General features: G+C 41.2%; 2 protein-coding genes across 4 annotated transcripts; one reads left to right on the plus strand and one right to left on the minus strand.

The window, feature by feature from the left end:
• Positions 1–21,586: 21,586 nt before the first annotated feature.
• Positions 21,587–26,682, plus strand: TSHB (thyroid stimulating hormone subunit beta). Its single transcript, XM_059062942.2, has 3 exons — positions 21,587–21,645; positions 25,821–25,983; positions 26,428–26,682. Exons 2-3 carry the CDS (start codon positions 25,822–25,824, stop codon positions 26,680–26,682), a joined length of 417 nt encoding a protein of 138 aa, XP_058918925.1. The 5' UTR covers positions 21,587–21,645; position 25,821.
• Positions 26,683–35,417: 8,735 nt separating this feature from the next.
• On the minus strand, positions 35,418–78,884 carry TSPAN2 (tetraspanin 2). Of its 3 annotated transcripts, none has more exons than XM_067033808.1 (8): positions 78,756–78,884; positions 62,349–62,451; positions 53,631–53,728; positions 52,047–52,121; positions 50,656–50,754; positions 49,345–49,416; positions 46,986–47,069; positions 35,418–38,528 (listed from the first exon to the last, which is right to left on the minus strand). In XM_067033808.1, exons 2-8 carry the CDS (start codon positions 62,395–62,397, stop codon positions 38,463–38,465), a joined length of 543 nt encoding a protein of 180 aa, XP_066889909.1. In that variant the 5' UTR covers positions 62,398–62,451; positions 78,756–78,884; the 3' UTR covers positions 35,418–38,462. The 3 variants fall into 3 exon arrangements, with proteins under 3 accessions (XP_066889909.1, XP_058902642.1, XP_066889904.1); XM_059046659.2 differs by lacking the exon at positions 78,756–78,884 and adding an exon at positions 78,027–78,200; XM_067033803.1 differs by lacking the exon at positions 78,756–78,884 and adding an exon at positions 77,895–77,975.
• Positions 78,885–144,179: the final 65,295 nt, after the last annotated feature.

Genomic DNA, 144,179 nt, shown 5'->3' on the forward strand with positions numbered 1-144,179 from the left:
CTTTTAACTCCTTTGGGTTAATACCAGTGAGCATGATTGCTGGATCTTATGATAAGAGTCATGTAGTTTTGTAATAAACTGCCAATCTGTCTTCTAAAGTGGCCGTATCATTTTGTATTCACACCAGCAATTAATGAGAGTTCCTGTTGCTCCACATTCTTGCCAGCATTTGGTATTGTCAGTGTTCTGGATTTTGGCCATTCTAATAGGTGTGTAGTGGTATCTTTTTTTAAAATTTGCAATTCCCTGGTGACATATAATGTGAAACATTTTCATATGCTGATTTGCCATCTGTATGTCTTCCCTGGTGAGATGTCTGCTCAAGTCTTTTGTCCATTTTAAAATCAGGTTGTTAGTTTTCTTATCATTGAGTTTTAATATTCTTTGACTATTTCAGATAACAATGGTTTATCTGATATATCTTTTATAAATATTTTCTCCCAGTCTGTCTCTTCTCATTCTTTTGAACTATTATCTTTTTAGTTATATTTTATTTTTTGGTGGTTACTTTAGGATTTTCAATATACATCTTTAACTTATCATAATTTACCTTCTAATAATATTATAACACTTTACATATGGTATAAAAACCTTACAGAAATACATTTCCATTCCCCATCCCTGTTCTTTATTCTGTTCTTGACATACAACATACTTCTACATGTATTACAAACACCACAATGTATTGTTAATATTTTTTCATTAAGCTGTCAGTTGTCTTTTTTTAAGTTATTACGTGAAATTCACATAATAAAAATAAACATTTCAAAATGAACAGTTCTGTGGCATTTAATACATTCACAGTGTTGTGCAAGCACTACCTTTATATAGTTCAAAATCATTTCATCACCCCAAAAGGATACCCTTTACCCTCTAAGCTGTTATTCCCCATTTTCTACTCCCCCAGCCCCTGGTAACCACCAGTCTGCTTTCTGTCTCTATGAATTCACCTGTGTATTTCAAATAAGTGGAATCATACAATACGTGATATTTTGTGTCTAGCTTCTTTCACTTCAATTGTTTTTTACACATGTGTAGTGACGGAAGTTATCTATATTGTTTATTATTCCTTAGCTACCACAGATTAATTTGCTAATGATCTTTTATTGATTTCCTCATATAACAATACTGTGAACTTCTTTTAAAGTAAAAGGTCTACTAAACAAAGATGAGAAAAGTTAAAATACTTTTTGGTGCATTAATAACATATTGTTAATTAGTTCCTGAGAAGTGGTTACACGTGTTGTTGTGAGTACAGTTAATACTGCTCATATTGTTTAGCTAGAGAAATAATATCTAATTACCAAGAGGTTATATAAAGTAACAAAAATAGAGTGAAATATATTATACTAAGGGTTAGAGAAATAAGTTTTGATATATAGGAATAAAAACTTGGTATTGGTCTGACTTTATAACACTACAAATTTTATTACAGAAAATGTTAGCAATTCCTATTAATATTTATATATGACCTTAATTTTAGAAATGTTTTGAAATGGATGGGACAAGCTTGCATAAATTCATATAAATCTGTCATATTAGGGGCTTTAACTGGTTACCAAAAGAAAGCAGCAAATTGACATTTTTTTTTATACATATTAAATCAAAATTGTCTCTTTACTTCAGAGCTTCAAGATAATAAAATTATCAATACGCCCATTAGGTCCAGCTCTTCTTGCTCTCAGTTATCTGTATTGTTTAAGAAAAGAGGATTAAAAGGAGTTTAATAAACAAATAGATTTTGTTTCAAATTGCAGACTATTGTAATTTGATTCGATTTTTTTTTTTTTTTTTTTTTTTTTTTTTTTGCGGTACCCGGGCCTCTCACTGTTGTGGCCTCTCCCGCTGCGGAGCACAGGCTCCGGATGCGCAGGCTCAGCAGCCATGGCTCACAGGCCCAGCTGCCCCGCGGCATGTGGGATCCTCCCAGACCGGGGCACGAACCCGTATCCCCTGCATCGGCAGGCGGACTCTCAACCAACCACTGCGCCACCAGGGAAGCCCTGTAATTTGATTCTTATAGATAACTCAGAGTTCAGATGAATAAACTGATGTTTAAAAAAATATCTGTTGCATAGGATTTTAGAATTTTATGGAACTAGAGCATCTTGCAAGCTAGAAAAGTACCCACTCTTTGAGGAGGGGAAAGTATTTGTAAATCTGATCCATATTCCAATGTCATTCCTCTGTTTAGTTAATTGAAGATTGTGGATGGCTTTTTTTACCTTTGAAAGTGAGTTAAAATTTTAATGTGATAAAAAGGATATTAGGAAACTTGGATTTTAACCTGGCTTTGCCTGTAACTGTCTATAGAATATTGAAGCAGTTAATAACCTCTCTGTGTATTGAATTATACAGTCTGAGATTAGTATATGTTCACTTATTTATGTGTTCAATAAATATTTATTGAACATATAGTATATACAGTAGGCTGGTTTGAAGTCTGAGGATATAATGATGACAGATGAGCCCCTCCATTTATGATATTTACATTCTCTTTGGAAAGGGAGAAACAGAGAAAAGTGTATAAAATAATACAATATCAGAAAGTTATAAATGCTATGAAGAAAGTACGAGATAGTGGGATAAAAAGTGATGGGGGCAGTGTGAGGCACTAGATTTGGTTGTCAAGGAAGACTTTTCTGAGGAAATAATTTTTAAGCTGAGATAATGAGGAAGCCATTTGGAGATATGGTGAAAGAGCTCTTCATAATGAACAAACAGCAAATGCAAAGCCCTGCTACAAGAAAAGTTTAGAATGTTCAAAAGAACATAGTAAAAGGAAGAGTGAAAAAGTGGTACTACGTGAATCCAGATAAGGCACAGATTAGTGAAAGAGTGGTACAACCTGAATCCAGATAAGGCACAGATCGTTTCTATCTACTGGATTTTTACAAACAGCTTTGTTGGGGGTATGATTGACATACAATTAACTGCATGTATTAGTTTCCTAGGGCTGTTATAAAAAAGTACCATAACTGAATGGCTTAAACATGTATTGTCTCACAGTTATATAGGCGAGAAGTCCAAGATAAGATATTGGAAGGGTAGGGTCATGCTACTCTGAGAGTGCTGGGAAAGGATCTGTTCTAGGCCTGTCTCCTAGTTTCTGGTAGTTCCTTGTGGCAAGGAACTCTAGTCGTCACATGGCATTCTCCCTGCTCATATGTCTGTATCCAAATTTCCCCTTTTTATAAGGATACCAATCATATTGTTTTAGGGGCCTAACCTACTCCATCTTAACTAATTTCATCTGCAATGCCCTATCTCACAAATAAGATTACATTCTGAGTTACTTGGGGTTGGGACTTCAACATATGAATTTGGGGGGTACACAATTCAAACCATAACGGTGCATATGTTTAAAGAGTATAATTTGATAGGTTTTGACATATGTATATCCTATGAAATCATCACAATCAAGATAATGAACATATTAATCACCCCTAAAAATTTCCTCTGCCCCTTTGTAATCCTTTTCTCCTGCTCTTCCTTGCATTTCCCCATCCCCAGGTAGTCACTAATTGGCTTTTGCTCTAATGATTAACTTGTATTTTCTAGAATTTTATATAAACAGAATCATATGGCATGTACTTTTTTTGGTCTGGCTTTTTCACATAGAATAATTATTTTTATTGAGGTAACATTGGTTTATAACATTGTGTGTTTCATGTGTACAACATTGTAATTCGGCTTCTGAATACAAAACAGTGTGCTCACCACCAAGAGTCTAGTTTCTATCCGTCACCATGCAGCTGACCCCCTTTACCCATTTTACCCTGCCTCCAATCCTCTTTCTCCTCTGGTAGTCACCAATCTGTGCTCTGAATCTATGTGTTTGTTTTTGTTTGTTTTGTTTTGTTTAATTTGGTTTTTTTAAAAGTATTCCACATATGATTGAAATCATATTTATTTGTGTTTCTCCACCTGACTTATTTCATTTAGCATAATACCCTCAAGGTACATCCATGTTGTTGCAAATGGCAAGATTTCATCTTTTTATGACTGAGTAGTATTCCCTTGTATATATATACCACATCTTCTTCATTTATTCATCCATTGATGGGCACTTAGGTTATTTCCACAAACTACCTTTGTGAATAATGCTGCCATGAACATAGGGGTGCATATATCATTTTTAATTAGTATTTTCCTACTCTTCAGACAAATACTTATATATTTGTATATTATGTATATTTGTATATATATTATGTATATTTGTATATTATGTATACTTATGTATAAAATAGATGGATCATATAGTTTTATTCTTAATGTTTTGAGGAATCACCATATTGTTTTACATAGTGACTAAACCAATTTACCTTTCTACCAAGTGTATGACAGTTCTCTTTTCTCCACATACTATCCAACACTTGTTCTTTTTTTCCCTTTTTGATAATAACCATTCTGATGGGTGTGAAGTGATATCTCATAGTGGTTTTGATTTGCATTTACCTGTTAATTAGTGATGCTGAGCATCTTTTCATGTGTCTGTTGGCCATCTATATGGAAAAATGTCTATTCAGGTTCTCCACTTATATTTTAATTGAGTTTTTTTTTTTTATGTTGAGTTGTATGAGTTCTTTATATTTTTTTGGATATTAACCTCTTATTGGATATATGATTTACAAATATCTTCTCCCATTTGGTAGGTTGTTTTTTAGTTTTGTTGATGGTTTCCTTTTCTGTGAAGAAGCTTTATAGTTTGACATAGTCCTGTTTGTTTAGTTTTGCTTTTGTTTTTCTTGCCTGAGGAGACATATCCAGAAAGATATAGCTAAGACCAATGTCAAAGAGTATACTGCCTGTTTTCTTCTAGGACTTTTATGGTTTCAGGTCTTACATCCAAGTCTTTAATCCATTTTGAATTAATTTTTGTGTACGGTGTAAGATAATGGTCTAGTTTCATTCTTTTGCATGTGACTGTCTAGTTTTCTGAACACCATTTATTGAAGAGACTGTCCTTTCTTCATTGTATGTCCTGCACTTTTGTTTGTTGGGGCGTTTTTGATTACTGATTCCATCTCCTTACTAGTGATTGGTCTCTTCAGATTTTCTATTTCTTTATAATTCAGTGTTGTTAGGTTGTATGTTTCTATGGGAATTTCCCATTTTTTCTAGGATGTTTAATTTTTTGGCCTATAATTGTTCATGGTAATCTCTTATATTCTTTTGTATTTCTGTGATATCAATTGTAATATCTCCTTTCTGATTTCATTTATTTGTTTTCTTTTTTCTTGGTTAGTCTAGCTAAGGGTTTGACAATTTTGTTTATCTTTTCAAAAATTGAGCTCTTATTTTCATCGGACTTTTCTATTGCATTTTTAGCCTCTATTTCTTTTATTTCTGCTCTGATCTTTGTTATGTACTTCCTTCTACTAACTTTGAGATTAGTTTGTTTTTCTTTTTCTAGTTCCTTGTGGTATAAAGTTATGTTGCTTATTTGATATCTTTCTTGTTTCTTAAAGTAGGCATTTATTGCTATGAAACTTCTTCTTGGAACTGCTTTTGCTGCATCATATAATTTGGTATGTTGTATTTCCAGTTCCATTTGTCTCAAGGTAATTTTTTATTTCTCTCTTGATTTATTCTTTGACCAATTGGTTATTCAGTAGCATGTTTTTAATCTCCACATATTTGTGAATTTTACAGTTTTCTTCTTGTAATTGATTTCTAGCTTCATACCATTTTGGTTGGAAAAGGTGCTTTATATGATTTCAGTCTTCTTAAATTTATTAAGACTTGTTTTGTGACTTAACATATGATTTATCCTGGATAATGTTCCGTGTGTGGTTGCATTGGATAAAATAGCCACATTTCCTAGTCTGTAATGAGTGGCTTCATGTAGGAGATGAATCTTATTGTTCAACCCTGCCCTAGCTTTTGGTTGTCTCTCAAACCTTCTTGAGTGTCCAAGCAGCTTAATTTATTCTTAGTTGCTCCTAGTAATTGGGGGGTGGGGAGTGAAAAGACCTGTCATGTCCCAAACAGGAAGATCTCACAGAGCACCTAGATTCAGGCTAGTTGGAAGCCAGACCCTCAAGCAGCAGTTTTTAAAGTATGCAAATATAATAACAATCGTTTTTAAATTTTGATGTTTATGTATAGAAATACAGCTGATTTTTGTATATTAATCTTGCTGAACTCTATTAGTTTATTAAGTTCTATTAGTTTTTGTAGATTCAATAAGGTTTTATATATAAATAATCATGTTTTTTGTGACTAAAAATGTTACTCCTTCCTTTCCAGTCTCGATGCCTTTTTGTGTTTCTTAGTTTATCCCCAGTGCAGTGTTAAATAGAAGATGTGAGAACAGACATTCTTGCCTTTTTCACTGTCTTCAGGGTGAAGCATTCTATCTTTTGATATTCAGTATGATGTTAGTCATAGTTTTTTTGTTGCCTTTTATTAAGTTAAGTAAGTTTCCTTCTATCCCCAGTTTGCAGATAATTTTGTCAGGAATAGATGTTGTTGGATTCTGCCAAATGTTTTTTGTGTGTGTGCCTTTATTGAGATGATCATATAGTTTTTATTGTTTAGTCTTCCAGTATAGTGTATTTTTTTCTGTGCCCCTTGCCTTCAGGGGTACAGTTACACATAAATTTGGAATCTCAAAGTTGTTACACAACTCAATCATTTAGTGTTCATTTTCAGTCCTTTTACCTCTGTAATTTATTTAGAATAGTTTGTATTGCTATGTATTTAACTTTACTAATCTTTTTCACTGAAATGCTTTATCTGCTGTCACCTACTTCAGTGTATTCTTATCAGAAACAATGTTGTTTTTATCTTTAGAAGTTCAACTTTATATCTCTATGTCTATACATGTTTAGTTTTTCCTCTAACTACTTGACTATATAAAATTTAGTTATAATACTTTTTTCCAAATTTATTTATTAAGGAGTAATTGACAAATATAATTGTCTATGTTAAAAGTATACAACATGATGATTTGATATAATATACATTGTGGAATAATACCAAGATCAAGATAATTAATATATCCATCATCTAATACAGTTAAATCTTTTTTGTCTGTCATGAGAATGCTTAGTATCTACTCACAGAAACTTTCAAGTTTACAATACCCTATTATTAACTATAGTCACCATGACACACATTAGATCCTTGGAATTTATTCTTCTTGTAATTGAAAGTTTATATCCTTTGGCCTACATATCCTCATTTTCCCCTAACACCAGCCCCTGGAAATAAACATTTTATTCTCTGTTTCTATTAAATCTTTTTTTTTTTTTTTTTTTTTTTTTTTTCTATTTGGCTTCCGTATATAAGTGATACCGTACAGTATTTGTCTTTGGCTTATTTCACTTAGTATATCATTTAGGTTCATCCATATTGCTGCAGAAGGAAGGATTTTCTCCTATTTTATGCCTGAATAATAATATTCCAGTGTGTGTATGAGTGTGTGTGTATGTGTGTGTGTGTGTGTGTGTGTGCATGTAAGACATCTTGTTTATCCATTCATCTGTTGATAAGCACTTAGTTTGTATCCATATCTTGGTTATATGAATAATGCTGCCATGAACATGGAAGTGCAGATGGCTCTTTGAGATTCTGATTTCATTTCCTTTGGATATATAACCAGGAGTAGAATTACTAGTTTATATGGTAGTTCTAATTTTATTTTTTTGAGGAACTGCCATACCGTTTTCCATAATGCTTGTACCAATTTACATTCCTACAACAGTGTATAAGGGTTCCATTCTCTTCATCCTTGCCAACATTTTTCATCTCTTGACTTTTGGATAATAACTTTTCTTACAAGTATGAGGTGATATCTTATTGTGGTTTTGACTTCCATTTTCTTAGTGATTCCTGATGTTTAGCACCTTTTTGTGTACTTATTGTCCATCTGTAAGTCATATTTGGAAAAATGTCTATTCAGATCATATGTCCATTTTAAAATTAGATTATTTGGTTTTTTGCTATTAAGCTATAAGAATTCTTTTATTTTATTTTTTATCATTTTCCCCCAGATTGAAGTACAATTGATAAAAAATTATATATATTTAAGCTGTACAACATGATTTTTGAAGTGGTACAATGTGCTGATTTAATATATGTATAAATTGTGAAATGATTACCACAATCAAGTTAATTAGCATATCCACCACCTTACATAGTTATCATTTTTGTGTGTGTGTGGTAAGAACACTAAAATTTACTCTTTTAGCAAATTTCAAGTCTATAATATGGTAAAATTAACTGGATTAATTATTATTAACTCTACTGTACATTAGATTCCCCAGAACTTATTCACCTTATAACAAAAATCTTGTACTCTTTGACCAACATCTCCTTATTTTCCCCAATTCTTAGTCCCTGGAAACCACCATTCTACTCTCTGCTTCTATGAGTTTGACTTTTAAATTTTATTATTTATTATTATTTTTTTAAAAATTGAAATATACATGATTTACAATATTGTATTACATTCAGGTGTTCAACATGGTGATTCAATATTCTTATAGATTATACTCCATTTAAAGTTATTACAAAAAAAGACTATATTTCCTTATGCTGTACAACATATCCTTATTTCTTATTTATTTTACACATAGTAGTTTGTGTCTCTTAATCCCATACCATTATATCACCCCTCTGCTCTTCCCTCTCTGTACTGGTAACCACTAGCTTGTTCTCTATATCTGTGAGTTTATTTCTGTTTTTGTTGTATACATTTGTTTATATTATTTTTTAGATTCTATGTATAAATGCTAACAGAGTTTTTGTCTTTCTCTGACTTATTTCACTAGGGATAATACTCTCTAGGTTCATCCATGTCGTTGCAAATGGCAGAATTTCATTCTTTTTTATGGCTGAGTAATATTCCATAGTATATATACTACATCTTCTTTTTACTTTCATCTCTTGATGGGCACTTAGGCTGTTTCCATATCTTGGCTATTGTAAATAATGCTGCTATGAACATTGAGGTGCATGTATTTTTTTGAAATAGTGTTTTCATTTTCTTTGGATATATACCCATCAGTGGAATTGCTGGATCATATGGTAGTTTTATAAAGAAGCTCCATACTGTTTTCCATAGTGGCTATACCAATTTACAACCCCACCAACAGTGTACTAGATTTCCCTTTTCTCTACAACCCTGCCAACTTTTTTTTTTTTTTTTTTTTTGCGGTATGTGGACCTCTCACTGTTGCAGCCTCTCCCGCTGTGGAACACAGGCTCCTGATGCGCAGGCTCAGCGGCCATGGCTCACAGGTCCAGCCACTCCGTGGCATGCAGGATCCTCCCGGACCGGGGCACAAACCCACATCCCTTGCATCGGCAGGCAGACTCCCAACCACTGCGCCACTAGGAAAGCCCCATCAACATTTTTTATTTGTAGACTTTGATGATAGCCATTTTGATAGGTATATTGTGATATCTCATTGTGGGTTTGATTTGCATTTCTCTGATGAGTATTTATGTTAAGCATTTTTCCATGTCCTGTTAGCTATCTGAATGTCTTCTTTGGAAAAATATCTATTCATATATTCTACCCATTTTTAAATTGGGTTGTTTGGTTTTCTTGATATTGGGTTGTATGAATTTTAAAATAAATTTTGGGTATCATTCCTTATTGGTCATATCATTTGCAAATATTTTCTCCCATTCAGTAAGTTGTCTTTTTGTTTTGTTGATGGTTTCCTATGTATGCTGCACAAAAGCTTTTAAGTTTAATTAAATTCCATTTGTTTATTTTTGCTTTTATTTCTTTTGCTTTTGGAGGCAGATCAAAAAATATATATATTGCCACGATGTCAAAGAGTGTTCTACCTATGTTTTCTTCCAGGAGTTGTATGATTTCAGGTCTTACATTTAGCTCTTTAATCCATTTTGAGTTTATTTTTTTTTGTATGATGTGAGAAAATGTTTTCATCTCATTCTTTTACCTGTACTTCTCCAGTTATCCCAGCATCACTTATTGAAGAGAATGCCTTTTCTCCATTGTTTATTCTTGTCTCCTTTGTTGTAGATTAATTGACCATGTGTGTAGGTTTGTTCCTGGGCTTTCTATTCTGTTCCGTTGATCTATATGTCTGTTTCTGTGCCAGTGCCATACTGTTTTTTATGACTGTAGCTTTGCAGTATAGTTTCAAATCATAGGGCATTTTCAGTTTGATGTAGTCCACTAATTTCTTTTAGCTTCTGTTGCCTGTGCTTTTGGAGTTATATCCAAAAGACCATTGCCAAGACAAACCAAGGAGATTTTCCCATATGTTTTCTTCTAGGAACTTTATGATTTCAGGTCTTATGTTTAAGCTTTAATCCATTGTGAGTGGTATAAGATAGGGGCTAGTTTCATTTCTTCACATGTAACTGTCCACTTTTCCCAACACCATTTACTGAAGAGGCTGCCTTTTCTCCATTGTATATTCTTGCCTCTTTTGTTGTAGATTAATTGACCATAAGTGCACGGGTTTATTTTGGGGTTCTCTGTTCTGTTCCATTGATCTGTGTATGTGTTTTTGTACCAATACCATTCTGTTTTTATTACTACATCTTTACAGTGTAGTTTGAAATCAGGGAACATGATGCCTTTGGCTTTGTTCATCTTTCTCAAGATTACTTTAGCTATTCAGGGTCCTTTGTGGTTCCATACAGTTTTAGGATTATTTCTATTTTTGTGAAAAATGCCATTGGAATTTTGATAGAGTTTGCATTGAATCTGTAGATTGCTTTGGGTATTATAGACATTTTTTTTTTTTTTTTTTTTTTTTTTGGTGCTAGGCGGGCCTCTCACTGTTGTGGCCTCTCCCATTGCGGAGCACAGGCTCCGGACGAGCAGGCTCAGAGGCCATGACTCACGGGCCCAGCCGCTCCACGGCATGTGGGATCTTCCCAGACCGGGGCACAAACCCGTGTCCCCTGCATCGGCAGGCGGATTCTCAACCACTGTGCCACCAGGGAAGCCCTATTATAGACATTTTAACAATATTAATTCTAGTCCATCAACACAGCATATCTTTCCATTTATTTGTGACTTCCTCAATTTATTTCATCAGTGTTTTCATAGTTTGCAGTGTACAGGTCTTTCACCTCATTAGTTAAATTTTTTCCTAAGTATTTTATTGTTTTTGATGCTATTTTATATGGGTTTGGTTTGTTAATTTCTCTTTCTGTTAGTTCATTGTTAACGTATAGAAATGTGACTCACTTTTGCATGTTGATTTTGTATCCTGCAACTTTACTGAATTCATTTATTAGGTCTAACATTTTTTTTTTGATGGTGTCTTTAAGGGTTTTGTGTATAAGATTATGTAATCTGCAGAGATCACTTTTTCTTTTGCAGTTTGGATGCCTTTATTTCTTTTTTTCCCTAATTGCTGTGAGTAGAACTTCCCTTACTATGTTGAATTAAGGGACGTGGCAGTAGTGAGATTGCATGTCTTGTTTTCATCTTGGAGGAGAAGATTTTTAACTTTTCACCACTCAGTATGATGTTTGCTGTGGACTTATCATATATGGCCTTTATTATGTTGAGGTACATTCCTCTATACCTTACTTGTTGAGCTTTTTTATCATGAAATGACATTGAATTTTGTTGAATATATTTTCTATTTCTATTGAGATGATCATATGCTTTTTATTATTCATTTTATTAATGTGGTGTATTGCATTGATTTATTTGCTCATGTTGAACTATCTTTGCATCCCAGGGATAAACTGTGCTTGATCGTGATACATGATCCTTTTAATCTGTTGTTGAATTTGGTTTGGTAACATTTGTTTAAAATTTTTGCATCTATGTTCATTTAAGATTTTGGCCTATAGTTTTCTTGTCGTTTTTTTAGTTTTTAAAACATCTTTATTGAGATATAATTAACAATTAATGGCACATATTTAAAGTATTCAATTTAATAAGTTTTAAAACCATCATGATATCAAAATAATGAACATATCCATATCCACCAAAATTTTGCTCATACTCTTCATAATCTCATCCTCTGTCCCTCCCCTTGACCCCAGGAAACCACTGATGTACTTCATGTACCATAGGTTAGTTTGAATTTCATAGCATTTTATACAAATGGAGTCATAAAGTATGCACTCTTTTTTGCTTGGCTTCTTTACCCAGAATAATTATTTTGAGTTTCATCCATGTCTAATATCAATAGTTCATTCATTGTTATTGCTGAGTCGTATTCTATTATACGGTTATAGCACAGTTTGTTTACTCATTCACTTGTTGATGGACATTTGGGTTATTTCCAGGGTTTGGCTACTACCAGTAAAGCTGCTAAAACATCTGTATACAAGTTTTTGTGTTGACATGCACTTTTATTTTGCTTGGAAAAAGAGCTAGCAATGGAATGGGTAGGTCACATGGTATGTTTATGTTTAACTTTTTAAGAGACTTCAAAATATTTTCAAAAGTGGTCACCATTTTACATTCCCATCAACAATGTATAAGAGTTCTAGTCTTCCACATCCTCAGTAGCACTTGGTATGTTCAGTCTTTTTAATTAAGCCATTCTAATGGAGGCATAGTAGTATCCCATTGTTTTTGTTGTTTGTTTTTAAAATTTTTTATTGAAATATAGTTGATTTACAATGTTGTGTTAGTTTCAGGTGTACAGCAAAGTGATTCAGTTGTACATATACATATATCCACTCTTTTTTAGATTCTATTCCCATATAGGTCATTACAGAGTATTGAATAGAGTTCCCTGTGCTATACAGTAGGTTCTTATTAGTTATCTATTTTATATATAGTAGTGTGTACATGTCAATCCCAATCTCCCAATTTATCTGCCTCCCCCCTTTCCCCCCTTGGTAACCATAAGTTTGTTTTCTACATCTGTGACTCTATTTATGTTTTGTAAATAGGCTCATTTGTACCAATTTTTAAGATTCCATGTATAAGTGACATCATATGATATTTGTCTTTCTCTGTCTGACAACTTCACTCAGTATGACAATCTCTAGGTCCATCCATGTTACTGCAAATGGCATTATTTTGTTCTTTTTTTTTCTTTTAAAGATGTTGAATTGTTTATATTTTCTCAGCTTTGGAACTCTATAACAAAAGTTATAACATTTAAATTTAATTCAATAAGTGAATTTGTAATTAGTGTTAAATAAACTACTATGCTCTAAAACTTAACATACTAAATGTGGTCATTTGAGAACAAACCACAATATGCATAATGCATTTTAATATTTCTAAATTAAAAAGAGACTTGAGATGGGTAAAAAAGAAATAGTACTACCATATTTACATTTTCCTGACTGTTCATATTTAATTATTCCTCCAGATTAATAGGTCCACCTTAACTCCATGTGAATTTCAGCATAAGTTGCACTATTTAGCTACTACTGAGGAATATTAGACCATTAGAACTTAGATTAGCTTTACCCTATTGGTGGTGGTATTCTCCTGATTGCTTCTTGGCATTGTAACAGAGTAAATTCTTTGTTTGTAATTAATTTTTATTGGAGTATAGTTGCTTTACAATGTTGTGTTAGTTTCTACTGTACAGCAAAATGAATCAGCTATACATATATGTATATTTATATACATACATATATATATATATATTTTAATATATGTATATATAAAAATCCCTCTTTTTGGATTTCCTTCCCATTTAGGTCACCACAGTGCATTAAGTAGAGTTGCCTGTGCTATACAATATGTTCTCATTAGTTGTCTATTTTATACGTAGTATCAATAGCATATATGTGTCAATCCCAATCTCCCAATTCCTCCCATCTCCCCCTTTCCCCCTTGGTATCCATACATTTGTTCTCTACCTCTGTGTCTCTATTTCTGCTTTGCAAATAAGATCATCTATACCATTTTTCTAGATTCCACATATGTGCATTAATATATGATATTTGTTTTTCTCTTTTTGACTTATTTCACTCTGTATGACACTCTCTACATCCATCATGGCTCTACAAACGACCCAGTTTTGTTCCTTTTTATGGCTAATATTCCATTGTATATATGTACCATATCTTCCTTATCCATTCCTCCATTGATGGACATTTAGGTTGCTTCCATGTAGCATTATTTACAATAGCTAGTTTTCTTGTCTTCAGTGTCCTTTTATGGCTTAATAGCAGTGTAATGCTGGCCTCATAAAATGAATTTGGAAGTTTTCTTTCCTCTTCAATTATTTGAGAAGAGTTTGAAAAGGGTTGGTATTCATTCTTTTTAAAATGGAATTCACCAGTGAAGCCATCTGGTCCTGGGCTTTTAGTTTTGGGATATTTTTGTTTACTGATTCAGTCTCCTTACTCATTATTGATCTGTTCATATTTTCTATTACTACATGATTCAATCTTGGTAGCTTGTAAGCTTCTAGGAATTTATCCATTTCTTCTAGGTTACCTAATTTGTTGGTATATAATTAATTATTTATAGTACTTATGGTATTTCGTATTTCTGTTGTCAGTTGTAATGTCCCTTTTTTCCTTTATAGTTTTATTTGAGTTATCTCCCTTTTTTTCTTGGTGAGTCTAATTAAAAGTTTGTCATTTTGTTTATGTTTTTGAAAATACCTAACCCAGTTTCATTGGTTTCTATAGTCTGTCTAGTCTCAATTTCATTTATTTCTGCTCTAATCTTTGTTATTTTCTTCCTTCTGCTAACTTTGGGCTTAGTTTATTCTTCTTTTTCTAGTTCCTTGAGGCATAATTGTAGGTTGTCTATGATATCTTTCTTTTTTCTTAACGTAGTCATTTGTAACTCTAAACTTTCCTCTTAGAACTGTTCTTACTACATCCCATAAGTTTTAGTAGATTGTGTTTCTATTGTCATTTGTTTCAAGACATTTTCTCATTTCTTCTTTGACTCATTGGTAGTTCAGGAGTATATTGTTTTAATTTCCACATATTTGTAAATTTTCCAGTTTTCCTGTTACTGATTTGTAGTTTCATACTATTGTCATCAGAAAAGTTGCTAGATATGATTTCAGTCTTCTTAAATTTGTTAAGACTTGTTTTGTGACCTAACATATGATCTATCCTAGAGAATGTTCCATGTGTGCCTAAGAAGAATGTACATTCTGCTGCCATTGGATAGAATGTTGCATATATGTCTGTTAGGTCTGTGTGGCCTAAAGCATATTTCAAGTCTACTATTTTTGTGTTGATTTTCTGTCTGGGTGATCTATCCATTATTGAAAGTGGGGTATTTAAGTTCCCTATTGTTATTGCATTGCTGTTTATTTCTGCCTTCACATCTGTTAATCATTGTTTAATATATTTAAGTGCTCCAATACTGAATACATATATATTTATAATTGTTATAGCCTCTTGATGAATTGATCACTTTATCATTATTTAATGGCCTTCTTTGTCTCTTGTTACAGCTTTTGATTTAAAGTCTATTTTGTATGGTATAAGTATAGTTGTCCCTGCTCTCTTTTGGTTTCCATTTGCATGGGAAATCTTTTTCCATCCTTCACTTTTGGCCTATGAGTATCCTTAAAGCTTAAGTGAGTCTCTTATAGGCATATTTTTGAAACTTAAAAAAAATCCATTCAGTCACTCTATGTGTCTTTTGGAGAATTTAAACCATTTACATTTAGAGTAATTATTGATATTTAAGAATTTACTATTATCATTTTGTTAATTGTTTTCTGACTGTTTTGTAGTTCTTTTTTTCTTTCTTCCTCTCTTGCCATCTTTGTGAATTGTTGACTTTTTGTAGTTGTATGCTTTGATTCTTTTCTATTTCTTATTTGTGTATCAATTATAGGTTTTTCTTTGTGATTACTGTGAGGCTTATATAAACGTCTCATATTTATGTCTATTTTTAAGCTGATAACAACTTAATTTGCATTAATGTTCTACACATTTACTTGCCCCCCAACTTTATGTTGTTGGTGCCCCAATTTACATCTTTTTATATCATGTATTCATTAACAAAATATTGTAGCTATGGTTATTTTCAACAGGCCTGTCTTTTAACTCATATCCCAGAGTTCAATATGATTACATAGTCTTCAGCCCCAGAATTTCTGTTTTGTTCTTTATTTTTTATGATTTCTATCTCATTGTTAAAGTTCTCATTTTTTCATATATTGTTTTCCTGAGTTCATTGAGTTGTCTATCTATGTTCCCTTGAATCTTGCTGAGCTTCTTTAAAATAATCAGTTTGAATTCTTTCTCAGGTAACTCACAAATTTCCATTTCTTTGGCATCAGTTACTAGAAAATTATTGTGTTCATTTGGTGATGTCATATTTTGATCTGTCTACTAATTCTATTATATATACCATTTCTGGGTCAGTTTCAATTGATTAATTTTTTTCTTCATCATGAGTTGTATCTTCTTGCTTCTTTGCATGTCTAGTAATTTATTCATTGAATGCCACATATTGTAGATTATACCTTTTTGGGTGCCAGATATTGTTGTATTTTTTTTAATTGAAGTATAGTTGATTTACAATATTACATTAGTTTCAGGTATACAACATAGTGATTCAATATTTTAATAGATTATACTCCATTTAAAGTTCTTAAATATTGGCTATATTCCCTGTGTTATACAATATATCCTTATAACTTATTTATTTTATTGTAGTAGTTTGTACCTCTTAATCTCCTTCTCCTATCTTGCCCCTCCCCCCTTCCCTCTCCCAACTGGTAACTACTAGTTTGTTCTCCACAGATATTTTTGTATTTCTATAAATATTATTCAGCTTTCTTATTTGACTCAGTTCTGTTATTTGTAAACAGTTGATCCTTTGGGATCTTGCTTTTAAGTTTTGCTAGGCAGGGTCAGAATAGCATTTAGTCTGGGGCTAATTTTTACCCACAAATGAGGCAAAATCTTTGTAAGTATATTACTCAATTTCCTATGAATCAGGAGAGTTTTCACTGTTGCTGGTTGGAACATGTGCTATTGCTATATCTGTGTGAGTCCGAGGACTGTCCTTTTAAACCTTTCAGAAATTTATTTTCTCAGCCTCATCAGGCATGAGTTTATCAGTTTTTATCTGAATACTCAAAGAGATCCTCTACACATCTCTAGAATTTTCTCTCTGCACAGTTCTCTCCAGTACTCTTCTTTGTGAACCCTAGGTGCCTTGAGCTCCAAGGACTCCCAGGTCCATCTCCTCATTTTGGGGACATGTCTGGCCTCTTCCTTGGTACCCCTCCCTACACCAGTAGGCCAGAAACTTTCTCCAGGAAGTAAGCTATAGTTTGCTTGTTTGCATCCTGTTTCTCTGGAGTCACTTTCCTTTGCTGTCTAATATTCAATGTGTGTGTAGTATCTTGTTTCATGTATTCTGTCCTATTTATAGTTATTTTAGGTGGGAGAGTAAATCTAGGCCAGAAGTGAAAGTTCAATCTGCCTGGATTCTTTTAACAGCATGAGATCACATACGTGAGAGTTTTTTGAAAAGAAAACTATTACCCAAATGTATAATATTTATCACAGTTTTTCTAGTAATAGACCGAGTGTTTATCAGTTACCTATTATGTGTATGTATATTTCCCAGAGACGTGTGTATAAATCTGCTAGAAACTGCATTCCTGAATCTACTTCATACAACAGAGACACTACTTCCATTAGAAACAAACATCTAACATTCCCAGAGTTACCATACTCTTGTCTTAACATAGCATCACATGAAGTAGGTTAAGTTTGGCACCCTCGTTTCCATTTTCCATGTTTTCTTTTCTTTTTTTTAAAAAAAATTATTTATTTATTTGGCTACGCCAAGTTTTAGTTGCAGCACACAGGATCTTCGCTGCTGCGTGAAGGATCTTTGTTCTGGCGTGCGGATCTTTAGTTGCAGCATGCAGTATCTAGTTCCCTGACCAGGGATCATACCCGGACCCCCTGCATTGGGAACGTGGAGTTTTAACCACTGGACCACCAGGGAAGTTACTTTCCCTGTTTTCATAGTTTTTCCCTTACTACACAGTAGCTCATATTCCCAAGATTTGAGGGTTCCAAAATGACTTTTTCTGGTATATATCCTAGATTCTTTCTTGACCTTCCCATCTACCTTCCAAGGAGACTCAGCTATACCAGGCCTCATTTTTTTTCAATAACTTTTATTAATAATATAGGGGCTTCCCTGGTGGCACAGTGGTTGAGAGTCTGCCTGCTGATGCAGGGGACACGGGTTCGTGCCCTGGTCCGGGAGGATCCCACATGCCATGGAGTGGCTGGGCCCCTGAGCCATGGCCACTGAGCCTGCACATCTGGAGCCTGTGCTCCACAACAGGAGAGGCCACAACAGTGAGAGGCCCGCATACCGCAATATAATAATAATAATAATAATAAAGACTAGGATTAGTGAAGACTAATGGGATTGTCAATAATCTATAATATCTATGATTTATTGAGCATCTACCATGTGCCAGATGTTCTATATATTTCCTCTAATTCTCTTAAAACCACTAACCATGATAAAGACCTTGGGGAAACAGAGAAGGCTTTGCAAAGGGGTTCTTTCTCCATTAAGAATGAGGAGGGACTTCCCTGGTCGTCCAGTGGTAAAGAATCCACCTTACAATGCAGGGAATGCGGCTTTGATCCCTGATCAGGGAACTAAGGTCCCACATGCCACAGGGCAACTAAGCCTGTGAGCCACAACTACTGAGCTTGCGCATCTCAACTAGAGAGCCTGCTGTGCCACACACTACAGAGCCCATGCTCTCTGGAACCCCTGTGCCACAACTACAGAGCTCACGTGCCCTGGAGCCTGCACACCACAACTAGAGAGAAGCCTGCATGCTGCAACAAAGAGCCCACGCACTGTAGCAAAAAATCCCACATGCCTCAATGAAGATCCCGCATGCCACAACCAAGACCCGATGCAGCCAAAAGTAAATAAAATAAATAAATAAGTAATAAATAAATCTTTTTTTAAAAAAGGAACAAACCATTTAAAAAAAAGAATGAGCAGGAGTTGGATAAGATGAGGCATGGAATGAAGGATCAGGCAAATGTTCCAGATAGAAGGAATGACATATGAAAAGACTTGGAGGCAAGAAACGATGTGACTAATCTGAGGAACTAATGCAGTGTGGCTGAAAAACATAGGAAGTGGAGAAAAGGTAGGGAAGATTGGGGGAAGGTGGGAGATAGTGAAAGATAAAACTAGAGAGATAAAATAAATTGTGAGGGACTTGGTAAATAATACTAAGGAGTTTGGACTTTTTGCTGAGGGCAATGGGATACTCTTATTGAACTTTTGGCATATTGCTTTTGTTACAGTGACACAAATGGGTTAAAAGGGGTAAAATTGAGTTACAGCTATGGAATGGAGAAAAGTGTATGTTGGTACCAAAAATTCAGTAATTATTTATTCATGCACTCCCTCAGCCATTTATGCATTCAACAAATGTAATAATTGCCTACTATGTACTAGGTTCTGTAACTAAATATTTTTTAATTAAAAAAGTTGAGTTATTATAGATTACCTACCATTTATTGAGCACTTATTATATGCCAGACACTGTGTTAAGTGCTTTACATAAAAACTAATATTATCACTTTTTAAAATTTTAAAAATTTAAAAAATTTGTGAGCTAGTTTTTTTTTATTGGAGGATAGTTGCTTTACAATGTTGTGTTAGTTTCTACCATACAGCAAAGTAAATCAGCTATACACATACATATATCCGCTGTTTTTGGATTTCCTTCCCATTTAGGTCACCACAGAGCATCAACTAGAGTTCCCTGTGCTATACAGTAGGTTCTTATTAGTTATCTATTTTATACATAATATCAATAATGTATATATGTCAATCCCGATCTCCCAATTCATCCCACCCCCCCCTTCCCCCTTGGTATCCATGTTTGTTCTCTACATCTGTATCTCTATTTCTGCTTTGCAAATAAGATCATCAATACCATTGTTTTTAGATTCCACATATATGCATTAATATATGATATTTGTTTTTCTCTTTTTGGCTTATTTCACTCTGTATGACACTCTCTAGGTCCATCCATGTCTCTACAAATGACCCAATTTTGTTCCTTTTTCTTGCTGAATAATATTACATTGTACATGTGTACCACATCTTCTTTATCCATTCTTCTGTTGATGGATATTTAGGTTGCTTCCATGTCCTGGCTATTGTAAATAGTGCTGCAATGAACATTGGGGTGCATGTGTCTTTCTGAATTATGGTTTTCTCTGGGCATATGCCCAGTAGTGAGATTGCTGGGTCATATGGTAGTTCTATTTTTAGTTTTTTAAGGAACCTTCATACTGTTCTCCATAATGGTTGTATCAATTAACATTCCCACCAACAGTACAAGAGGGTTCTCTTTTCTCCACACCCTCTCCAGGATTTATCGTTTGTAGATTTTTTGATGATGGCAATAGTAAATATTTATACACCCAACATAGGAGCACCTCAATACCTACGTAATACCTATGCAAACAGCCATAAAAGGGGAAATTGACAGTAACACAGTAATAGTGGGAGACTTTATAACCCTCTACTTATACCAATGGATAGATCATCCAGACAGAAAATTAATAAGGAAACACAAGCCTTAAATGACACATTAGACCAGATAGACTTAATTGATATTTATAGAACATTCCATCTGAAAGCAGCAGAATGCATTTTCTTCTCAAGTGCAAATGGAATGTTCTCCAGGATAGATCACATCTTGGGTCACAAATCAAGCCTCGGAAAATTTAAGAAAATTGAAATCATATCAAGCATGTTTTCTGACCACAATGCTATGAGATTAGAAATCAATCACTGGGAAAAAAATGTAAAAAACACAAACACATGGAGGTTAAACAATATGCTACTAAATAACCAAGAGATCATTGAATAAATCAGAGAAGAAATCAAAAAATACCTAGAAACAAAGACAATGAAAACACAACAACCCAAAACCTATGGGATGCAGCAAAAGCAGTTCTTAGGAAACTGATATTATCTTTAAGTAGGTAAAGAAACTGAAGTAAAGAGAGCTCAAGCATGCTAAAGTCATATAACTAGTAAATGGCAGAGTCAGGATTTGCGCTCAATCATTTTGACATCTCAAAGTATTTGGCCATTTACTTAAATGACTATTGTTTCCCACATGTATATTTTACTTATTATTTTTGAAATCCAAAGAAAAAACAAGATATTTTAAACTAATTTTGGGGAGGTTTTAGTCAGCAAGATGTACGCCAATTGTCCTGGGTTACCATAAAGAAGTTACCTTTGCTTTATAGATGAGCATTTAGGTAAAATGAACATTTAGGTAAAATTTGGGGCACTCAAGCCCCCCCGAAGTTTTCATTCCCAAGACTTACTTAGGTGATGTTTAAGGGTTTTTTGTTTTGAATTTGTTTTTTATCCTTCTGTGTTTTTCTCCTTTATTAATAAATATTAATAAAGGATATATTTACAAGGGTAATTTTATTTTGAAATAGGAGAAAAGGAAATTCATGCTGCAATAATGTCAGAGTTTCCAGAGGAAGATGTTGTGAAATTGTTTGTCTAAACATATTTTATTTTGGGTTCAGTATGAATTTTCAATAGATGGTTTTTAGATAAGGAAGCAGTAATTCAAACATGATTATATAAACAAGAAGATCAGAGAGGAATTATCCTGAAGGGTATAAAATGAACCAAGAGCTTTTAGTCTGAGTCATTACAGCATCAGCTCCCCAGTGCAAAGTAAGGTAGGTGTCTACACTGAGAAGGCATTGTGAAATGAAATGTTATTATTCTAAATTATTTTCATTTTCATCATTTTAGCATTTATTTTAAAATGGCAAATGCTGAGTGACAATTTGCTTTGATAGGCTCTAGAAATTCTAGTTATTGCTCCAAAATTGTTCAGTGGTAGGTGAAGATGAATGAACTACATATGTAAGGATAAGAAAATATTCTACTGACTTCAAAGGAGAGGAAAAATTGGTCAATTCCTTAATGAAGGCTGATTGATATTCATGGCCTTCCCTTACTATTTACATTTGATTTAAATGTTTTAATCAGTTAAATAGTCTGTATATTAAATCCTGTCAATTACTAATGGTTATCTTTCATGATAATGTACTTCTGAGAAAAGTTGGGAATAAATTCAGTTTTGGGTACCTGCAGAGGTAATTTACTCTTTATTGTTTTAGCTATAGCTAATCCCCCTTGGATAGTTTCCAAAGCACACACCTGACTTATAGTACATTTTGCTCTCTAGAAAAATATATTGCTTTAGTGAACTTCCTGGAGTTCACAGGGTGGGCAATTGGTTCTTTTCATAGCACAGTAAGGGATTTGGGGAGAAAAGATTGGTGAAGGCAATTAGCAGAGTAGAGAGAAATGTGCTTAAGAATGAAGGTAGTGAGAACAAAAAGATGAGAGAAAAGGATGGGTAAGCGGAAAAGGAAAGAGGATATCTTGGAATAAGTACAAACGTTGAAAGTGTAGACATAGTGGTCATGGCACTGAAAAGGGCATCTCTCATTATTTAGGGCCTAAAATCATACCTCTGTGTTTAGGTGCTCAATAAATCATTTATGAATGATTTTAAAAGAAGCAATTAAGTTACAGAGGATGAGAATCCAGGTAACAATAAAGGAGAAACTGTGGCAGATCATCTAGGGAGGTATTAACTAACACTGTTTTATATACTCAATATTATATAGTTACATAGTCTTCTGTAGCATTCCAAGTGCTTCACATGTATTGTTTTACACTTATTATTATTTTAGGAAGGAATATACGGAAAAATGAAGGTACACATTTCTTAATTTCTCAGTTACACACAATTGCAATAAAATCTGGAAGCATAATTCTAGATCACTATCTCTTAGACCAGGGACCGGACACTAATTTATCACATAGGATCATAGTCTATTTGTGCTGAAAAGTCCTTCCTGATCATCTTGTGGTTCTAAGCCTTTTCTTTTACAGCTGAAGAAATTGAGCCCCAGAAATATTCGTTGGGTGAAGTTTACTATTTGCAATAAAGGAGAAAGAATAATTCTTACTTTCTTTACTAAGTTGTATAGCTACTGCTGATGATGATTCAGCACTTTTAATTTTTCTTTTTGTCAATTTGCAGTTTCACATTTATAAGAGGAACTTCAGAACAATGTAAAGTGTCCATAATGAATATGACAACAATGGGTAAAAGTTCCAAAACTGTTTTTTATTCTACAGTTTTAAAAAGGATCAGGTGTACTTGTCTTTTTCTATTTTGCATATGGGGAAATTAGGCCCAGATAAATTCAATATTTTAGTAGATTTCTCATAGGTCCATGGGAGATCTTGAAATAGAATTCTGTTCCTTAACTCCAGGACCAATATTCTCACCACTAGGTCAGCACATATCTATTTTATATAGATCATAGAGCTAAAAGTTAAAATATGTGAAGTTAATTATTTCCTATGGCAAAAATTCAGTAGCTGGCTGGTTAGATGGGCAAGGACCATATGATCATGACAGGTGAATATTTTATATCATTTACTCAGTCGATTTTTTTTTGATGTGGACAATTTTTAAAGTCTTTATTGAATTTGTTACAATATTTCTTCTGTTTTATGTCTTTTGGCCGCAAGGCATGTGGGATCTTAGCTCCCCGACCAGGGATCGAACCCGCACTCACTGCATTGGAAGGTGAAGTCTTAATTCCTGGACTACCAGGGAAGTCCCTCAGTCGATATTTTTAAGATCCTGCAGAGGATCCTCTAAGTCTGTGGCTCTAAAATAATGGAACCAGCTCTATACCATAGAGGGAGCTCTATGTGAAGCACTGAGAAAACTGAGCACTGAGAAAACCAGACTCCATGAGCAAGGAATTCTTATAACTTTGCTCCGTGATTGAAATACCAAAAAAACTCCAAGGAATGCTTAAATATGCAAATCTTATTTGAAAGTATTCACCAGAAAACACTTCTTAATGGTTTAGTTCACTTCCTTGTCTATATAGGAAGAAAAAAATCTTTGATTATTGTGGGTGTCAGAGTCATAATTTCAAGTCATTCAGAGCACTTAAAGCACTACCTACTTTTTGTTAACGTTTGTTCTTATTTATCTTGAGTGACTATCTAGGAGTAGAATTGCTGGGTCATCAGTTAAGTGTGTTTAATTTTATAAGAAACAATCAAACTGATTTTCAAAATATTTGTACCACTTTACCATCCCACCAGCAACATATGAAAGTTATAGTTGCTCAAAATCATCACCAACACTTGGTGTTATCAGTTAAACAATTTGTATTTTTATTATTAGTGTTCATAGTTATCTCCTTCACTAGACTGTCAGCCCTTGAGGTCAAAGACCATAGCTTATCCATTTTGTGTCTGTCAGTGCCTACTTTAAATGCTCAATATATGTTTGTCTAATTTATTGGCAATTCTCATTCTCCAAATAGGAGACTGGTTAGAATGGCCATTAATCTCTGGAAGTTGACATTTAAAATAAATACCTGATAGCTTGTTGAATGTGGTTTCATTTTTTTCTTACGAGCTGATTAGAGACAAAAATTCTTGTTAACTGAGGCAGAGTCTATGAGATTTCAGTTAATGGAAGTTTCAGTGTATGTAGCTTAAAGATGCTCTTGGGATATAATTGATAGATTTGAGAAAAAATTGAGAAAAATCTTGATACATTTTTCATGATTGAATAACAATGTTTAATGAATTATAATTTATTTAATAGAATAATAAAACAAGTTTGTGTTCAAAGGTAATACTACTCCATTAAGATATGTATTTTCTTTTCTGACGATGATACTTGAGAAGGAAAAAAATCCAAATATGCCTAGCTAACTGTACAATCTTTGAAGTGATCAACTTACATCCAAAAGTCTGAGACTTGATTACCCTCTCTCAGTAGCAAAATTTAAATAATTATAAGTCATAACATTATCCAACTCATTACAAAGTCCAGTTGATAGTGAACACACTCTTCATCAGACAGGCTCTATAGAGATATGTGTTCTGCCTGAGGCACTGTGGATCCTCTGTTGTCTTCCGTGCACCCAAAACTTATTTTACTTTCCTGGATAACTTACAGTGGACCTGTCATCCTTGATTGTATTACTCTCACTGTGTCAATCTGTATTTTTTGCCTCCACAATCTTTTTAAGACAATGAGTTCCATACAACTTCTGAGTAAAATAACTTTATTTTTCCAACTCTAATTCTTTCAACCTTAAAGGATATCCTAAGGGTTGAGAGGAGGGGTTTTTAGATTTCTGGGTTAGCCCCTTAACACCAGTGGTAGTTTTAGTTGACCTTTAGCCTTGTCTTTCTTGACAGGCATTGGGTAGAATCATATGCAAGACTGTTTGCTTTGAGCTGGTACTGAAGTTTGATTATGCACTTCCTTGATTTCTTTGCCTTTTCTTATTATGACCAGTTTGTTGGCCTTTTAAACTATTGAACCAAAGTTTTTAGAAAAGCACATTTCTGGGAAAGCCCTTACTGAAGCCTGTTAACTCACTTCTGATAATGATAAAGGCAGGTATTTTGATTGTTTCCATTGAATGAATTATTTTGTACTTAGTTGACATATGTGTCCCTGCCGCTTTTCTGTTATAGTGTTCAGACTTGCCATTTCACTGCCCAGTGGAGCTAAGTGGCACTTGCAAGCAGGACTTTCACTATGTTAGCTCTGTCACTATGGGGTATGTGGATCATAGCCACATCTAAGTATATAAAGAAAGGTTACTGAGAGCATTAACTATGTAAAAATACCTAATATAGGGCCTAGGACAAAGTAGGCATTCAATAAATACCTACATTTATACACACACACACATACACACACATTATAGCTCTTTCTGAATGTCCCTTCTGAATGTTCTAAAGGATACATGTAATAGATTCTTTAATTTTATCTTTGATTTAGCATGACTGCTATCTTCCTGATGTCCATGCTTTTTGGCCTTGCATGTGGGCAAGCAATGGCTTTTTGTATTCCAACTGAGTATATGATGCATGTCGAAAGGAAAGAGTGTGCTTACTGCCTAACCATCAACACCACCATCTGTGCTGGATATTGTATGACACGGGTATGTAGTTCATTTCACTTCTTTTAGCTGAAAATTAGATAAACCTAGACTCAGTCCATTTCTATCCAGAGAGAAAATGAGATAAAACACAACCTCATTTCCAAAATCTAATGGTTATTGGCTCTGTAGAGGTAGAGTACACAGGTTACAGTATCTACTCAGCACAGTGGATACAGATAATTTTATAACAGTTTTACTTCCAAAATTTATTTAAAACTTATCTTGTTCTCATGATATAAGGTAAAAAGGGGGGGTGTCACTTTTGCCTCTATGGGATTTAGTATGGATATGTTGAGTTAGTACCGGGGAATGGAACTAAGGAATCCTCCTCCAGTCCTGTTTGTGACAAAATAATATAAATGAATTGATTTTTATCTGTTTCCATTATCTATATATTTTCTAAAGTCCTATCACAGTATGCTCCTTTTTAAATTCTTTCCTCAGGACTTCAATGGCAAGCTGTTTCTTCCCAAATATGCTCTGTCCCAGGATGTTTGTACATATAGAGACTTCATGTACAAGACTGTAGAAATACCAGGATGCCCACGCCATGTTACTCCTTATTTCTCCTACCCTGTAGCTATAAGTTGTAAGTGTGGCAAGTGTAACACTGACTATAGTGATTGTATACATGAGGCCATCAAAACAAATTACTGTACCAAACCTCAGAAGTCCTATGTGGTGGGATTTTCTATCTAACTTCAATTGTGATGTAATTTGCAATTTGGTTAAATGTGTTTACCTGGAATAAAACTAATAAAATATCGATATATTTCACAACACCATGTGTACATTTGAGTACTATTTCATCCATACCCATACCCATTCGTGCATTAGCGAGCTTAAGGGCTTTAGAAGAAAAGGTGAGTGAAAGAACATTTCCAGCTCTTATGAAGGATGGTTTCCACATGAAAGGGCAGAGTGCAGGTAAAATGGAGAACAGGAACATGAAATACTAATGAAAGACAGCCTTAATCAGGCTGTCTTAACAGAGGGCCATGAGGTTTGTCTTGACATAGAAAATGAATATGGGAAATCTACAGAGTAATGTGATCAGCGGTTGAAGGAACATATGGCATCAGCGTAGTGGAGACACCTACTTCCAAACGGGGATGGAGTAGAGAGGGAGAGTAAGGAATATATGAAATCTGCAATATACTACTTTATCCTGTCATTAAAATACACAAGATAAAACTTCACTAAAACTCAGTAAACAGTATATTTTAATCTATTTAATTTAATTACTCTGGTGGGCCTACTGACTTATACTCAAAGCCTAGAAAAGAGGCCACGATCATTTTACATGTAGAAGTCTAAATCCTTTGTCGTCTTTAAGGTAATTTGAGACACTTTCCAGCAACTTACTCTGTTTTGGCTTTTGATGTCATGAAAAACTAGTATGATTATGAAAGACTTTAGGAATAGTGGTAGATAGAGTGCTAAGGGATCTAACAGAGAGGAATCATCCTAAATTCTAACCTAAACCTTCAATAGTTAAACACTGTTTTCCAGTAAATGTGCTTAGTGAGTGGTTTATTTTTCTCTTCCTTCCTTAGATACTCTTTCATGAGAGTTTGGTTTCAATAGCTGCGTGAAGTGAGACAGACCTTGTGCCCTGCAGACTTGACCTCAAAAAAGATGACTTATCCTATATTTTTCAATTTCTCTCCATCCAAATTGCTGCCATTGGGTGAAAATCAATTGTCAGCAGGGCTGGTTGTCTTTGTTATATCCTAGTCATTGTTTGCATTCATCTGGGTATGTTGTAAATGCTTGCAGGCTGACAGTGTCCAGGCGGGGATGCTAAGGTGGTGTAGATGGATTAGTACCAAACCCATGCTCTGCCAATGGGGACAGAATAGTTGTACATTTATATGCAAAGTCATGAATCCACATTATTCTTACCTTAACATCTGAAGTCAATGTTATCATGATCTCCAAATATTAATCTGGGGTTTTGGGTTCTCATATCACTTGACAACATGGACACTTAAAGCTGTAGGATTAAGACATTCCCTCTGAAAACTGTATATCAAATATAGATTTTTGATTAATCAAACCTAACTGGAACTAATCACACATAACTTTCACAGAATCTGAAAAATGTTTTCCAAGGACTTGAGCTGTGGAAAGGCTATGGGGTTCAGTGAGGTCCCTTATAAACAGTCCAGCTCAGAAGACATTCATTAAATGGGCTTCCTCAACATTCAGGGAGGAGGCTAGGCCTGGACATGGGAGTGGTGGCCTGTACCACCATGGAGCCCTAGAGTGGGTGCATTAGAGACAACTTGTTTCCTTCCACTGAAGGCAGTCCATTTGGATTAGATGCATATATAAATTATATTAAACTACTTTTGAAAATGGAGTTGTTCAAGGCAAAGAATCCTTAGAAAAGAGCTTAGGAATTGGCATGACCAAAAATTTACCTCAGCTAGATTCAGAAACTTGGGTATATGGAAATGGTATTTTGGAATGTATTAGTATTCTTTGGGTTTAGAAGTGGGAGAATGAATAGAGAATTTAGAGATGGGGAAGTGAAGAATTATTGCTTGTGTGAGAAGAGAAAGATGGAAATTTTGGAACATCTTCTGAACTGGTCTTTAATTCAACCTGAAGTTTAATAAGTCAGTTTTTGGCAGAGGAAGTTTGAGATTCACTTCTTTAAAAAGAGTCCCTCTTGTTTCTCATTTGACTTTGAAATATAAAGAGTTCTTTCATAGCTAAATGGATTTGGGATTGGTGCAGCAGCAATCTCTGCTTTTCTAATGGCCAAACTCTTTAGAAGTAAGTGAATGTACCAAGATGATATATTGGCTGGTAACAGTGTGATGCTTCCTGATAATAGGAACTTCAAGTAATAAAAGTTCTCTTTTAGAGGGAAAGTACCTCAACATAATAAAGACCATATATGCAAGCCTGCAGCTAACATCATACTGATAAAAACTTTTTCTCTAAGAAGAGGAACAAGACAAGAATATCCACTCTTACCAATATATTGGAAGTCTTAGCCAGAACCAGTAGACAAGAAAAAGATAAAAGACATCCAAACTGGAAATGAAAATGTAAAATGGTCACTACTGCATGATACTATATATAGAAAACCCTAAAGACTCCATCAAAAAACTGTGAGAACTAATAAATGAATCAGTAAAATTGCAGGATACAAAATCATGTACAGAAATTGGTTGCATTTATATATACTAGTAATAAACTAACAGAGACATTAACAAAACTATCCTATTTACAATTACTTCAAAAATAAATAGGAGGTAAAAGATCTGTACACTGAAAACTATAAGACACTAATGAAAGAACATGAAGAAGACACAAATAAGTGGGAAGATAGTCTGTGCTCATGGGTTGGAAGAATTAATATTGTTAAAATAAATGTCCATACTACCCAAAGTGATCTACAGATTCAATGCAATCTTTATCAAAATTCCAGTGCCATTTTTTACGGAACTAGAACAAACAATTCTAAAATTTGTACAGAACCACAAAAGACCTCAAATAGCCAAAGCAATCGTGATAAAGAAGAACAAAGCTGGAGTATCATCCGTCCTGATTTCAAACTATATTACAAAGCTATAGTAATCAAAACAGTATGGAATTGGCATTTAAAAAAGACACTAAATCAACTGAACAGAATAGAGAGCTCAGAATAAAACCATGCATATATGGTCAATTAATATATGACAAAAGAGCCAAGACTATACAATGGCGAAAGGACAGTCTCTTCAATAAATGCTGTTGAGAAAACTGGACGTCTACATGCAAAAGAATGAAACTGGACTGCTTTCTCACACCATATACAAAAATCAACTCAAAATGGATTAAAGACTTAAACGTAAGACCTGAAACCGTAAGATTCCTAGAAGAAAATGTAGGCAGTATGCTTTTTGACATTGGTATTAGCAATATTTTTTTCAATCTGTTTTCTCAGACAATGGAAACAAAAGCATAAATAAATAAACTACATCAAACTAAAAAGCTTCTGCACAGCAAAGGAAACTATCAACAAAATAAAAAGGCAACCTACTAAATGGGAGAAGGTATTGGCAAACAATATATCCCATAAGGGGTTAATATCCCAAATATACAAAGACTCATGTAACTCAACATTGAAAAAAAAAAAAAAAAGAACAGCCTGATTTTAAAAATGGGCAGAGGACCTGAAAGACATTTTTTCCAAAGAATACATGCAGACAGCCAACAGGTACATTAAAAGATGTACAATATCACTAATCTTCAGGGAAATGCAAATAAAAACCACAATGAGATATCATCTCACACTTGTTAGAATAGCTATTATCAAAAAGACAACAAATAACAAGGAGAAAAAGGAACACTTGTACACTATTGGTGGAGCCACTATGGAAAACTGTATGGAGTTTCCTTAAAAAAAAATGGAAAATAGAGCTACCATATGATCCAGCAATTCCACATCTGGATATTTATCTGAAGAAAATGAAAATATTAACTGGAAAAGATATATGCACCCCTATGTTCATTGCAGCACTATTTACAATAGCCAAGATTTGGAAACAACCTAGGTGTCCATTGATGGATGAATGGTTAATGTTGTGGTAGATACATATATAATGACCCACTGCTCAGCAGACAAAAAGGAAATCTTGCCATTTTCGGCAACATGGATGGACCCCGAGTGTATTACAAGTGAAAAAGTCAGATGGAGATAGACTGCCAATCATTGCCATTTGATTTCACTTATATGCAGAAAAAAAACCCCAAAAAAGCCCATAGAAAAAGATAACAGGTAGGTGCTTGCCAGAGGTGGAGGGTGGGGAGGTAGGTGAAATGGATGAAGGGAGTCAAAAGGAAAAAACTTCCAGTTATAAAATAAATAAGTCATGGCGAGGTACAGCATGGCGACTGTAGTTAATAATACCGTGTTGCATAGTTGAAAGTTGCTAAGAGAGTAAATCTTAAAAGTTCTCATCAGAAGAAAAAAATTCTGTAACTATGTGTGATGACAGATGTTATCTGGACTTATTGTGGTGATTATTTTGAAATATTTACAAGTATTGAATCATTATTTTGTACACCTGAAAGTAATATAATGTATGTCAATTATACCTCAATTTTTACAAAGTTGTTTTTTTATATAAGAAATTACCTCTCCCCCCTTTATTGAGCAGCAAGTCTGAGTTTAAGTGCCATAAAAATTCTTATATCATGGTATCTTCCACTCTAGTTCTAATGTTCAGTGTTGGGTTCTTCCTTACCCTCTCATTTCTTTTGGCCAATTCTTATCTTTTTTTTTTTTTTTTTTTTTTTTTTTTTTGTGGTACGCGGGCCTCTCACTGTTGTGGCCTCTCCCGTTGCGGAGCACAGGCTCCAGACGCGCAAGCTCAGCAGCCATGGCTCACGGGCCTAGCCGCTCCATGGTATGTGGGATCTTCCCAGACCGGGGCACGAGCCCGTGTCCCCTGCATGGGCAGGCGGACTCTCAACCACTGCGCCACCAGGGAAGCCCCTTACTTATCTTTTAACACAACTCTGTCTCACTTTCTCTACTTCTATTACCCTCCTTTCACCTACCATTTAGCCTGGCTGACATCCATGTCCCTTTTTTTGGTAGCTGCACCTTGATTTTCCTTTGGGGGCTCTCCCCCCACCCTTTTCCAAGTCACAAGGTTTGAGTGGAGCTGATGGAGGTAGGCATGCTACTTAAGCTCAACCAAGTCTGACGGATTAAGGGGTGGACATATGACCTAATCTCTTCCAGTAGGAGTCAGTCTCAGGGCTTTAACTGTAACTGTTGGACAAAGAAGAGTGCTTGGCCTGTTGGGGTTTCTAAGCTGCTAGAATGTGAACCTAGAGCCACTGCTAGCCATCCTTGGCATCTCCTAGAAACAGCCAGCCTGAGAATAAAGCCAACCCAGAGAAGAACAAGAGAGTGAGGAAAGGGAGACCTTCTGATATCAGTAGGTCTAATCTGAAGCCAGCTTCAACCCTTAAAGAAATCATAACTTTCCTGTTCTGCTTAAGCTAGAGTTGGGTTTCTGACACTTTTTCAACTGAAAATTACTGATTGATTCAGCATCTTTTCCACTAGTTTCAAAAGATGCTCCTTATCCCATCCTCCATTTCCTCCAGGACCTTGCTGTTTCCTCTTCTATCTTCTCTTGCTTCCGTTTGATGGACTCCTTCACTTCAGTATAAAGCATCCTTGAATGGCTTCTCATCAAAAAAAAAAAAAAAAAAGCAAAAGCAAACAGCTCTCTCAACCCTGTGCAACCTTATATTTATTTACCCCTCTCTCCTGGAATTCTTATTCCAGGTTCTTTGTGAAATAGCCCTGTCTTAGTCTGTTTGGGCTGCTATAGCAAAATACCACAGATTGGGTAGCTTATAAATGACAAAAATCTATTTTTCACAGCTCTTCCGGCTGGGAAGTTCAAGGTCATGGTGCCAGCATGGTCATGTTCTGGTGAGAGCTCTTCCTGCTTCATAGCTGGCTCCTTCTTACTGTGTCCTCACTTGGTGGAAGGGGCAAGGGATCTCTGTAGGGTTTCTTTTTATAAGAACACTAATCCCATTCATGAGGGCTCCACCCTCATGACCTAGGCACTTCCCAAAGGCCCCACCTCCTAATACTATCACAATGGGCAGTAGGATTTCAACATATGAATTTTAGGGAGAAACAATCAGACCAGAGCAAGACCCTTACACTAAATATTTACTTCTTCACTTCTCATTCTCTTCCTAACCCATTACAATTTGACTTCCACTCCTATCTTCCCTTGAAACTGTTTTCAGTAAGGTCAACAAAGACTTGCTAATAGTCCAATATTCAGGACTATTTTTAGTCCTGATCTTCCCTGACCTTTCTGCTTCCCTAGAGGGCCCAGTGGAGGTCACATATCTGGAGTCTCAGTATAATACATCCATGGTATTTATAACCAGTCCTAATGAAGCTGAAGTCAACATTTTCTCCTGTCATGCCTTTATACCCCTTTTCTCTAAGATGACTCAAAATCTATGCTGTGGTGTTTAGCAGGCAACAGTAATATAGTTCTGGACTATACTTCCTTCTCGGAATGTAATTTTTCTTGGTGCTGTAGGGATGAAGGTTATAAACTTTGTGAAGGAAGGGCTAGTGTTGTGATAATCTTATGTGTCCTGTTGACCTTGTGGACACTGTTAAATGTAGAGCATATGAGAAACTTCAATTTGTATTCATTCAACCTTGGTTGTCCTAAGGAATTACACTCATTGCATTAAATGACAGTTTAGATGGCAGCTATTGAAGGCATGCAGGTAGCTAAGAGACACTCCAGTCTGAGATTAAGAAATGCATGGGGGGCTTCCCTGGTGGCGCAGTGGTTGAGAGTCCGCCTGCCGATGCAGGAGACGCGGGTTCGTGCCCCGGTCTGGGAAGATCCCACATGCCGCGGAGCGGCTGGGCCCGTGAGCCATGGCCGCTGAGCCTGCTCGTCCGGAGCCTGTGCTCCGCAATGGGAGAGGCCACAACAGTGAGAGGCCCACCTAGCACAAAAAAAAAAAAAAAAAAAGATATGCATGGGGAGTAAAGAATTGTTGTTTGGGGCTTTTATCTTACTAGAGTGGGAGATTATAATTTTTTAAACTTTATCATTGAGATCTTAAATATGAGAGGTGGCTCACATTGTTCAAATCTGGGCATTACTACTTTTATGTTGCAGAGTCCTCAACTGCAGGTCTAGTCTAGACTTCTTTCCTGAGCTTCAGAGTCATGTATCCAGTGCCTGTTTATATATCCTCTTGGATGTCCTGTAGTCATCTCCAACTTGCATCAACAGTACAATCTGCTTTTCCTCCTGTACACCACTATTTTCCAGCTGCCAAGAAACCTAGGCATGACTCTAGGTTCCTCTTTCCCTCAATTCCTCTTGCATCGGTCTACTACTTCTTGGTAGAATTTGCATTTCATTAGTTAGAAATCCTCATGACTCTGGGCTTTGCTCTCCAATCATTGTTTACACTAAAGCTGAGTAATCTTTAAAAGGCTGAAATTTGATTTTGTAAAAATTAATTTGATTAAAATCAATTAATCAAATTAATTTGATTTTGTTTAAAAATTTCCCAAGGACCTCTGTACAAACCTAAGACTCCTTAGCACAGTTTAACAGGGCCTTTTATCAACTCAGTTCTTGACCTTCCCTCTTTGAATGTTTCCATGCTTTCTCTGTTTCAGGGCCTTCTTCATAATGTTCCTCAGTAATACCCTTTTCTTTTCTACCTCTATTACTTTTTACTTGACTCATTTGTTGGGTTCTTCAGGACTCAGTTTGGTGACCTCAAAATTCAGGAAACCTCTTTCCTCTGACCATCCTTCCCAAGGCTGAATGGATTCACTCCAGGTTAATGATTATCATAGCACTTACCTCATGGTAATTATACTTGCCTTTTTTCCACTCTAACCTCCTTGGGGACAGAGACTTGTCTTGTTCATCTTAGCATATCAGCATTCTTATAAAGAGTTGTTTCAAGTGTATAAAATAGTAGTTCCAAAACAAAGTAAGAAAACAATTCTAATATTAGAATGGGTTGCATCTTACAAGGCCCAGAGAAAAATATAGGAACTGTAGCTATGGCTCTTGATATGTAGTCTTTAAATTAAAATAGAGTTGGGAAATATATAAAAAACTAATCATTAATTCAGCAAATGAATGTGTTCAAATAGGTATTTGGTATCATGCAGAAGTATCTTTAGTTATATACAATTACACGTTTGATTTATAATTAACAAAAACTCATAAACATAATAAGTGTAACAATAGGTAATATTCATTAGTGCCAGGCATGCTAGGTGCTTTGTTGGATATTTCTTTTAATTTAATTTAAATTTCTTCTATTTAATATAAGTAAAACCATCATAAATTATAAAGGACAAAAACAAAAACAACACCAAAATTTTGGAAGTGTTTCTGGCATATTAGCTAAAAACTTTGTGAAATCAGCATAGATTTTGCTTTGCAACATTCAGGACATATTACTTCTATTCTTCATGTATTCCATGTCCCCAGGAGATAGCCATCTGAATAGTGGATTCCTGAAATGTATTTACTGGTTGTTGTTAAAATGAGAAAACCAACAAAATGATTAATAACAACATTTTGCATTGTAGTCTTTTTACCTTTCAAAAGACACCTACATACAGTACCTTACAAGTACATTTTATAGGAAAAAAAAAGTCATGTTGAAAGAAAATAGAAACCATTTGTCTGTCTTAAAATATACCTTAACACAAATTTGATTTTGATGAGCCCAAACTAAGATGATGTAGTTAAGTGACTAGCTTCAAGGGTTCATTAGTGCTCCCTCATAGGGGTGGGGAAAATGGGGCTGCTGAAATCAAGGGGCTGGTGGTTACATGGGAGCGGTGAACCAAGAAAGCTGGGGTGCACCTCCAAAATATTTAAGGGCTGCCCTTGGGGCCATGGAAACCACATTTTACCCATGACATGGAGGGGGTCTGTTCTTTTCAATCTCTGAAAAACTTACTTCAGAAGAGAAAATATACTATCTCCTTCACTGCCATCTTTCCAGGAGCCTCATTCTCACCACGCCAAACCTACTGGCACTGCTCACAGCAGAAAGGAGAGCACCTGTCATTGGTGACTGCACGGGCGGTTACACTGGCCTCTGTATCAGTGTGTAATGTTACAGGTTGTACTATGGATGACAAAGGAACTACTCTGTGGAAAAGAGGTGTAATTCGTGTGAAACAATATTAATTGAAATATAACTATATGCAATAACTTTGTTAGAGTGTTGTTTTTAAGCTCAGCTCCTATTAGTAACACTATAGAAAGGTTACTATTTCCTTTTTTCACCATATTATTTGGATTGATTGATAGTTAGGGATTAAGATAAGTTGAATGAGTGTGTATAAAGATATAACAGGATTTTAAGATAAATCAAACAAGAAATTCTGGTACATAGAAAATTTAATTTGAAATAACTTAAAATATTTCATCAATAGCTTCCCTAGTGGCACAGTGGTTGAGAATCCGCCTGCCGATGCAGGGGACACGGGTTCGTGCCCCGGTCTGGGAAGATCCCACATGCCGCGGAGCGGCTGGGCCCGTGAGCCATGGCCGCTGAGCCTGTGCGTCCGGAGCCTGCGCTCCTCAATGGGAGAGGCCACAACAGTGAGAGGCCAACGTACCACAAAAAAAAAAAAAAAAAAATTTCATCAAGAAGTTTTAATTCTGTGCCTTGGCACCATACATTTAAGAAAATCTTTGGGCCTGATCTCAAATTAGTTCAGGTAAACAGATATAACCAAAACTTTATACGTGTGTGTATATATTTGTATACATATATGTATACATGTATGTGTGTGTATATACACACAAGTATACATATGTTCAAGTTATATATGTATATATATTTAAGAGATATATATTCAAGATGCATATGTAGATTCAAGATATATATGTATATAACTGTACCCTCACTCAGAGATGAAATTCTCTAATTTTACTCATGGCACATATTTTAGAAAAATTACTCCCAAAAGTCACACTTTAATCACATAAGGAATAAATCTCTACTCTTCCACTTTTAGCTAGACTTCTTTAAGGTTAATTCAGGTATAGAATGAAACTCTTGTTGAATCCCAGAAGATTCAGAGCTGGAAGAAACCTAAGCATGCCCTTAAGCCTGTTTCCTGTCTTCAGGCAGACAGGTGAAATAAGCCACCAAGAGAGATGGTGGCTTTTTGTTCTTTACTTAAAAAATTCTACTTCTCAACTACCAGGGTAGAAACATCTATTTCATGAAGTGAGTTTCTTAAAATAATCTTTCTGTTAGCTACAGACACAGCAAAGTAGCTATGCACAACTAAATTTTTGGCTTGCTTCCAGTCTGACTGTTTTTCTAGAAATCTTCCTCCACAGTTAGTAGCAATAGCAAGTATGGTAGGAGAAATGTGGTTCCCTATGGGAGTGAGATTATTTCAAATGTACATGTTTTCAGCAAAATGTTTTGTAAAACTTTCTCGGAGTGCACACTCTCCTTTAGTGCAGACCCAAAGACTTGTGTTCTCACATAAGTACAAACATACTTGGGGGTTTCCAAAAGTCCCCCATACTTTCATTTTTGTGTGGCCTTTTAAAATGTAATTTTAAAAATCCATGATTTACTAAATGTACCAAGTTGCTATTTAAAAATGGACGTATATGTCAATTTAGATTGTAAATTTCAGATTACAATGAAGCATCAAGACCATAAAGAACACAAACATTTTATTTTTATAGGAGACCTGCACAGAAGGAACATATTTCTGTTGTGTGTGTATTTTTGTTTCCTTAGCTTGTCTCTCTTGTGTGCACAAAACTAGGAGAGGATGTTTTTCTTTATTTTGGTTTGGCTAAGGATGCTCATGATATAGTATATTTTAAGTGGCAAAAACTGTAGTTCTTAATCTATAAAGAAGAATTCTCTAGGTGAATAAATAAGAAAAATACCAAAAAATTAGGAAAATATGTAAACTCAAGTTATGAGGTATTTCAAAGATACAGTGTCAGTGAAAATTTTCTTTCCTACAATTTGCAACTGCCAGATCTCTTGCTTTAGTCTTTCTATGCTTACATCTGAAGAAACACAGAAAAGTTGGAGATAAAAGCCCTTTTGTGTATGTGGGGGTTACAGTAGTTCGGAGAAGAGTCAGAAAAGGAAAGTCATAAAGCAATATTTAAATGTCTTTATATAAGAACAAAAATATTTCCTTAAAAAGTTGTTAAAAGATTTTCTTTCTAGTCCTAAAATCACTCAGTTGTATAGGACATGTGAATGTCTGTGTGACACCTCTTTCCAGAGCAAGGTTTTGTTTTGTTTTGTTTTTTAAATACTAGGAAAGTATGACTTAGTCAAATTAGATTTTCCAAGCTATATTTAGTTTTACAGATGTGTTTAGTCCTAAATTCTGGGGAGAGTATGTATATTAAAAAATCCCAGGAAACCCTTACACCTAACCCACACACAGTTACTTTTAACACTGCACCATGATCTCTCAATTCCTGTAGCTTATTGCTTCCATAAACTAGAAATCCCTGAATTCTCTGTATCTAACTTCCTATGGCTAGAGTCTGAGAAACTGAACCACTATCATATTTTTTTCCTAAATAACCAAGTTTTTAAAGTTTATCAAAGCTTTTTGATCTTTTCCTGAGAGTTAAATATGTGTTTCTTTCACATAACAAGAATCAGGAATTCCCAGCAAACAGATTTCATTATGCATATACCAGAAACATGCAGATCACACATGAATATGCTTCAGTCAACATACATAGGCATTCACTCAAGGGGTAAACCAGTAATATGCCAAACATACATACATGTGCAAATGTACAATTAACAGCAAATTATTTTAGATCCTACTGTCCTTTGAATATTAAAAATGAGCCAGGAGACAGCTCTTGTGACATTTGTATGCTCTAGATTACAATTTTCATGTAGAAGTAGCTTCATATGACATCTTGTGAATTTCGTATCGCACAGCAAAGGACCATGCTGAATATCATGCCAAAGATCTGAAACAGAGGAACCACTTTTTAATGACTTTCAAATGATGAAAATTGATTTTTAAAAAAGGCCAGCAAGCTGCTTGCATGTTTAACTCATGTTAACAAATAATTATAACCAATAATTACTGAATGTAAGTGGCACTTTTATATGTGCTACTTAATTATAGCTACTGGTTAAAGACTTCCGTTAACTGCTTAAAATATATTCTTATTTTATTATTGTTAAAAAATAGCAAGACTCTGCTTTAAGAAAGGCTCTATTTCTAGCTTATAGGGCAGTTCTTAATAATTATAAAAGACTAATACACTACTGGTTTTAGAATTTTATATTTCAGGTTAATCCCAGATCTAATTTATATATATATATTTTTTTTGAAATTTTGAATTTGTTTATTTTTTTATACAGCAGGTTCTTATTAGTCACTCATTTTATACACATCAGTGTATACATGTCAATCCCAATCTCCCAATTCATCACACCACCACCACCCCTACCCCGCCACTTCCCCCCTTGGTTTGCATACATTTGTTCTCTACATCTGTGTCTCAATTTCTGCCCTGCAAACCTGTTCATCTGTACCATTTTTCTAGGTTCCACATATATGCGTTAGTATACGGTATTTGTTTTTCTCTTTCTGACTTACTTCACTCTGTATGACACTCTCTAGATCTATCCATGTCTTTACAAATGACCCAATTTCATTCCTTTTAATGGCTGAGTAATATTCTATTGTATATATGTACCACATCTTCTTTATCCATTCATCTGTTGATGGGCATTTAGGTTGCTTCCATGTCCTGGCTATTGTAAATAGTGCTGCAATGAACATTGGGGTACATGTGTCTTTCTGAATTAAGTTTTCTCTGGATATATGCCCAGTAGTGGGATCACTGGGTTATATGCTAATTCTATTTTTAGTTTTTTAAGGAAACTCCATACTGTTCTCCGTAGTGGCTGTATCAATTTACATTCCCACCAACAGTGCAAGAGGGTTCCCTTTTCTCCACACCCTCTCCAGCATTTATTGTTTGTAGGTTTTCTGATGATGCCCATTCTAACAGGTGTGAGGTAATACCTCATTGCAGTTTTGATTTGCATTTCTCTAATAATTAGTGATGTTGAGTAGCTTTTCATGTGTTTATTGGCCATCTGTATGTCTTCTTTGGAGAGATGTCTATTTAGGTCTTCTGCCCATTTTGGGATTGGGTTGTTTGTTTTTTCAATATTGAGCTGCATGAGCTGTTTATATATTTTGGAGATTAATCCTTTGTCCATTGATTCATTTGCAAATATTTTCTCCCACTCTGAGGGTTGTCTTTTCATCTTGTTTGTAGTTTCCTTTGCTGTGCAAAAGCTTTTAAGTTTCATTAGGTCCCATTTGTTTATTTTTGTTTTTATTTCCATTACTCTAGGAGGTGGATCAAAAAAGATCTTGCTGTGATTTATGTCAGAGTGTTCTTCCTATGTTTTTCTCTAAGAGTTTGATAGTGTCCAGTCTTACCTTTAGGTCTCTAATCCATTTTGAGTTTATTTTTGTGTATGGTGTTAGGGAGTGTTCTAGTTTCATTCTTTTACATGTAGCTGTCCAGTTTCTCCAGCACCACTTATTGAAGAGACTGTTTTTTCTCCATTGTATATCCTTGCCTATTTTGTCATAGATTAGTTGACCATAGGTGCGTGGGTTTATCTCTGGGCTTTCTATCCTGTTTCATTGATCTATATTTCTGTTTTTGTGCCAGTACTATATTGTCTTGATTACTGTAGCTTTGTAGTATAGTCTGAAGTAGAGGAGTCTGATTCCTCTAGCTCCGTTTTTTTCCCTCAAGACTGCTTTGGCTATTCGGGATCTATTGTTTCTCCATACAAATTTTAAGAGTTTTTGTTCTAGTTCTGTAAAAAAAAATGCCATTGGTAATTTGATACGGGTTGAATTGAATCTGTAGATTGCTTTGGGTAGTATAGTCATTTTCACAATATTGATTCTTCCAATCAAAGAACATGGTATATCTCTCCATCTGTTGGTATCATCTTTAATTTCTTTCATCAGTGTCCTATAGTTTTCTGCATACATGTCTTTTGTCTTGCTAGGTAGGTTTATTCCTAGGTATTTTATTCTTTTGTTGCAATGGTAAATGGGAGTGCTTCCTTAATTTCTTTCTGATTTTTCATCATTAGTGTATAGGAATGCAAGAGATTTCTGTGCATTAATTTTGTATCCTGTAACTTTACAAATTCATTGATTAGCTCTAGTAATTTTCTGGTGGCATCTTCAAGATTCTCTGTGTATACTGTCATGTTATCTGCAAACAGTGACAGTTTTACCTCTTCTTTTCCAATTTGAATTCCTTTTATTTATTTTTCTTCTCTGATTGCCATGGCTAGGACTTCCAAAACTATGTTGAATAATAGTGGTGAGAGTGGACATCCTTGTCTTGTTCCTGGTCTTACAGGAAATGCTTTCAGTTTTTAACCACTGAGAATGATGTTTGCTATAGGTTTGTCATATATGGCCTTTATTATGTTGACGTAGGTCCCTCTATGCCCACTTTCTGGCAGGCTTTTATCATAAATGAGTGTTGAATTTTGTCAAACACTTTTTCTTCATGTATTGAGATGATCATATGGTTTTTATTCTTCAATTTGTTAATAGATGGTGTATCACATTGATTGATTTGTGTATATTGAAGAATCCTTGCATCCCTGGGATAAATCCCACTTGATCATGGTGTATGACCCTTCTAATGTGTTGTTGGATTCTGATTGTTAGTATTTTGTTGAGGATTTTTGCATCTATATTCATCAGTGATATGGGTCTGGAATTCTCTTTTTTTCTAGTATCTTTGTCTGGTTTTGGTATCACGGTGACGGTGGCCTCAGAGAATGAGTTTGGGAGTGTTCCTTCCTCTACAATTTCTTGGAAGAATTTAAGAAGCATGGGTATTAGCTCTTCTCGAAATATTTGATAGAATTCACCTGCGAAGCCATCTTGTCCTGGACTTTTGTTTGTTGGAAGATTTTTAAACACAGTTTCAATTTCATTACTTGTGATTGGTCTGTTCATATTTTCTATTTCTTCCTGGTTCAGTCTTGGAAGGTTATACCTTTCTAAGAATTTGTCCATTTCTTCCAGGTTGTCCCTTTTATTGGCATAGAGTTGCTTGTAGTAGTCTCTTCAGATGCTTTGTATTTTTGTGGTGTCTGTTGTAACTTTTCCTTTTCATTTCTAATTTTATTGATTTGAGCCTCTACCTCTTTTTCTTGATGAGTCTGGTTAATGGTTTATCAAATTTTTTTATCTTCTCAAAGAACCAGCTTTTAGTTTTATTGACCTTTGCTATATTTTCTTCATTTCTTTTTCAATTACTTCTGATCTGATCTTTATGATTTCTTTCCTTATACTAACTTTGGGTTTTTTTGTTCTTTTTTCTCTAGTTCCTTTAGGTGTAAGGTTAGACTGTTTATTTGAGATTTTTCTTGTGTCTTGAGGTAGGTTTGTATTGCTATAAACTTCTCTCTTAGAACTGCTTTTGCTGCATCCCATAGGTTTAGGATCATTGTGTTTTCATTGTCATTTGTCTCTAGGTATTTTTTGATTTCCTCTTTGATTTCTTCAGTCATCTCTTGCTTATTTAGTAATGTATTGTTTAGCCTCCATGTGTTTGTGTTTTTTACATTTTTTTCCCTATAATTGATTTCTAATCTCATAGTGTTGTGGTCAGAAAATATGCTTGATATGATTTCAATTTTCTTAAATTTACCAAGGCTTGATTTGTGACCCAAGATGTGATCAATCCTGGAGAATGTACCATGTGCTCCTGTTTTTGGATGGAATGTCCTATAAATATCAATAAAATCTATTTGGTCTATTGTGTCATTTAAGGCTTCTGTTTCCTTATTAATTTTCTGTCTGGGTGATCTGTCCATTGGTGTAAGTGAGGTGTTAAAGTCCCCCAGTATTATTGTGTTACTGTTGATTTCCTCCTTTATAGCTGTCAGCAGTTGCCTTATGTATTGAGGTGCTACTATGTTGGGAGCGTATATATTTATAATTGCTATATCTTCTTCTCGGATTGATCCCTTCAACATTATGTAGTGTCCTTTCTTGTCTCTTGTAACATTCTTTATTTTAAAGTCTATTTTATCTGATATGAGTATTGCTACTCCAGCATTCTTTTGGTTTCCATTTGCATGGAATATCTTTTTCAATCCCCTCACTTTCAGTCTGTATGTATCCGTAGGTCTGAAGTGGGTCTCTTGTAGACAGCACATATACGGGTCTTGTTTTTGTATCCATTCAGTGAGCCTGTGTCTTTTGGTTGGAGCATTTAATCCATTCACGTTTAAGGTAATTATCAATATGTATGTTCCTATAACCATTTTCTTAATTGTTTTGGGTTTGTTTTTGTAGGTCCTTTTCTTCTCTTGTGTTTCCCACTTAGAGAAGTTCCTTTAGCATTTGTTGTAGAGCTGGTTTGGTGGTGCTGAATTCTCTTAGCTTTTGCTTGTCTGTAAAGCTTTTGATTTCTCCATCAATTCTGAATGAGATCCTTGCCAGGTAGAGTAATCTTGATTGTAGGTTCTTCCTCTTCATTACTTTAAATATGTCATGCCACTCCCTTCTGGCTTGTAGAGTTTCTGCTAAGAAACCAGCTGTTAACCTTATGGGAGTTCCCTTGTATGTTATTTGTCATTTTTCCTTTGTTGCTTTCAATAATTTTTCTTTGCCTTTAATTTTTGTTAATTTGATTACTATGTGTCTCGTCATGTTTCTCCTTGGGTTTATCCTGCCTGGGACTATCTGCACTTCCTGGACTTGGGTGGCTATTTCCTTTCCCATGTTAGGGAATTTTTTGACTATAATCTCTTCAAATATTTTCTAGGGTCCTTTCTCTCTCTCTACTCCTCCTGGGACCCCTATAACGCAAATGTTGTTGCATTTAATGTTGTCCCAGAGGTCTCTTAGGCTGTCTTCATTTCTTTTCATTCTTTTTTCTTTATTCCGTTCTGTAGCAGTGAATTCCACCATTCCGTCTTCCAGGTCACTTATCCGTTCTTCTGTGTCAGTTATTCTGCTCTTGATTCCTTCTAGTGTATTTTTCATTTCAGTATTGTATTGTTCATCTCTGCTTGTTATTTAATTCTTCTAGGTCTTTGTTAAACATTTCTTGCATCTTCTTGATCTTTGCCTCCATTCTTTTTCTGAGGTCCTGGATCATCTGCACTATCATTAATCTGAATTCTTTTTCTGGAAGGATGCCTATCTCCACTTCATTTAGTTGTTTTTCTGGGGTTTTATCTTGTTCCTTCATCTGGTACATAGTCCTCTGCCTTTTCATTTTGTCTATCTTTCTGTGAATGTGTTTTTTGTTCCACAGGCTGCAGGATTGTAGTTCTTCTTGCTTCTGCTCTCTGCCCTCTGGTGGATGAGGCTATCTAAGAAACTTGTGCAAGTTTCCTGATGGGAGGGACTGGTAGTGGGTAGAGTTGGGTGTTGCTCTGGTGGGCAGAGCTCAGTAAAACTTTAATCTGCTTGTCTGCTGATGAGTTGGGCTGGGTTCCCTCCCTGTTGGTTGTTTGGCCTGAGGTGACCCAATACTGGAGCCTACCTGGCTCTTTGGTGGGGCTAATGGCGGACTCTGGGAGGGCTCATGCCAAGGAGAACTTTCCAGAAATTCTGCTGCCAGTTTCCTTGTCCTCACGATGAGTCACAGCCACCCCCTGCCTCTGCAGGAGACTCTCCAACACTAGCAGGTAGGTCTGGTTCAGTGTCCTATGGAGTCACTCCTCTTTCCCCTGGGTCCTGATATGCACACTACTTTGTGTGTGCCCTCCAAGAGTAGAGTCTCTGTTTACCCCAGTCCTGTCAAAGTCCTGTAATGAAATCCCACTAGGCTTCAAAGTCTGATTCTCTAGGAATTCCTTCTCCTATTGCCGGACCGCCCAGTTGGGAATCCTGACGTGGGGCTCAGAACCTTCACTCCAGTGGGTGGACTTCTGTGGTATAAGTGTTCTCCAGTTTGTGAGTCACCCACCCAGCAGTTATGGGATGTGATTTTACTGTGATTGCGCCCCTCCTACCATTTCACTGTGGCTTCTCCTTTGTCTTTGGATGTAGGGTATCTTTTTTGATGAGTTCCAATGTCTTCCTGTCGATGACTGTTCAGCAGTTAGTTGTGATTCCAGTGCTCTTGCAAGGGGGAGTGAGTGCACATCCTTCTACTCCACCATCTTGAACCAATCTCTCTCATTTATATTTTTATTTTGGAAAATGTGTTTGTAACCACTTGTTGTTTAAATACACTTGTCGTCTAAATAGTTTTCTATTGCTGGCAAAGCTTTGCATTTTTGCAACAGTGACCACATATTAAAAAGTGGAGCATTTCTTCATTCCCAGTTCATTTTTAAGTGTACATGATGCTTTATTATTTAACTCAATAGTTTTACCAAAACAGAAATTGAGGTGTTTGTACTATGGTATTACTGATACCTTCTACCACTTGGATGCTTCTTTGAAAAGCCAAATATTTAGCAAAATTAATAGCTACTTAAATGGTTTGAATAGAAGGATGCCAAGAAATCCTTCTTGTCCTCAATCACTTCTCCTATTAATTTTGCAGAGCCTATGATATGCTATCTGTAGGTGCGTTGTTCATAGACTACTATCAATGTTTGTTCAAAGGAATCAGTACCATAACTCTCTGATTGTCTCCTCAATCCCATCCGACATTAGACTAGGATCTGTAAATGCTGAATTTAAAAAGGCATGTGTTATCAGTTATTGGAAGGGAAGGGGCAGACTTAAGGGAATAGCTAGGATCAGGGCTCCAAGCTTCTGGCTGACAGAACTGAATACCAGTGTGTGGCAGGGGAGACACCTAATGGACATTTTGTTAACTGATTACATTGTGAAATTCTTACCTTATGAAGAAAAGAATTAAAGAAGAAACTCTGGGGGTTTCTTCTGAGTCAAGATGGCCAACACAGGGCTTTCCCCTTTCCGTGGTTGTAAGGTTGGATGCAACCCCTGCTTAGACCTCGTTGTACCTAAAGTGATCCCCTCAGAAAGAAACTCATCCTGCCACTGTCATGAGTCAGTGGTGACCACTTCTAGAATGCTCATTCCTTGAGATTGTAGAATTGTTGGGAGGATCTATTTGATACCTCTGTTAATGAAGAACATTTTCAAATCTTCTGCCTCAGAATTGTCCTTGGGAAGCCGCAGACTGGCCATCAGGCTAGCCCCAGGGCGGATGGGGAGGCCCTGAGAGAAGTCCCTGGATTGGGAGGTCCTCAGCATAGTATTTTCACCCACTGCCCCAGCCCTTTGTGCTCTAAATACAGAAAGGAGGGAAGATGATTGTGTGTCCCCTGAGAACTGCCAATTCATTGATTTCCCCACAATTCCATTGCCCCTGCCTCAGCTTAGGCCATGAATTAATCTACATATGAGGGCTAGAAGGTAAGTACTATCTTAGCATTAGCTATTATCACTCAGCCCCTGGACAATGGGAATCACCTCTTTATGGGCTTACCTGACTCCAATCTTACTTCCCTCCAACTTTATCTCCACACTGCACTACAGGTCCTTCCAAACCTGGGTGGCTTCCCTCTACCTTAAGGATAAAGCCCAACCTATCAAAAAGTCACACAAAGAACACAATTATGTGGACCCTCATAACCCTCTCCAGTGTCATCTCTTGCTACACTTACCATAGCTTTCTGCCCCTATGAACTCTTGCACACTCTTCTTTTGTACTTTAGAAGTACTGAGCTACCTACAGGTGCAAGGATGCACTATGCATCCTTAGATCCATAGAATCCTCAGATTCTATGTAGAGCTAGCATTTATTGAGTGCTATGTTCCAGACCCGTTATATGAATTAATTCCTAATAATACTTTATATGTATTATCCCACTTAATTGTCACAACAATTTTCTGAGGTTGGTATATTTAAATCCCCATTTTGCAGATGAGGGAATTGAGACATAGAGAAATTAAGAAACTTTCCAGTGACCCCAGGGTTTGTAAGTAGTGGAGTTAGCAGTTGAATCCAGACAGTGTGATGCCAGAGTTTGCACTGTTAATCACTACACTGTGCTACCTCTGCAAATCATAGATGAGAGAGTTTAATCTATGTTATCTTAAATATCTAACAAAGGAAGAGACCCAGAATTAAAAATCACTCATCTAGTTTAAGCTTGGTGGGATCTTAAAATGGGAAGTTATTGCAATGATAAACTCAAAGTCATAATTAGCTTAAAATTGAAATTTGTATCATATTTGAGAGAACTAAGTATTGATGTATCTAATTAGCTTTGTTCTTAGATATTGTCAAAAACATCTTTGTCTTTTATGAAAAATCTCTCCTAAGATACTGCGATATCACACTTGAAGAGAAATAAGATACAAAGGTTCAAGGCTTCTTAGAGGTCAAAGAAGGTATGTTCTGGAACTTTCTCACCGTGAGACCTGCGATTCCAATACCGACAATTCCGATGAACTGGAGCTTAACACTGATTATGCTCTCAATTTCATTAATGCAATTCTGTTTTGGAAAAGAAAAAGTCAGGAATAACAGCTGATGGTATGTGTGAATCATCACCCTGATCCAATCCTTTCCTTCTCTACAGAGCATCCTGTGAGAGTTAACCCATGTCAGCTTCTGTTCATATTTAAACCATTCCTCCCAGATATCACTCTGATAACTTTAAAGCAAAAATGTTGTTGGGGGAAAAATGATAATACTCTCCTTTTGGTGGAATTTTCCTATTTAGGCCAATGGCTGCTTCAAAGCCCTGAAGCCTGGCTGGATGAAGCTATTCTGGGACCTGAGGCATTAAAAATTTGGGGCCTCTGCTTACTTTCAGCAAATTAAAAAAAAGTAAAATATTCCCCAAATAATAGCCCCTTGCTTTTGGATTGTCATTTATAGTTTAAAAGACTTTCTACATACTTAGTCCAATTTACTATGCAACGTAGGCATCACCTAGTAAGAAGCTATAAATTCTGTATAGGTTCAAATTTAACAAAGGAAAGCCAAGTGTTGGGGGCTGGAGGACTGTTCTCTGCTATGGCGGCTGGGCTGGGTGGCCCTCTTCTTTCATCTGTGTCCCATAGAGACCTGTGCAGTGTAGGTCCAAAGAACCTTCACGGATGGAGGAATATTGGACAGGGGGCAGAACAGATCACTTGTAATTGCAATTAGTTTCTCCAACTTCTATTTGGTCCTCTTAAATACAGAGGTATTCTCTCCAACCCAATTTTGTCCTTAGGCTGCCCAGGTCCTTTTACTTGTCAATGGTCAGCTCTCTCTGATACCCACCTAAGCTATATGAAACTCTTACTGCTATCCTCACATCTCCTGTCATACTTCATTCATTCATCATTCATTCATTCAACAAATATTTCTTGAGCATCTGCTTTTCATTAGTCACCAGAATGGCATGGTGGATATGGAGAAAATAAGACATGGTTACTTTTGCCCTCAGGGAGTTCATAGTTTAGAGAAGGACATAGACTCACAAAAATAATTACAATACATTCTGGTAAAAGTTGAGAACCGCTGATCTAGACAGTGGCTCCCTTACTTATTGGAGTCAAGCCGTAGAAATTCTTCCAACCTTCCTCACCTGCACCTATAAACTGCCACACTCCATTCATCCGGTGGCAGGTACTGCTGTAGGCAGTGAGTATGCAGATGAGAAAGGCACACTGCTTCTTACTTCCTTCTCATTAAAGCCAAAGAAGTGCCCTGCTCTGTTGAAAGTCAATCCCTTTACTGGCTCTGGATCTTATTCTCTCATCTCCTCAGGAAGCCTGTGCTGTCACTTATCTCCTTTCCTTCCTACACACTCAGCCTCTCCTTCTCTGTAGCCAAGCAGGCATCTGAAGTCTTAGCTTCCTCCCTTTCACTCTCCACTCACACCCAGTCAGTCACCTGTGCCTGTTGATTCTACCCCTGAACGTCTCTGAATCTGTAGCTTCCTCTCCCTCCCCACTGTATGTGACTTGCTCTAGCTCCTCATCCTCTCTTACCAGGAAAAACATAAATGCCACCTAAGCGGCCTCCCTCCATTGGTCTCCAGCCTTCTGTTCTACCAGTCACACCCAGCAGCCTGAGTGCTCTTTCTACAATGCAAAACGATTATGTTAATCCTCTGCTAAAAGCAACAGCTTCTCCAAACTTCCAGGTATGAAACCATGCCATTGCCTGTCTTTTCAAAAATGTCCCTCACCATTCCCTCTGGACTCCCTATTCTCCTTCAGTCCTGGAATTTCATGCTTCTGTTCTTGCTGCTTTCTGGGCCTGGAATGACCTTCCTTTGTCAAAACTCGGCTCAAGGATCCATCCTCTGCGAGCTTTCCTGACTCCACTGTATTCTATACAGACACTGTGCTCTGCCAAGCATCAGCTCCCTTGACCAGCCTGTGAGGCCACTGAGGCAGGGACCATGTGTTTTTCACCTTAGAGTTTCCAGAACCTGGCATAGTGCCTGCCATGCAGCACTTAATAAAGGAAGCATTTACCAGTGCAATGACACCCATGGAAGGGTACGGGCAACATCCTTAGGGTGCATACCTCTGGCCCTGGTGAGCTTAACTAATGCCACTGCATTTGCATCATTACTGGCAAGTGAGCACACCATTATTCCCCAGGGTACCAGGGGACTGGGACTCATCATTGCTTCACTTATTCTACATAGAATAAAGCTGAGGCTAGAAGCCACTGGCAGAGGGCCTCCCAGAATCACCCCTCCACCCAGAGGGCAAGAACCATTTTAACACCACAGGCAGGATAGGAACCTGGTAGAGAAGCTTACCTTGTGTCCTAGGAGCTCCTTTGGGCAGGTCGGTTGTACCTGTTCAGAGCTTTCTTTTCCACAGCACTGAAACTAGAGAGTCAGAAAAAGAGCTTTTAGATCAAGGAGGGAGAAGCTGCAGCTACAAGTCTGGGTATCATTGCTAAGGACTGGGTGTGCTGAGGCCTCTAAACAGCTCTGAGGCCCGACACTACAACCTAGTGGCCATTCTGGAGACAGTATGAAGAGTCACAGAGTCAGGTTAACAAAGCAAGGAACAACTTCACCAAATTTGTCCAAGTTTTATGACAGGAGGTGACTGAAGGCAATCCAAACAAGACAAGAAGCTAGCTGACAGTGCCTGTGTAAATTGCTGTTTTTAAGATAGGAGTTGGGTCTTTTGATTCTTTCTTTCAGCCTTGCTGAGTAGCTAAAGTTTCATGAGTTTCAGGAAAGGCTCATTAACTGAGGAGAGCCTGGGATCGACAGGAGAAGTGGCCACAGAAAACCCCAGGGGCTAAAAGACTGGGGCTTGAATACTGGCCAGCCAACAGGTGTCCTGCCTTAGGGCTGCCCTTCAAAGACAAAGGAACCTGTGTGCTATCTGATGTCCCTGGGGCAGCTGAAGCTGAACAGGATAAATGGTTGGCACCTTCCAGGACAGACCTGTGACAGACAAGAGCTGGGCTACCTTAAAATACCTGGCCAGGCGTTCATAGCTACTTCTCCATATGACAGTGGTTGAGAAATCAGGATGACACTGGCCTGGCCCATCTCCCCCAGGGAGCCTTCCTTGATTAACTGCCTGTAGCTGAGAACACTGCACTGACAGCACACTCTCACAGGATGTCCCGGGAGAAAAGGAGCGTGCCTGTCTCATGTGCCCTTTCATTTTACAACTGAGGGCGCTGAGTGACGATCAGGAAGACAAGGGACTTGCTCCAGGTCACAAAGCTGTTCCATGGCACAGCTGCAGCTAGAGATAAGCTTTTCTGACTTGAAGGTCACAGTTGTTTCTGTTACACCACAAGGCCACTCTTGAGAGAACCTGATATTTACTTGGGTGGCTTTCTTGATGTCCTTATTTGTGTGTGCTCTTTTGTCTCTTTGGGTACATGTCCTGACTTCCTCCTGTCAACTCGGTGTTAGGCCTCTTTCTCTTCTATGTTCTACACATAATGCAAACCGTGGCTCCCACGAAGGCAGACATATAGTGCTGTTGCCTGGCTTCACGCAATTTATTTTTATTTTTAATCTAGGTGATTAGAGAGAACCTGGCTCATGTATAATCTTTAGAAGATTCAATTTTAAGGAAGAAGTAAAGTCACTCACTGTTGAGTGGAAGGTGATGAGAGTCCCATTTCCCTTTTCCTTGTCTCTAAGGTAATCATTATAAGCTTCTTCATACATGGTCTGAACATGTCGTATAGCCTGAAAAAAATACCAGGAAAACAAGAGGACATGAGTGAGAAGTTTCAAACGTTCTCCTTTCATCAAGAAAAAGCCCATCTTCCCTACCCTTCAAAAATATGGCGTTTCCATATGTTTATCTGGATTTAAGGGTAATTCTGCCTATATGGAACAGATGATAGATTCTGGAGTTTCTAAGATGCTTCTGAAGATGGAAGGATAGATTAACCAAGAATAATTTTCATAGGCTAGAAAGATTTCTTAGAGTGGAGGTTCTCAACCTTGAATGGACATCAGCAACAGCTGAACCCCAGATTCCTGGGCCCCAGCCAGGTGATTCTGGTGCACAGCCAGGGTAGAAACCTATGCATTCTTGGGACTCCATTGGTTACAAGTACTCAAGTCTTTTCATGACATGATTTAAAAGGTGTTCACGACCAAGGAAAACTGTTTCAGCATTCAAACATCATAGAAAACGTAGAGAATGCTTTTTCTAGTATAATTGCATGTGATCCCCAAATCCATAGGCTCTCAAGAAGTCATAAGATCCGATTCCTCTAACCTACAAATATAAACAGCTACTTTAGAAAAATTCCACAGGAGGTGACATTTACTTATTCTACATGTTTACCGTTTTTAAAATCTAAAATAAGTTCATAAACACAATATTTATGGCACATGAATGTATGTAAAATACAGTAAACTTAAGATTCCATTCTTCCTCCTTTTCCATTTCACTCCTCTCTTCCCCACTGCATGTTTACACCTAAAAAGGCCCCTTCCTCTGTGGATTCTCCTGATAACCTATTCTGCTCACCTACAGTTTGAGCAAAAATCTTAACAAACTGACTTCACCGGTACCCAGGAGGCTGGCTATAGTCTTTGAGGATGACCTGGCCTCTGCCCAGGCCAAACCCTAAGGACAAAGGACAGGCTAACAAGGGATGAGAATGCATGTTCTTCCCCATCCTTCTTTCTCACATCTGCAATCTAACTCCTCCCACATTCCAAACGGGATCATCTTAAATTAGAGATCCTTTTGTTACAAAAAAACATAGGCCCCTCTATATATCTAATGAAAGCTATGAACTAGCTCCCCAGAAATATGTGTGCACCTATATGCACGCACACACATACACACATATGCTAAAGTCCACACCACACTCCTAGGTTAAAAAGTTCTGCATAAACGATTATTGTGGGGGTTATTTGGCTTTGGATATCACTGTGGGTACCAATATTCTCATGTCCTTTGCCGTAAAGAGAGCACTTGAACCATCATTAAAAAACAATTATAAGTAATATTTACTTACTACATCCTTGCCTATGAAAGCAAATACTCCAGTGGTTATTTCAGCAGCAAATATCACCAATAGGCAGGTAAAAAACTGTAGAGGAGAGAAAATACTAACTTCATTAATTCAGTACCTTTTCAGTTTACTTAACCTCTTTGACTCTAGTTCCTTTTGAAAAACACTAGACAAGGTTATTAGTTTGAAGAGATCCAGCAGGAAGCATTTGGCTCCTTAGTTCATTCATAGTTTATTCACACATTCATTCACTCATTAATTCATTCAGCAATTGTTTATTGAGCATTTGCTCTGTGCCAGGTACTGTCCTTGATGCTGGGTATACAGTGGTGAATAAGATAAGATCTCAGTGCCTCTGCTCTCAGGGACCTTATAGTAGAGAGAGGAGGATATGATAAATGAGTAAGCAATAAAAGGGTAAGTTAATTTCAGAGAGTGATTTAGAAATCCCACAACCTAGAACAGTGCCCGGCACCCATATTTCAGTGACTACTTGATGAACAAAAGAGATTCTATAAAGATATAAAGTAAGACCAGAAGATAGAGAGTAGCTGGTGGGGCTGGGTTTGGGGAGGGGGTGACTTGAGACTGCGTGGTCTGGATGGCTTCCCTGAGGAGGTGGAAGTGGAGGTGAAGGGTGCCCTTCTGGACAGATTTCTGTTCTAATCTCGGGGTCTGCTCTGATTAAACTAAGTTCAGTGATAAACAAGACTTGAGATGCTCAGCAACAGGGGAAAGAGAAAGAATAGAGAACTGAGGGAATGAGTCAGAAAGCTTACATGGCAAGAGATCAGGAGAAGGGCTTCCTTGGTGGTGCATTGGTTGAGAATCTGCCTGCCAATGCAGGGGACACAGGTTCGAGCCCTGGTCTGGGAGGATCCCACATGCCGCGGAGCAACTAGGCCCGTGAGCCACAACTACTGAGCCTGCGCGTCTGGAGCCTGTGCTCCACAACAAGAGAGGCCACGATAGTGAGAGGCCTGCGCACCGCGATGAAGAATGGCCCCCGCTCGCCGCAACTAGAGAAAGCCCTCGCACAGAAACGAAGACCCAACACAGCCAAAAATCAATCAATCAATTTATTAAAAAAAAAGAGAGATCAGGAGAAGCAGCCACAGTTCAGACACCAAAGGTTTCAATGAGTAAGGAGAGGCCGCCTAATAAAACTGCCATTTCTCCTCATGGAGAAACACAAAAACTTTCTTCCTGCTCCTCTTCTTTCTTAGGTTACACTGGCACTGGATGTATAGCAGTTAACGGAAATTATTTCATTAAAAAAAAAAAAAAAACAGATGCTGCTAAACTAAATAGCCTTAAAATAAACCACAAGAGGTATGTTTGTCTAAATTACTGATCTCAAACAGCAGTACTTTTCTTACAGATAACACTACTTCCCTGACTATGGGAATCTTATAGCTGCCTCACTCACTGTGAAATATTATTAGGCACTTTTTCTCCCAAAACATCTTCACACTAATGACCTATTTATTTAAAAAAATTTTTTTTTCACATTTTCCACAGAGATAGGGACAAAGAGAACGTCCAGCTCCCTTCAGGCCAAGTCCCTCCCCACCTCGCCCCACTTACAGATCCGAGAACACACTGGGACTCCCGCGTGGCTCCACAGCACCCGAAGAAGCCCACGGCCATCATCAGGGCCCCCGCTCCAACCAGCACATAGAGCCCTGGGGGGAAGAGGCCAGAGAAGATGCTGACTACTCAAGATCGGCTCTCTCCCCGGCACCAATGCTGCCAGCCCAGCATCTGCCACCACTGCCCCAGGCATCCGCCCGGCAGGACCTTCAGTTGTTAATACGATAACGCGGTGGGCCTTCAGTTGTTAATATGATAACGGTAACCCTTGTGGAATGCTTCTTGCTGAGAGCTTCATACACCTGACTTCATATATCCTGCACAAGGATCCTGAGAGGTAGGGGCTGCTGTAAAATCCCCAGGGAACAAAGAAAGCCCATGCTTACAGAGGTGAAGGAAGCCACTCAGGCTCACACAGCCAGCGAGGATTGGAAATCGCCTTTGTCCCACAGCTTACGCTCTTAGTCATCTGCAAGTGCCTCTCATGTGCCAGGCACTTCACCTGCCAGATCTCCGCCACCCCTGTAAAGTGGGCGTTAATACCATTCACAGAGATTGACGACAGTGGGTCCAGGGGTGGCAAGGAGCCAGTGCCAGAGCTGGGACGTGAACCCCTACTGTCCTAGGAGCCCATGGCCCTCGAGGCACTCTGGAATTAGTGGCTGTCCCCATCTCATGAGAGGCCCTGAGGACAAAGTGTCTGGGAGGGGAGGGGGGCCGTTGATCTGCCCAGGCTCAGATGGAGAAGCAGGGAGGGAGTGGAACAGAAGAGGGGAGCTTTTAGTCAAGGAGAGGGGTGAAGGGCACAGCGATAAGACAATATGGTCTTGTGTGAATGATAAACTCTAGAAGGCAGTACCATATACGCTGGATGCATGCAAGTTGGTAAGTGTTACAAGAAAACAGCCAGTGAGGGGAGGTGACAAGGTAATATGCACCAAATAATGTTATTATTAATATACTATTAGCTACATTTATTTTAAGGGCTTATTTTCTCCAGGCACTGTTCTAAGAACCTAGCACAGATTTATTAATTTAATCTTCATGAAGCAGGTACCTTTATTATCTCCATTTTTTTAGACAGAAGAACTGGGCCCCCAAAGGTTAAGAGACTTGCCCAAGATCATAGAGCTGGGATAAAAACACCCATCTGCCTCTAAAGCTTGCTCATCGCCATTATCCCATCCTGCCTCTCCAACAATAACAGCGGCCTTAACTCAGGTGGTCGTTTCACTTAGTTTTGAAGTCAAGCCACAGGAACAGCTGTTCCACAGAGAAAGAGAAGGGCAGAAATGTCTTGTTCTGAGAGAAATAAAGGCAAGCCAGTTTCTTACTTCCTTTTCTGATCCTGAGATAAGTTAGAACACAATATGGGGCCTGGCACTCGACTTGCTTAGGATAATGCCAATCACCTCAACTTTATTTTCTGCATTTTATTCATATGAGTCACCTGGGAACCACTCCCATCCACGAGAGGGTGGGGAGCTGGCGTCCCACCTCTGTGGGGAAACCCTGAGGCTGGACTGCAGGGTGCCTTCGGGAGCCCCTCTGGGGGCTGACAGTGGTTTGTGGGCAGACCTCTCTGTTCCCCGACAGACTAGGCGGCAGGCTGGGCTGCTCTGCTCCCTGAACCACCCAGGCTGTTCTCAGGGCCCTTTTCAGGGGCCGGGAAGCCCTGCTCTTCCGAGGTCCTGAGATGGGTATTTATTTATTTCCCGATAGGCAGGCTCAGCCACTTCCTCCCTTTCCGTTTTCTCAAAAAAAAAATAATTTGATGGGCAATGGATGTGGTAATGAGAGAAATTTTACCATATAAAAATAATACTATTGTTGGTCCCACTGCTGAAATACCTTATTGTTTTAAAATTTTTCTTTACTTTTCAAAGCTCTTTTATTTCCATCATCTCTTTGGCTCCTCAAAACAGTGCCACTAAGTAAGGCAAGTATTATACGCATTTCTATTTTACTAATGGGGGTCAGAGTGGCAAGAGGGCTCCAGGCTGGACACGCAGGCCTCGAGCCCCGATTCCCACCTCACTGGGGCAGTTCCCTCACAGAATGTCTCCTGGGGGGGCCACCTTACTGTACTGATTTCCTACTTACAATGTTCATTGCCTCTTCACTGTTACACGATACAGTCTACAGATTCTGCTTGGAGTCTCTAGAGACTGGACCCCCTGGGATCCTTATCCATCCTGCACTCCAGCCACATAGGAATTCACTATGATGTGACCCAGCCTACTCTTTTCCATTTTGTACCTCTGTGGGTTCTCATCTATGTCTCTCTCTATAGATGTTAGGTCCTTAAACAAACCTTATACACCCTACCTAGAATATGCTAGGAACAAGACAGAATTCTCGGTTAGTGTTTGTTGGATAAGAGGATAAAGAGAGAGCAAACTAAATCTGAAGTTCTGGACTGGCTGTCTACTCTTGCCCATCTTTGCTTAGAGATACCTGCTGGGGATACATCCCAACAAGCATCCAAGAAGTCACCAGAGGGCTGGGCTCTCCCAAGTCAGGTAGATGAGGGCATGGCTGCACCCCATGGGGAAAGCCTCCTGAGAGTGTGGAATCTAGGAGAGAGGAGTGCTCCTGCAGAGGCTGGGGTACAGTGGACAGAGGCACCGGCCTCTGAGGAGGACAGATCTCTTCCCCACTGTGAACAAGGTAACTCAGGCCCTTGCCCTTCTGAAATAAGAGCTCCCCAAGAAAATTCACTTATTTGTACAATATTCCATTCTTAGGCTATCAGAATTCCAGAGCTCACAGCAAACACCCTGAAACTGCCCCAGGGGCTCCGATTCCTGAGGCCTCTCCTCAGCAAACCTCCATGTGCATGTGTGGCCACAGGACTCAGTTCAATGCCAAATGAACACTGCTGGTTGGAGCTGATAGGAAAATCAGAAGAAATTCTACACGTGGTAAACTTCTTGGGCCTGCTGATTTCAGTTCCAAATCTGGTTGTAATACTTTGCACACCACAAGGCCACTTGTAGCTTCCAAGCATACATTATCATTTTTTTTTTTTTGATCTGGCCCTCAAAACACAGTTGTTGAATGAATACATTAATTAGCAGTCACATTTTAATTCCAAGACGGTTTCTGTAGAGCCCTCTCACTCCCACAGCAGCTTTGTGACAAGTGTATGACCTATTTCCTAATCCCCTATGCTTTCTGAGTCCTATTTCCCTTGATTTGAAAAAGAGAAAACACTTTGATATTGCATTTTTAGCATTAGTAGCTGGGCCTTGCAATGCCAGTGATCTCCAGGTGACATGCTACCACCAATTTCCTGACAATTCCATCACTTGTCTCTGGTTTCCGATCCTTCTTTGGAAGCTAGAAGCATCATTTCAGTTAACACAGAAAGGAGACAGTGACATCCTGAAAGTTTTGTCTGCATCAACTCATTTTAAAATGGCTCCCCTTTTAAGGACTGGATAGTGACACACTCATCAATTTCAGTGGCTTTTTGGCTGCAGATGATTTTACCTACCCGCCTAATGACCACTTTTCATCTGCAAATATTTTTCTCTGCCTCTGTGCAACTTTCCCTCCCTCCCAGCTTGCCCTGGACACACATAATTATATATGTATTTAGAATATTGGATGGTACTCAGTTTATGGGGAAGGTAAGGACGAGGGTCTCTGCTAAATAACAGCAGCTGTTAGTTATCGAGTGTTGTTCTAGGAGCTTAACATACATTAGTCATGGACTCATTCAACACTGAGTAACCACCACCATTCCCAGTGCCTCAGCTGCTCTATGCAGCATCTGTCCTTTGTCCTAGACAGGCGTTATCTCAGGAACTTGCCACCTGGAAGCCTCAGTGCTACCAGTTGGTGTCTTGCCCTGACTACATGGCATCGAAACACTCTTTTATCTTCCCCTCTCTTACTCTCCCACATCATTGTGCCTCCCGCAGGCTGACTCCTTCCTCAGCCTGCCCTCACTGCTGTAATAACAGCGGACATTTATTGAGGGCTCACGACACAACAGGTACTGCGCTCAAGCACGTTCATAGGTTAAATCATCTCATACATCAACCCTATGAGGTAATGTAGAAGTGGTATTCATATTTCACAGATTAGGAATCTGAGACATGGAGAAGTAATTTACGGAAGATTGCACAGCTAGTGAGGGGGGAAACTGGAACTGAACCCGGGGTTCTATTCCAAAGTGCACACCCTCACTCCTATGCTGCACTTTCAGTAGGAACTCAGAAGAAACGTGATTTTCTTAGCTAGAAATCTGTGAATTTTGCAATTTACAAATGGCAGGAGGGTTCTTTTCCTTCTTCCTTGAGAAAAGTGCCCAAGGGATCTATCATTGATGATTTCTGGGTTTTCCCTTCAAAGCACATTGGTGGGGGATTCCCTGGTGGCGCAGGGGTTGAGAGTCCGCCTGCCGATGCAGGGGACGCGGGTTCGTGCCCTGGTCGGGGAAGATCCCACGTGCCGCAGAGCGGCTGGGCCCGTGAGCCATGGCCGCTGAGCCTGCACGTCCGGAGCCTGTGCTCTGCAACGGGAGAAGCCACAGCGGTGAGAGGCCCGCGTGCCGCAAAAAAAAAAGAAAAAAAAAAAAAAAAAAAAAGCACATTGGTGGGAGCTAGAAATCCAGGCCTGCCAACTGTGCCTTTAGGTAAGTCCTCTTATTGCTCAGTTTTGTCATGTGTAATATGGCAATAATTATCTATTAAGTTCTTGTAAAAATGCTTTGGAGAAATTGTCTCAACAATGTAAGCTACGGCACGTGTCTGTTCTGCAACTACTGTGAATCTCAGGTACAACTAAAAATTGAGAAGTAAAAAAATATTACCAGAGTGAGTCAGAGTTTTTAAAAAGTCAAGCCATTGGCCCCTCAGCACTCAGCATTGGAATGCTTTCCTTACACATAACATGCAGCCACCATCAAAGCCAGGCTCTGCGGCTCTGGATTCACAGGGAGGGACAGCCACAGACAGCCTGCGATCCCGGAGAGTGAGTGGCTGCAGTCTGTGTGGGCAGCCCCTTCCCCTTCATGGAGAAACCCGATGATGTCCTCTGTCCTCTGTTCACAGGCGTGACTTCATGTGCTCCAGCTTTCTGAGGGCCGAGGGGATCGCTCCTTACTCTGCCTCCTGGAAAGAAGACCCCTGTGCTGCCTGTACCCCTAAGGGGCGGCCCCAGAGACAAGTTGTAAGAGGAAAGCAGAGGGGCACATTGGTGGAACTTGGAAGACACTGGGGCCTTCTCCCAAGAGTTCACTGAAGGAGGCTAATGTAGAAAGGGTCTGGGAAACACCAAGTCACCCAGCCTTTCTTGCTGCCAGCTCCACTCTTGCCAGGCTCTCCTTTCTCCACGATAGCAACCAGTGGACATGACAGCCGGGGTCAGGTGCCAGGTCTCGACCTGAGCTCAGAGGTCCTTCAGAAGAGGCAGCAGGTGCAGTCAGTCTGACTACCCTGGCTCCCTGGCCTCATTTCCAGCTCCTCTCACGGCTGGATCCTCTCCACGCTGGCCCCTGGCTGTGAGGTCACCTCCAGATCTTTATTTTAAGAAGGGACCTTCTCTCCATCACCAGGGAGAAAGACCCAAGGGTCCCAGAGAGGAAAGCATCCCCCTAGAGGCGGCAGTCATCTGCCCAGAAGCAGGGAGCTAGACCACGTGCCTTCCTGGGGTCCCTCTCAGGGAGAGGTGGTATTTCTTTAAGAGTGCTTCAACGGGCCAAGCCTACTCTCCAGGGCTCTTAACAATGGGCTGATAAGAGTTTAATGGGCTGATTGCTCTGGAACCTATTCTGAAAAGGAAAATACACAGATCAGTGCACAGTACCCTGTGACATGAAGTGAGATTTTCCAAAAACTGGGCCTGTTTCTTCTTTAAAGTCCTGTTACCTCACACTGTTTGCTATGCAAGTCCATAAAATGGCATCCTGGGTGTACTTTTCTTCTCGTTTTATTGCTAGAGAACTGGTGTCTTTCCTATTTGGGAAATCATTTACTGGGGAAAGAAACATCAATTTCTGTAAACATGTATATTGCTCTTTCTATTTATATTATAAGAAGTATTTAAAGTGGAGAAAAGGTTCCTGACTTCACAAGGACTTTTTCCTGTTGGCACTCTCCAGAGACAGCACAGGGAAACAGACAGAACAAGGACAGGCCTGGGCCTTGGCAGACCTGGGGTGCGGGCTGAGCCCCACCCTGAAGGGCTGGAAAACCATGGCTGACTGTCAACACCCCTCCTCCTCTGCTTCAACCCCTGGTCCTCAGTTTCCTTATTCTGTCTAGTGCTAAGACTCTATGATAATCCACTTCTCTGGACTTCAAGCACTGACCGTGAGCATTCTCACCACCAGCCACTCAAGGGTGACTTAAGAGAGGGGAGGAAGAAGAGCCAAGGGTGGGCAGACCCACCCACACCCACACCCCAGGCCGCCAAGAACAAGCAGGAAGGATTCAGGCCCTGCTGTGAGGGCTGTTGTTTTCCCCACCCAGAGTTCACTTCCTTTTCTTTTCTATTAGACAAAGAACCTCCTCCACTCTCAGTCCATGTGGTCTGAGAGGGCTGACTTGCCTCAACTCTAAGGCAGGTGTGAAGCCCAGGCTTCAGCCAACCAGCCCGTCCCAAGCAGCTGGCCACAATGACTGGTGTGGGAATGGGCACTGGTCCCAAGATTGCCAGTGACAGTGAGACCCAGGACTTTGGTTGGATCAGTTGGAATGAAAGAAGAGTGTACTGTTGCTGAGGTTACCGGGAAGATGGCACCTGGAGCTGTGGGTCGACGTTTTATCACGTCTAGGGGGAACCTGCCCCAAACTGGAGCCACAGGAAAGCAGAGCTAAGAGGTGGCTACAGACTGGATTCCAATCACATCACTTGTGTCCCTGAGATGAGAACTAATCCTGACTTTTCAGTTATGTGAGTCAAGAAATTTCTGTTTTGCTCAAAACAGTCTGAGTCAAGTTTCTGTGATTTGCAATTAAAAGAGTCCTGACAGATATGTCCATAAATATATGACATTTCTTGCATCTTGGGCTGTTCATGTTGCTTCAGTTTAGATTAGGAAATAGGATCAGGAATGTCTGTATAGAACTAGTTTGCTCTCCTATTCAATGCAGGAATCTCCTGTATTGATAAAGGCTCCATTCCGATTTTTGGTTAAATACCAAGGTATCAGAGGGATCACTTTCATCTGTAGAAGTCTGCTCAGCTTCTTTGATTTATCAAGTCATTAGAAAGCTTTTCTTATGTTGGACCCAAATCTACACCTGTGAAATTGCTATCAGTGCGTTGTTTCTGGAGCAACACAGTCTGCCCCCCAGACTGGCTTCCATTTTTCCTTCCACATATCCGCCCCTCTCTCTAACCGAGCAGGGTCCCTTACCTCCATAACTCAGGTTTCCATCTGAAAACCATGAGTTGTGACTTCTAGGCTTGACTCTGTCTATCATTGATACCTTTTTTGTTTTGATTCCTTCTGTCCCGGAGTTTAATGATGTTTAATAATAGTATTTAATAATGCTTAATAAAGTTTCTTGTCTTTCTGTCCTTTTCTTCACAATTCCTACGGCAACCACCATGGGTTATGCCCTTATTTCTTCAGGCCTGACTATATCAATAATCTAGCATGGTCTTTTTCTCTCCTCCCCTCTCATTCCAGAATAATCTCTTTAAAGTGCAGTGTAGGTCGTACCTTCCCCCAAACCCTAAATTATCCTTCTACTGTTTATTAAACTAACTAGTCCTGACATTCAAGGCCCTCTATACTTGTCCTCCATCCCTCCCCAACTTTTCTAATCTTAATTCCTACCATGCCCATATCCTTTACATTCTGGTAAGAGTCTTCTGCCCAGCCTAGGCTTGCTAATCACTATCCTATAGACATACCTTGTGCCCCAAACCTCTGCAGTCCCTACTCTTCCTTTTCTCTATTGATTATGGTTGGTCTTTCAAACCTAACTCAAATCCTTCTTGCCTCACCGGTTTAGAATGACCCCTGATGCACCAGCTGCAAATACCACTAAGTCAGCACTTGGTTACACACTAGTTTCTCGTCTCCTACTTATCACATGGTCTCAGAATTGGAGCCTACGTCAGCCTCCCACTCCTCACCCCTTTCCCACAGTTGGAGGGAGACGGCTACTACCCCTCCCACACTGAGGCCTCTCTCCATGGCCGCCCTCCCTCTTCTCCCCCTCGTCTCTCCCCTCTGCAGTCCCTAGTCATGGAGGGACTGAGATGGACCCCTCCACATCCTGAGATGTCTCTCTTCATTTTGAATTATGTGTCTCTCCTAGACAATTTAAAATCCAAGATCACAAATACACAAAACCAGACCCTGACTGGGCAGGGGTCCCCTGTCACCCCAGATGGATGAGTGAATAACTGACTCTGTGGTGTACCCACTTCACTCAGGGGGGCAAAGGAGCTTTTCCAATTCTTTGGAAATGAATTGTGGTTACATGCTGGGCTTCTTATCTTGAAGTGGCTGAAAGAAGCACAACGGTTCAGTCCCACCTGGTCTTCCTTGGTTTTAGAAGCAGAGGGACGAACCATGTGTGGGGTGGGCAAGGTAGGGGTGGTAGGGCTTGGACCGCACATCCCTACCCCAGGGCCAGGTGGGCATCTGGGGCTCAGGTTTGCCTCCTTACTCTCCCTCCATCCCCTGTCCCAGAAGTCCAGGTGCAGGCTCCACTCTAAGCCGGGAGAGCCGAAGTCACTCACCCATGTAGAAGTACTCTGGGGAACTGTCCTCCGATGAGAAATCCTTCATGGTGCCTCCAAACCGGAACCACAGTCCAAAAGCAATGACAGCCGACCCTGCCAGCTGAAAGGTAAACAGCCCGCATTTACAAGGGAGGGGAAAGCGTGTGCAGGACCTGGGAGGCCTGAAGCCACAGAATCTGAGGGTTGGAGGGGGGCCCCTAAGAAATCAGCCCGTCTCCTCTTCATGCTTCTTATAATAGGAGTGGAATGATGTGCTCAAAGCCCCCAGCCCACCCCAGGTCCCTGATGTGATATTAAAACTGGGGTTTCCTGATTGCAAGCCCAGAGTTTCTCCCATTCTGCCAGGCTGCCCCGCGGTTATGGGGCATACACAGCACAGCCCGGGAGGCGTCTCAAAAAGGGTATTCCCACAACAGTCCCCAGGGGAAGGTATTTGGTTCCTGCCCTATTGTCCCCTGCTGGGCACTTGGGATTTCCCCACCAACACCACAGTGAGAGTTCACCAAGAGCACGATGAACTCCAAGACTGGGGGAAACCCACTTTTTTAAATGGGAAGAAAACACGCCAACCTCAGAACCTGCCCACACCTCCTGAGTGCGCAGTGCCCAGTTAGAAAGCCATTTTAGAGGTGTCTCGAAGCCGTCCTAACCCCCAGGCTGCCACTGTCACTGTGCCGGGATGGTTTTGCAGGCAGTGAGGGAAATTGGCCTGGGTTGTTTTGTTTCTTTTCTTTTCTTTTTTTTTTTTTTTTTTTTTTTTTTTGTTGGTTGCTATTTTGGGTTTCCATGGAAAGCAAGAAAGGAAAAAATAATTTTCTGAAAAAGCCTGGTCTGTGTGCTGTGTGGCTCAGGGAGAGGCTGAGTGGCCGGCGCAGGCTGCGGCTGGGCAGGCTGGCGGCTGGTAGAGTCATGGCCCCCTTCCTCTCCGCCACTCTGAGGGCTTTTGTGAGGCTCCGCACCTGAGCTGGAAGCCTTTCCTTCACAGGACTGTCACAAAGGCTCGCTGGCAGGCTCCAGCCACGGTCTCCTCTCTCTCCGCAAACACCCATCTCGTATTTCATTGTATCCATCAACAGATGTTCACTGGTACCTTCTGAACTCAAGGCACCACAAGTGAGCAGAGACGTAAAAAGAGCCTCCTGGTTCTGCCAACCCATCCAGTTAGTGTTGGGCTCCCCTAACCGAACCCCAGACCAACAGTTTAGAGGCTGCCCCTGCCCCAGCAGGGAAGAGCAGACACAGATGCTGGCAAAAGGGAGACAAGCACACAAGTCAGAGAAGTAGAGGTTTAATAAGGAAAAATGATGTCAAAGTCAGGGTCAGACCACAGCCCTGTTTATACAAGATCCTTCTGTCTGTGGGCTATTTGTAAAGGGCCGTGGCTATCTGTCTGAATATATATGAGGACTTTATCTTTCTTCACCCTCCATCTCCCCAAGGCCCATTCCTTCCGTGGCCGGCTTCTTCAGAACAGCATGACCACCGCAGGAAGAATTGGAGGGGCAGAGTTCTACCAGCTGGACTCTCTAATGTGGAATAACTAAAAGTTTCCAGTACTTAGAGGAAAGCACTAATTAGATAATGTGAGGAACAGCTAAAGGAACTGGGTTCAACCAGCTTTAAAAGATTTTTGCATTTTCTAAAAGGGTAGCAAGGCATGGAAAAATATTCAAAGAAGTCATGTTAAAAACATTAACAGTACTTTTCTTTGAAAGGTAAAATTACAGGTGACTTTTCTCTTTCCACTATACTTTCTAAGTTTTGTGCGTGAAGCATGTATTACTCTTGTAAGTTTAAAAGTGTGATATGGTAGTTTAACTGATCAGTCCAGAAAAAAATGGGGAGAGTTTTCTTGGGCTGTGCTTCAGTTTGGGAGGAAATCGGCTTTGAGGTCATTGCTGTTTCCGGTGCAGGGAAGAGGTCATTGCTGTTTTCTGATGCCCTTGGGAAAGCCCCATCCTCGGAGTGCTAGGGGCTGCCTGGGACAGATGTGCCCAGCAACGACTCACAGGCAGCCCTGCCTACCCCGCCTCTGCAGCAACTCGGTGGAAAGAGTTTCCAAGTACAAAGCAAAAATCTGTTGATGGAGGCGTCAGGCCAAGGCCTGTAACCACCGAGCAGACTGTGGAGGAGGTGACTGGTCCCAGGGACACCCTATCACGAGGCCACAGTTTTGGCATCTCTGTACACAAGCTCTAATTTATAGCTGTCTGGGATCATCCTCCCAGACGGAATCCATTTGTCCATTTTTGGCACCGATGTGTCTGATGAATAATGGAAAATTAAAAGAGAGGCTGTAATTTAAAGCCAAGGGGCAGTGAGAAAAACTCTGCGCCTGCTCGTCCACACCCCCCAACCCCAAACCCAGGCTTTCCTCCTGGGTCAAGGAAACTGTGGTGTGGCTGAATGTCGTCACTGCGGAGGGAATCCTCCCAGCATGCCGCCGGATCAGGCAAACTGTGGGCGCGGGCCAGGTCAAGTCCAAGACTGCACCTGATGACAGCCATCACCGATTTGGAAAGTGGCATCAACAGAGACAATGAAGCCCTTTGGTCCTTTGTAACTCACTGTTCTTTCAAGACTCTTGAAATACTCCGTGTTCACTGGACTTTGGTTGCTCTATCACACACCTGAAATTGCTTGACAAAAATTCATACCAAGTCCAGTCCAGTCAGGGGCAAAGTGAGCAAGTCTGGTGTCAGTAAGGCCCATTGCTCTGTGCATCCCATACCCGGGAAGAGAAGTCTCACTGAGTAGCCTCTAGTGCTAAATGTTAACCCTACTAGACCAACCCCCCAGCCCCACCCCATGCCCCCATTCTCAGCCCCTCCTTTGCATTCAGATACAACACTGTACCTCTGGTTGCACCTCAACACTGCAGCCAAATGAGAACAAATAAGGATGGAGAGGCTGCCCCCTTCATGTTGCTTTCCATTCTCGTGGCCCTGCCCGTCCTCATCTGCTTTCCTTCCTCCCTGTCTTTCACAGAGGAGATAACTATGGTCCTGATTGGGTACCGTGTTAAGCAGTAGGGAAGCAACGATGAAAAAGACATGAAAAGTCTGACATGGAAGATAATCCCGTAAACTAATAAATGCCACAGGATGCAGGAAGTGTGCTCCGCGGAACTGCTTCACTGCCCAGGGATTAGAGCAAAGGGTGATGACCAGTGTGCAGCAGATGTTCCATTTTGACTTACAGCTGGAAGAATGAGTTAGAAGGGTCGGAGCAGGGAGAGGCTGGAGGGAGGAGTGAATGCCAGACAGAGGGAAGGAACAGGGTGGGTAAGGGCTGCGCTTCCTTTTGTGGAACACTGCGCTGGGGAAGGTCAGAGTCTGGGGCTTGAAACCAGAGTTAGGGCACATGGCTCACAGCTTGTACTAAGCTTGCTATCATTGTGGAAAGTCCACGGCAGGGCCTTGAGGACAGGGGAGGTGGGAACCCTCATTCTCATGGGAACAGTCAGGAGCACGAGTGCTGCCTGATTCCAGACACGGTGAGAAGCCAAAGGTAACGACCTGAGTGGTTGAAGGCCAGAGCGGGAATGTTAGGGGCTGGACGCGGTGATCGGCGAGGGCCATGATGGATCCAGTCTACCAACCAAAGAACTTTGCTGAGGGCTACTCTGCATCTGCGACCAGTACCAATCCCCATGCCTTTGGAACAAATACCACTAGAAATACTGTTTTTCCAGGGATGGACTTTTTCATACAACAGCATGAGTAGGGCTTTGATGCTAATCATTTAATAAACATTTGTTGAGCATCTGTCGTGAGCCAGGAGGCAAGGATTCATAGATAAGGAAGATCCAGTTCCTCCTCCAAAGGATCTCAGGGGCTAGTGGAGAAACTGATCCCACCTCTGTGGCCCAAGAGGGACTCTGACAATGCAGGTCAGAGAACCAGCCCCTGAGAAGACTCCAGATGTCATCATTCTTTGCCATCACCATTTCTCTTCTGTGCACCAATTGTTCATTAAGCACTCAGAGAATGTGATGCAACAGGATTTTGAGGGCAAACGTGTGTACACTATTTAAAATGAAGAGAGAAGTAAAATAGAAAAAGAAGACAGAAATGAAAGGAATAGACAATGACATTAGATCGGGGATTACCTGGTACAATTACATTATGCATTTTCATGGACAAGTCATTTCAGTAGCTAACCATATTCCAGAGAGTCTGCAGGACAAAGTTGCAAATTGTAAGCATATGTCCATGGAGAAGACTGTGTGTGTTCTAAAACTAAAGCAGCAGAAAAGAGGACTACAGACCGAACTGGAAAACTTTTAAAGCAAAGTGGATGAACAAAAAGTTTCCTTTAAGTAATGCCTATCTGCCAGAAACAAGTCATTTAACATGAAGCAAAGCTTGTTATTGGATTTCAATTTTATTGTGCTGTATTTATTTCCACTTTACTGGGATTGATGATGAAATGTTCTATCTTGAGGACATATTCTTTTACTTAAAACATTTTTTTTTTTTATGAATCACTAACGTGGTTCTTAGGAAGGCACCAAATTGGAGGGAGGGTAGTGCTGAGATACAAAAATGCGAAGATGACTCCCCAGCCCCGGGTCCTTCATTCTTCTCAGCTCCCCCCACCTCCACCCCTTGCCTCCAGCAGCAGGTAGCCAACCCTGATCACAAAGAGCAAATACATGCTACTCTGCTATCTGATGACTAAACCCACCAGAAAGCTCCCTTTCTGGGTAAAATGCATCACTTAGGGATGTTCTCAGGCAGCTCATGTGCTTTTCCCTAGATAGGAGACTCAGTTAATTATCCTCAGAAGCTCTAGCCACACAGTTTCAGTTCCTCCTCCCACTTGGGGACCCTGATCTTGCTATTTCCTTAGCTTACAAAGTTCTCCTCTGATTCCCCTCCACCTGGCTCACACCCACTCACAGCTGTCAGCTCTCATGTCACTTCCTCTGCAAAGCCTACCCTAGCCTAGGTATGTGTCTTCCTCCATGTCTCATATAACCACTTCTGTTTAAATATTTCTGTAATTAAAAAAGAAAAATTAAGTCCTGAGCTATGTGAGGGCAGGGACAGGGTTTATACTGCTGTGTCCCAAGCACCTACCCCTCTGCCTTGCACAGTCAGCTCCCAACAGACATCTGTTAATGACTGAATGGAGGGCCTTCACAAAGGTACAATTTAGGCTGTGCTGTTGACTGAATTGTGTTCCCTGCCACAATTCATGCGTTGAAGCCCTAATCCTCAATGTGATGGCATGTCAAGGTGGGGCCTTTGGAAGGTGATTAGGATTAGATGAGGTCATGAGGGTGGGGCTCCCATGATGGGATTCCCTCATAAGAGCCACCACAGATAGTGCTTTCTGCCATGTAGGACACGGGGAGAAGGAAGCTGTCTGCAAGCCAGGAAGAAAGCTTTCACCAGGAACTGAATTAGCTGATATCTTGATCTTGACTTTCCAGGCTCCAGAACTGTGAGAAATTAATTCCTGTTCTTTAAGCCACCCAGTCTATAGCATTTTTTTTTTTTTATGGTGACTTGACCTAAGACAGGCTGATAGAAGCAATTGTGAACAAACTCCTTCAAAGCCCTCCAAGGGAATACTTCCCAAAGTACTGATTTCAAATTCATCTGCACCTGGGAAGCACTGTGCAGACACCTCAGATGGCACTGTGTGAATACACTGTTGAATATACTCAGCAAAACACTTTCCCACAGAAAAACAAAACAAAACTAGAGCAGGTAGTATCAGTTCTGTGTCTTCCAAGCCTGCAGGGATGTGTGCCATGCATCAGGCATGGACACAAAGAATAAATCTATACATGCCTTTTATAGGCAGGAAATACGAATACTTAATGTAATCATGGCAACACACACACACACACACACACACACACACACACATAATGCACTTGAATGAAAAAATAAACAAAATGAATTCTGTATTCCTGCTCCTCCAGGGTGAATACCACGTACGTACATACCCAACTCTTTTGCAATTCTATTCTTTGGGATGATGTTACACAAAGAGGAAAATGACACTTCAATCCTAGAAATTTCATTAAAAGCTTTTAAGCTAATACTTGCTCTTGGTGGCAATTCTCATCCCAGATGGAATCATGTAATGAACACTCACAATTCTTGATCTGATTGCAAATCACATTATGATACCATAAGGATAATGGAAGTTTCATCCTTTTAGCAGGCAAAAGTCGGAAGCACATTTGCTCTAGAAGATGATACTAATTTTCTCAAAGAGGTAAGCCAGCTCCCAAGATTTTCATCCAATTATGCAGTGAAAGCAAGGCAAGGATTGAGATGGCACTTTCTCTAAATCAAGGATTTTGTCAGAAGAAATACAAGAGCCAAATGCCATATGACATCCAGGTGAAACCACATCTGAGGAAGCTTGCTGTCTTTGCCTCAACATCAGGACCAGGTGACGTGGAATTGGGAGGCAGGACTATGGCAGCATATGATGAGATGGCTGCTAGGTTGGAAATGCATGGCTGTCAGTCTGGAAACGCACTGGTCAGATGCCAGTGTTTCTGATTTCCCCTATTATATTCCTCACAACAAGTTCATAAGAACAAGCTTATGCTAAGAAATTCCTGAAAGACTTCCTTCAGGTAAGGATATATTTTAAAAATCAATGCTTAATTCTCTGCACTAATGGATGGGTTCTGCAATTCAAACCACAATAGAGCAGGAGTGTTCTATGCATCTCCAGAAAGATAATGGGGCTACATATTTGTCCTAATTATACCTTCTGCTGTTGGTTTAGTTGTTATGGTTAACTTGTGTGGCTCAATTGATATTGCTGGGGGGTGGGGTGGGGGGATAGTACAAAAGTGCTGGGGGGATACTAAGCTCAGGGGAAGGAAACTGAGCCAGGATGAAAAGCTTGCTCTGAATGATAAAGCAGATAAATATAGTATGGAAAGTGTATGTATTTATTCAGTGGTTGTACACAATGCCTTTTTCTAAACAAATACAGGGAAAAGGAGAGGAGAGATCAGTAAGAATTAGGAGAAAGATGCTGGCTGTATAGTTTTCTTCATACAGTAAAACAAAGGCCAGAGACTACTGGCTAATGCTTCCAGTGAGTAGATGGCTTTATCAAATGAAGATCAAATACAACTAAAGTAAAATCCAATCCACCACGTTATCAAAGTGATTTAAAGCCAGTGTCTGTCTTACCTGACCTGGGGGACGAGCTCCAGGAGGACAATAATGGTCTTTTCTATGATCTCTGAACTTCCTCCTTGCAACATCCAGCTGGCTCTTATCCCAGGCTAGCCCTCTGAGTAAACACTACTTTGAGGGCTACCCTGACTTCTATGACATCTCAGTTATATTGAGCTTTTACATAAGCAAAGATGGAATATTAAACAATATTTATTTTACAGCCTAATATTTTTCAAGGTAGTATGAGAGAACTACTCTTGAGCAGATAAACAGGATTTTTGAATATCAATCAATAATAATGATCTTCACCCAGTTTTAGTTGTTACAGACAGACAATGGGAGAAAAAAAAATGTTTCAGGTAAAACTCAGGTTAGATTGGAACAAGCCAAAACACTTTGTTTATTAAAAAGTCAGCTTGAATGGAATCCTAAAAGTCTTGTATTCTAGAGAGAATTTTTCTTAACAGCAATTTGACCAGAAATCATTTGGGGTCAGGGAGGCAGGCAGCACTGGGACACTTACAGGGGACTAGACAGGTACAGGGGGCACAGGGAGAGCACGTGGGCTTCCTGGATGAGTGGCAGCAGCTTCCAGGCCCCGTCCCTGCCCCACTGGGGGGCTCTGTTGTCCCTGCTCAATTAATTCCTTTGCCCTAGTTTATAAGCTGACTCTTTCCCAGTCACCATTACAATGGGGAGGGCAGGGCTTGGTACACACTTTGGAACATTCCCCAACTGTTCTTGTAGAAAATTTTACCTCTTCTGAGCATTCAGACTGAATAATGATGCTCTTGGACAGGATAGTAACGAAAACAATCCACATGTATACGCTGTGGTGTCGAGGAGTTGCAGCAGATAAAAACAGGGGTTCTAGGCATCCCGGGTTTGAATCAGGCTCTGCCATTTAGTAGTCCTGTGATCTCGGGCAAGTCCCTTAACCTCACTAACCTTCAGCTTCCTCAGCTGCAACGTGGGGGTAATAACAGTGCCTCCCTAAGAGATTAAATGAGTTCACCTTACACACTTGGAACCACTCAGAACTGTGATTGCCCAGCACTTATTGTTATTATGGTGGTAGACTCACTAATGTTATATTCAAACTGAAAACTCAATCCTACTCAAGATAGGAAACACCATGGCCATGATTCTAATGACTTAGTCCTCTGCTGCCTTCCTCTACTAATTTTTATTTTAGCACTACACTCTTTCCATGACAGCTGGGATTCCCTTGAGTTTCTAAACCTCTATACTAGGTATGTCGGTTCCGCTTTCCAGAAACTATGTTCCCCCTCTCTCTTTAGTTTTAGTTTTTATAAGACTCAATAAGAGAAAAACAGGAAAAGATGACTTATGAGAGAAAGAATAACTATAGGCTAGAGCTATCCAAAAGAGCTTTCTCCAGTGATGTAAATATAAATGTTCTCTGCCTGTGCTGTCCAATACTGCAGCCACTAGCCACCCATGGTCACTGAGCACTTGAGATGTGGCTAGTGCAACTTAGAAGCTGAATATTAAATTCTTTATAATATAGATTACTTTAAATGTGAAAAGCCACATGTGGTTAGTAGCACAGCCATCATATTGGAGAGTGCAAGTCTGGAATTCACATGCTCATCACAGCTTCAATCTTCTCTTCTTGTCAGTCTGTAGACTTGGAGTGGTTAAGAGGACAGTTTCTGGGGCCACGCACAGAAACCCAGCTCTGCCACTGGCCAGCTCTGAGGCCTCAGACAAGACTCTTAAACTCTCTGTACCTCTGTTTCCTTATATATAAACTAGGGGTGACAACAGCTGCTATTTCAGAAGGTCACTATGAGGATTGAGGAAGTTAATATACAAAATGTGCATGGGAAAGCAGCTAGCACGTATCTTCCATTTATATAACACAATATTCTTCTTCAAGTTTTTGCTACTGAAATTAATTTTAAATACTGTCTCTTGATACATACCCTTTCTCAATTCCCATCTTGCTTTTCCTCTGCCTTAAACTGATCAGGAGTGTTCTCAACCTTTCTCTTCTTTCTCCCACATGCCAGAGCGTTATGCACCTCTTTGCACCTGCATTTCTGGAATGCATCAAGACAATCCAACACTGGATATAATCTCCCCGGCCATAAACTTCACGTTTTCTAAGCCAGTAGCATTTATTATACCTTATATCCCATGTGCCCTCATAAATGTGTACAGTGAAAAGAACACAGGGTTTAAAATCAGAAGACCAGGGTGTGAATCTTGGCTTTGCTCTTCCATAACTCTTTGACCCCAGACACACTGTGCCTGCCTTTTGGCTTTCACGTCTGTAAAACGGGGATTACATTATTTCATGGGATTGTTGTGATTCATGATCAAATTGGATAATGTACGTAAGAGCATTTTTAGACCAAAGCATCATATGAATGTTATTTTTGTCCCTAATTAAATCCAAAGAGGATGAAAACAGCAAGCCAAGGTAACCCCTATTTGTCTGTATCATGTGCTCTCAGCCCATCTGGCCATCCCATCTTATGAGCCTCTTTCTCAACTCCTTCTCCTTAATTCCTTTGCAAGCATGACATGGTGGTTAGTATAGTGTCACTTGCTTTAAGAGAACAGCCCTGTTGTGATATTAACTGTCAGTGTTAAGGTGGGGGATGGAAGTTATGTTCTTTTTTGTCACACATGATTGGAGACCCAAAGATACTCCATATTCTGGAATAACACAGTGAAGCATAATGGGCAATGGACAGGTGGCCTCCTGGTAATTGTAGAAACCAACAAGTCTCAGTGTAAAAGAAAATTCTCAGAAGAATAACGGTAAAGTGGTAAATGGAATTAAGAGAACTGCCACAAGGAAGCCAGGTGAGCAGGCCTAAAGGAAGGGCACTCCCTGCGCCATTCAGAAATGAGAGCCACCAGTGGATCTTGGACCTCTTAAGGCCACATCTAAACCGGTGCTTCTCAAAGTGTGTCCCTGGACCAGCAGCAGCAGCATCATCTGGGGGCTTCTTAGAAATGCAGACCTACCAAATCAGAATATATGTTTGAACAAGATTCCCAGGTGATTTGTATTCACGTTAAAGTTTGAGAGGTACTGATCACCAAAGGTTTTCCTATTTCTCCCCACTGACCTCCCCTTGGTAGCACAGAAGCAGGGAGGGGAACAAACAAACAGCTCCAGCGCTAGGGTCTGTTAGCCAGAGCTGTGTCAGTGACGCTGAAGCTATTCTAGGTGCTGAGAGATGGAAGAAGAAGGGTACCAGCACAGCACACTCCCTGCCCTGAGGAGCAAAGACATTAAAGAGACAGTAAACTATACTCAAAGGCACAAAGGAGCACCAAACAAAGGTCTTTGGAGTGCCTCAAGATCAAGGACTGTGTCTTAACCATTTCTGAATGCCCAGCATTTGGTAGGGTGCTGGGCACAGAGTTGGTGGTAAGCATATACTTGATGAGTGACTAATTGCAGAGGAAAGAACCTCTCCTTTTGACTTCAGCAGGCCTTTGATAAGCTACAAGACTCTTGCCACTTTGCTTGGTTGGTTGGACTTGGGACACCTGTTTCCTACTTCTCCTTACCTTTATGAATCTCTTGGATTCTAGATTCCACTTTCCCACTTGTTTTCTAGTGTTTAAATATGACTACCAGTAATATCTATGTTACTGAATATTTACTATCTCATGTACTACACTTAATACTTTACATATATTTACTCTTTTATCTGCACCAAGGTCACACATTGATGTTGGTACTTGATTATGTCCATTATATGGATGAGAAAATGGAGGCTCAAAGAGGTTAAACAGCTTACTAACCAAGCACCCCTGCTTAGTAAATACTATGGCCAGGAATAAACCCAGGAAGTGAGATGCCAGTATCCACCTTCCAGACTTTGAATTCGTGGATATGAATTGCCATGCTGCCTAGACCTGGCCGAGGTCTACCAGACTCCTGGAACCATAGCTCTGGCTTCTGCAGGCTGGCTCCCATCATAGAGTCCTGCCCCTCCCAGCACCACTGGGCCCCTCTTGTCCAAAATATGAGAGGCTGCCGCTCTCTCTCTCTCCACCTTGACAGAAATCAGAAATGGAGACTATCCAACGACAGGGCCAAGGAAATTCCTATCTGCCTTTTGGGGTGGTCTAGCTTTTGGGTGGACCCCACAGAATACTTTCTTCAGGTATTTTTTTAAACCAGTCTTTCTGACAGGTGGTAGCTCTGAAGCTACTGTTTGCAATGAATTTGGGAAAGAGGAGTAGACAAGTCAGACATCTCGTAAGCCCACGAGACACGGTCTTTCCTAAAAGCACTTGTCAGGCATCACCAAGTGAAACTCCAGAGCTGCATTAATAACATTGAGAAGGAAAGGAGAGCAACTTCAAACAAGCCATATATGGCATCTGACTTTCAACAATGAACGGTCCTGCTTCCTGTTGGTCGGCAACCCTGAGCAGCTCACACAGCACAATGATAGGAAAACGCCGAGTACGCAACAACAAACCAAGGAATAAACAGAGCCCAGGTTTTAAAAAAATTTTTTCTTTAAACCAACATATGTGGCTTGGTAGGTTGTGGTGTTTTATCTATATTACTATGCAACGAAGGGGGAGAAAAAGGTGACTGCCGTGAAAGGCATGGGACCATGCCATGCCATCTGACTGTAATGTCCGAATTTAGACATGACAGATATTGGGAGGGGTTTCATGTTAGACATCAGCCATGATAACAGAAATGAATTTAGTGGCGCTTGGGGCCAGGCATTACTGTTGTTTTGTTAAAATTCAATGGTGAGCACACTCAGCAGCCCTGGGCCGGGGAGCGCTCTGCTGGCTCTGCTGGCTCTGCTGGCTCTGCAGGCTCTAGCTGAATGCTTATAAAACTAGGAGCACAGCCTAGGGAAACTTCACCCAGCTGCCAGAAGGAGGTCACATATCGATTTGCAGATCACAAAACATACCCCACCCTGCCTCTGCGTCTGCCTTCTGGTGAGTTCCTGACAGGAAAGGAAGTGCTGTCACCCAGGGGGACGTCAGACCTCAGAAGGGCAGGCACGCAGGCATCTAAGAGTGTGTAAATAGAACGCTTGAAGTCATGGCGAACGCCTCCTTCCAGGAAAACGGTCCCCTGCCCTCTCCCCCTTCCCCAAACTTCCCACAAACCCTCTAACCAGGAAAAAAAGAAACAACTTCAAAAACTAGGGTGGGGCTTTTCTGGAATCAGGTTCCCTCAGTTACAGTGAAGGTACATATCTAGACAATTTATCCCAAACAATCGCTTTCCTCTAACTTATTAGGAGCCTGTTTCAGGTCGCCCCTTTCCCTTTGGTTGTACAGTTATAGCCATGGGAGAGCTGTCTGTGACTGCTGCTGGTCCCTGGTCCCCATTCCCCGTAGAACTGAGAGTGAGGAAGTCCCCATATTCTCCTCCTGGGCCCAACCTGTACAAAAAACAAACCGACAGGGCATGAGCAGGAAGAGACAGGCTCAGTCCTCCAGATAAAGTTGACAATTGATTACCTTTGCCAATCGGGAAGGCCATTTGTATCAAGTTCTCTAACCTGCAGATTCATTAATTCTTTCTACAGATATTTATGGAATGCCTTCTGTGAGCTGGGTACTATTAGGTGCTAGAGATATATCCATGAACAAGACAGAAAAAGATTCCTGCTCTCAGAGTATTCTAAGTTCTAGTGGGGAAAATCCACAAGCACAAACTGAGAAGCCAGTGTGTAGTTATCCTAAAGCAAAGACAAGCTGTAAGTTACTTGGCAAATATATACACTATTCCCCAATATTAAGCGACCCTGGGGAAAGAGGGCTAACTTCTATTAAATGCTTTCTAGGTGCCAGGCACTTATTAATAAAAAGAATAATTAAAAACATTTGAGCACTTACTGCATACTGGGCTCACAGAAAGGTGAAGTCAGATACTTTACATATTTCCTTTGAATCCTCTAAACATCTCTCTTACCTCAACTGTTCAGCTGAGAAAACAGGGCGAGAAGTAAAGATAACCTGCTCAAGCACACTCTGCTGGCGATCTCTGCGCTTGAGCCTGATCCTGATCCTTTTGTCAGCTGGTGGTCACACTCACCCTTGCTCTGTTCCTCTGCTGGTGGGTGGTGTGTCACCCCCTCACCCTCGTCCACCTCCATCCTACCAGTCCTTCGAGGGTCAGCTTAAACATCCCCTTCTTCAGGAGAACTGTCCCAACTCCTCACTATTGCTGTGAACTCCTTAATTAGATCGGATATAGAAAAGGTCATGCCTAACCCCAGTGGCTAATACAGGATAGGCACTCTAACAATGCTTTGTTCCTACTTGCCTTCCTTCCTGTGTTTAGAGTCAGAGGTGTGAAATTTGTCACTTGATTATATGCTGTCGTTTTTTGTTTGTTGTGGTTCTATATTCATTGGTCATTTCCTCAACTAGATTAGCAGCTTAGGGAACAGTATTTTTAATTGATAAATTATATATATATATATATATATATATATATATATATATATATATATATACTTTTGTCAAAACAAATTATATATATTTATTTATATTTACATATATAAGTTATTTTTACAATTCTTGTGCATTGATTCTTTAACAGAGTGGTTCTCAAACTTGAGCATGCATAAGCATTTCCTGGACTTGTTTAAATAGATTGCTGGGTCCCTCCTCCAGAATTTCTGATTCAGCAGGGCTGTGATGGTGCTGAGAATGCGCATCTCTGACAAGTTCCCAGGAGGTGCTGATGCTACTGGCCCAGGACTCACACTTTGAGAACCACTGGTTAACTACATGTACCACAGTGCTCAGGAGCACGAAGGCTGAGTTTGTGTCCCACCTCTGCCACTCAATAGCTGTGTGACCTTGGGCAAGTGGACCTATTTGAGCCTCAATTTTTCCTTATTTGTAAGAATGGGGATAATAATAGGATGCACCTCAGGATTGTTGTGAGGATTAAGTTAATAATGAATGCAATGTGCATAGCACTGTCCCTGACACATTGAAAATGCTCAATAAGTGTTGCCTATTATCTCTGGAAAGGCTGGTACAACATCAGGCACTAAATAAGCACTGTACCCAGCCTAAGAATTCCTTCTCAGACTTAGATAAAACTTCTTTTGAATTTGTAAGCAGTGAGAGTGAAGAGTGTCACTAAAGCAAGACATTTATAATTAACAGCTTTTGAAATTAAGCCAGACTATTAAAAAGCGCAACATAAAGGGCCTTTAGAAATGTCCTTCCCGATAGTATGCTGGATGTAAATGCCCAAGTGTACAAAAGCCATGGGTATTTGTATAATTTAGGGCTGTCTATGGGGTACCTCCTTCACACCTTCCCCTGCTGCAGGATGCTGAGGATGGCAACTTGACCTCTGAGAGCTTGGAGTTCCTGGAGTCACCCAGGCATCTGGGCTAATGGGTTGGCAGACACAAGCAGAGACCATCCTTCAATAATTAATTAGTTGGAGTCACGGGAAAACAAACTCCCCAGAGCAGATAAGACAAACAGCAACCTCCTCTATTCTAGTTATTTTAAAGCACCCAGCCCCCTGCTGCTCCCTCCCAGCTCTAAGAACTTCTTCACCCAAAGCAAGATCTGTATTTTCCTTCAGGGTCTGTCTGAGCAGTTATAGTGACTGACATTCCCTTGAGGAAGCCCAAGAGGGAGTGTGCAGACAAGACAATTTTCAGACCTTGTCTCCCAGTCCTTCAGGGCCTGAGACAGAATATCCAGGAATCTAGGGATGGTCTAGCCCTAATCTTGGCCCAGTAATACAGGAGACAAAGGTCATGGCCCTATCAGCCGGTGAACCACTAATCCTGGGAATTTTGTTCATTCAATGCAAAGTTGAATGAGATCATCTCTGGGAGCCGGAGGATTTAGCAAAGGCTTCGAGCTGGGGGTTGTGGGGAGGTGCTGCTGCCCCTTGGAAGCCCCTCCCTTCCGCCCATTCCCTCACAGAAGAGCACCACCGCCTCCTTCCATCCAGCGGCACCCTCCCCTAATGCGCAGAAAAAGGCTGACCCCCCACCCACCAATATACCATTTCCACTGCTACCCCCACACAAGCCTGCCACAGCCAGGTGATGTCTCTGCACACTCCGGATGGGGCACCAGCTCTAGCAGTCCCGGCGCCCTGGCGGGCCCCTGCTCCAGCGGAAAGACAGAGCGAGAAGGGGGTGTGTGCGCGGAGAAGCTGGTGGCCCCGCACCTGGTGTTACCAGGCTCCAGATGAAAACCGAGGCAGAGAGGTTCCTCAAAGGGAAGAGCCGCACGGGGTCTCCCCCCTTTTCACCATTTCTCATTGCTCAAGCTCTCTCTCTGTCTGTTCTCTCCCCCTCCATCTTTCCCTCCCTCCTCCTCCCCATCCCGCCCGCTTTGTCTGCCTTTTTCTTACCTCCGTCTTTTTGAACACCCTGCCTTCAGGAGCCCGGCTCGGACGCCGCAGCGGTCAGCTCCCCGGGGACCCCTGCCCTGCGCCCCCGCCCAGCCCCCTCCCCTGCCCGGCCCTCTCCGCTCCGGGTCTCACCCAGAAGAGCAGGTTGAAGCCGAGCAGCAGGTACTTGATGCACCGCAGGCCCCCGCCGAAGCGCCCCATGCTGCGGCCCCGGCGGCGGGATCCCGAGTCCCCAGGCCCGGGCTCGGAGCTCCTGGAGCGCCGGGAGCCGGCGGGGAGGGGGCGGGGCGTGAGGGGGCGTGGGCGGGGCCTGCCGGGGGGGTGGGGCGGCGGGGCTGGAGCCTAAACGGGGTGAGAGAGGGCCGGGGAGGACCCCGAGCCAAGAGGCTGGAGATGGGTGGGAGCGCCGCTGGGTGGGGGTCGAGCGGCCAGAAGGAGCAGGTACCCCGCTCACCCCCCGGAACGAGAGGTCGCCTCCTTCCCTCCCCAGACCGGGCGACGCGACCCGCAGGCACCCGGCTCGCGGTGGTTATCGGAGCATCTGCGCGGAAGGAGCGTCCACTGGGGACCCGAGACCCATTTAATCAGCGCTCTGTGCAGAGACTCATTTGAGGCCTGCGGTGATGGTTGAGAATAAGGACACGGCCCTGGTGGCTATGGAAACTAGGAAGATGGCCTGGGGTAGAAGAGATAAATAGGACCCAAAGCCGCCCAGAAGCTGGCAGTACCCGTCGCGGGACACCCGGCCCGGGGCACCCGGTCCCAGGTTGTGATTCCCCAGCGCCTTGCGAGCGCACAGGCCGCGGAAGCAGCTTCTAGGAAACCCTCCCTCGGCCCCTTCCGCGCGACTCCAACTCTTACCTTAATAGGCAAGAACTGGGAGAAGAAGGCGTGGGATGCGCCTTCCCTGCGCCCAGAAGGCTGCGACCCATCGTGCTCGGCCTGGCCAGCGGAGGGGAGTCAGACACCTGGGTCCTGCTGTATTCCACTGATGGGAGAGTTTGGAAAGGAATCCAAACCCTCGGGGATTATTGTGATATGGAAATGGGAGAAAAGGGGGGAAGGTTTTGTTTCGCTTTGTTTTATTAAGTTAGGGGTCTGGGGGGGAAACCAGGCTCCCACTCCCATTGACTAAGTGTCTGCAACCTGTGGTGCCAGGCAGTACGGGGCCGACAAGAAAGTGTAAAATCCAGGGAGCCTAGGCATAAATTCAGTAAAACTTTAAGTGCCTGTTATAGGCCAGGAATAGTAGCAAGCCCCAGGGGCTCAACGAGGAGACAGCCAGGCCTGTTGCAACTGGCTCTGGTGGTAGAGACAGATCTATGAGCAAATTATAGCAAGGTGAGGAGGTGGGGCAAGGTTCTGGTAAGCACCGTCTGCACTCTTGGCATTGGGCAGGGAAGGCTTTGCTGAGGAAAGTGGGCCTGAGCGAGTCCTGAATGAGTCTGGGCAGAGGGGAAGACCAGAGGGGGCTGCGCATGCCAAAGCACAGGGCTGGAGAAGCCAGGGCCTCCTGGGGGGCCTGTGAGAAGGGGAGTGGCCCAAGTGGAGCAGAGGGAGGTGAGTGGGGATGGTGCTAGAGCACAGCTTTCAGTCAGCTCACAACAGTGCCAAACTGTCCTGGGGCCTCAGTTTCCCCGTCTGCAACATGGAGATAACTAGTACATACCTCGTGGAGTTGTGAAGGTTAACGAGTTAATATTTGTAACGTACCTAGAACAGTGTCTGGCACAGAGTAAATAAGTACAATATAAGGGTTAGCTATCACTGTGTTGTACTCTACCAGTCAGTTTCTACCATGTTGCCGTCTTTGCCATCTGTGTCTTTGGACATTTGTTTGAATATCTCACGAATTTTAACTTATGGAAATGAAGAGAAGACAGAAAAATGAACGTGTGGATTCTGGTAATAAGCATAAGCCCCAAATAGTGAAATAGAGGCAGAGATGGAAGTCATTAGGAATGCAGAAAGAGACACATATTTAGTTTCAGTCAAACACTTATTGTCCTCTCTGATCTATCAAAAAAGAGAAGAACTAAAGAATAGTGTCTAGTATATGGCAGGCGTTCAGTAAATCTCTGAACTAAACGAACAGCAATGATATGATACTTTAAATATATTGTTGAATTTTATGTCTCTAAGACAAAATACATTTAGAGACTATATATTCTCGACCCTCTGGGAACAGAACCCCTATTATAAATCTATTATTCTTTCACACTACAATTTTAGCACACATGCATTAGAGACAGAGGGTTGCCTGCCTAACGTAACAGATACAGATTTTGAGTGTAGACTTCCCCAGCCACCCACCCTCCAACAAAGCTGTGTCTTACGGGAGCTGACCCTTGACAGGACTAGGGCATCCTAACTGATAACACGTGTTCAAGAGTACATCATTATATGAAAGTAGGAGACTACACTAAATGACATAAGGAAGTTAGCCTTTAAACTAGATGTTATGCAAAGCCAGAGACAGGAGCTAAAGCAGGCTGTAAGATTTCTATTTTTAGTCAGATTGGGGCTACATGGAGGATGTTTTGAAGTTAAGGCTTGAGCCTAATTAAGAGACTACTACTGCAGTTCAGGTAAGAAATGAGAACCTGAACTAAGACAGTGGCAACGGGTATAGGAAGGAGGCTCAGATTTGAGAGGTATTCAAAAGCTTGATGAAAGATCAAGACAGATTGGATATAGGGATAGGAGAGGAAAGAGAGGAGAGGATGACTCCTGGGTTTCTTACTTGTGTGAGTAACTAGGCAGATCATGGAACCATTAACAGAGATAGAGCTTATAGAAGATGGAGCAGGTTTTGGGGAGAATGTTACAGATACTGTAGGTGGGCTCAACTGTCACCCAATCCTATGTCCAATTTAGAGGATAGGAAGGTTAAGTACTTGCTTCCTGGTATCCTTTGCAGGTAGGGCTGGTAGTAGGACACAGTTCTGATTAATGGGATTTGTGTGGAAGTCTGTTGGGAGGTTTCTGGAAAACCTGAAATTGTCTTGGTAAATGGTTCAGTTGTGGGACTTCCCTGGTGGTGCAGTGGTTAAGAATCTGCCTGCCAATGCAGGGGACACAGGTTTGAGCCCTGGTCCAGGAAGATCCCACATGCCGCAGAGCAACTAAGTCTGTGCGCCACAACTACTGAGCCTGTGCTCTAGAACCCGTGAGCCACAACTACTGAGCCCATGCGCCACAGCCACTAAAGTCCGTGAGCCTAGAGCCCGTGCTCCGCGACAAGAGAAGCCACCGCAATAAGAAGCCCGTACGCTGCAACGAAGGGTGGCCCCTGCTCGCTGCGACTAGAGAAAGCCCATGCGCAGCAACGAAGACCCAATGCAGCCAAAAATAATAAATAAATAAATTTATTTTTTTTGAAAAAAGGTTCAGTTGTCACTGGCATTGCTTCCTTCCCTTTTTTCCCTTGAACTCAGGCATGATGCCTAGAGCTGTAGAACATTTTGTGACTATGAGGAAAGGCCAAGAGAATTGCAGACCTGCTAGCCAGGATATCATTGAACTGCTGAACCAACACCAGCAGGCACCTATCTCCAGGTTTCTTGTTATGTAAGAAAAATAACGCTCATTTTGTTTGACACTTATATTCTGTTACTTGTAGCTGATGATATTTTAACTGACATATGAAGACAATAAATTCATGTTTAGATCTGTTGAGTTTGAAATGTAATGGGAAATTCAGATGATGTGTCCAGGAGACAGATGGAAATATGATTGGGATTCTGGAGAGAGGTTTGGACTGTAGGTTTAAGTTAAAGATTCATCAGCAAATGTTGATAATAGAAACCAGTGGTCTCCAAACTTTTGCTCACATGTTCCCTAAAAGAATTATGAAAAAATATATTCTCCCTTGCACATTTCCCCCAATATTTTATTATGAATATTTTCAGGCATACAAAAAAGTTGAAAGAATTGAGCAGTGAACACCATATACTAGCCACCTAGATTCTACTATAGCTGATTCATTTTGTTATAAAGCAGAAACTAACACACCATTGTAAAGCAATTATACTCCAATAAAGATGTTATAAAAAAATTCCAATCAGAAATTTTATCATGATTTACAAGAATCAATATCTAGTGATGTATAACATTTTTGCATATTTCTATTTTTGTGACATACTGTCAGTAGGGCATATGTCAGTCAAGCACACCCATACGTAACTTATTTCCAGTTTATTAAAAGTCATATAATTCCATCTGCATCCTCAAATTACCCTTAAGACATTTTCGTAGCATAGTACACCCAAAAATGTAATATACCAGCATTTTTACTCATAACAAATCAGATTTAACATTATACTTTATCAGAGTCAATCTTCAGTTTGTATTATTGCAGATATTATTCTACTTTGAGACATAAGCTGCATTTAAAATTTTAAAATTCATACCAACTATCAACTCCATTTAGCAAATGTCTGCTTACATCGAAGAATATAGAAAGCCTTCTTCAAGAGGCCCTTATTGCGAAAATCATAGTTTTTTGGAACTACAACAAATAGTTTGAATTAATAAAAACGTTTGAACTTAAAAATTTTTTTTTAAATTTTAGTTACATTACTTACCTCTACATCTGTCCATTTGTCAGCCTATCTTATTTTTTATGCATTTCCAGATAAATTTTAAACATTAATACATTTTACCCCTAAACTCTTAAGAATGAATAACAGTAACTAGAGTTCAAATATTTGCTTATAATCTTTCTTTTTTTAGATAAAATTTATCTGAATGAAATGTTCACATTTTAAGCATACCCTTTGATGATTTTGACAAATACTTTTGCCTTTCTAACTCCAAACCCTATTAAGGTATAGGACATTACAATCACCACTGAAAAGTTCCCTTGTACCTTTTCCCAGTCAATCCATGACCCCACCTCTCCTAGAGAAAACTACTGTTCTGATTCTTTTTTTACTATAGATTAGTTTTCCCTGTTACACAATATTATATAAATGGAATTGTACAGTATTTACCCTCACACATTGTTGACATATAAAATTATTTATTATAAATTTGAGTATATGCAAAAGATGTCATTTCTGATGTATTTCAAATTTTGACATTTTAAAAGAAAATGGTCACATCCCTCATTTTAATGCATTCAATAGAAACTAAATACCAGTGTGATCAGCTACCAACCATCATCCATTTTTTTTCTTTTATCAGATTTGATATTTGAAATGACAACATGAAATTTTTGATCAAGACTTGTAGATGATGGTGTCTTCAATTTTTAAACATTCCTCATTGATGAGAAACTTAATTCAAAATAATTTTTTTTAATTGAGGTATAATTGACATACAACACTATATTAATTTTGGGTGTACAACATAATGATTTAACATTTGTATATATGCATCATCTATTTTAAAAAGTACATGAAAAAGCTCTTTAATACAGTGAAAGTTTTATGTCTTTCTCTTTTCTCCTTAAACTTGTATTTTATTTCACTTTTTCCATGAAGTGTAATCCTAAAGCAATGCATTTTTATGTGTGAAAGATTTTTCTTCCTCTCTTTTTTTTTTTTTTTTTTTTTTTTTTGTGGTATGCGGGCCTCTCACTGTTGTGGCCTCTCCCGTTGCAGAGCACAGGCTCCGGATGCCCAGGCTCAGCGGCCATGGCTCACGGGCCCAGCCGCTCCGCGGCATGTGGAATCTTCCTGGACCGGGGCACGAACCCGTGTCCCCTGCATCGGCAGGTGGATTCTCAACCACTGCGCCACCAGGGAAGCCCAGATTTTTCTTGAATGTTCTTTTATACTTGTTCAAACAAATATTATTATATTTTATTGAAAGAAATTGTTTCCTCTTGAGACCATAAGGCTCTGAGTGTTAATTAATTTCTTCTAGGCTGAGTTACCATTAAAATTATTCTTAGTATACAATTAATTAAAATAACAAATACAATTTAAATAAGCAATCATTAAACATAAAATACTACTGGAAATGCATCTGTTAGTGAGATTGGTGGGGTTGGGATTTTTTTTTTTCTAGTTCATGTATCCATGAATGAATATTCCTTATTGCTAGAACAACACAGGGCTCAGCATAAATTCCCTTAATATTTTTTATTGCTTTGATATTAATGCTAAGACAAATAATTTGTTTAGACAAATAAGTAGATGAGGATGGAAGGAGTTGTTATAGCAATGCCAATCAATTCTTTAAACCCCTTCTGAATTGTATGCCCCAATTCACATACTGATCTATCATCAAAAACTATTTCTAATGATCAATCAGCTGACAACTTCAGTGTTTCTTCAATTTTATTGAAAGCATAGTTGGAACCCTTCTAACTTACAAGAGCATTTGTTACCCATGTTATAGTCATTCACTATATTAATGTCATTGTTAGTGGTCTCAGTGCCTAAGGAATTTTTCAAGTTGCTGGCCAAAAGATTTTTATATAAACTCAGGAGAAATGTACTATAATCGGATTTCAGGTGAGTGAGAGGTAGCTTGTGAGGGAAGACACCTTGATCACAAGCATATTCTCAGGCAGATTGATTCTAAGAAGGAATACATGTGGAAATTGAGGATTTGGCAAATTGATTCTTTTAGAACTATTCACGTGGGAGTACCCTCTGGAAAGATTTCTTACATTGCCATTATATGCGTGCCCCAGAGATAGAAGGCTGTTTTAGGCCAAAAGAATGGATGATATGGCCAGGGAGAATGTGAAAAGGGTTGAGAACAGAAACTTAAGAACAACAGCAATTTAGGAAGTGGGCAGAGATGTAACACTCAAAGTAGACTGGGAAGAAATGACCAGAGAGGTAAGAGAAAACTCAGAAGAAAGTGATGTCACAGAGGCCGAGGGGGAAAAGAGCTCCTGAGGAGGGAATGGCCACCATACAAATACCTCAGCAATAATAGGTGGATTATAGTTCATTGGAATTGGTATTATGGTAATTTAGGGCCTTGACAACTGGTGTAAGAGCTATTTCAGAATAGCGGAGGCGGCTGTGCTGGAGCCAGCCTGCAGTTTAGGAGTGAAAGGACGGTGGGGAGTGCACGATGATTGCTCTTTCAGGAAGCTAAAGGGGTGGAGCAAGATGAAGGGGAAGCAAGTTTTCCTTTCTTCTTTCCTTCCTTCCTTAATGGGAAAGATCTGGACATGTTCTTAGTCCTTGAGGAAGGTGTCTATGGAGAAAGAAAGGTTGAACGAGAAGTAAAGCAAGGGCAGAGTCTCGGAAGAAATAGAAAGTGGCTGAGAGCCAGAGCGCTGGTGGGGATTTACATCTGGAGACAGGAGAAAATAGGTAAGCATGGAGTTGTAGAAAGATTTTGTTTTCTGTATCTCCTAATCCCAATATTTGAACTCTCTGTCATCTGATTTTGCTGGCTGTGGAATATGCTGCTTGGATTTTCGTGTCTCGCCTCCTTGTGTATTGTGTGATTTCTTTCTTCTTTCTTTTCTTACGGTAAGCTGCTCATTTTCCTTGGAGAATTGTAGAGATTCTTTGAGTCCTCAGCTGAGGTTTTGCTCCTCCAGAGAGGGTATACTTTGACTTCTGCAAATCATCTTAAGGCACTACCACAGAGTATTAATTCAGATAACAAGAGTATTTACAGGCTGGCTTTACAAGTTCCCTGGGGAGATTTCCCCCTACTCAGCATGATCAAAATAGGTACATATCCTTTGCATGATGGGGTTATTTCCTATCTACTCGTACCTTGTAGGTGTAGCCCTTGGGAGGGGGCACGAGGTTTGGGTGGGGCCTCCTAATAGACTCCTTACCTTAGTGGGATCTCAGACTTTACTTCATGAACCCCAAGCTTTTGCAACTGTTGAAACAGAAGCTCGGGGCCAAAGCTGGTCTTGGTAGCTGCTTACTTCCTCGGGTTCTTGCTTTCACTTCATTTTGGCTTTTGTAGATTCCCATCCTTTTGTGCTAGCTAAGCAATGTGTTTTTTAAAAGATGCTTAAATATTTTCTCCAGTGCTTAGTTTCATTGGAGAAGGTAGTTCAGGGCTGGAAAAAGAAGCCCATTGTGCCCACGGTTGTGATTTTGGTTTTGATAAGCAGGACATGAGCAGTGTTTTGACTGCTGAGTTGGCAGCATATTAATCCTGTTGCTATGCAGTTGTTACTGGAAAATAGTCTGTGGGCTCAGGGTTTCTAAACCAACCATGTCTGGATACCCAGAGAAGGAAGGAAGGTGAGGGCCTTGGTTTACTAATTACAAATTATCTCCGTGGTCACAGGTTACTGAGCTCTCCTCTCACAATATTTTCCCAGCAGCATTCAGGCAGCTATGGCTTCCTCTCATTATTTTTCAGTTTCTGGTGTTTGCTGGTGAGAGGAAGGAGTGTATACGTGCTTGTGCAGGCATGTATGAAGCAAGAAAGGACTGTGAAACAGGAGAAGGGGGCAAATTCAAAGGATAATTGACTGTTTCCACAGGACAACCTTAGGAGTAGGGAATAACATACTCATTTTAATTTTCACTTTTATAGGGGGATGGAGGAAGGAGAGGAACATAACCAATTCAGGTATAAGTTCTAAGTCTGAATGTTTATTGTATCTTCTAGATGATCCTCATTTGAATCATCTGAATTAGGAAATTAATTAATTAAAATTTACAGAATAATCATCTGGTATTATTTTAATGTGACTTTTCTTTTTGTATCTAAGTTTCAACAGAAGTCCCAAAATACTGAGGGAAAAGTCATAGGTACTTAAGGACCCTTACATTCTAAAGCAAGGTGAAAGATTATCTGCATAGACAGGGTTCTCTAGAGAAACAGAACCAACAGGCTGTATGTGTATATATATTATAAGGAGTTGGCATATGTCATTTGGAGGCTGAGAAGTCCCAAGATCTGCAGTGCTCAGGCTGGAGACCCTGGAGAGCCAATGGTGTAGGTCCAGTCCAAAAGCTGGTAGGCCCAAGATCCAAGAAGATCTGATTTTTTCAGTTGGCGTCTGAAGGCAGGAAAAGACCACACAGCTCAAGGAAGTCAGGCAGGAGGAGTTTCCTCTTACTCAAATTTTTTGTTCTATTCGGGTCTTCAACTGATTATATGAGGCCTGCCCACATTAGGGAGGCAACCTGCTTTACTCAGTCTACCAATCAAATGTTAATCTGAACACAGGCACATCCTCACAGACACATCCAAAATAATAATCATCACACTGTCTATGTAGGACTTGCAAAAAGATGGAATGAAACCTGGTTCTGCCACCCAAGGGCATCCCTTATCATCTTGGCTAAGAGAAGGCTAAGAGTACATTGACAGACTGAAAAGAGAGGGTCAGTCGCACTCCACCAAGGAGACCAGTGAGGGAGGGGATGCTTTCCTTCCCCAACTTCAAGTCAGCTGTAAGAGGCTTCAAGAAAACCCCTGGAGGGCTTGATGTATGTCCCCTGGAGTTTGGGGAACAGAAGAACTGGTCCTTGACTCATGATAGGGCTACAATGAGAATGACAGGACCTAATGACACAAGTGTTTCCTGTGGACCAGACATGGGCCCTTTGGAGAGACCTGGACTTGGGATGTCCTAAAAGAGACCTTGTGCAAGAGGAGTTCCCAGCAGAGGTGGGGACAGTTAGAAGCCAGGGTCTTAAGGGATATTCATGATTGCATGGCTGGAAGGGGCCTTACCCAAATCAAGAGAGCTAAAGATGGTGAGGGGGCTTCAGAGACCTTGCAAAGTGGCCCTTGAGAGAAAACAACTAATGTGGACATGTGCTACCTCTAGGGGTCAAGTAAGACCTTCTTTCTTTTGCTTGCTTTGGGTACTTGACCCTGGGGAGTGGGGGAGGAGGGAGGATAGGGTAAAGAAATGGGAGTTACCACAGTCTCTTCCCTTCAGGCTTCTTAGTCTCAGATAGGCCCAGGCTAGGGCTGGGAGAAGTCTTAGATGGAATGAGGAGCTGAAGATTTGAATTATTCTGGGCTGGGATTCTTATTAACTGGAAGGGACCAGGAAAGCTTTGGGAACTGCCTGAGATTTCATGCAGGGGGGTGGTGAAGGTGAGTGCTACAGAGCAGATTTCCTGGGTATGTGGTGAGAAAGGACAGACTTGCTTGTTTGTACCCTTCTGAGTGTGGAACGATACTTTCCGTGTCCTGAAAAAAATAACTGCCATCCTAGGAATTTGTACCCAGCAAAAATAACCTTCAAGACTACAAGAAACAAAAATATTTTCAGGCCAATAGAAATAGTCTTTGCCAGCAAAAGACCTGCATTAAAGAAAATACTACAAAATGTATTTCAGGGGCATCCCTGATGGGGCAGTGGTTAAGAATCCACCAGCCCTGAGTGCAGGGGACATGGGTTCGAGCCCTGGTCCGGGAAGATCCCACATGCTGTGGAGCAACTAGGCCCATGCGCCATAACTACTGAGCCTGTGCTCTAGAGCCCGCAAGCCACAACTACTGAGCCCACGTGCCACAACTACTGAAGCCTGTGCACCTAGAGCTTGTGCTCCACAACAAGAGAAGCCACTGCAATAAGAAGCCCATGCACCATAACGAAGAGTAGCCCCCACTCGCTGCAACTAGAGAAAGCTGTCACACGGCAACGAAGACCCAATGCAGCCAATAAATAAATAAATTTAAAAAAATGTATTTCAGGCTGAAGGAAAATGGTCCCAGCTGGACAGTCAGAGATGCTAGGAGAAATGAAGAGCAAAGAAAACAGAAAATATATGGGTACAGTAAGTCCCTTACATATGAACCTTCAAGTTGCAAACTTTCAAAGATCCAAACATGCCCCTGTATGCCAGCTGTTGTACTGTACTACTATGCTTTTCAAGGTACCGTACCATAAGATTAAAAATGTCTTATTTATCTTTTGTGTTTTTTTAATGTATTATTTGTGTGAAAAGTATTATAAACCTATTACAGTACAGTACCATATAGCCGATTGTGTTAGTTGGGTACCTAGGCTCACTTTGTTGGACTTATGAACAAATTGGACTTACAAACGCGCTCTCAGAATGGAGCTCGTTTGTATGTAGGGGACTTACTGTATATCTGAATAAATAGGCAACCACAGTTTTCCCACTAAACATGGAATGCAAGCTTAATCAGTTTAAAAATAATATTAAAGGAGGGTTGACAGGCTAACTCTTGAGGCAAATGACGCTTGGTTTACTCTTATGGTATCTGGTAGTTTAGTGATGTTAAGTGGTGAAGACATGAGGGAACTAACTAGAAAGCCTTTTAAGATTCTTTTAAGGAGAACATAAGAGTTGGAAGGGACCCTAAAGATCAATCATTCTAATCTCCTCATTGTACAGCTGGGGAAACTGAGGTCCAGGGAGGTCATGTGGTTTGTTGGTGGTTAAGGCAGGGCCAGATCCCAGATGCCCAGCTTTCTCACCAAGGTGATTTCAACTCATAAATGTCCATTGTCTTAGATGTGTTTATTGAAATACTTCCATCTTCATGCACTCACATTATCACTTTATCCATAATGAATCCCATTTGGCCATGTTTCTTCTTCTTTACCCAACTTCTAAAGACTTTTCAGGAATTTAGCAGCAAAAATTTACTGTCATTTACAAATATGGACAATTCATAGGGCAATCCATGTTCAAGCTAGTTACGCAAGAATTACATGAGACCCATCCAGTCACAGAGTTTTTTATGGGAATAATGTAAATAACAGACTTTATTGAGCATGTAATGTGCAGAGCTCTATTCTAAGCTCATTATATTTATTAACTCAGTTAATCCTTAAGACAACTGTATGAGTTACTACCATTTTAAAAATGAGGACACTGAGGTACAGAGGAGTTAAGTAACATGTCCAAGATAAACAGTGACAATGTTTGGTTTCAAATCCTAGAGGTCTGGCTAGAAAGCTTACATTCTTACCCTTGCATTGGTCATTCACCAATGTTGAGTACCTGCTATGTGCCAGGCACTGCGCTAGGCACTGGGGATATTGAATAAGATAGCTTATGGGAGCTAATGGGCCAAAGGAAGCAACAGTCTTTTAAAGGAGAAATTCTAATATCATTGACAAGTACTTCAATAAAAGGGAAGGGGGAAGGGTAAGCTGGGACGAAGTGAGAGTGTAGCATGGACATACATACACTACCAAATGTAAAATAGATAGCTAGTGGGAAGCAGCCGCATAGCACAGGGAGATCAGCTTGGTGCTTTGTGACCACCTAGAGGGGTGGGATAGGGAGGGTGGGAGGGATACGCAAGAGGGAGGTGATATGGGGATATATGTATATGTATAGCTGATACACTTTGTTATAAAGCAGAAACTAACACACCATTGTAAAGCACTTATACTCCAATAAAGATGCTTAAAAAATGTATAGAATGATTTGGGAACACAGAGGAGAGCTAGGAAAGGCTTCAAGGAAGAGAGGCCATTTTAGCTAACACTTGAGGACTGAGTTGGAGTTTGGTAGAGAGGAAGTATGTTTCATGGGCTGCTGGTAGGGAGACTAGACAAAGAGATAGCAAGGCGTTGGGTGTGGCTAGAGACAGACTGTATGGCTGGGAGGAGAGCAGGGAGATAGCAGAGTGGATAAAATGACATTTGGGGCCAAATTGTGAAGGACATTTTCTCTTTATGTCTGCTAATTATTGGAACTTTATTTTGTGAGAAGCAGGAGGATGACGTCAGATTTGTGTTTTACCAAAGAGAGGACTGAATAGTGAGGGGGGATACATTCATTCAGTAAGTGTTAACTGAGCCTGACCCTCTGTAAAATGACCAGCTACGGCCTCAGAAAGCCTGCAGGTGTTCTGAAAGAGGACAAGGCGTCTACCCAAACCTCCTATTTCAAGACCAACACTGAGTCCTAAGTGAGAAGTACCCAGTGCTCCAAGTGCAGTGAGGGTTCAGAGAGGCAAGATGCCTTCAGGCCAGGAGAGTTGGGGAAGGCCTCAGGAGTGGGGGGCATCGGAGGGCTGGGCTTTGAGTGATTAATGTGATTTGAAAGGCAGAGACGGGTGGTGGGACAAACATGGGCGTGGGCAGTGTGTGTAGGGAAAGGTGAATCGCCCATTTTGGCCGGAGTGCAGGGTATGTGAAGGGCGCCTGGTGGGAGCCATGGGCAGGCCTTGAATCATGTTTCCCAAAGTGTGGTGCCACCAGGGGATTCACGAGATGATTTCTGGTGGTACGTGATGGGCATTTTAAAGTTAGGTGTTTATATTCATGTACATTGAAAATATGTAAACAGTAATTATAACATTGCTTACAGTGATGAAAAGTAAATGAGGCAATTTAATCAATATTCAGGAAGTAATAATATAGATGGTACACTGATATGACAGAATCATCAAGGAAATAAAGATTTGGGAAAATTGGGCTAAGGACTTTAGAATGATTTAGGAGGGTAGGTGCACCAGAGTGGTGATTCAATAGAAAGATCAATCTGAGAGCTGATGTGAAGTGGATTAAATTGGAAAAAGAGATCTGAGCTGGAGAGATCAGTAAGGAGACGACCATAGTGCATCAGTAATAAGAGTTTCCTCTTCTAGGAGCCTGTGCTGCTCAAGTTCTTATTGTAAAGTCATCGGCTTGCGGCACATGGAAGCCACACGTGCTGTCGGAAGTGGCCACAGTCTCTCCTACCGCCTTTCTGCAAGAGAGGCATCTCTTGGTTTGGGCAGTGGTGTTTTGAAGATTTGACAGATTACACATCACAGTTTCATCTCTGAGCTCCTTTCCTTGGAATCATTGCCACTCTTTTTGCACCAAAAAGTTCATCTCATGCGATGGAAGAAGTCTGTGAAAGAGGGGAAAAAACAAGTCTTTCAGAAACTGTCAGGCCGATGCCTCAAAACTGCACAAGAACCTCGAGCTCTGTTCCAACAAAGCAAAAGAGCACGAAGGCAAGCCAAGGCTTCCCCCCGCCCCAGTGTCTAACTCTTGTGCAATTTTTATCTTTAGGCCTTTTGCAATGTCTTAAGATACTGCAAACCACATTTGAAATGTTCTTACTGTGAGAAATTATGCGTTGAATTTACACATTATGAGCAAAGCTTGCTTGTCCCGGAAGGAAACCACAATGTTATTCTAATAGACAGATCTCTAGTAGCAGGGGAAGTGGCTCTGCCCATCTTGGGTGCTTCCTGCCTGCAGGTCTGTCAGCAGGAGCAGGTGCCATGATGTATTTTCCTTTTGTCCTGCACACCCAGGGTCTCATCAATAGGTAATGCTTGTCTCTTCCTTCACCCTCCAAAGCAGAGGGCCTGTCTGAGGCAGAGGAACATACTTATACGTAAGTATTGGTAGAATGAATATATTTCTTCTCAGTTCCTCTGCCACCTCTCACTATGCTTGGTGGCTTATTTGTTTAGTGGTTACCTTATCTCTCTGAATGCTACAGATAACTCAGAGAATGAGGCCTGGGGGAGGGTTATGTGACATGTGACCCGATATGAGTTGCCCTCTGGTAGCTCTTTTCACTACTTCCCATCTCCCAAGCCTCCTATACGGTCCACACCCTTGACACAATGCTGTCTGAGTTTGTTTCCTGGGCAAAACCATAGGAATCCAGTTTGTCCTTAATGATTCTCCTGCCTTTCTTTCAGAATCTGTAGTAGGTCTCTGATTTTTTTTTTTCAGAATCCTTTCCCACTTCTTTGGGAATGTCACCACATTTTTTGGTGATTTTCCTTTGGGGAACACGTCCCTCCTTGGAAGCTGTTTTATCGAGAGACTGCCAGTCTAGGTGTACTGTCTTGTGGCCAAGCTGAGCCCATGAGAGTTGGGCAGATTTGTTCTGATGGTGGTGACCATGCCTTAGTCCCCGCTGCCTGCATCTGTGGCACTTCCTTTGTTCCTGTCCTTTTCAAGCCTCGGTTGTTCAGCCTTTCCTTTGATGTTTCAATATCTGCTTCCAATAAATTAGTTTTTTCCTGAAGTAAATCAGATTGTTACTGTTGTTTAAGATCGAAGAACCCTGAAAAGGCCACTCTCTGCTCCCTTTTCTCAGTGCTCGTCTAGCTCCCCCTCTGCTTAAAGCGTGGTCGTGGCTGCACACTTTTGTAAGACCAAGGCCCAGATCCCAATCACTGCCTGCAGACCCAGCCTGTCCCACTCTTGGTGGCCTCTCCGCCCACCTTCTCCATCACTCTCTTTGCTGCCTGGTTCACTGTCTTCCCTTATCTTGAGTGTTCCATGCACTATCATGTGGGGAATTCACACACTCTATTCTCTGCCTGCCTGGGTCTTGGAGTTGGCCTTCCCATGCCCTTCCCAACTCATGGCCAGGTTTACTGGTTAGGTGCTCTGTCAATACACCTGGTACTTCCCCATCATAACACATCTCCATTTGTACACATATATCTACTTGTGTTTTATGTGATCATTATTTGTCTCCTTCCCCAGGTGACAAGCTCCATGAGGATAGGAACTATGTTTTTGTCCCTGACTGTATGCTGATGTCTAACACAGCACCTGCTATGTGGTAAGAGTCCAAAACATTTTTGTGGAATGAATACATAAGAAAACGTACAATCTGACTTTGTCAGACAACCTGAGATGTGAACTGTTCTCCCAGCCTTCCTCTCATTGGGGTTTCTGAGTTTCATGTGTCCTCTTTAGGGCTCCGATCTGCACTGGGCAATGGTGAATGCAGTGGTTCAATCAAACACATAAACATAGTTTCTGCTAACAAGCTTTCCCACAGCTCACCTTTCTCCAACATTCTCTCATACCCCTACCTAATGTCCACCTTATACCACCGGATTGTATTCTCCTTTGGAGGCTCATTTCATGGGAGGATTATTATACCCATGAAGACAGGAACTAGGGGTGTAAAGACTAATTCTTTTTCTGGTTCTGCCCAAGTAGTTGGGTAGACATTAGCTAATTCATTTAATCACACTGAACCTTAGTTTCCTCATCTTTAAAATGGGGATAATACCTGTTCTACTATATCATATAGTCAGTCATCTCTTGGTGTCCACGGGAGGATGGCTCCATCCCCTCCCCACTTCCCACATCTACCAAAATACAAGATGCTCAAGTCCCTTATGTAAAATGGCATAGTATTTGGATATAACCTCCCACATCCTCCCTTATATATTATATCATCTCTACTTATGATACTAATACAATGTAAATAGTTGCCCATGGGGCAAATTCAAATTTTGCCTTTTGGAACTTTCTAGAATTTTTTTCTCCTGAATGTTTCCAATTTGTGTTTTGTTGAACCCACAGATAGGAAGGGCTGACTACCTGGTGGTGGTGAGGATGTGAAGAGATGATGAATGTCAAAGCACTTGGGAAAATTGCTCAATGGATATAAAGTGTAAGAAACATTATCACCTCCATTTGGCACACTCCAAATACTACAATGCCTTAATCTCTCTGCCCTTATTTCATCTAGTAAGTGAAATAAGATGTACTACTAGTTACCACTGAGTACGTACCAATAGCCAAGCATGGAGTAAAAGGCTTCATATATAGGATCTCATTTCATCCTCACAAGACTATGAGGCAGACATTAGTTTTCATCATTTGACTGGGGAGAAAACTCAGGCTGAGAGAGGTTAAGCAATTTATTCAAGGTCACACAACTTACAAGTTGGGGAACTGGGGTTCAAATCTGAGCCTACTGACTCCAAGGCCAGTGCTCTTCACCAGGACCCACAAGGCCTCCCCTGCAAATCCCTCAGGTGGCCAAAAAATGGCCCCACTTTGCTAAGTGCCCCCATGCTCTGGGCACTGTGTTGGCTGATAAGACATCCTGCCTTTCCCTTAATGTTTACACTATCATCATCATTTCACAAGTGAGGAAGCAGAAGCTTAGAGAGGGAACCTGGACTTCCGCTCCTGGGTAGGAGAGAGAGAGTTGCAACAGGCCACCACCACTACCACTGCAGTAACACAGTAACAAGAAGAAAACTGGGTAAGTTGTCAGTCATGTACTGAAACAATGGAGACCAGTGGAAGCAATGAGCGGGAGGCGAACTAAACTAGAGAAGAAGGAGCCTTTCCTAGGCCAGCTGATCCCTACTCATTTTCTTCCCTGGGGGCATCTGCCTATTCTGAGCATGGGTGTGGACTTGACCTGAGCGAGCAGACTCCACAGAGGGAAAGAGAAACCACAGAGGTTGTGGCCATCTCGAGGGGCTGGTATGACAGACAAGAAATCACAAAGGCCAGGCTGGTTTTCCCCATGGGACGTTGGCTGAGCTCTGGAGAAGCTGATAAGAGGGCTCAATAAGCCGGGAGCTAAATCTGGGGCTGATTTGCCTGCATCACAGGCCAGTTTTGTTTTGAGTTTCTTTTCTGGGGCCCATGGGGCCCGAAGGATCCTTTCCACTTCTTCCCTTTGGCATCTGTATTCCTCTGCACCAATTCTGTCTAGATTTTCTGCGACAGGTAGTTTTTCGGAGACATTGGCGCCCCCTGCTGTCAGAGAGCAGCTCTGCAAGGACTTGGAGCTTGCCCTTATCATCTTCTGTCCTGATAACCATTCTCCCAAGAATCAGGGGTTTAACCTCGATGATCATTTCCAAAGTCTGAGATTTTGTCTCAGTGGTCTCCCTTGAGTGCTGACTGTCTAAATTGGTAGATGCCCGTGGCTGTCACGTCCTCGTCTGTAAAACAGAGTCAACGGCGACCACTTCCCAGGTTGGTTGTGCATTAAGGAAGGCAGTGGATAAAGTTCTTAACGTTGCCTGGTATACAATTAGTGCCTGGTAAACAGTAATAATAGCAGTGGTGTTTGCTAAGGCTGCCTTAGGTTCTTCTCAAAGCTCCTCAAAGCAGGCAGCCCCAGCTGTCACTCTCAGTGGTGGTGAGAGCTGCTCTGACTCTGGATGTTCTGGGACGTTCAGATGTTCTCAGCCCTCCTCGCAGTAGGACACCAAGGACCTGGAGGCTGGTGCCCAAAACCAGGAAGAGGAAGGCCTGAGCTGCGGCAAGGTGAGTGCCAGGCAGTTCCCCTGACTTCAGCCTCCAGTCTGTTAACTGGGTAGCCTTGGCAATTCTCAAGCCTCAGGCCTGTGGGAGCTGAGGTTGCTAAAACTGTCTCTGAAAAACTGCCTTTCTGAAGGTTGAATCTTGGTCCCCTCTTAGAAGATGAAGCCTCCGACTTCCCTTACGTCTGAGTAAGGGAGATCAGGCCTTCAGAGTCTGTGGCTTCAGCTCTGGTTCATGCTGTTTCCTGTTTTTCAGTTTCTCCAGCTCTCAAGTTCCCGTGTACCAGTAGCCCTCACAGCATGGGTCTCACGGAGGTTTCTTTCCTGGCAACAAAGAAGACTTTGCATCACTCTTCATTTTGAAAGCGCACACCGTCCCTTGGGAACCCATCTCCGTTCCCTAGATCTTGGCACCACCTCCCCCGAGGCCCCGCCCCCGACCCGCCCCCTCCCAGGATGCTTTGCGTCAGCTCTGGCCTAGGGGACGAATGGACGCAGCTGGCCGCGAAGTCGCGGGGTTTCTTTCTCTGGATCTCACCCGGCCTACGACTCAGGGACAGGGACGCAGCCAGCAGCAGCCTGCGGGGACGGTCAGAATCTGAGGTATTCCAGATAACCTGGGCACTGCCAGGCAGCCCCCTGTTGACTGTGAGCCACTCTTTATTTTCGGCTTTCTCAGCATTTTGACGCTATGACTTTTAAATTTCTACCTGCTCACACATTGCCGCATATATGGACTTAGGTTTGGGCCTTGTAAGTTTGTTCAGTTCTAGAGTTGTCAGATACAAGATATCTAGTTAAATTTAAATTTCAGATAGAGGAGGAATCCTTTTTTTTTTTTTTAAGTTTAAGTATGTCTCACATATTGCACAGGAAATACACTAAAAAAAGTTTACTTTTGGGGGCTTCCCTGGTGGCGCCGTGGTTGAGAGTCCGCCTGCCGATGCAGGGGATGCTGGTTTGTGCCCTGGTCCGAGAGGATCCCACATGCCGTGGAGCGGCTGGGCCCGTGAGCCATGGCCATTGAGCCTGCGCATTTGGAGCCAGTGCTCTGCAACGGGAGGGGCCACAGCAGTGAGAGACCCGTGTACCACAAAAAAAAAAAAAAAAAAAAAAAAAAAAGTTTACTTGTTTATATGAAATTGAAGTTTCACTAGATAGCTTATGTTTTTATTCAGTAAATGCAGTAACTCTATGCTGGTCTTCCTTGTCAGGGGCCTCCCTGCGCTAAGGAACTTTCTGGAGGAGGCTCTTTACCTGACAGCAGGGACTGTACCACTCTTCAGATTAGGAGCATCATCACGATTATTTCTTCCTTAGACTGGGAGCTCCTTGGAGGCAGGACTGGCGCTCTCCTCCTCCCATTACCACTTCAGATGCTCTGGGTAAACCTGTCTGCGTGCAGGGTCTGAAACAATTTGGGTGAGGGGCTCCCTTTCCTGAAGAGTTACCCGTCAGGGCTAAAACCACCCGTGTTGTGGTGCTGCCTACCTGCACGGGGACTACATTTCCTGAAAGAGTGACTGGCTGGTGAGCAGCAGGGAAACCTGGAGGGGGAATTCCCACCGTCACAGGTCTGGTGATGTCTGCCGGGCCGGGGGATGTGACCTGAGCTTCCACCCAGTGGGCTTCCTCCGGGTGCCTTGTGACATTTTGCAAGACACAGAGGTTCATTTGATACTTTTCTGCGGTATGTGGTTTAGGATAAAGGGCAGACCTGGACTCCCTCCTCTACCCAATGGCCTTTCAATTTCCTGGCTTGTGCTTCATCTCAGAACAAGGGAAACAACTTTGTTATGTGCATGAGGAGAAACAATTTGAGCAGAATTCGGCTCTTTTGGCTCTCAGTCCAGTGCTTAGCACTGGCTGTCTCTCTGGGGAGTTGGCGAAGGAGGGTGTGGAGGAGGATGGCTTGGGGCAGGAGATTTACCCATGCCCCAAACTCTGGCAGCGGCAACTGGTTGTTGCTTCTCTTCTCAGAAGAGATGACAGAAAGTGTCAAAGCCACATATTCACTGGAGGCAAAGTCTGAACACTTGAAATAAGATTTAGTGACTCATTCGGTTGTGGGATTGGGACTCTGAGAACCCCTGCAGGTTATATACACTGATGGCTGAGCTAATCTTAGGAAGGTGGACAGGGGCATCTTCTGGTGTTTATATTTTGAAATTTCCCCTTTTCTCCTCCATTCAGGAAAAATAAGTTTTATCTTTGTGTTGTGAAGCTGAGGAGGCCTCTGGAAGCCTGTCATCAGTGAATGACAAAGTCAAGGTCTGAACACTAGTGGCAGAGAGGCTTGGGCTCAAGCAACTCCCTTCCCGTATCCCTTCTTCCTCTCTGCCCTTTGATGTCCACTCATTTCCTAGTAACCTGTGCTGATGTGCATATCAACCAACGCAGGTTCTCTTAGAGGCACAGAGGTTACCGCTACTGTTCCCTGCCTAAGTGGGGCCCATCCTAAAGGGTGTCTCTTTTTTAAAAAAGTGCAGCTGTTTCTGCTTTAGCTGGAGCTCTCCTTAGTTCAATACCCCCACCTCCCATCATTATCATCGTCTTTTGCTACATTTCACATCTCTAAGTGCCCCTTAGAGTCCTCTGTTGGGACTTGCCCAGTCCTCTGGCAGCTGAGGGCTACTCATGCCAGGTGGTATTTCTAAACTGCAGTCCCTTCCCTTGGGCTCTTTTCCACTTCCCCACAACCTCTTGCCCACCTGGCAGCTCTTAGGGTTGACTGATGGTGTTGTCTCCCATTATGTTGCCAGAGGGGAGAAGGTGAAGAGGCTGAGTGAAAGAGAGGGGCCTGGGTCTGGGGGTAGGTGGATTTGTTTCCCTGAAGGGGCCTGGAGGTCCTTTTTTTTAAAACAAAATAATTAATTAATTAATTTTTGCCTGCATTGGGTCTTCGTTGCTGCGTGCGGGCTTTTCTCTAATTGTGGTGAGTGGAGGCCACTCTTCGTTGCGGTGCACGAGCTTCTCATTGCGGTGGCTTGTCTTGTTGTGGAGCATGGTCTCTAGGCACGTGGGCTTCAGGAGCTGTGGCATGTGGGCTCAGCAGTTGTGGCTCGCGGGCTCCAGAGCACAGGCTCAGCAGTTGTGGCTCATGGGCCCAGGCGCTCCGTGGCATGTGGGATCTTCCCGGACCAGGGCTAGAACCCATGTCCTCTGCATTGGCAGGCAGATTCTTAACCACTGCACCACCAGGGAAGTCCCTGGAGGTCCTTTTTAATACCTTAAATTTCATGCATGGACTCTCTGTGGTCAATAACATAAGTTTTTATTTAAAAAGCCAGTTTTAGAAAGGACTTCTCCCCCTCCCCCCAGCATTGATGTTCTGGCATGAGAATAGTTTATTCTTAAACAGGACATAAAAAGAATTTACCATAATGTTTGATTATGTTAAAATGAAGAATTTATGTTTATTAAACATCTTAAAGACAAGTTGTACACTGGGAGAAGATGTTTGCAATACATGAAATTTGCAAAGGATCAGTATCAAGATTATACATGCAGAATTCTTACAATTCAATAAAAGGAGAATGAACAACTCCATAGGAAAGGGATAAATGACATGAACAGGGGTTTTACAGGAAAGGAAATTTATATGGCTAAGAAACATGTGGAGAGGTATTGAGTCTCATTAGTTATCAAGGAAAAATAAATTAAGACAACAATGAGTTAACATTTATGTGATTGATTGGCCAAAATTACAAGCAAAAATTACAAAGTCTGCTAATACAGGGCATTGGGAAAGATTTAGACATTCATTCATTTATTCAATAAAAATTCATCCAACCCTACTTTGCACTAGTTACTCTTTTGGGTGCTCAGGACATAGCAGTGAACAAAAAGACAAAAATGCCAGTTCTTTTGATGGCTTACATTCTTCTGGGAGGAGATGGATAATAAGGAATGAATATAATAATTAGCTAGTTATATAGTATGCTAGAAAGGGAGATATAGAAAGAGGTGAGGATAATTGAGCATGATGGTGGGGCTGGTGAGGTTAATTTCAATTTAAATGGAGTAAGTCAGGGTATACCTCACTGAGAAAGTGACATTTGAGAAAGATTTGAAGGGCGTGAGGGAGTGAATTGTGCAATGCCTGGGGGAAGAGCATTTCTGACAGAGGGGATAGCCAGTGTAAGAGCCCTGAGGTGAGAGATAACAGGATTTCTTATACCTTGTCAGTGGAATGTAACTTAGTACAACCTCTTTGAAAAAACGGTTTGGCATTATCTTGTAAATTTGAACAGCAATTCTACATCTAAGTATATACCCAAAAGACACTCTTTTAGATGTGTGCTGGGGAAATGTACAAGAAATGTTCATAGCAGCAATGCTCACACTTGCAAAAAAAAAGAAATAACTCAAATGTCCACACATGGGGTTTTAAACCATACTGTCAAGGTATAAGTTCCAGTTATATACTGCCGTAAAACAAATCATTGTTTAGTGGCTTAAAACAATGAGAATCATTTTGTTATCTTTCATGGCTTCTATTGGTCAGAAATTTGGATAGGTCATAGAAGGAATGGCTTGTCTCTCCTCCACAACATCTGGGGACTCAGCTGGAAAGACTTGAAGATTGGGGTGACTCAACAGCTGGGATCTAGAATTATCTGGAGATGTCAGGAGTCACATGGTTTGTGGTTGATGCTGGCTGTTGGCTGGGATCTGAACTTGGCTGTTGGACAGAAAACCTACACATGGCCTCTCCATGTGGGATAGTTTGGACTTTCTCATAGCCTGGTGGCTGGGTTCCTAGAGGGTGTGCCCCTGAAGAGCAAGGCAGCAGTGCATGAACTTTTTATGATTTAACCTTTAGAATGACAGTGTTACTTCTGTCTCACTGTATTGATAGAGGCAGACACAAAGGTCCACCTGGGTTCAAGGGGAAGGGACATGGACACCACCACTCAGTGGGAAGAATATCAGAACAACATTGTAAGAAAAGCATGTGGGATGGGAGATACTGTTTTGACTATCTTTGAAAAATACAACTTTCCACAGTGTACCCTCTGGCCACAACAATTCAAATTGCTCTCATAGACAAAATACACTCATCCCCTCCCCTGAGACTTCCAAGGCTTATCCCATTATAGCATCAGCTTGAAGTCCAGGATCTCATCATTTAAATTAGGTTCAAATGTGAATGAGGCTACTGTGATGAGGTCCTTAAGGATCAGCTTGAGTATATTCTTCTCAATCTGAAGAACTGTGGACTAAAGAGATGTTTTCTGCTCCCCACATAGGCAACATACAATGGTAGGTTAGGCATATGTTCTAGACCCTTTGGTTCATAAAGAGGAAAATAGGAGGCATATAGCAGTCACTGGTCCATAGTAATTCTGAAATCTATTTGAGTGCATATTGCAAGTTTGATTCATAATTAGGGCTCAATTCTGCTCTCTGGGAATTATTGTACATAACTCTTGGCTCTCCCCTCTGGGATCTTGGGATTTTGATCATACCTTCTGAGTCACTCTTCTTTTTACATGTAAAACAGCTCATGTTTACAGCCGAGCCTACCTTCTGCTTATAGAAGTTTGGGGGTTCAAAGCACTCTTCATTTTGTATTGTCTGTCTCTCTCAGTTGAAACTGGTATAATCCTTTGAAAACTTTGTGGCCTTTTATGTATCAGTTTATAATCCACTACATTAATCAAAAGCCATGTCCACAGTGATGTTTGAGATAAGGTCTTGTCTACGTTGGGCTCCCAAGGAGGCTTCTTTGAAACAATGCCCTTGAGATATTACGAAGCTCTGTTTTTTAACGGAGAGAATCTGCAAGACATGCCCTTCAAATCATTATAAGGGAGGAGGCATTTTGGAATGGTGGAATAAAGACCTCTGAAAATCAGTTCCTCTATAAAAGCAGCTAGAACACTGGAAAAGAAATGCCATAATCAGTTTTTCAGAATTCTGGAAATTAACAAAAGACTTGTAACAGTTAGATGATTGTTTATTTTAAGAAGCCATCTTAGCAAGAACAGCAAGCTTTGTGGTATTTTAACTTGCTGTTTTCCCATCCACTCTCCCCAGCTCTGTGGTAGCCTTGAAAATCAACAGCCTTGGAACTATGGAACCTGTGCAAACCAGTAGCCTAACAATCACTGAAGGGAGCATAATGGGTTTGCAGTGCCCCAAGAAGCCCCATCTCCATTAATGAATAGAGAATTGTCATCACTTGACCAGTCTGGCAGCTTCCTGGAAAAGTCCCATTCATAGCACTTATCTTGATTTGCCTGACTCAGAGTAGACTTAGTGAGGAAAGCTCTATCCCTTGAGTATTTGTTAAAAACAATCAGCTGCAGTTGTTTAACATCAAGCTACTTGAGGCAGTGATACCAGTTAGGGCAAGGGACTGACCAAAAACTTGAAAGAAATATCTGAGGAATGAGATGTACATTGAGGGCTCCATCCAAGAAACTCAACAAGCTCCAAGTAGGATAAATTCAAAGATATCTACACATGTCATAGTCAAACTGTTGAAAGTCAAAGGCAAAGAGAGAATATTAAAATAAGAGGGAAACAACTTATCATATACAAGTATTCCTCAGTAAGATTAACAGCTGGCATCATGTCAGAAACTGTGGAGGCCAGAAGGCAGTGAAATGACATGTCAAAGTACTGAAAGATTAATAGTGTTAACCAAGAATTTTATACTGAGCAAAACCCTCCTTTAGAAATGGAGAAATTATGGCATTCCAAGAGAAACAAAAAATTAATTAAAAAATTACTAGTACTTCCCTGCAAAAAATACTAAAGGGAGTCCTTCAGGCTGAAATGAAACAGCACTCAGCAGTAACTTGAATCCGCATAAAGAAATAAAGAACATCATAAAGGTAACTACATAAGTAAATATAAAAGGCAGTATAAATATATTTTTGTTTGTAACTCTGTTCTTATCTGATTTAAAAGAAAATGCATAAATCAATAGTTATAAGATTGTGTTGATGGGTTTACAATATATAAAGATATAATTTATATGACAGTAATAGCACAAAGGAGGCAGGGAGTGAATAAAACCATATTAGAGTAAAGTTTTATACTATTGAAATTAAGTTGGTATTAATCCAAATGAGATTGTTTTAGTTAAGATGTTAATTATAATATTCCACCACTAAGGCAACCACTAAGAAAATAACTTAAAAATTAAAGGAAACAACAAGGGAATTAAAATGGTACACTAGAAGATATCTATTTGACATAAAAGAAGGCAGTGATGCAGTAATAGAGGAACAAAACCCATAAGACATATTGAAAACAAATAGCAAAATGGTAAGTGTAAATTCTACCTTATTAGTAATTACATTAAATATGAATGTATTAAATACATCCAATCAAAAGGCAGAGATTGGCAGATGGATTAAAAAGCATGATCCAAATACTCAAGTCTACAAGAGACAAATTTAGATTCAGTGACATAAATAGGTTGACAGTAAAAGTCTGGAAAAAGATATACCATGTGAACAATAAACAAAAGAGAGCTGGAGTCACTATGCTAAAATAGGCTTTAAGATAAAAATTGTTACTCGAAGGGTGTGGGAGCCATGCGGCGGGCGAGGAGTGGCACAGCGGCCAAGCCACGCAGGCAGAAGCAGTCCGGGGCCTCCAGGGCCCCCGCGGCTGCCGCCTAAAAAAAAAAAAAAAATTGTTACTCGAGATAAAGAAAGGCATTTTATAATGATAAAAGAATCAAGCAAGAAGAGATAACAATTATAAACATATATGCACCTACATGAAGAAAAAACTGAAACAATTAAAGGGAGGAGTAGACAATTCAAAAATAATAATTGGAGGATTTATTTAAAGATGGCGGTGTTGGAAGATGCAGAGTTAGTGTCTCCCCACAACTAGGGCACCTGCCAGCCGCCAGTGGGGGACTCTGATGCCCAAGGAGATGGGAGGAACCCCAGAGTGAACCGGTAGGATGTATTGGAACTGAAGGGGGAGGAGAAGTGGAGGCCAGACAAGATTGGCGCTCCTGAGCCTGGGGGGATCGGGAGAGGCAGGTGGGAGGGACTCTCCGGGAGGAGCGGGAGAGGAGCGGAGAGCGATCACCTGGCTCACTGGGGCCAGGGAGCCTGCTGAGCTCCCAGGCCGGTCCCCTGCAATCCAAAGCCCCCTCCATGCCATGTGCATCCTGGGGGCATAGGAGGGAGGCAGGGGAGATCAGGAGAGGCAGGTGGGAGTGGCCATCCCAGACCCCAGACTGGAGGAGCAGTAGAGGAGAGGAAGGCCTTTGCCCAGCCCACTCGAGCCCAGGAAGCCTGCTGGGCTCCCAGGTGAGGTCCCCTGCCCTCTGAGACCAGGGGTTGGGGGCATGCATGGGACACTTCTGTTCCCTTAAACATGAATGGATTAAATGCTCCAACCAAAAGACACAGACTGACTGAATGGATACAAAAACAAGACCCATATATATATGCTGTCTACAAGAGACCCACTTCAGACCTAGGGAAACATACAGACTGAAAGTGAAGGGGTAGAAAAAGATGTTTCATGCAGATGGAAATCAAAAGAAAGCTGGAGTAGCAATACTCGTATCAGATAAAATAGACTTAAAAATAAAGACTCTTACAAGACATAAAGAGGGACACTACATAATGATCAAAATATCAATCCAAGAAGAAGATATAACAGTTATGTTTATGCACCCAACATAGGAGCATCTCAGTACCTATGGCAAATTCTAACAACCATGAAAGGAGAAATCGACAGTAACACAATAATAGTAGGGGACTGTAACACTGCAGTTACACCAATGGACCGATCATCCAAATGGAAAATAAATAAGGAAACACAAGCTTTAAATGACACAATAGACCAGATAGATTTAATTGATATTTATAGAACATTCCACCAAAAACTGGCAGAATACACTTTCTTCTCAAGTGCACATGGAACATTCTCCAGGATAGATCACATCTTGGGTCACAAATCAAGCCTCAGAAAATTTAATGAAAGTGAAATTGTATCAAGCATCTTTTCTGACCACAGCACTATGAGAAAGGAAATCAATTACAGGAAAAGAACTGGAAAAAACACAAATACATGGAGGCTAAATAGTGTGCTACTAAATAAATAACCAAGAGATCACTGAAGAAATCAAAGAAGAAATTAAAAAAATACATAGAAACAAATGACAATGAAAACATGACCCCAAATCTGTGGGATGCAGCAAAGGCAGTTCTAAGAGGGAAGTTTATAGCAATTCAGTCTTACCTCAACAAACAAGAAAAATCTCCAATAAACAATCTAACCCTACACTTAAAAAAGCTAGGGAAAGAAGAACAAAGAAAACCCCAAGTCATTAGAAGGAAAGAAATCATAAAGATCAGAGCAGAAATGAATGAAAAAGAAATGAAGGAAATGATAGCAAAGATCAATAAAACTAAAAGCTAGTTCTTTGAGAAGATGAACAAAATAGATAAACCCTTAGACACATCAAGAAAAAAAGGGAGGGGACGCAAATCAATAAAATTAGAAATGAAAAGGGAGAAATCACAACTGACACTGCAGAAATACAAAGGATTATAAGAGACTACTACAAACAACTATATGCCAATAAAATGGACGACCATGAAGAAATGGACAAATTCTTGGAAAGGTACAATTTTCCAAGACTGAACCAGGAAGAACTGGAAAATATAAACAGACCTATCACAAGTAATGAAATTGAAACTGTAATTAAAAATCTTCCAACAAACAAAAGTCCAGGACCAGATGGTCACAGGTGAATTCTATCAAACATTTAGAGAACAGCTAACACCCATCTTTCTCAAACTCTTCCAAAATACTGAAGAGGGAGAGGAGAAACACTCCCAAATTCATTCTACGAAGACACCATCACCCTGATACCAAAACCAGACAAAGATACTACAAACAAAGAAAATTGTAGACCAATATCACTGATGAACATAGATGCAAAAATCCTGAACAAAATACTAGCAAGCAGAATCCAATAGCACATTGAAAGGATCATACACCATGATCAAGTGGGATTTATCCCAGGGATGCAAGGATTCTTCAATATATGCAAATCAATCAATGTGATACACCATATTAACAAATTAAGGAATAAAAACCATATGATCATCTCAATAGATGCAGAAAAAGCTTTTGACAAATTTCAACACCGATTTATGATAAAAACTCTCCAGAAAATGGTCATAGAGGGAACCTACCTCAGCATTATGAAGGCCATATATGACAGACCCACAGCAAGCATATACTCAGTGGTGAAAAACTGAAAGAATTTCCACTAGGATCAGGAACAAGACAAGGATGTGCACTCTAGGCACTCTTATTCAACATAGTTTTGGAAGTCCTAGCCATAGCAGTCAGAGAAGGAAAAGAAATAAAAGGAATACAGATTGGAAAAGAAGAAGTAAAACTGTCACTGTTTGCCAATGACATGATAATATACATAGAAAATCCTAAAGATGCCACCAGAAAACTACTAGAACTAATCAGTGAATTTGGTAAAGTTGCAGGATACAAAATTAATGCACAGAAATCTCTGACATTCCTATACACCAACAACAAAAAATTGGAAAGGGAAATTAAGGAAACACTCCCATTTACCATTGCAACAAAAAGAATAAAATACCTAGGAATAAACCTGCCTAAGGAGGCGAAAGACTTGTACTCAGAAAACTATAAAGCACTGATGAAAGAAATCAAAGATGACATAAACAGATGGAGAAATATACCATCTTCTTGGATTGGAAGAATCAATATTGTGAAAATGACTATACTAAAAGCAATCTACAGATTCAGTGCAACCCCATCAGACTACCAATGGCATTCTTCACAGAATTAGAACAAAAAATCTTACAATTCATATGGAAACCCAAAAGACCCCAAACAGCCAAAGAAATCTTGTGAAAGAAAAATGCATTTGGAGGAATCAGGCTCCCTGACTTCAAACTATACCACAAAGCTACAGTAGTCAAGACAGTATGGTACTAGAACAAAAACAGAAATATAGATCAATGGTACAGGATGGAATGCCTAGAGATAAACCCACGCACATATGGGCACCTAATTTACGATAAAGGAGGCAAGAACATACAATGGAGAAAAGACAGCTTCTTCAATAAATGGTGCTGGGAAAACTGGACAGCTACATGTAAAAGAATGAAATTAGAACACTCCCTAACACCATACACAAAAATAAACTCCAAATGGATTAAAGACTTAAATGTAAGACCAGACACTATAAAACTTTTAGAGGAAAACATAAGAAAACACTCCTTGACATAAACCACAGCAAGATCTTTTTTGACTCAACTCCTAGAGTAACAGAAATGAAAACAAAAATAAACAAATGGGACTTTATTAAACTTAAAAGCTTATGCACAGCAAAGGAAACAATAAACAAGAAAAAAAGACAACCCTCAGAATGGGAGAAAATATTTGCAAATGAAACAACAGACAAAGGATTAATCTCCAAAATATACAGAAAGCTCATGGAGTGCAATATCAAAGAAACAAGCAATCCAGTTAAGAAATGGGTAGAAGACCTAAATAGACATTCCACCAAGGAAGACATACAGATAGCCAAGAGGCACATGAAAAGATGCTCAACATCACTAATTATTAGAGAAATGCAAATCAAAACTACAATGAGGTATCACCTCATGCTGGTCAGAATGGCCATTATCAGAAAAGCTAGAAACAATAAATGCTGGAAAGGATGTGGTGAAAAGGGAACCCTCTTACACTGTGTCAATGTAAACTGATACAACCACTATGGAAAACAGTATGGAGGTTCCTTAAAAAACTAAAAGTAGAACTACCAAATGATGCTGCAATCCCAGTGCTGGGCATATACCCTGAGAAAACTATCATTCAAAAAGAGACATGCACCACAATTTTCATTGCAGCACTATTTACAATAGCCAGGACATGGAAGCAACCTAAGTGTCCATTGACAGGTGAATGGATAAAGAAGATGTGACACATATATACAATGGAATATTACTCAGCCATAAAAAGAAATGAAATTGAGTTATTTGTAGTGAGGTGGATGGACCTAGAGTCTGTCATACAGAGTGAAGTAAGTCAGAAAGAGGAAAACAAATACTGTAAGCTAACGCATATATATGGAATCTAAAAAAAAAAAAAAATGGTACGGATGAACCTAGTTGCAGAGCAAGAATAAAGAGGTAGACAGAGGATGGACTTGATGACATGGAGTGGGAGGGCGAAGCTGGGGCAAAGTGAGAGTAGCATCGACATATATACACTACTGAATGTAAAATAGCTGGCTGGTGGGAAGCGGCAGCATAGCACAGAGAGATTGGCTCTGTGCTTTGCGATGACCTAGAGGAGTGGATTAGGGAGGATGGGAGGGAGGCTCAAAAGGGAGGGGATATAGGGACATGTGTATTCATATGGCTGATTTGCCTTGTTGTACAACAGAAACTAACATGGTATAGTGAAACAATTATACTCCAATAAAGATCTATTAAAAAAAATAATAATTGGAAACTTCAATACCATATAACAATTAGGCAGAAGAGTGACAAGGAAACAGAAGACTTGTATAAGATTATAAACCTACTTGACCTAACAGATATCTATCTATAGAGCACTCCACTTGACAAGAGCAGAATACATATTCTTCTCAAGTGCACATAGTACATCTCTAGGATAGACCATAAAACAATACTTAATAAATTTTTTTTTTTTTTTTTTTTTTTTTTTTTTGCGGTATGCAGGCCTCTCACTGTTGTGGCCTCTCCTGTTGCGGAGCACAGGCTCCGGACGCACAGGCTCAGCGGCCATGGCTCACGGGCTTAGTTGCTCCGCGGCATGTGGGATCTTCCCGGACCAGGGCACGAACCCTTGTCTCCTGCATCGGCAGGCGGATTCTCAACCACAATAAATTTAATAAGAGTGAAATAATACAAAATCTGTTGTCTGACCACAATGGAATTAAATTAGAAGTCAATAATAGATGCAAATTTGGGACATTTATAAATATATGGAAATTAATGCACACCAATAAATAACCAATGGGTCAAAGAAGAAATCACAAGAGAAATTAGAAAGTTCTTTGAGAGAAATGAAAATAAAAACAATGTACTCAAACTTATGGGTTACAGTAAAAGAAGTGCTTAAAGAGACATTCTAGCTATAAACAATTAATTAAAAAAGAAGATGTTAAATCAATAACATAACCTTCCATCTAAAGAAACTAGGAAAAGAAGAATAATCTAAACCCAAAGCTAGCAGATGGAAGGAAATAAATACTAAAGTGGAAATAAATGAAATCGGGAATAGAAGAAAAGCAGAGAAAACCAATGAGACCAAAAGTAGGTTGTTTGAAAAGATCAGTAACTAAGGCAGGGTGGGGGGGAGTGAAGAAGACTGAGATTTCCAAAATCAGGAATGAAAGAGGAGATATCACTATTGACTTTACAGAAATAAAAAGTGCTATAAGGGAATACTGTGAATGACTGTATGCCAATAAATTGAATAACTTAGATGAAATGGAAAAATTTCTAGAAAGACACAGACTACTGAAAATGACTCAAGAATAAATAGAAAATCTGAATAGACCTGTAACAACAAGTAAGGTGATTGAATTAGTAATTTTAAAACATCTCACAAAGAGCCCAAGCCCAGATGGCTTAACTGGTGAATTCTACTACATATTTAAAGAAGAATTAATACCACTACTTCACAAACTATTAAAAATAATAGAAGAGAAAGGAGTACAACCCAACTCAAATTATAAGGCCAGTATTACCCTGATACCAAAACCAAAGACGTCACTAGAAAAGAAAACTACAGGCCAATATCCCTTATGAATATAGGTATAAATATTCTCAACAAAATACTGGCAAACCAAACCCAGAAACATGTAAAAAGGATTATACACCATGACCAAGTAGGATTTATCCCAGGAATTCAAGGTTGATTCAACATATGAAAATTAATCTATGTAGTATACCATATTCATAGACTAAAGGGCAAAGATCTCATGATTATGTTAATAGTGCAGAAAAGCATTTGACAAAACTGAACAGCTTTTCATGATGAAAAACAGCTAAGATGACACTTATAGTGAAAGACTGAAAGCATTTTCCCTAAGATCGAGAAGAAGATAATGATCTCCACTCTTTCTACTTGTATTTAATATTGTACTGGAGGCTCTAGCAGAGCAGTTAGGCAAGAAAATGGTAGAAGTATTTGAATACATGTTTCTTCCAAGAAGATATGCAAATGGATGAAAAGCACATGAAAAGATGCTCAAAATCATTAGGGAAATGAAAATCCAAGTACAATGAAACAACATTTCATGCCCACTAGAATGACTTTTTAAAAAGACAGAAAAAGCAAGTGTTCATAAGGATGTGCAGAAACTGGAACCCTCATACATTGTTAGTGGGAGTGTAAAGTGGTGCAGCCACTTTGGAAAACAGTTTGGTGATTTCTCAAAAAGTTAAACATAGAGTTTTCGTATGACCAAGCAATTCCACTCCTGGATATATACCCAAGAAAACTGAAAATACATGTCCACACAAAAACTTATATATGAATGTTATATATAAGTATATGTTAAATATACTTATATATAGCAGTACTATTCATAATAGCCCCCCAAATGGGAACAACCCAAATGTCCATGAACTGATGAATGGATAAATAAAATGAGATATATGCATACAATGGAACATTATTCGACAATAACGCGAAATCAGGTACAGATACTATTAGATACCGATAGATACCGATATTATTATTGTCTTCTTTTATCTTTCCGAATTGGAAACTAGGGCATAGAGAGGTTAAGTAAGCTGCCTAAGATCACAAAGCTAGTAAGTGGTGAAGCTGCGATTCTCACCGAGGAGGAGGCCGTCAAGGCTGGAGCTGGTGGGTGAGGATGAGAACAGGTAGGAGATGGGGCTGGAGGCATGTGGAGGGTTTGGGTCGTGTCTAGCCTTGTAGGCTATGGGAAAGGAGTTTGAATTTTATTCTGTGTACATGAGAAACTATCAAAAAGATTTAAGCAGGAGAGTGCATGATTTAATGTACATGTAAAAAAGCAAGTGATGAACGTTTTCTTAAAAAATTATATTTTACGAGTTTTTAAAAATAAATTTATTATTTTTATTTTTGGCTGTGTTGCGTCTTTGTTGCTGTGCGGGCTTTCTCTAGTTGCAGTGAGCGGGGGCTACTCTTCATTGTGGTGTGCAGGCTTCTCATTGTAGTGGCTTCTCTTTTTGTGGAGCACAGGCTCTAGGCACATGGGCTTCAGTAGTTGCAGCATGCAGGCTCAGTAGTTGTGGCTCATGGGCTGTAGTGTGCAGGCTCAGTAGTTGTGGCGCACGGGCTTAGTTGCTACACAGCATGTGGGATCTTCCTGACCCAGGACTCCAACCCGTGTCCCCTGCATTGGCAGGCAGATTCTTAACCACTGCGCCACCAGGGAAGTCCCATATTTTATGATTATAAAACCTAAAATTGTTCATTTGGAAAATACAGAAAAGCATGAAGTCGAAAATAAAAATCACCTCTAATTCCATCCCTTGTAGACGATAGGTAATCACTGTTAACCTTGGAATATAGTAACCTTGGCATATAGTTTTCCAATCATGGATAAATATTTATATTTTAACATAACTGGAATGATCACCCTACACATATTGTTCTGCCAACCAGCACTTAAGAAAAATAGTGTGTCAAGTGATAGTTTTGTTCCAAGGTTTTGCAGGAAGAAATGGGCATTGGCGGGAGTGGTAGGAGAACCTGAGGAGTGGGGTAAGGGGATGGAAAGAAAGAAGCTCATTGTGTTCCAGGGGGATTAGCCCAGCAGCAAGATGGATCGTTTCTGGGGTGTGGGTTTAGGTTGTCAGATTGGAAGGATGCTTTTGAACCACATGTGAGCTCACTGAAAAATCCAGTTTCTTTGAGTTCTCTAAGAGCCAGACTAGAGACTACACCTCTTCTTCCCCACAGGCCTTGGCCACAAAACCCCAGCTATCTTATTCAGCTCCTAAAGTGGAGAGATTGTCCTTCTGTGCTGTTCTGTGTGCCTCCCTCATCCTTATCTTCCCCTCTGCTTTCACTAGATCATAATTCTGGCATGAGAGGGTGGGTATGTCATATGCTTCAGCCTGCCCCTCTTGTTCACAATTGCAGTACATCACCAATTCTGTATCAGGCCCAGCGATAAGTACTTTTTATATATATCGCTTAAATTCATCCTATCTCCTCCTGTTCTCTGAGGCAAGTCATATTAGCTCTTTACTGGTGAGGAAACTGAAACCCAAAGAAGTAACAACAGCTAGGAAGTGGCAGAGCCAGTTGAACTTGAGTAGGTCAGACCCCAAATTCCATGTGTTTAACCACTTCTTCATATAGCCTTTGTCCCCTCCAAACGCTCTCTCATCACTCTGTCTTGTTGGCAGCAGAAGTTCACTCTCCATCTCATGCTAGGTTGGGGCTGGCCTGAGGTATGAGCACAGGTTACTGGTGGGGCCAGCCAGCCCTAAAGCCTGGGGTATTTAAGACGTGTAGATAATAACCGAGGCTGAAGAACTACCACGAAGATCCAGCAGGGAGAGGAAGCTGATTTGGGGGAATCAGGACCGCCTCCTGTTTAAAAATCAGGGCTGTGCGAGCCACAGCTACTGAGCCTGCGAGCCACAACTACTGAGCCCACATGCCACAACTACTGAAGCCTGTGCGCCTAGAGCCCGTGCTCCGCAACAAAGAGAAGCCACTGCAATAAGAAGCCCGCACACCGCAATGAAGAGTAGTCCCCGCTCACCGCAACTAGAGAAAGCCCTCATGCAGCAGCAAAGACCCAATGCAGCCAAAAGTAAATAAATTAAAATAACTAAATAAATAACTAAATAAATAAAAATCAGGGACAAAAGTCTGAATGCTCACACCCATCAGGGCCTCTGCCACAGCTGGACTGGATCAGGTTGGAGTAACTTCCTCAAAGCCAACTGGGAAAATCCCCAGGTTGCCAGGCCACCAGGCAGTGTTCCCGGGGAACCCGACCTTGCCGCGGCCCCCTCCCTCCATTCATGGAAAAGTACAGGCAGTGCTGGTGCCCCGCAAATGTCTGGCTGCACTCTGGACTCACAACTGCAAGCTCTGATTGGTTTGTCCGTGGTCCAGGGCTGGAGGAAAATAGTTTCCCAAAAAAACAGTTTAAAAAAATGTGGAAAATATCCACAGCCCAAGTGTCTGAGCGGGGCGGGAAGTGTTCTAGACAGCCTTGCAGAGAAGATTCCGAGGTCCTCATGTGAAGAGGCAGGAAGGAATGTGAAACCCTATCACCCGGAGGAGGAGAAATGCACAGTATGCCTTTCACTTTCTGCCTGCTCTAGGAAGGAGTCAGGGGTGTGGATCATGCTGGGAAGTCTGGGCTTCCTGAGAAACTACCTCAGACAGCAGTGGTTCAGCAGGTGAGCCAGGCAGGATACCTGCCTGTGGAGAATTACCCAGGTGCTCAGTGGGGACCTGAAGCTCGCATCAGTTTCCTCATGGATGCTGGGGTTGCCCAAGCCTTCCAGTGCTAACCTAACTCTGTTATCTCCTCCTCACTTCCTCCCTTATATAGGGATTCACAGTTTTACATATGATCTCATTTGACACTGCAGCAAATGAGGAAGTGGGGAATAGGTATGGATATTACTGGACGTATTGCACCAAAGAAGAGATAAAGTTAAGGGAGGCCATCTTCCTAGGGCCACATAGACCTCAGTCTTCTGTGAATCCAGTGTCCTCATGTTAGACCATGACGTGCTTCACAACCTTGTGCCCTGGATGCTGTGTGGGCCCCTGCCGTTGTTATTTCAGAAGCAGGAAGTGCTGGGGAGTGAGTGCTCTGTAGTCAAGAGGCTGACCTTCTGTGGCATTGCACCTGACCCGTAGCTGGCTTACTGATTGTGTGAAAGAATGAATGTGTGACCTTGGGCAAGGCATTTCACCTCCCGGTGCCTCAGTTTCCTCACCTGCACAATGCAAGTGTGGAGTTGGGTAACCTCTAAGTCCTTTCCCATTCCAAAGTTTTGAGGTGCTCACTGTACTTTATGATAAAACACAAACTTCCTAGGCCCTGCCAAGGGTCTTCGTCCTGGTCCACTCAGGCACGTTTCCCAGCACAGACTCTGCCGTGACCTTTCCTGATACCCACCTTGCCCTGGAGCAGCGGGCCAAGTGCAGACTGAAAGCTCAAGGCCTGCTTTTGCCTCTGTATCTTGACACAGAGCACAGGCCAGGTTGTACACAGATGCGTGTTTGATGCCCTGAATGACTTAGCCCTGGGACTCCAGAGTGAGGCTGGGACTTGGGTAAGAAAGTGAAAGGTGTGGGAGAAATTCATGTGTCTCAGTGCTGGGGCAGGGTGTGAGGCATTCAGCCAAGGATCAGGGTGAGGGGCTGAGGTTTTTGACCAAGAAAGGGAGAAATGCTGTGACTCCATCACCCTGAGTCAGATGTCTTCTGGATCTAGACTGAATGTTGGGGTGTGTGTGTATTTCCTTTTTGTGGTCTTAGTAGCTGGGTGTCCTTGATGGGACTAGTGGTATGGGGCACAGAAAGGCAGGTGATGGGCTCTCACAAGTGTCAAGGAACTGAGTCCCTGAAGCCCCTGGGTTGCTCAGGGGCCTTGGAGGGCTTGTTTTTCACACCCTGTGGTTGGCTAAGCATCGTTCATCTGGAAGTTCTGTGGACAAGTCTCCTCTGTATCCTGGCCTGAGGTGGTCCAGTGGTGCTGGTGGTGTGGGGAGAGCATGTAGAAGCTCCCTGGGAATGGGAGGACTGGCATGGGGCTGAGGGTGGGGCCGCATTTCTGTCTGGGCTGGAACGCCTACTTTTGTGTGTGCGCAGATGGCAGAGGGGGTGGAAGGCGGCAGCGTGGCTCCAGGCTTCCTAAGCCCAGCCACCATATTGGAAATCCAGTTCATTGAATTTACAGTAAAGGTTTTATGGGGCTTTCCTGGAAGCCTCTCAATATGGAAACTCTTGTGTTGGCAGTTTGGTGGCTGGTGTCTGGTTTGCTTGGGAGAGGTTGAGTCAGGTCTTGCTTTGATGGAAAGTTCCTCTGCCTGGGTCGCTGGAGAGGAGCAGGCTGGGGGCCTGAGTGGGCCTGCCAGGTTCCTGGAGGGGATGACTGTCCTGCAGCTTGGTCCTGAATGGGCCCCCACTTGTTTCCTGTCTTCTCAGGGGAAGCTGTGATGCAAAGTCACCTCAGTTAGTAAAGCCATTTTCATTATTTTCCACGTTTTTTTAAAAATACCTTTATTGGAGTAAAAGTGCTTTACAATGGTGTGTTAGTTTCTGCTTTATAACAAAGTGATATATACAGCTATATATATACATATATCTCCATATACATATACATATATCCCCATATCTCCTCCCTATTTTCCACATGTTTGAACAGCATGAGGTGCTGGTCCACCGAGCAAAATAAGCCAACTCCATAAGAATGGATTTGCTGATTATAAACAGCAGGAACATACAGACACAGGGCCACATCTGGATTGAGAGTCCTTCGGCCTGGCATGAAGTGCTACCTGCTATGCCTTACTAGCTTCTTTGTCTGGCTTTTCCACCATCCTCTTGGACTCCCACTTTATGCCTTCCTTGCCATGAAGCACCCATTCTGACCCCAGGACCCCTGATTTCATGGGGAGAAGAGCAGGGGCTTGGGCTCTAGGATCTTTGAAGGTCCAGAAGTCCAGTCCATGAGTGTGGGTAGTTCCATCCTGCCAAGGCCCTGACATGGAAACTGATTCACAAGTCAACAGCCTTCCTTTGGCTTTTCATGAGACAATTAGGTCCTGCAGTGCTGGCTCACTAGTCCTTTCCCATGTACCTTTTGTTTAAGCATTGATGTCACTGATGTTCTGTTCTTTACATTCATAAAACAGAACATGCTGCCTGGCATTTGAATGACAATTGTGAAAATCAGTTAGGTTGTTAAGGTTTCTCTGGGCACTGATGTGTGTCCCTTTCTGTGAAGCTGTCAAGGAAGATTCTCTAGGAGTGAATGTTGTCCCTCTGCAGCACTAGTGGTCAGCCACCTTTCTGATGGTCCCAGGTCCGGGACCCAGCGAGCTGCCCACCATCAGAGAAACAAGCTGTGGTTTTCATAACTTCTCTGAATGGTGGCTGGCCTGGATCATCTCTAAGCTTCCTAACCTGAGGTTCAAGGGGCAAGCCATTTGGAGTGAACAAGTATCAGCTTTGGAGTTCAAGTCCCAGTTCGCCTACATACTTGGTTTCATTCTCCGCAGAAAAGGAGATAATAATATCAAGGCTGCTATGAGGAATAAATGAAACAACCTGGAACTGGGATGGCAGTTTACTCTTATTCTCTTCTCTTCCTTTCAAGTCAATCATGTGCTTAGGGTATGGGCTCCACACTGTAAACAATCCTGCATTTAAAAATAAACAACCACTTAGCTTCATTTGATACATGATTATATATACACATGAGTGTTTGCATCTTGTTTTGATTTCTCCCCACTGTCTGTGTTTCTGGCATGTATGTCTGGGTGAGTGTGTCTGTCCTGGATGGCAGAACCCCGAGGGATTCCGAGCCATACTGGGCACAATTATCTGCCTCATGATGGTGATGATGCTAATGACACCTGTCTTATATTTATGATTACATTTGACTTTCACAGTAACCCTGGGAGGAAGGAAGGACTAACGAGGTGAAGGTCACAGTTGATTAGACTGCCTAAGGACACACAGCTAGGGTAGCAACAGGACCAGGCCTAGAACACAGGCCCTGCTGTGGACTGAACTGAAGAACTTAGGATTGCCTTCTCTTTGCCACCCTCCAACCCCTTCCGAGACGTTCTTTTTTTAATGTGCTCCTGACCCCGTTTTTTCTGGGCTTGGCTTGAATTCCAGTAATCAAATAAATGGCTCATTTTCCATGTGGGCTCTAAGCAGCATAATCTAAAAGACAAGGAAGACTTTTTCTCAGACCCTCCAGGCCTGGGTGTCTGGGGTAGCTGAGGGTTAGTTGCCTGCAGCCTGAAGGCCCTGGGGAAGCAGAGCTATGGGCCCTGAAGCCAGAACAGCACAGAGGAACATGGCCCTTTGTCTAGGGATCTGCAGTCTAACTGCTTTAGACAGTGATGCTCAGCAGGTCAGTCTTTTTTTCTCCCTACATTAATTAATGTGTTGATTCATTCACGCCTCTGTCACGGGTGGCATGTTATACTCAGTGTTTCATCATTCACAGGAAAGGTGAGGTCCTCCCTGGCCTTGAGGATTTTGCAGTCTGTTGATGAGTCAACTAAACAATGGAAATAGACAAACAGAAGCACCAGAGAATAAAGATTTTTAAAGAAAAACATTCTTGGCAAAGCCAGGGTTTAAATCCTGGCTCAGTGTGGGAAGCAGGGATTCGGCTGAGGGGCTACTGGGAGTCCCGGGTGTGAGATACAAAGGGCCTGGCTTCTGGTCACCTGTTTGGGGGAAAGGCGAGGTGAGTGTGAGCGACTCAAAGCTTTCAGTTGTGCTCCAGCCTGGCTCCTGATCGGACAGGGCATCTGCCCTAAGTGCAACTAACCCATGGACCTGCCAGTGACTTGGTTGTTTGAAATGGTGAGCCAGGCCAAGTGAGATGCCCCTCTAACTGTTCTGAACCAAAAAACACCGAGAGAATGAAATAGCCATGGGAGCTGAAGCTGCAGATTCATGACATGCGAGGGGAGGGCAGCCAGGCTGGCCGAATGGGAGCCTGCATTCGAGAGAAGCAGGTGCTCTGACGAGCAGGAGCCGTGAGGTGGGGAAAAGCTCAGCTTCGGGAATCAGAGAACTGCTCAGCGAGAGACGAGAGGAGGCACAGAAGGAAGTGAAGCCATGTCAATGGTGGAAAGTTTGATGGGAGATGTACAGACTCTGCTGTTGAGGCCCCCAGGCCTGCTGCAGATCTAGAACCAACCTCCAGGTGCTGCGCCCACCCCCGATGCCAGGCTGCTTGGCTTCCCTGTGTCCCTGTGTCCATGGCTCTGTCCAGAAATCCCCACGACCAAAGGAAACATTGGTCAGTCTTAGGCTCATGCAAACGAAAGATACATTAGCCTAAATAACATCTTAGACACCTGGAGAATGAGGATCGGTGGAATGGCCACCGGTGCACATACACACATACTCACGTGTGCACACACGTGTATCTTAATTTAAATGGACTTGCAGGCTCAGTTTCACTATGGAAGTTCTGTGATTGTGGAGCGGCCAGGCTGTGGGGAGTGCCAAGCGGTGGGACGTGGGCTGGATCAGCAAGGGAAGCCAAGCGTCCCGTCCTGGGGAGTCCAGTTGGAAGAACTAATGGGTCATGGCAATAGAAGCTGCCAATTTTAGTTTCTTTCAGGATGTAGGTGTCATTTAAAGTCAAACTATTTCCTAATACTTGTGCCCAGAAAATGATTTATTGGAGAATGCTAATGCTGTTCTCTGCGTCCGACGTGGGCAGCGTGATGCTGTCCCAGAGTGGAGGACGTGTGGCCTGATGGGAAGCAACTCAGTGCTGTCCCTAGAGGCCATTTCTAGGCGGTGTTTATCTTGTCTGCCCTGAGACCCTCCACTGTGGCCAACTCTCCCTCATGTTAATTCTTCAGATACCTTCAACGTGTGTCATCTGTACATATCTTTTTGGTACTCATCACCTACAATTTTGTCTGTTGCCCTTAGAGCTTTGTGTTTGGGGGTTTATTGTTTCCTTTGCTTCCCTGAACCCTGGATCCGGGGTCAGGATTCCCTGTTCTGGCACTCTGTGCTGTCAAGGCACGAACATCTCTGAACTGTAAAGTGGGAACAATGATATCACACTAGGCTATCTTAAAGGGACAGGGATCAAATGCCAATGTTTGAGAGAGATTTTGAACTCTGAATTATGGTGCTCAGTGAGGAACTGATATTATTTTCTTCTTGTAAGGCCTGTGCTTTATAGTTTTTCATGGTTTTCTCACACCCCAACCCCAATCCCAACAAAATTAGCACACTGATGAGCAAATAGGAGGAGTTCAATGAATAATTGTCGAATGTGATCATCGCTGTTTTCATCTTCACAAATTCCTTATTATGCCTATCTGGTGCTGCACAGAGAACTCGCCCTCCCTGTGATGTTGACAGATAAGCATGGATACACACATGACCATGGGAAGGCATCAGGAAGTTACATAACTTGCCAGTAGAGAATAAACATCAATTACACATAAAGGTTAAGAGTACTTGGAGGTTAGAAAAAGCAGTGAGTGGATAATTGAGGTAAGAAAGTAGCTTGTGGGAACAGCTTTAAGATACAGATTGAGGCAGGGTGGAGCAGGGGAACTGTTCTTACGTGATTAATGTAAGAAGATCTTCCAGAGGAAGTGGGTTCTCAGGAGCAGGTAGACTGGAGGAAGGGATGGGCTCAGTGAAGAGGTGGCCAGGGAGCATTCCAGGCACATGAGTGTCACTTCTGCAGGCTGAGGTGCTGAGATAGCCTCAGGATGGCTCATTCCTTTCCACAGCTTGGAATTTCTAGAGGTGTGAATGCATGCATGTGCACATGTATGTGCGTTGTCTGCATATGTGTGTTCATGTGTGTGTGTGTAGATGCTAGGGTAGGAGGAGGGCAAGGGACAGTGAGAGTGGGTGAAAGGAAAGGAGGACTTGGTGGGAGAGTTGAAGAATATATGAAATTGATAAGCTGTCGCTGTGAGATGTTAGAGGAACCCCATAAAGAGATTTCTTTATATCCAATAAAGATGCCCCACCGTCTTTGTTTGGGTTCAGAACTTGGACTTGGGACCAGATTAAAATCAGAGGAAGGGATAAGGTTAGGGATGATGGCAGAGTAAAGAACTCAGGTCCCGAGATTCACACGGTGATGCGCAGACCTCACCAGAGTTTAGTTGAGCCTTGGCCAGTTGACCTGGCGCCTTTCCTTTTGAAGGTTTATCATTGGAATTGAGCTTTTATTTACTTGCTGCTTATTTTGGAGAACCGTTGTCGAAACCCCCAAGTTCCCATTTGTCCTAGGCCTCAGGTGTGAGTGATGTGATCCGGCAGGCGCTATGCCATTGGTCTGGACTTTTGAATGTGCACGTCCCCTTGAAGTGAGGAGGAGGACTGGGCTTCCCTCTACCCAAGCCAACAATCAGACATGATCTCAGCACGGCCACTCCTCAGAGGGAGCAGGGAGGCACAGGACTATTTCATCCCATTTCCAGATGGAGAAACTGAGGCCTTGAGCAGTGAGAGAAGCTTCATAAACACGAGATAATGAACTAGCTGAAGAGCTGAGAAAAAACTGGGCTTTGGCTCAGGGTGTCCAGTGCAGTTAATGGGTGTGGGTGTACCTGTTCCTCCCTGGTCCTCCTAAATCTTCAGATGGGACATAGGAGATGACTTAGTTTAAAAACAGACACTGTTTCCTAAGAAAGAATGTGTGGCACTGGGAGAATTACAACTCTTTATAAGCCCAGTCTCCTCATCTGTAAACAGGGAATAATGGTAATAGCTACCTCATACCACTGTTGTGATGGGTCACTGAGGTCAGAATGGATCTAAATCTCAGGATCCAATTGCAAACCAAGGGTTTGCATTCCCCAAGAAATTTTTTACCTGGGTAGTCCTGGATGCTGAGTAGTAGAAAGAAAGGAAAGACTGCTATTTCCAGAATGCACATCGAAGAGGCCATGAAGCTGAGTGTCTGTAAAACCACACTCCTTTTCTCAGCTCCACGTGGTCTTCAACTTACTGCAAGGCTTGTAGTCTTGGTACTCATTGGAGGAGGTTGACCACACCCTTCTTGAAGCTGTCTTCCATGGCTTCAGTTCATTTCTGGTTCTCCTTCCACTTTAGTCTTTCCTCTTAGTCTCTGTGGGGGGGCAGCTGTTCTTCTGCCTGCCCCTTAAAAATTAGCTTTCCCTAAGGGCCTGCCCTCAGCTTTTTTCTCTCTTCATACTGAGTACTCACCTTAAAAGACATTTTCTCTTCCAATGCCAGAGATTGCTCATAACCCCACATTAGTTCCCAGAGCTCCAGACTAAATAGTCAGCTAACAGTCACCTCCCAGACATTTCCTCTTGGTTGTCCCTCAGGCACATCCAATCCTACGTGCTCAGAATTGAGCTCACTATCTTTCTTCCTCATCAGCTCCTTCTCTTAATTTCTGGTTTGATGAATGACATCACTATCAAGTTAGCCTCCCAAGCCTGAGGCTAGGAATTAGTCTAGATTCCCCTATTTCCTTTAGCCTCCACACCCAATCTGTAACCCGGGCCTGGAGACCCTCTTGCCTTCACATCTCTTCCTCCTTTGCCATCTTGATCCTCAATTTAGACGCTCAAGTTTTTGTTTGCAGTTCAGCTTCTGTTCCCTTTGCCAGAGAAATCCTTTTAAATCTGTAAAACAGATTTGTGCCTCCGTGGCTTCTTTCACCTTCAGGATGGAGGCCAAATCCTCCATGATCTGACCCAATTTACTCCCCCCGAGCTAGCTCTCTGGCCATGACCCCATCTTCCCTCTCTCCCAGATGGGGCCAGAACACTTCAAGTTTGTGCTATTCTGTCTGAAAGGCCTGTCTCCCACTTATCTGTCCGGCAAACATCTCAGCTGGAGGGTCACCTCTCTTGGGAAGACCTTCCTGACTCACCACTTCTGCCTCTGCACGCCCACCGTCCTTGACGCACACATCTACCATGACTGGTGGGACTTCCTCAACCAGGCTGAAAACCTCTTGAGAGAGCGATCATGTCTTAGCTACACGTCTCCCTAGTGGCTGTCGTGGTGTTCAGCACATAATGGGAATCCAACCAATATTTGTTGAATGAAGGAGTGTGGAGCCTAACGGAGCATTGAAATCCGTGCGGCTCTACGCAGATGTGAGGGGCGGTGAGCGCTTGTTCCTGCCGCTAGAGGGCACCCTCGCCGTGTGCTTCGCTGGAGGCCGAGCCAAGTAGGGCTCCTCCTCGGGCAGCTTCTCATTGCGAGCTGCAAGCCTGGCACCTGAGTGCTCCCTGTGGGCTGTGCTGTCTGCTTACGAGGCTCCTGTCATTCCCTTTAGATGTATCCTTTATTTCTTCTCATTACGCCTCCCTCACCTCATGCTCCCCCTGGACGTACACCACCTTACAATGCAGCAAATCCACGCCTTTCCGTACTTCCTTTAGCGGTAGCCAATAAAAGCTCAACTCGAGCTAAGACACTGATTAATAACAAGTTCTGAGGGTATCATCTTCCTGGTGACACAGCTGCATCTTAGCAACTGCTTTTAATGCCTTTGGGGGTGCCCTCAGAGCCCCTCAAATCACACCGTTCAGGGGCTTGCCGGTGAGTGCTCAGCCCCTACTTGACGTGCTAAGGCCCACATCCGTCTGCATGCCACTTACATCACACCTCACCTACGGAGCGTAGTGGCCACCTCTGGAAGTGTGTCCAGTTTTGAACTGGGCTGTACTTTCATTTTGTAGAAAATGTTGTAAAAGTAATGCATTCTTTAGCTTCATTAGTAAAGTTTCTTCCTCATGGGAAGTTTTACAGTGCTGTGTGTTGTGAAACCACACTTGAATTATTGTGTTCAGTTATGCACACATCTTTTTAAAGAGAATGGGAATTATCCAAGAATAATATAAAAATGGTGAAGCTCTGGGAACTGTGCCATTTGAGGGTCAGATGAAGAAATGGGGGCTGTGTAGACTGGAGAAGAAAAGATGTAGGGATAGGGAAAGTGTGATGGCTTCCTGTCATGTGGGTGCTTCTGTTTCCACCAACGTGTAATAAAAAAATAAAAAATAGGTTTTCAATACCAAGGAAGCTCCTGGGCCTTCTTTTGAAGAGCAGAATCTGGGGAGTGAGGTAAGGGAGAAAATAACAAAAAATTTAAAAAGCTAGAAAGGCTAAGATTATCCACAATAGTTGTATAATCAGAGGGCAAGTGGTGGTGGAGCCCTGTGGAAAGAGACTGCTGTCTGCTTGCAGGCTTGGTTGGAAATGGTCAAAAGAGGGAAAGTTTGGGGGATCTCTGCAACTGAGTAGAAAGTCAAAAGAGAAATATGGGGAAAGAGGATTGTGAGGACTTGTCTGTAGTTTATTTGATTGCCTTTTAATAATATTTGAGAAATTCCAGGACATTTTTGAATTGCATCTTCACCTATTCTTAGTTGTTAGACTGTTTAATTAGAATGAGACATTATTGCGACAAGAGCACAGGGAACGCTGGGATTGTATGGGTAAAATGAGGAAGCATTTTCTAACAACCAGTCAAGAATAGGATAGGCTCCCTCATGCTGTGGTGAGTCCCACTGAATTTGGATAAGCAATGGTCAGAGTTGCCGTGCTGAGATGCTCTGCCCTGGTTGAAGTTTGCAATGGCTTCTAGGATTCCTTTCCATTCTGAGTCTATAACTTCATGAAAATGATATTGCTGGGCAAGTTTGAGAAGCCCATCTTTGTACCTGTCCTCCCACAGTCTGGTGTGGAGTTCATGAAAAGTTGGGAATTTACAAGGAGATGACAGTCCTCCAGTCTATGCTGGACAGTTCTTTTCTGGCAGCTAATTTAGCTCTAGAAGACCCTGGTTCCCGAAACACAATTGAAGGGTCACAATCAGAAGACTTAATAAAATGCAAGTGGTCAGCTTCACAAACATCTGCTGCAGACAGTCTGTGTCCATGTACAGTCCTAGGATCTGGGGTACAAGAGTCACTGAGACACAGTCCTTGTTCTTGATAAATTTACCTTCTGTGGGGGAGAGTCACGTAAGTCAGTGGCTACATCCGGTGTGCCAGGCATGGAGAGAAGTATGCATGAGGAGGGGTGATGGGAGATGAGGACAAGCTTTGCTAAGGAAGGTCATTCTAGAGCAAGTTTTAAAGGGTGAATAGGGGTTTGCCAAGTGAGCAAGGGGAGAGAAAGGGCATTCCAGGCAGACAAAGCCCCATGGGCCAAGGAGCAGATATGTGAGGTTACACGATGTAGTAGGGGGGTTGGGGCCAGGGAGACAGTGGCATGGCCAGGGCCTGAACACCTAGTTATAAAGTTTGTGATATGAGACCGCAGAGTTATGAAGGTCTTTCTCTTCCATGCTGAGGACATTTAGCTTTATCCTACAGGGACTGTGCATCCCAGAAGCATTTCAATCCTATCACCTTTTGGTGAGCAAGTGGAGGATGGCTCGGAGGGGTGTGATAGAGTGTGCCCACATGTGAATACGTGTATACGATGTGCATGGCCAGATGCAGTTAATCAGAAAGCCCAAGGATGGGGGGCCTCCCCCAGCAGACATCCTCATAGTCTGCTTTGAAACCACACTTCTGTCCTCAAATTGTTTCACTTGCCTCTCATGGAATAAAAAAATCATTCAGCTCACTTCTCTCATTTGACAGAAGAAGAAAGTGAGAACCTGAGCAGGGCAGTCCCTTGTCCAAGATCACAGAGTTAGGAAATGGCAGATTCCTTGGTTTCTTTGCTCTTAATTCAGTGCTCTCTTCATGATGTCATTCTGCCTTCTGAAAAGCTCCAGTACCCACAAGGCAGACCTGGAGCTCTGGAAAATGGTAAATAAAGCTTTGGCAATCAAGACACAGCTGTCTTTCCTTACCAGCTAGGTCCCCAGCACATAGAATGCCCGGGGACACCTCTCTGCCTCACTTAAAAAGCTCCTGCTTCGGGGACTTCCCTGGTGGCGCAGTGGTTAAGAATCGCCTGCCAATGCAGGGGACACGGGTTTGATCCCCCATCTGGGAGGATCCCACATGCCACAGAGCAACTAAGCCTGTGGGCCACAACTACTGAGCCTGAGCTCTAGAGCCCACGAGCCACAACTACTGAGCCTGTGAGCCACAACTACTGAAGCCGACGCGCCTAGAGCCTGTGCTCCACAACAAGAGAAGCCACCGCAATGAGAAGCCCGTGCACCGCCACGAAGAGTAGGCCCCACTCGCCACAGCTAGAGAAAGCCTGCACGCAGCAACGAAGACCCAAAGTGGCCAAATAAATAAATAAAATTAAATTTTAAAAAAAAGCTTCTGCTTCCCACTAGCTATCTATTTTACATTTGGTAGTGTATATATGTCCATGCCACTGTATCACTTTGTCCCAGCTTACCCTTCCCCCTCCCTGTGTCCTCAAGCTTTGTGACCACCTAGAGGGGAGGGGATAGGGAGCGTGGGAGGGAGGCGATATGGGGATGTATATATATGTATAGCTGATTCACTTTGTTATAAAGCAGAAACTAACACACCAGTGTAAAGCAATTATACTCCAATAGAGATGTTAAAAAAAAAAAAAAAAAAAAAAAAAGCTCCTGATTCTCTTCCTAAAGAACTCCTACTCCTTCTTTAGGTCCTGGCAAATGTCACCTTTCATCTGAGTGAGTCTGTTACCTCAATCCCTTTGTGCAGAACCAATCATGTTTCCTCTGTGTTTGCACAGCACCTAATATGTCAGGTTTACAAGCCTTCTGCCCCACGAGTCTTCAAGCTTCTTGTAGGAAGGCACCATTTCTATCTGGCTCCTGGTTGTAGCTTCAATGCCTAGCATGGTACCTGGCAATGAGTAGATGTCCACAGAATGTTTGTTGGATGACTAAATTTATGAATGTATGAATCAGGAGTCTGACCCTGAATCCTTTTATGTGGATCTATTGTGAGACTCTCAGGGGTCTAACAGAGCACATGGTTTTCTTATGTTATAGTGGCTGGTGCTGGTGTTCTAAGCAGAAATGCATTAGGGCTGGAAAGTTTTCTATGTGTTTCCTTTTCCTAAAGCAAAGTGAAGGTGGTGACTCTGGGTTCATTTTTCCTTTGTAATTCCTCTGCATTACATTGACCCCAGGAAATTAATTTCCCCTGGACACTTTCAGCCTGGAAGATTTATTTGGTTATTTTTTAGCTGCTAAGAGATAAAGCTGTTCTTACAGTTTAGATTTGTTTTGTGTCTTTTGGGAAGAAAAATTCTCTTGCCCTTCTAAAAAATTTTTTTTCTTTCTTCTCCCTCTCAAATTCCATGCTTGTTTAATCTTGTTTAAACAATTAGATTCACCTTAAGGGAGCCAGAAATGGAGCCACTTTGGGGAGGGGGCTGGGGCTTGGCCAGCTTTTCTTCTCTTTTCAAGAAGAGCCTTTCCCATCAGCATTCTTCCGCCAACTGATTAACACCTTGTGATGAAGCACCAGGCTGTGCATCTCCAAGGGGTTAGCTCTTTCCGTATGGAGAAGACTTGTTCTCTGTTTAAGGAGAACAATTTACATTTTTTTTGCACTGCATTAAAATTCCTGGGCCTGGTGCAGGCAAAGCTGTGAGAGGGTGACCCTGGGGCCAGGGTGGACTGCATCTGGAGAGCTCTGGCCTCTTTACTTTGGGGGAACCTCAGGGCTTGTCCTGGGCAGGAGAGACCCTCTTTGGTTGTAGGTGTACAGATACCTTCTCTCTGTCTTTGGCTTTATTTTCACCTGAGCCTCAGATCCCTGGGGCTTTCTGGGGCCTCTTGGTGGCTATTGTCAGCTGGTGGCTCTGGGCAGGAGCTTACACACAGCCTTGAGGCCAAGTGGTGTGAAGCAGGGGCAGATGTGTCTTCCTGCAGCTCAGAGAGGTCTATTATGGAGTAACAGCCCTCTGGGATATTTGGAGAGTGATTGGAAGGAAAGTGAAAGGAAGGGCATTTGTGGATCATCTTGCAAGTGTGAGGAATTGAGCTAGGCATATTCAAAACGTTTGCTCGTTTAGTCCTGGGAATAGCAATCACTAAGTGTACCGAGTGCCTACCTCATGCCAGGCAGTATACATACATGATCACGTTTAGTCCTCAGCATGTTCCCCCATGAAGTGCTTACTGTTATTTCTCTTTTACTCATGTGGAAACTGAAGCTTGGAGAAGTCAGGTGAGTTAAAGAAATTGCCCAGGGGTGGGAACCAGATCTGGCTCAAAATCCCCTTCCGCAGTGCCTTGTTATGGAGCATACCAGGGTTGGGGGCCGGGGCCTGAGAGTCTGAGGCTTTGTTTGGAATGCCATAAAATATGATCTATTGAATTCCTCAAATGAGAAAGGAACAATTTCCCCAGCAAACAAATGATCGTATTAAACCACAAACATAAGCAGCCCAGGCCAGGAGAAAGCAAACTGTTGAAGGATGTGTGAGTGTTTGCTTCTGAGTTTTCTCATTAATAGTTTCTACTCATTCATTTATTGTGTCTTATGCTATCTCTGGCTAAAAAGCAAGTGGTAACAGGCACTAAGGGCGGAACAGAAATTTATGGAAGAAATGACTACAAACTGAGAAAAGGCTATATGTTCACAGTTTTTTAGTGCTTTAGGAAAACTGCTAATATTTGATTTAAGCAGTGCACCCCCCAGGCATGCTTCCAGAGCACCAGCCTTCACAGAAGTATTGATTCTGAGCCATACTGAAGATGTGTGGTGGACATGGGTGTGTGCAGGGGAGGGCTCCCCCGCAAGTGTGGATCTGCTCCTTTGAGCACTGAAAGATGTTGCCTACCATTTTACAGGCAGACAACTCACCTTCCGTGTCCTTTTCGCTTAGGTCACCATCAAAATGATTGGAAATGCTCAAGTCACTGGTGGGCCTGTGAACTTGACCTGAGTGTGCTAGAGCAGAGGTGGGAGTGGGGAAGGTGTATTTGCTTAGAATTTTAGAAACAGGGATAATGCTGTAAATGGGTCACTACCCTTCAGAAATCACCTAGGTGATTATCCTTGTCCTTCCAACAGGCGCAGACTCACGGACCATCATTTTCCACAACTTGCAAGCATTCTCCACAAGAGAGAACGAGAGCTTTCTGTGCATCTTCTCATAATCATTCCTCACTGGGGCCTGAAGGTGTGAGTACCACAGATTCCCACACTCTTTAGAAGGATCAGAGCTCTCTCTGCTTTTGCTGCTCTAAGTAACTATTATTGTCATGCACGAGGTCACCTCTTTTAACAAAATATCACATGGATCTTTGACCAATCCCTCCATTTGGATGGCAAGGATGGGTGGATGGGTTGGGTGGGGGAATAACATCAATCTACAACAATGCCAATATAGTTCTCCAACTCAACTCTATTTCTAGTCTCTGCAGTGAACAGGGACTGGGCTCCAGATGATAAGATACTAATGAAATGATTACACTGTACTTTGCACTGTAAAAAAGAACAAATGTTAAATAACAACAACAATAGTAGTAATAAGATTTTGATTTGGGGCTGGGGCCTCAGAATTTCAGAGATGGAGCACATATGGAATACATTCGCAGCTCTGTGTAATGCCCTGTAAACTGATTGGTTTCAGATGAGAAACATTTGTCAGCAAAGTTCCCATTATGGAGCATGGTGGGGTCTGGCCTGGGCTCTTACTGGAGGGGCTGCCTTAGGAGACCAGAGGCTGTTGTTAGCTGTGGTAGTGGGATATGTTCTATAGGGAATTCTTCTTCTTGTAAGTTCTAAGCCAAGGAATGGTTGATCTGGCTTGAATTGCTCATTTCAATCTGTTATACAGAAGGTATGATGGATCAAACAGGAAATGCTAAGCACACAGGAGGAGACCTGCTGAAGTCATAGGCCATGAGAATTTCAGATTTCAAGTTCATCCTCTTAAGGCCCTCACTATTCTGGTACCAGTAATGGGATGTTATTGGTGAAGTTATTGTAGGTTTGGATAATCTAGAAGACCATGGATGATAAGCCCCAACATACCAGTAGCTGTTTGTGGTACACTGCAGCGCCGCTGGGGTAGGGCATACAAAGCCCCTGCCCTTCTAGTATTGGGGCTGGGCACCCCTTTCATGATAAGATAAACAACCATATGACTATATTTTTGTTCTGGAAAAGAGGAAACAAAAGGTTTTCCCAGAGCGTTCTGTCCCCGGAGTTTCCTGATCCTCTGTGGTTTGGCTTCCCCACTTGGGTGGCCTTAGTGGTCTGATGTTTTTATCCAGTTTCCTTGCTGCTATTTTGATCATCGTTGCCCCTAGTCACTGTTGCATGTTCTAGTGGAAATTTTACAAATATTTAAAATGAGACTGAGTTAGAGGTGTATCAAAGATCTTCACCACACTTAGGGAGTAGTTCTAACATATGGGGAATATTTAAAAAGCCAAAGTCTGTTTTAAGAAAATTTCTCCTTTGAAGCATAAATCAGTTTTTTAAGTTTTGTTTTTATAAAACTCAGTTTTTGCTGGAATTTATCAGGGGTATGGGTAGATGAGAAAGCCTCAAGGAGCTGAGGAGGAAGGAAGGATGTTGGGAGGTGGGTCTGAGGAAGGAGGTGACAGTGGGAAAATGGGCAACTAATGGAGGGGAGATGTTCAGATGGATAATGGAGCAGCCATCAGTATCATCAGAAAATAATGATTAAGTGCCGACGCATGCCACTAATAGAAACCTGGGGATGACCAATGTGCCCAAATCTAGGAACCAGGGCAGGCAAGCTAGTGTTTCTCATCTTATCAAAACAGGAGGGCTTCCTGAAGGAGGTTGGGCATTTGGAATGATGCACGGGAAGAATGCTGGAGGAGCAAAGGGGCAAGGGCTGGCCTTGCCCCTGGGGGTAGCCAGTGTGGAGTCCTGGTCTTGTCCTAGTCACTTTTTCTATTTTTAATATCTTTGCCAGTCCTTGGTCTAGGTTAAATATTCCAAAGCAGTGGGAGAATTTTAGCAGAGAGTTGTGCTAACTTCCAGCAAGGCAAGCTCTGGCTCCACAGCTTAAACCATCCCCTCTCTATAGACTCTAACCTCAATTCCTGCCTGAGTCCCAGCTTCACATTTCACTCTGCTTGTTGGACTTCTCCAAATGTGTCCAATTGGTACCTCACATTTGAAGAGCATAAAATAGAATTTTCTTATTATTCCTCTCTTTTTTCTCTCCCTGACATCCAATTTTACTCTGAAATGCATTCCACCTTTTTCCCTATGATTTTCATTCCTATCACCACCACAGTCCTCTTTTCAGACCAAATTACATCATGACTAGTGTACTAGCATGGCCATATTTCCCATCACCATGCCCCCATAGTCTCTCTTCCCTCCTGTGCTAATGCTAGAGGTGCCTCCCATATATACTCCAGCTTAATAAGTATTGACCGAGTGCTTAATATGTGCACAAGGCCTGTCACTTATAGACCTTGATAAATACGTCCTGAATTATACCAAACTGAAATACTTTTAAGATGCATGTAATGAAAAATACAAAGTCATTAATCAGAAACAACTGAACAAAGCAGAGGAGAGATTTGTATAGAAGAAGGGGATGGAGAAGAACTTTCCAGGCAGCATGAGATAGTGGACTATGTACTGAAGGAAGATCCAGGAGCCACTGCAGGTCCATGATAGACTTGCAATCAAGTGCAACCCTGTGGGCTTCCCTGGTGGCGCAGTGGTTGAGAGTCCACCTGCCGATGCAGGGGACACGGGTTCGTGCCCCGGTCCGGGAGGATCCCACGTGCCGCAGAGCGGCTGGGCCTGTGACCCATGGCCGCTGAGCCTGCGCTTCCGGAGCCTGTGCTCTGCAAAGGGAGAGGCCACAACAGTGAGAAGCCCGCGTACCGCAAAAAAAAAAAAAAAGAAAAGAAAAAGTGCAACCCTGTACTTACTAGTTACAAGGCCATGGGCATTGACTATCTCTGGACCTGTGTTTTCTCATTTTCAGGGTGATAATTAAAAACTGTCATCATCAAGTTCCCTTTTAGGGGACAATTATTTGATTTTTTTGTTGACTTTTGGTCATTTTCCAGTTCTGCCCAAGGGCTTAGGTTTGGGGTGATGACTGATGATCTGGTTCCGAAGTAAGTAACTCAGTAACCTATTTGTTAGCATTGGTCCTGTAAACACCACAACAGGCCTGCCAATTTACGTTGGGCCAACAGACAGAGGCACATGAGTGATGTGCTCCCGGAGGACTTTCATCTGCATTGCCCTTCTTTGTGGTGGGGAATGATGCTGGTGATTGTGGCTGTCCACCAGGGTGGGTATGTCTGCAAGTTCCCCACCTGCTGCAGGACTTAGTCACCACCCCCTGCTCCTGTGGGAGTTCACCTTACTCTTTACTCTCTTAGCCCAAAGTCCCACTATAGTCCTTGTTTATAATGATCTGAGCTGTGTTTCAAGAGCCCCAGGCACTACCACATGCTGGACCACAGGTAAATCCTGGCACCTCAGATACTTAAGGTCACTAAACTGTATGGGATGCAGGGAGGTTGATGTCACTCTGAACACAGGCTTCTGAAAATCTGGTTCCAGAGTATATATTAACTCAAATGTTAAAATGTCAGGAGAGAAAATGAGATCAAAACAACTCCAACTTTAAATCTTAGTTAGTTTTTTTTTTTTTTCAGTTGGCTAATGTGGAGCACATGGCCTAAGCAATGGACTATTACTCAGCCATAAAAAGGAATGAAATTGGGTCATTTGTAGAGATGTGGATGGACCTAGAGTCTGTCATACAGAGTGAAGTAAGCCAGAAAGAGAAAAACAAATATTGTATATTAACGCATATATGTGGAATCTAGAAAAATGGTACAGATGAACCTATCTGTAGGGCAGGGATAGAGATGTAGAGGTAGAGAACAGACATGTGGACACAGTGGGGGGAAGGGGAGGGTGGGACAAATAGGGAGATTAGGTCTGACATAAATACACTACCATGTGTAAAATAGATAGCTAGTGGGAACCTGCTGTAAAGTACAGGGAGCTCAGCTCGGTGCTCTGTGATGACCTAGATGGGGTGTGGGGGGAAGTGGGGGAGGGAGGTCCAAGAGGGAGGGGACATGGGGATACATACAGCTGATTCACTTCATTGTACAGCAGAAACTAACAGAGCATTGTAAAGCAATTTTACTCCAATTAAAAAAAATAAAAATAAATGCCAAAATATTAGTTTTGAGGAGCAACACTGTGGGCCTGGGAATGATCTCAGGAAAAATATGTCATATATATTTAAATTCTTCCCAAATCTGGGAAGGCTTATTGTCATCAAGGGTAATAAATTTGGTCAGCTTAACAAGCCTAGGAAAAGATTAATTTGGGTCCAAGGATAAGATTAATAAAAGGAAATCATTCATCAAATGCATTCTTTGCTTTGCCAGCCAAGCTCATTTGCTCTCAGCATCCTCTATGTCCATGCAGCTTTTTATTCCTTCACCTCTATCAGCCTGTGACTCTTACCTGTAATGACCTTCACCTTCTCTCTGTAGAATTGTATCATTGGAGTCTTCCCAAACTCATTCCTTCTAGAAGTCTTCCATCATCAAGACATCCAACTGGAGGATCACAGAGTTGTGTGGTAGCGGGCAAGACTCTAACCCCTGTGCCTCATTATTTTTTTAATCTTTGAAATGAGTCAATAAAATATTAAACATCTGTCTAGCTCTAAGAGCTATGGCTCAAGATAACCCGTATGCATTTACCTTTTTTGTAAGAACTAGACTGCAGATCCAGGTATAAGGAGAACAGAGAAAGATCTGTGGTTCTGTCTGAAGAGAAATAAAATGTGAAAAACTCATTTTATCCCTCTCTGCAAAACTGATTTTCCTCCTCTCCAGATTAATGTTATCTCCTCTCTTCCTGACATCCACACTGTAGGGACAGGCTTATTTTTGATTCTTCCTGCTCCTGTAGTCCTCCTTCCCATTTAAGGTCATCATAGTCTGAATCCTATTATTAGGTTGAACCACAGGAAATTGCCTTTTATTTTTTGTTTGTCAAAGAAATGGTCTAATATTGGCAATTTCATATGGTCAGCCTAATGCAAAAGCATTTGTAGAAGCTGTTCCCTCAGTCTTGGCACTCTTGTTTCCCCCTCACCTGATCATAACCCTGTTACTAACTGACAAGCCTTTGCTCCTCTTTCAAGGCTTTGTCAGGTATGAGCTTTATCTCTGCAGCTTTCACAGATCACTTAGGCTCTCACAGTACTTTCTTTGTGCTCCATGAGGTCAGGGTACCAGTGAGAAATAGATGGCATGTTCAGGTGGGGAAATCAAGGAGATCCTAATGAGGGTATCATTTATAAAGTTACGGGCAGAATGAGGGAAAACCAGACTGGACATTGAAGCACGTGGGGCTGGTAACAGCAAGGAGCCATTACCCACCCCAGGCCTGAAGAAGCAGGGGAAGGAGGGATTGCTGCAGTGCCCAGAAAGAGCCACAGGGGAAGCTGGTAGAGGCCCACACTTGGAGATGTGGCCTTCAGCAGAGAAATGCATCCACTTCCAACCTGTAGGCCAACAGGGAGGAAGCCATTTATTTAAATACCTGGTCCTTTTCTTTCTTCCTGTTGGGCCGCCTCTGCTTCTGCCTCCCATTTGCCAAGCCCAGTCAGAAGCCAGAATCTAGAAGCTGTAAGGACCTGTTGTCCTTACAGGTGAGCTTCTCAGGGCATGGGGCAGGGTGGAGGGGGGATGTCTACTAAGGTCAGGAACGGCCTGGAGGAGAATGGGTGACCCTACTTCCAACCTTTGTTTAGCATAAATTTCATTTGCGTCTTGAAGAAGGAGGAAAATCTGGCAGAATTAGACAGATTATCCTTTGTGAGGGAGGCAGGAGCCTGGAGAATATTTTTTAAATTTTTTTAATTAAAAAAAATTATTATTTTTAAATTAATTAATTAATTTATTTTTGGCTGCGTTGGGTCTTCGTTGCTACGCGCGAGCTTTCTCTAGTTGCGGCAAGCAGGGGCTACTCTTGGCTGTGGTGCACGGGCTTCTCACTGCGGTGGCTTCTCTTGTTGCGGAGCATGGGCTCTAGGCATGTGGGCTTCAGTAGTTCTGGCACGCAGGCTCAGTAGTTGTGGCTCATGGGTTTAGTCGCTCCGCGGCATGTGGGATCTTTCTGGACCAGGGCTCAAACCCTTGTCCCCTGCATTGCCAGGCAGATTCTTAACCACTGCGCCACCAGGGAGGCTCTGGAGAATGTTTTAAGAGAAGTAATTCACATTCATTTTTTTTTTCAGTTGGATAATATTTCAAATACAAGAAAGCACGATCATGTAATAGACACTCGATGTATCCACTACCAGATTTAAGTAATTGTTATTATTTTATCGTATTTGTTTCAGATGCTTATTTTAAAAAATAAAATATTAGAGATTTGACTATAGCCATCTCCCCCAGGTCCCATCACCTTCCCTTCTCATAAGTAACCACTTTCCTGAAGTGTGTCACTTCTCCATAATTTTGTCACACATCTGGAAACAACATACCTGGTCTTGTATGCTTCAGTGTACGTAAATGGCATCCTACTGTACATATCTTCTACAACTGCTTTTTTTTACTCAGCTGCATATTTTTGAGACTTATCCATATTAATAAATTAGATCTAGTTCATTCATTGTAATAACTGCTCATTGTGTGACTGCTCCATAATGTGTTTACCATGCCTATGTTGATGGATTCTGAGGTTATTCCAGGTTTTTCCGTTCTTTCTCTTTGTGCTATCACAAATAGTGCTACATTAAACATCTTTGTACCTGTGTACTGTGCAGGAGTGCCTGTGAGATATATATCTACAAGTGGAATTGGTGTGTCACAGGGAATGTGCACCTTCCACTCTACTAGCAGTCCTAAGTTATCCTCCAAATTGGTTGCACCAGTTTACAAAGTTGTGGAGCAGAAAGTAGGGCCGTGTGAGGATAATTGTGAGTCCTCTCTTGGTCTTGGTCTGGTGGAGCAATGAAGGACTCTGCTTCTGGGTCCCTTCCTATTATCTGTAACCTTGGTCCCAAAGGGAGAGGGAGCGGAAGGTCAATAGTTGCCTGTGACAGCTTGTAATTTTCCTTGGAGAGCCCTTTGGGAGAAGATAGTCTATTTTATGTGCTCAGGGTTGAGAAGGGTGCTTAGTGAATACTATTTAATAGTGAAGACTATTTTCTAAGTGCTTATTACATGACAGGCACTTTAATTATTTTGTTTATTTTTATCTGTTTTTGGTTAAGAAATAAAACCCACATACAGAAATATATATATATATAATACATGTGCTTGATAAATTATGACAAAGCACATAACTGTGTAACCCCCACCCAGATCAAGAAAGAGAACACTGTCAGCACCTCCTTCATGCTCATTCCTCTGTCTCCACACTAGATGCTCCCTCAAAGCTAATCATCATTATTTGACTTCTAATGCTATAGTTTAGTTTTGGTTGTTTTTAAAGGTTGTCTAACTAGAACTACACAGTAATTTTTCTTTTGTGTCTGGTTTCTATGGCTCATTCATATTGTTAAGTGTGCCTGGAGTTTATAAATTTCATTGCTGTATAGTATTACATTGTATACATACACCATAATTTAGTTATACATTTTTACAGTCGATGGACATGTTGAGTTGTCTTCAGTTTTTATTTTGTTTTGTTTTGTTTGCGGTACACGGGCCTCTCCCTGTTGTGTCCTCTCCCGTTGCGAAGCACAGGCTCCGGATGCGCAGGCTCAACGGCCATGGCTCACGGGCCCAGCCACTCCGCGGCATGTGGGCTCTTCCCGGACTGGGGCACGAACCCATGTCCCCTGCATCTGCAGGCGGACTCTCAACCACTGTGCCACCAGGGAAGCCCCTGTCTTCAGTTTTTGATTCTTAAAAAGAAAATTACTATGGACATTCATGACCATGTCTCTTGGTGCCCATATGCATGCATTTCTATTGGGTATGGGTATGCCTGGGTTACAGGATATGCGTATCTCTTTTGTTATTGTTGTTGCTGTTTTTGGCTGCATAGCGTGGCTTGTGGGATCTTAGTTCCCGGATCAGGTATTGAACCCAGGCCCTTGGCAGTGAAAGCACGGAGTTCTAACCACTGGACCGCCAGGGAATTCCCAGGATATGACTCTCTTTAATACTTAATGTCAAGTTATTTTTCAGAGTGACTGTGCCAATTGATGCAATCACCACTAGTGGATGAGAAATTCCGTTGCTCTAAATCCTTACCAGTGGTAATTATTTTCAGTTTTTAAAATTTTGGCCAGGCTGTAGAAATGTAGAGCTACTCATCTCACTATGGTTTTAGTTTGCTTTCTTGCTTTCTTTCTTTTTTTTTTAATGACTAATGAGATTAAACAACTTCTGCTTACTGGCCATTTGGGTATTATCCTTTGTAAAGGGCCTGTTTGAATCTGTTTCACATACATCTATTGGGTTGTATTTTTTTTCTTTTTGATTTAATTCTTTATATTTCCTGAATGCAAACCCTTTGTCAGTTGCATAAATTGCCAATACCTTACTCTAATTTGTAACTTACCTATGTATACCTTGTTCTCTTAATTGTGTCTTTTGGTGAACAGAAGTTCTTAATTTTAATGTATTCCATTTTATCAATCTTTTTCTTTATGTTTGATGCAGATTTACCTCCTGATTAAGAAATATACCCTCTTCACAGTCATGAAAATATTCATATATGTCTAGAATCTTTATATTGCCTTTAACATTTAAAGATGCATTCTTTTTGCAACTGATTTTTGTGCATGGTGTAGGATAAAGAGTTCAGATAAGACTTTTTTTCCATATGGCTATCCAATGAACTTAATACCTTTTATTAAAAATATCATACTTTTTCCACTTCTCCGTAGTGCCACTTTTGTCACAAATATCACATATCAAGTGACATATATGGATTTCCGAAACTGCTCTTTTGTTCAATGGTATGTCTATCCTTGCACAAAAACCACTCTCTTAATTTTTGTGGTTTTAGAATAAGTTTGATATCTGGAAAAACTTCTCCCTCTTTGTCTTTGTCAAGAGCGTCTTGGCTATCCTTGACCTTTGTGTTTTCCTACATATTTTAGAATTAGCTTGTGAAGTTCCACCAAAAAAAACAACAGCAACTCTACTGGAATTTTTATTGGAACTGTGTTGAATTTACAGATTAAGTTACAGAGAATTGATAACTACAATATTGGGTCTTCCAAGCCATGAACCAAGCCAAGTTTTCTTCAATTTATCTTGATAATTCATATTTTCTTTTCTCTGTGAAAGATTTACACATTTTTTATTAGAATACTTTCTAGGTATCTGATATTTTTAATGGTTTTATAAATGATATCCCCCTTTTTGAGGTTTAAATTAAACCTTTTGAGGTTTAATTAATTAATTAATTTTCTATTTTTCTTTTAATTTTTTTATTGGAGTAAAATTGCTTTACAATGTTGTGTTACTTTCTGCTGTACAATGAAGTGAATCAGCTGTATGTATACCTATATCCCCCGCTTCTTGGACCTCCATCCCCCCCTTCTCCCCCTCCCACCCATCTAGGTCATCACAGAGTACCGAGCTGAGCTCCCTTCCCACTAGCTATCTGTCTTACACATGGTAGTGTATTTATGTCAGACCTAATCTCCCTATTTGTCCCACCCTCCCCTTCCCCACTGTGTCCACATGTCCATTCTCTATGTCTACTAGACTACGTTCAACTACGTTGAATGAACATACCACAATTTGATTTTCCATTTTCCTGTTGATGAAAATTTGGGCTAGTTCTAGTTTTTGGTTAATATGAATAAAGCTGCTCTGAACATTTAAAAAAATTAATTAATTAATTAATTAGGTTGCGCTGGATCTCAGTTGCAGCACACGAGATCTTCGTTGTGGCATGCGGGATCTTTTTTTAGTTGCAGCATGTGGACTCCTTAGTTGTGGCATGCACACTCTTAGTTGCAGCATGCATATGGGATCTGGTTCCCTGCAGGGATCGAACCTGGGCTCCCTGCATTGGGAGCATGAAGTCTTATCCACTGGACCACCAGGGAAGTCCCACTCTAAACATTCTTGTATAAGGCTTTGTGTGAATGTATGTTTTCATTTCTCTTGGGGAAGTACCTAGAAGTGGAATGGCTGAGTCGTAGAGGAGATGCATGTTTACCTTTATGAGAAACTACCAGACTTAGGTCCAAAATGAATGTCCCATCAGTAATGTCTGAAGTTCTACTTGCTATATATCCTCACCAATATTTGGTATTGACATTCTTTTAAATTTTAGTCATTCCAGTGGGGGTATTGGTATCTTATTATGGTTTGAATTTTATTTCTCTGATGATTAGTGATGTTGAGCATCTTTTCATGTATCTGTTGTCCATTTATATATAACACCATTTGTCAAGTATCTGTTCAAATTCCTTGCCCATTTAAAGAAAAGTGGATTGCATTTTTATTTTTGAATTGCAAGTGTGTTTAAAATACATTCTTATATATTCTTGATATAAGTCCTTTGTCAAATGTAAGTATGAAATTTTCTTGCAGTCTGTGTCTTACTTTTCATTTTCTTAATAGTGTCTTGATAAGCAAAAGTTTTAAATTTTGCTGAAATTCATTTACCAATTTTTGTCTTTTATGGTTACTGCTTTCTGGTCACTAAGAAGCTGTTATCTACCCAAAGATTACAAAGATTCTTCTCCTATGTTGTCCTCCAAAAGCTTCATACTTTTAGCTTTACACTTAAGCATATGATCCCTCTATAAATAATTTTTATGTATGGGTTGAGACATGGATAGGCAGTTTTTCCAGCATCACTTAAAAAATTTTTTTTTCCTTTTCCCATTCATTTGCTTTGGCACCTTGGTAAAATATTAATTGATCATATTGTATGGGCCTATTTTTGGACTCTATTCCATAGATCTGTTTGTCTGTCTTTATGTCACTACCACATTGTTTTGATTACAGTAGCTTTATAATAAATCTTGAAATGAATTAGAGTAAGTTCTTCAAGTTTGTTATTTTTAAAGAATGTTTTGGCTACAGTATTTATGTTTCCATATAAATTTTAGAATCAGCTTATCAATTTCTACAAAAAAGTCTTCAAGGGTTTTGATTGGGATTGTGTTGGATATATAGATCAACTTGAGAAAAAAAGACAGCTTAAAAATATTGAGTCTTCCCAACCATGAACATGGTATATCTCTGCACTTATTTAGATCTTCATTACTTTCTTTCAGCAGTGTATAATCATGTTTCATGTGGAACTCTTCCACGTATGTCTTCAAATTTATCCCAGAGTATATTATGTTTTTTAATGTCATTGTAAATCATATTTTAAAATTTAATTTTCCCTTTTTCCCATAATATATATACAACATTAAAAAAATAACTTTATTTTATTTTTGGCTGTGTTGGATCTGTGTTGTTGTGCATGGGCTTTTCTCTATTTGTGGCAAGTGGGGGTTACTCTTCATTGCAGTGCACTTGCTTCTCATTGCTGTAGCTTCTCGTGTTGCAGAGCACATGGGCTCTAGGTACATGGGCTCTAGGTGCGTGGGCTTCAGTAGTTGTGGCTCACAGGCTCTAGAGCACAGACTTGGTAGTTGTGGCACATGGGCTTAGTTGCCCCGTGGGCATGTGGGATCTTCCTGGACCAGGGTTTGAACCCATGTCCCCTGCATTGGCAGGCGGATTCTTAACCACTGTGCCACCAGGGAATCCCTATACAACATATTTTTATATATTCATCTTATTTATTAAGTTATCTATTATTGTGTAACAAACTACCCCAAAACTTAGCAGCTTAAAAGAACAAGCATTTTATAATCTTACTGTTTCTGAGGGTCAAGAATCCAGGAATGACTTAGCTGGGTAATGCTGGCTCAGAGTCTCTTTTGAGTTGTGGTCAACCACTGGTCAAGGCTGCAGTCATCCAGAGGTTCAAATGAGGCTGGATGATCTTCTTCCAAGGTCACTCATGTGACTGTTCACAGGAGGCTTTTGTTCCTCACCACAAAGACCTCTCTATAATGTTTTTCATGACACAGTAGCTGGATTTCCCCAGATTTAATAATCTGAGAGAGAGCAAGAGAGAGAGTACCCAATACAGAAATTACAGTATAACCTAATCTCAGAAGTCATTTACTATCCCTTCTGCCATATGCTGTTGATTACACAAACTTTTGTACAGCATGGAAGCCACAGGATGTGAACACCAGGAAGTGCGAATCATTCAGGACCATCTTGGAGTCTGGCTACCATAGTCTTACTTCTAACTCTCAATAATTCATAGCCCCTACACATACAAAATACACTCATCCTGTTCCTAGGTCCACGAGAGTTTCATGCCATTACAGCATCAGACCCAATTTCAGAATCTCATCTTTTAAAGCGGATCCAGGTTCTTAAGTGTAGTCTCTTAAATATAGCTCCATGAATATAGTTCCTCTCAGTTTGTAGACCTGTGAACTAAGGAAACAGGTTGTCTGTCCCTTACCCATTCCAACATGCAATGGTGGCACACCAGAGGATAACCAATATAGACATTTCCCCCTTTGTGCTTCAGGGGGAAACTGGTTCATAGCAATTCTGAAATCCAGCCAGATAAATGTTGTAAGTTCCTTGATTAGGGCTCAGTCCTACTCCTGCCAGAAGCAACTTTCCATAGTTCTTGGCTCTGTTCTCTAGGTTCTTAGTCCACCTTTCAAGTCATCCTTCCTCATTCATGAAAGGTATCGTGTTTGCAGCTGAGTTGTTTTCTCAGACTATTTCCTGCTTGTAGAAGTTTGGGGGTTCAGAGGCCTCTTTTCATTTTATACTGTCCCTGTCACTCTCAGGTCAAGCTGGCAGTATTTCTGGTCTCTCAAAACCTCTGTGGTCCTCCTGTGAATCTCACTGGGGTTTGCTCCGTTAGACAAACCCACACCTACAAGTCTGAGATAAGTCCTCTCTACATGGGCTTCTGCTGAAATGGCTGAGGGACAATGCCCTTAAGCTTCTTAGGACCTCGATTATTTTATTTATATGTTCTGTGAGGCAAACCTTAAAAAAAAAAAAGTCACTTTCAAAAATAAAAATAAACTCTTTGGAGGGCCTTTTGTCTGATTGAATGTACTCTGAACATTAATTAGGAACTACCATTTAACTTTCTGAGGCCTTAACAAAGGATTTTACAGTTACCCCGTTGGCTTTACCTTTAAAACATTCTTTCCTGAGAGTGTCCTGGATATGGTCTTTGCTTGGGAGCAATTTCTTATTTTTAGTATTGTTTGCCATCTAGGGAGCCTCAGAATCTTCAAAACCAGTAAGTGTTGTCTTCTTTTGATTTAACAGTACTTCCTTTAGCTTATCTCTCTCCTCTAATATTTTAATATAAGCAGCAACAGGAAACCAGGTAGCACCTTCAACACTCTGGCTGGAAAACTTCTTAGCTAAGTTACACAGTACATTAGGTACCTTTTCTACCTTTTACAATACTGCGGGAGAGAGTGTTGCTAAACTTTCTACCACAACAATGCAAGGATCGCCTTTCTTCAAGTTTCCAACAAGATTTTCCTTTAATACCTCACCAGCAACCTCCTCAAAGTCTGATTCTAACAGTCTGTTCTAGGTGATTTAGGCTTTGATTAGTGCTGTCCTTAAAGTCCATTGAGAAAGGAGCTAATGATTAACATATGAAGGGATCTAAGTCTAGGTCAGTGCTAAGTGTTTAAGAAAATAAACACACATGGAGAAAACCTAAACTGACTTCATTTTACAGATGAGGAAGCTATGATTCAGAAGGGTTAAGGGACTTGCCCAAGGTCACATGGCCAGTTCGTGACACAGAAGGGACTAAAACCAGTTCTTCTAACTCTTTATCCAGTGAACGTTCCAGGTACCATATGGCCTCAGATTCCCATCATGTTCCATGGCTCTAAGAAAGCAGCTCCTACCTGAGAATTCTCAGTGGCAGCATGTAAGAAAGCAAGGGGAAGAATGTTAGGATTTTCTATCAACATATTAATTGTTTTAACGCTTTGTAATAAGTCAGCAAACTAACTCTTGGACAGCTAATGCTGCTCATGGGAACCTTTCCATTGTGATTCTGAAGATACGAGAACTTGACAGTGACATCTTCAGAGATCCAAGAGTGAAGGATTATCCCTGGCTCCTCTTGTCCTTGATTTTTTAAAAAATTAATTACTTAATGATTTTTTCCCAGCATTATTGAGACATAATTGACGAATAAAATTGTCTTATCTTTGCTTTTGTTTCAGGAGTGATGAGTCAGGGATCTTTGAAGACAGTTTTCATTTTCTTGGTTACTTTTTCTTTGGAAATAAAGTTTACAGTACATGTACAAAAAAGTAGATTTTGAATAGTTTGGTTCACCTGCCTCTATGAAAGGCTATGAGTAAAAATCAGCCAATTAACTCTTCCGAGGTCCTGATGCATATGTCCAGTTGTCTACTGGACTTTGGGTTACCTCCAACTCCACATATTCCTAACTCAACTCATTACCTTTCTCTCTCAACCTGCCCGGCCTCTTATATTTTTAAAGACCTTAAAGACCTTATTAGTCACTCAATATGGAAACTTTGGATTTTTCCATTTTCTTCAGACAAAATTCTTTAGACTCTAGCCCAGATCAATTTTTTGAATATGCCCTTTTCTCTACATCCCCACGGATGCTGCCCTACTTTAAGTCCACATTCATTCATTCACCTATGAAGGGCATTTTTTTGCATGCTTGCACTGTGTCAGCCATTATTCTCTGTGCTGGGATACAAAAGTGAACAAGACATAGTGCTTGTTCACAAGGAACGTCTCTGTGTTTCTGGGGTGGGAAGGGGACAAAAACAAAGAATGACAGTAACATGTGATATGTTTTACTTTCATCATTCCTCTCCTAGCTATTACAAAAGATCTTGACTTCTCTCTCCCTCCTGATCCATTCTCTTCACTGCTATCAGCATTATCTTTCTAAAGTACAGATTTGATCATGGTCATGATTATGATCATCTTTTTCTCCTTGTTGCCTAAAGAATGAAGGCCATAGTCCTCAGAATGCTGTTCCTTCACAAGCTTTCAAAAGCTGGTCCAAAACTACTTCATCACCTCTCCATCCTTTTGTTCTCTAGCTTTGAATCCTATACTTTAGCCAATTAGGCTACTAGTAGGTCTCCAGATACTCCACGTAGATACTCCATGTAGTCTCACATTTCTGTCTTTTTTTCCCCCTGTTCCTTTTTTCTCAAATATCTTTCAAATCTCATTCATCACCTGGCTAGCTCTTACTCATCATTTACCCTCCTCAACTTCCCTACCCTGAGGCAGAATTAATTGAATCCTCCTTTTAAAGTACCACTATTATTATAGAATTTATTTTGTTTCATTGTAGTTAATTCACAACTTAGATGTTGAGTTTCCTCCTAGCACCTAGCACAGTGCTCAATATATATTTTTCGAGTGATTGGGGAAAAAAAGTATAAAGTATTTAAAATACACAGTGCACATTGTAAAAGGTGTTTTTGTTTTTACTGGTAATATATTGTGATAGAGTAAACAGAGTCTCTAAGTGCCTGGACACGGTAATCAAAATTCCTGCATTTGGAAATCAAAAGAAGTTCCCAGGCATATTTTTCATCCCCTCTCTTTCATGTGAAGTTTGGGGATATGAGTTGGGACATTTCCATTAGGTTATCCTGAGTTTCCAAAACGTAAGATGGGACTAAATGACCTTAGGAGTTCCCACGAGAGAAGTGGTGGTGAGAGAGACTATTCCTCAGGGACGCTGGAGGTCAGGAGAAAGTCCTACTTTCACTTCACTGATGTGACTGAAGTTCTTTCACAATCTGTCTCATGGTTCTGGTAGTGAGGTATATGTGGCTGTGCATGTGGCAATACTTGGAGATAGTTGAAAATCTTAGGCATGAGATGACCTATACATGATTCACCCATTGCTGTCAGTGTATCTTCCTTAACTTTATGAGTAAGTGTCAAGATATCTGGGCCTAAGTGCTGTTTTCTACCAAACCCTGCCTTGAGAATGCAATCAGGATGCTTCAGAAAAGAATCTGCCCCACATCCAATTGAATAAAGATTTCTCATACATTTTGGAAAAATCACTCTGAAAATTTTCAGCCTTTATTACAGATTAATCCCCAGAATTTCATTTCATGGAATGTCTACTATTTCAAAACATTTCCCACATGGAATTCTATCAATGGATAAAAAGTCTGCAGGAGGTTACAGATAAGGGCTGGAATTCTTTCTTTTTTTTTTTTTTGAAGCTAAATTTCCAAGAGCTAAACCACATGATCCCTAGACCTGGTTTAGGGTTGCATGCTTTCAGGCTCTTAGACTGTTGGAGCTGGAAGGGACTTGAGGGAACATCTGGCTCAGCCCCCTCACTTTATAAATGGTGTCAGGGAGGTTAATGGTTTTTTAAGGTCACATAGCTTGTTGGGGTGGATCTAGGACAAAGGACCCAAGTCTCCTAGCTCTCAGCCCAGGGGTATTTCCTCTATACCGAGTTAGACACAGACAAATTCCTGGATGAAATGAATGGAGCAGTTTTTAAGTTTAAATATAGGACTGTAATCATTTTTAATATGGCCATGTCCCCCTGGTTTCCTGAGGCCTGAACCTCACTGTAGGCTGGCTTTCAGAGGCATCACTCTAGGAGGCTCGTGCTGTTGGTCCTTATCTTGGACCTGCTCTTAGAGGAGCAGTAGTTGTTGATGTTGATGATG

The sequence above is a fragment of the Kogia breviceps genome, chromosome 1 (genome assembly GCF_026419965.1).
Source record: "Kogia breviceps isolate mKogBre1 chromosome 1, mKogBre1 haplotype 1, whole genome shotgun sequence".
Lineage (NCBI taxonomy): Eukaryota > Metazoa > Chordata > Mammalia > Artiodactyla > Physeteridae > Kogia > Kogia breviceps.

Excerpts from the sequence above, each read along its gene's own strand:
- TSPAN2 (XM_059046659.2), bottom strand. The coding sequence starts at position 78,095 with ATGGGGCGCTTCGGCGGGGGCCTGCGGTGCATCAAGTACCTGCTGCTC. Across the intron at positions 49,417-50,655 it reads TCATCACCTTCCACTCAACA|TTTCAGTGCTGTGGAAAAGA; the intron begins GTGAGTGACTTT and ends CTGACTCTCTAG. Across the intron at positions 47,070-49,344 it reads AGGAGCTCCTAGGACACAAG|AATTGCATTAATGAAATTGA; the intron begins GTAAGCTTCTCT and ends TTTCCAAAACAG.
- TSHB (XM_059062942.2), top strand. The coding sequence starts at position 25,822 with ATGACTGCTATCTTCCTGATGTCCATGCTTTTTGGCCTTGCATGTGGG. Across the intron at positions 25,984-26,427 it reads CTGGATATTGTATGACACGG|GACTTCAATGGCAAGCTGTT; the intron begins GTATGTAGTTCA and ends TTCTTTCCTCAG.